The 144,179-nt window shown below is 41.1% G+C and overlaps 2 protein-coding genes and 2 pseudogenes across 3 annotated transcripts; 1 reads left to right on the top strand and 3 right to left on the bottom strand.

The window, feature by feature from the left end:
- Positions 1-49,255: 49,255 nt before the first annotated feature.
- Positions 49,256-50,605, bottom strand: LOC149817464 (uncharacterized). Its single transcript, XM_089985393.1, has 2 exons — positions 50,066-50,605; positions 49,256-49,288 (listed from the first exon to the last, which is right to left on the bottom strand). Exons 1-2 carry the CDS (start codon positions 50,603-50,605, stop codon positions 49,256-49,258), a joined length of 573 nt encoding a protein of 190 aa, XP_089841519.1.
- Positions 50,606-85,001: 34,396 nt separating this feature from the next.
- On the top strand, positions 85,002-110,968 carry LOC149817463 (cryptochrome-1-like). The gene is made up of 5 exons (XM_089984784.1): positions 85,002-86,175; positions 100,340-100,561; positions 101,705-102,411; positions 109,644-110,333; positions 110,615-110,968. The coding sequence occupies exons 1-5, from the start codon at positions 85,863-85,865 to the stop codon at positions 110,687-110,689; spliced, it is 2,007 nt and encodes a 668-aa protein (XP_089840910.1). The 5' UTR covers positions 85,002-85,862; the 3' UTR covers positions 110,690-110,968.
- An 8,681-nt stretch (positions 110,969-119,649) lies between these two features.
- On the bottom strand, positions 119,650-120,586 carry LOC149817462 (phosphoenolpyruvate carboxylase kinase 2 pseudogene; annotated as a pseudogene). Its single transcript, XR_016427059.1, has one exon. The product of XR_016427059.1 is annotated as a phosphoenolpyruvate carboxylase kinase 2 pseudogene (transcript).
- A 19,327-nt stretch (positions 120,587-139,913) lies between these two features.
- LOC149817461 (pentatricopeptide repeat-containing protein At3g16010 pseudogene) lies at positions 139,914-143,706 on the bottom strand (annotated as a pseudogene).
- Positions 143,707-144,179: the final 473 nt, after the last annotated feature.

Below are 144,179 nucleotides of genomic sequence, written 5' to 3'. Positions count from 1 at the left end.
CAGGCGGATCCCATTCCATGGAATTTTCTCGCAAATTTTCAAAACGGAGGCGAGTAAATTTTCAAAACAATTTTCAAAACTTTGGTCGAGTTTGACTCGCAAATTCGTTTCTCTCTCGCAAGGGAGGGGAAAAATTTTGCGATGATAACAGGTTTGGCGACCGTAATGGGACCTGTCTTCGTCTGATCAATTATGTGCTTTGACTTAGCTCAATTATCAAAATCATGCTTTATGAATTGTCAGCTTTTAATTCCTGATATCATGTGAACCTAGGAGCCTAGACTTGAACCCAGCTGACATGGATTGCATGTAGACTAGGCATGGTTTGGTAGGACCATATTGAGGAGAATAATGCATGCTCACTTAGACTTAGGTCTGAAATACAACACTCCTCAATCTAGAACTTGTATGAAAACAATGTTTGCTTCTTCAAAGGTTTTCAAAATTCTATCTCTTTAGGACTTAGAGCCCTCTGTTTGCCTGCATGTGATCATATTTCAAAAACCACCCCACCTATGTCTACCCGGTCTTCACGTTGCTGGGCTCTCTTTCAGAACCATAGTTCGGGACAGAGCCTCACAACTGGGCCACTTATTTGGGCTAACACCCCCTGCCACGTACCAAGGGCCATAGTCCAACGTATATCGGCAGGCGCTCAAGGATGTTGGGAAAACACAAGCCTAGACCCGAAGATGAGTTTTATGCCACGTACATCAAGCCTCGGCTCGAGTATATCGGCATAGCATGATTGGACACAGTTTATCTGAGCCTAGAGTCAGGATTAGGGTCCTAAAGCTCTTTCAAAATTGATGCATTTAGAGTCAGCTTCTTAGGGATTGCTGTATGTGTATAATTGTTTGTAATTGAATGTATGATATTCATTTTCGCCTTATTTTCTCATATTTTTCCCAATTTTTCCAAAATACCGAACAATTTTCCAAAATACCTCATTTTTCATCTTTTATGAAATATTTCCTTTTTCTCAAAAACCCTGGATGATTTTTCTAAATTATCCACCTTTTCCTTCAAAACTCCAGGAGATTTTCTATTCTTTCGTTCCTCTGGACTTCGAATTTCCAGCTTTCATTTTATCCTGCCTGCAATTTTCAAAATTCTTGTATTTTTCCAAAGTCTAATTCCAGTCTTCTTGTCTTTCAGTCCAATGGCATCCAGTCAGCTTGATTCTGTTTTTCCTGAGGGTCACATCTCCTACGAGGTGCGACAAAGTCTTCTTGAGCATCGATCTCTTAGCATCGGACCCTTCTTCCCCCGGTGGTACTATGTCTGGTTCAAAAACTTCTCTCGTATGTTTCCGGACCACTTGAGCAATTGCAGGTTGGAATTGGCATCTGCAGTGGGAAAGTTGACAGTCAACGACAATCTGATTCATGCACTGGCAGAGCGGTGGAATCCACGCACTTGCACGTTCTGGTTCCCGTGGGGCGAGATGACACTACTGATGGATAAATTTTCAGAGATTATGGGACTGCCTGAGCCAGCCGGTCAGCCTGGAGATCCATTAAAGCAGCAATTTCTGATCAATGTCAAGGGTCTGGACCCCTAAAGATGTCGTGGCTATCATGACAGGGCGTAAGTCTTGGCCACTGATTGAAGAAAATGAGAATGAGTACATGAGCCTGATCGAGATCTATCAACAGTATGAGGCATTTGCAGAAGTCAGCTCATTATCTAGAACAGCCCGAGAAAGAAATCAACATGCGATGGTTCTGTGCACTGAAGGGCTCGCCTTCTTCTCAGATACACCTATTCATATGACGAGAGATTCAAGCTGCTTGGTCCATTCTTCTGTGCCTACTATCATCCAGAGCGGTGTGTTCGACCGTTTTCTCAGAGGCAGAAGCGCATAGAAATGCAGCTACTATCAGGGGTTATGCCAGAGTTCAACCTTGCATCAGTGTAGTGGTCTAGAACATACCATTTTGCCAGATATGACTGAGATTCTTTCATCATTCTCACTCTTTTCCCCGGTCCTCGTGTCTCTGCTGATCATTGAGAGTGGTGGCAGACTCTCTTTATGCTCCATCTTTCTCAAGTCCATTATTGATGTAATCATATTTTTTTTCAATAAAAAAAAAATTCCTTCAACTTTCATTCTATCATGGTTTGACGACCTCGCCTAGGTGACAAGACATATTTGCAGTTGTTTGTTCTCCTTGCAAAGAATGACAACACAATTGTCGTGACTCCAGCGGCGACCCAATCCCTAGTAATGGGATGTTCTTTCAATTATCTACCAAATTCTCATCAAATATTCTTCTTATATTCATTTCTATCCTGAATCTTCATCATTGAAATATAATCATCCATCTTATTCTGCAGAGAATATCGGTATTTCTAAGTGGTTCAGGTCAGATCAAGCAAGAAGACACCACTGTGCCAATGCATCAGTGATTTCAGAAGCAGGCAAGAGGAAATAGATTCTCCAAGATCTGCCAGAAGACAGAGTCTGAATGATAGGGATGACATTAATCCTGCTACATATCAGATGTTCAAGAAAATGATGATTAGGATGATGTCTGAGCAAGCTGAAGACAGTCTCAGAAGGGCTCCCATCAAGGAGAAGACATTTGTCTCCTTCTCTCAGAATACCACTAAAAAGAGCAGTGAGCAATTCAGCGCATGTCTGCCCGATATTTTATTCTCGCTGATGTTCTCTATCATCGTGGATTCAATTCTGAATATTCCAGATGTCTAGACGAAGATAAAGCCAAAGAAGTCGTGCAGAAGGTACACGAAGGCATTTGCGATGGTCACGTCGGCTACCAAACTCTTATCAAGCAAATCATCTAGGCGGGATATTATTGGAAGACTATGCTATGAGATTGCTACCATTTTGTGAAGAAGTGTGCTCTATGCTAGATGCACGTACTTTCCGTTCATGCGCCAGCAACATATTTGCAATTTGTTATCTCTCCATGACCATTTTCTATATGGGCCTTTGATGTTGTGGGCCCCATCACTCCTTCTGCTTCAAACAGCTACAAATATTTTCTTGCCGCAACAGAATATTTTACTAAATGGGTCAAAGCTATCACTCTACACATAGTAGAAGGTCGACATGTGGTCTTGTTCATCCACAAGAATATCCTATGTCATTTTGGCATACCGCACAATATCGTGTCAAACAATGACAGTCATTTCAAGAATGAGAGAATGAGAACATTTGGCTCAAAGTTCAGAATTCAGCATCATTTCTCCGCTCCCTATTATTCAGGGAATGGTCAAGCAGAGGCCACCAATAAGATTCTTATTCGAATCCTGGAGCGAACCTTGGAAACAGGCCGCGATTGGCATGAGAAGATCCATGATGTGTTGTGGGCATACAGAACCACCATTCGAACTCCCACTAATGCTACTCTGTCAGAACTTGTCTACGGAACTGAAGTAGTATTGTCTCTACATGTTCAGAAACCTGCCTTGAAGTTCGTATCACTGCTGGAGTTATCGCTTGATCAATATCAGTAGCAGCGACTGGTACAACTTGATTTGCTCAATGAAAGAAGACTCAGAGCAGCAGAGCACGCTCAATCATATCGTTAGAGGATAGCCAGACAATATGCAAAATTTGTCATTCAAAGGAAATCTTGAGTCAATGATCTAGTGCTCAGATCAACGGCCTATTTCAAGCACCGCCTGGGCGGCAAATGGTCGCCGAATTGGGAAGGTCCCTATGTTGTCAAAGAGGCATTATCTCGTAACTCATATCGGCTCATCAATGCCGACGGAGTGGAATTACCAGATCCCATCAATGCTCAACATTTGAAAATTTTCTATACTTAAATCCTCTATTCCATCCTTTGTAATTCATCAATATACTTTCTTCAACAATGGTCAAATTCTTCTTTCCCAGTTACATTGGGGCATTATTTTGAAAATTGTTTTCAAAACATCTTGTATGCAGGCAGGATCAAACAAATCTCTCATTTTGCATGCGTGTGCATCCATTTACATCATTTTGCATTCATTTGCATACATTTGCATTCATTTGCATTTGCATGCATTCATTCGCATACATATGCATCATATTCATTTCCCCTTCAGGTTAAGGGATAAACCTGAACTTCCCCTTCAGGTTAAGGGATAAACCTGAAATCCCCATTCAGGATAAGGGATAAATCCTGAGACCTCGGCAAGGTGTTCAAGTCATCGTCAGTCGGTAACCAATTAAAGTCCAGTGCTCATATTGGTAATCTCCCAAAATCCAGTGCTCGTACTGGTACCCTTTAAAAATCTAATACTCGTGTTGGTGTCTTGCCCATTGGTCGCGTTATTCGATCTCTTAGGTGCAGTCTTCACACTGACCTTTCATCAGAATTCAAGTTCAATATCAATTATGTCAATTTCGATGTTCGGGTCATCCAATTTCTAATTTCGACCTCCGGGTCACCCAATTCTCTATTTCAACCTTCGGGACATCCCATTTGATCAATCAGGCCTCTGGGTCGCCCACTCTATCAGATTCTCAATTCAAGCCTTCGGGTTACAATCTTACCAGCATCAGTCATTCTCCTGCCTTCGGTTTACAACTTTGTCAATATCTATCACTTTCCAAGCCTTTGGGTTACAATTTCATTAATGTCAATCATTTTTAAATCAACAAATCCTGCTTTCGAGCTGGTCGGTCAACAAATCCTGCTTTCGAGCTGGTCGATCAATAAATCCTGCTTTCGAGCTGGTCGATCAACAAATCCTGCTTTCGAGCTGGTCGGTCAACAAATCCTGCTTTCGAGCTGGTCGGTCAACAAATCCTGCTTTCGAGCTGGTCGGTCAACAAATCCTGCTTTCGAGCTGGTCGGTCAACAAATCCTGCTTTCGAGCTGGTCGGTCAACAAATCCTGCTTTCGAGCTGGTCGGTCAACAAATCCTGCTTTCGAGCTGGTCGGTCATCAAATCCTGCTTTTGAGCTGGTAAAACAAAACAAATCCTGCTTTTGAGCTGGTTCGTCAAAACAAATCCTGCTTTCGAGCTGGTAAATCAAAACAAAACCTAACTTTCAAGTTTATCTCTTATTAAAGTATTTTCAGGATTCAGTTTAGTCATGGATGTGTTGCGTTGTGCTTCAAATGCTCGCTCTCACCAAGGATTTCAAGAAAATCTTGCCAATTTGTCATTAAATATTTGTTGATTTCAAAATTTTTATTGCACAAAAACATTACCTCAGAATACCTTCAGTATTATTTCCGAAAGGTCAAAGCTTTTGTGAAAAAGGATTCAAAATTCAAATGCTTTCTATTGGCCAACCAAAAGGATGACGAATAAATCCTCGATATGGCCAGCAAAAGGAAATTCAATGTTGTTGCAAAGTCATAAGTGATCGGTATTGATCGCAGTCAATGACACATTTTTAAAGATCATTCTTGAAAAATAAAGCAGTCGAAATATCCTGGGTGATACAGAAAAATCCATTAAATCCCTATATCTCCTCAATCACCTAAGCTGCATTTAAATATCTGCAAAAGGAATCTCTCAACTGTCGTCAAGATGAAGGCGAATTAGGCGAGTAGACCCCCGGGGCCAAAGAAGATTTGGATCATCTCCAAGATGAAGGAGTTTGTGACGGATCCTTCCAGAGAAAGTTCAGAGCACCGTCAAGATGAAGGCGACTGTGATGAGCCTCTCGACAAACCCTAAAGGATATTTAATTTCTGCTATCATCAAGAGATTTCCAACCAAACAGCCAATAACCGTCGATATAATCCCTGAGAGAAAAAGAAGGATCGGAACATCTCTAAGATGAAGAAGTTTGTGACGTACCCTTCCAAAAAAAAAAGGAGAGAAAAGTCAGGACATCTCCAAAATGAAGGATGATGTAATAAAATCCCCCAAAACCTAAGAGAGCTCTAATTCTGCCAAAAAAAGAAAAAAAAAGTGGGCAGAAAGATCATCATGAGGAAAGAATCCCAAGATATGAGACTGCCAAATTTGCCAAAGAATCTTCTTTAATTTTGTGAAATTCTATTATCAATATTCTTTCACCAATTGCTCTCACAATATCAAGAATACTCTCTTTTCTGCTCATATCAAAGAAATTGATAGCTTCCTTGAAAGAAAGCCAATTGCAAGCAATTTGAATTTGAATCTTGATTCTACGGCGTTAAGCCTAGTCGGAGGTAATACTTCAGGTAGAAAAGAGGAAAGATTTTTATACCAATATACATCAATCTCAAGCATTTTGAATCAACAAACAATTTTTAACATTTTGGCAATATTTTCTTACTATCTTGACATGAAGTGAAGAGCTAGATGACCATCTTGACACATCCTGATATCACCTTTTACCTCCTTGAGAGAGTAACCTTTATCATCTTTCGCGTTGTTGAAAGATTAGCCTTTTCTGTGAAAGGATCGCCTATGTTATCTTTCGCGTTGTCGAAAGAATTCATCTTTTGCGTTGTCAAAAGAATCGCCTTACTCCTTTGGATCGCCTTGTCATCTTTCGCGTTGTTGAAAGAATCGCCTTGTTCCTTTGGATCACCTTTTTCCATCTTTCGCGTTGTCGAAAGAATTCATCTTTTGCGTTGTCAAAAGAATCGCCTTGCTCCTTTGGATCGCCTTGTCATCTTTCGCGTTGTTGAAAGAATCGCCTTGTTCCTTTGGATCGCCTTTACCATCTTTCGCGTTGTCGAAAGAATTCATCTTTTGCGTTGTCAAAAGAATCGCCTTGCTCCTTTGGATCGCCTTGTCATCTTTTGCGTTGTTGAAAGAATCGCCTTGTTCCTTTGGATCACCTTTTTCCATCTTTCGCGTTGTCGAAAGAATTCATTTTTTTGCGTTGTCAAAAGAATCGCCTTGCTCCTTTGGATCGCCTTATCATCTTTCGCGTTGTTGAAAGAATCGCCTTGTTCCTTTGGATCACCTTTTTCCATCTTTCGCGTTGTCGAAAGAATTCATCTTTTGCATTGTCAAAAGAATCGCCTTGCTCCTTTGGATCGCCTTGTCATCTTTCGCGTTGTTGAAAGAATCGCCTTGTTCCTTTGGATCGCCTTTTTCCATCTTTCGCGTTGTCGAAAGAATTCATCTTTTGCGTTGTCAAAAGAATCGCCTTACTCCTTTGGATCGCCTTGTCGTCTTTCGCGTTGTTGAAAGAATCACCTTGTTCCTTTGGATCGCCTTTACCATCTTTCGCGTTGTCGAAAGAATTCATCTTTTGCGTTGACAAAAGAATCGCCTTGCTCCTTTGGATCGCCTTGTCATCTTTCGCGTTGTTGAAAGAATCGCCTTGTTCCTTTGGATCGCCTTGTTATCTTTCGCGTTGTCGAAAGAATTCATCTTTCGTGTTGTTGAAAGAGTCACCTTATTCCTCTTCAAGAAAATTGTCTTATTCACCATCCAACTTACCATTTTCATTTCCCGATCAGGTTAAGGGTTAAACCTGAGCCTCATTTTGATGAGGTATTTCACTTCCCAATCAGGTTAAGGGTACAAACCTGAGCCTCCTTTGATGAGGTATTTCATTTTCCGCCCAATCAGGATAAGGGTACAAACCTGAGCCTCATTTTGATGAGGTATTTAATTTCCCGGTCAGGTTAAGGGTTAAACCTAAGCCTCCTTTGATGAGGTGTTTCATTTTCTGCCCAATCAGGATAAGGGTACAAACCTGAGCCTCCTTTGATGAGGTATTTCATTTTCCGCCCAATCAGGATAAGGGTACAAACCTGAGCCTCCTTTGATGAGGTATTTCATTTTCCGCCCAATCAGGATAAGGGTACAAACCTGAGCCTCCTTTGATGAGGTATTTCATTTTCCGCCCAATCAGGTTAAGGGTTAAACCTAAGCCTCATTTTGATGAGGTATTTCATTTCTCGGTCAGGTTAAGGGTCAAACCTGAGCTTCGTTTCTACACGAGGAATTTTTCGTCCCATCTAGGTTAAGGGCAAAACCTGAATCTCACTTCTTTTGAGGTAAAATTTTTCTTCTTTATTCTCCATTTCATATCTACCATTTTCATCAGGGCTAATATTTTCATATCCAGTCAGATCCTTCTAACTGGGGCATTTTTATAGCCCAATATTGGTGTGTTTTCTTTGCCACTAAGCTCGTCTTTAAGCTGGCTTAGTAGCAAAGAGGGGCATCTGTAAACACCCCAAATTTTCCTTATCCATTCTCAAACAACCCTCCTCGTGCAGTGTCAACCCTGTTAGGTCAGTGTAGGAGTCAAACCCCGAGTCAGTTTCAGAAAATCACCATTTTACCAACTTTTATTAGGAAAATTACCATTTTACCCCTAGGTCGTCCCGGACCCCAGTCAGTCGGAGTCAATCAAGCTCATCGGTCAGTTCAGGACAGTTAGAATATCAGTCATCTCAAGCTCATCTGAGCTCACAATGAACAAACCATTTTCATTTCTAACTATTCCTGCCAAAATGGGATCATTTCTTCAGAAATGAGCTCATTTCTCACTCAAATCCAAACCAATTGTCTCCGAGTCAGTCATTCCCAGTCAGTCATGTTCCCGAGAGTCTAATTGGAGCTCACCAAGAGTTCAAGCGCTCCAGTTTCAGTTCAAAACCCTTTCTAAGTGTCCAGGAGCCATTTTTAGTCCATTTCAGCTCTTTCAGCTGAAATTGAGCCGAGTTCAGTCAGTTGAGCTAGTGTTTGAGCCTTGATTTTAGTTCATCTCAGTATTACTGACCTTTGTTTCAGCTCAAACCCAGTTCAGGTTCGTAATTCACTTCATTCCAGTGATCATTCCATACTATTTCTCCAAAATGGCAACTTTTTTTGAAAATTCAGTCGAAAAGGTCAGTTGAGTCATTATCATTATCAACTCATTGGAGTCCTGAAACTCTAAAACCCAGCTCAATCTAGCTCATATCAGTTCAATCCAGCTCGAACCCCAATTTTCAGTGTCACTCTGACCCAGTAGAGTCCCGAAAACCATTTCTTGAGCTATTTTGCAAATTTTATTAATTTTAATGCTTTTTAAACTGGTACAAGTGTCAATCGGGGTCTAACATTCAAAATTCTTCATTCAGGGTCTGCATTTCGCATGTCATTTCTCATCATTTCATATCATTTCTCAGCATTTCATAACATTTCATTACATTTTCGAAGTCCAGAACTCCAGTTTTATAAATTTCAATCCAGATTGAGTTTTAAAAGTTTTCAGAAATCAATTTCAAACCTCGGGTTTCCAAAATTGACATTTTTACCCCCGGGAGTCTAAATTTAGAAATATTTTCTCAAGAAAAATAATTTGGATTTATTTCAAACACAAATTTTTGAATTCTACACTGGATTTGCTTCACAACGAGCTATTAAACTTCAAAATCCGAGCTCATTTCAAAAACTGCCAAAAATAGCTCGTTTCGTTTTGAAAATATTTTCTCGAGAAAAACAATCTGGATTTCTTTCAAAATTAAATTTTCAAATTCTACACTGGATTTGCTTTGCAACGAGGTATTGAACTTCAAAATCCAAGCTCATTTCAAAAAATGCCAAAAATAGCTCGTTTCGTCTGGAAACTTTCTAAAAAGACTATTTTACCCCTCTAATCTTCAAAATGAATTTCAAAATTGAAATTTGGACCCGCTCTGAGATGGCCCATTCATCTGCATTTCTATTTTATTAAAAAAAAAAAGATGCTTCTTTTCATTTGTTTATTTTTGTTTTTATTGATTTTTATTTATTTTTTATTTTTATTTTTTTTTAGAGAGGTGGGACCCACAATGTGGTCGCCCAAACCTCCAGCCCCTCTATTTCTCCATTTCCTTTCTCTCCTCCTCTTCTTTCCCTTTCCTCCTTCCTTTCTTTCCTTCTTTCTTTCTCTTCTTTCTTTCTTCTTCCTTTTTCTTTTCTTTCTTTATTTCCTCCTTTCTTTCCTCTCTCTCCACTCACGTATGGTTCTTCCAGCCCCCTCCTTTTTCTTCTTTCCCTCTCTTTTCTTCCTTTCCTTTCCTTTTCCTTATTCCTCTCTTCTTTCCTTTTCCTTCCCTTCCTTCTTTCCCCTTTCTTCCTTACTCCCTTTGAATTTCCCCCAATAAGCCAAGGCTGCAGCTATTCACGTATAGCCATTCACGTATGGCTCATTGCACATTATTGGAAACTTAGGTTTTGATTATATCAAAACCTAAGTTCAACAAAAAAAAAAAAAGGACGGCTGGGGGAACCTATCTCACGCCTCTCTCTCTCCCTTGAGCACTCTCCTTCTCTCCCCTTTGCTGCTACAGCCCCACAGCCATCTTCCACCATCCTTGGCAGCACCACAGGGACACCTCCTTCAGCTCCTCCAGCAGCCACCATTGCTGCCACCTCTTCCAAAGGCTTCCACTACCTTCAGCTGGTTCACAAGCCAGTGCAGCAGCTCCAACAGCAGCCCTTCCTCCCATCTTTAGCTATTTACAACAAGGCACAACCTTGCTTCAGCAAAAACAAAAGGCTACCTTCATTGCAGCCCTTCGCAGCACCCCTTGTACCTTCAGCCCATCAACAAGGTGCAGCCCCTCTAGTCGTCCTCCACTATTGCAGCATCTCCATTGGCTCTAGCTCTCACTGCTCCAGCCACACCTTGGTAGCAACTACAGCAGCCATTACAGCTGCAACAAACTCCTTCAAATCGGGTTCAGCATCTCCTTCAGCCATCTCCAACCAAGGTCCTCTATTGCAGCTGCGTCAACACAGCTCACCTTCTTCACCTTGGCAACAACTCGTGCTACCTTCAAGACCTCCCACGGTGCAGCAGCCTCCATTATTGCTCCAGCCACCATCATTGCTTGCAACTGAGCCACCAATCTTGAAGGCACCTTCCAGCCACCACAATATCACCAACAACTCCCTTGGATGTCCAGCTACTTTGCTTCAACCATCTCCCTTGCTGCAACTTATTCCAACAAGGTGCCAAGGTGAGTTCATTCTATTTTTACTAAGTTCTTCATTGAATTTCACTAGGGTCGTATGACTAAAAGGGAACATGCAAGTCTTATTTTCATAAGAATGATGTGCAGCCAGATCTACAATGATGCAGGGGTTCTCTTTTGTGGTTTTGAATAGTAGGGAATAAGAAAACCTACGTCCCATATGGCTATGTGAATGAAGAGATCCATTCGTTCAATAGATTGGATCTCTTATTTCGAGAGCAATATTAAACAAAAGATCATACCTCCCTTATCATTTTGATTTTATTCTTGATTACATGTAGATTTCATTGAGTAGATGCATTACGTTTAATTTATATTATTGCTTAGTAGGTATTTTACTTAATTTCATCCATGTTTACTTATTAGTTTATAGCTTTTAATCTAGGTGTAGAGTCCAGTTATGATTTTATATAAGATCTTTCATTCAAAAATACTGAAAATTTCATTTGTAAATGCCTCTATTTGTCATTGATTTCCTGCCAAAATCTTGAATTAATTCGGGTTCTTCAACTCTATTAAAAAAATCAAATCTCAAATCGGGTTTTGGACTTCTCTGAACTTTCAATTTATGCTTTAGCAGACAAAAACCTCCAGCACCACCCTCATGGGAGATTTGGATTGTCCTAAAAAAATCACAGTAGATTCATGATTGAATTTACTAATGATCTGGAAATTTTTGCGGTTTTTCTAATTAGTTTTGATCTCTGTAAAAAAATCGGATTTCTCAGACTCCTGGGAAAATCTTGATTTTCCTTTGTCAGGGTATAGACAGACCCTAATGCACCGAGTCCATCGAATATGTAACCCGTCTGCAAAAACTTTCAACATGAAAGTTGTTCCTAAGATACTTTCCTGTCAGTTCCCAAAATTTGGGAATTTTTGAATCTGTTTCATTATTTTTTCCGGATTTTCCCTTTCTGTCTAACAGATTCCAATGTCCAGAAATCTCAGAGATTTAGGTCTCTGATAACAGTATGACCTTTTCCAAACCATAACCCGAATCCCAATGGTGTCAAAATATAAAATCTTTCTATGTTTGTCAGGGACATTTTCCCAAAATTTCAACCTTTTTCCCATCTGTCTGCTATTTTTCCTATATTTTCTCCCGAAACCTATCTGTTTCCCCTAAATCCTAGAGTCGCCGGATTCCGATCCGACTTGCCGGAGTGTCACAGCTCCGACCATAGGTCAAAACCAGAAAGTGTAAAAGGCAAAAATTCTTGTCTTACTGTTACCTGTCACCCCATAAAATTTAGGAAATTTTTATGGAAGTTTGATATCTTAAATTCCCTTTAGAATCAACATTTTAGGCAAAAATCACAAAATTTAGGGTTTTTACTTGAATTTTCATATTTAAAAATACAAAAAAATCAATTTTCGAGCTCCATTCTGTTTTTTGGGTTATTTTAGGTGTCCATGCCAAATTTGGCTTAATTCCAAGTTCAATTGCTTTAAATGTTAGTTTATCTTTAAATTCAGAAGCGAAAATCAGGCGAAAATCAAGTTAAATTTGATATTTTATGATATTTTCGCCATTTTAGGGTTTTTATCATGTACATGAGCATGTAGAATCATATTAGGGTTAATTTTCATCTCATTTACATTTCATATTTTTCAATTTTGCAAAATTTATTTCAGAAAACCCTGGTTTCAAGGCCATAGTCTTGTTATCAGGGGTATTTTGGTCATTTTGACCTAAATTTCGAAATTGCAATTTCTAATTCTCCAAAATTTCATGCATATCATCATATTTCATCATATTATGTTTGATTTATTTCATTTGATTTTCAAATTTCCAAAATTTACAAAAATTCTTTCAGAAAACCCTGATTTCAAGGTCATCAGGGATATTTTGGTCATTTTGACCCCAATTTCGAGTTTTCAAGTTATTTTCTAAATTTATTCATTATTTATCATGTTTATATCAAAGGGGGTATGATTTTGGGTTTATATCTGAATAATATCTGATAATTTCCTATATTTTCGGATAAATTCAGAAAAACCTACATTTTTGTGCTAACCTTGTTTTTCAGTTTTGCAGGAATATTCAAGAAGAAGACTTAGCCATTTTATTTATTTATTTTATTCAATTCAATGTAAAAAGCAATGTAACATTTGGAATAAGAGTTACATTTTCTGCTTAGAATAGGATTGCATTGCATATAGTTTAATTTCTGCAAATTTCAATATGTGATATATGTTGCATTCATGCACATTATTTCAAATTCACTATGGTTTACACGAATGGCACGTGCACAAGCTTTTATGGAGTTTATAAACTCGGTGGGATTCGTATTTATGGTCATAGTCAGAATACGAAGAAAACCAAGATTTATGATCTTTATATTAGTCACATTCAGCCTACACTTTTAGGCTAACTTCAAAAATGCACTGCATTTCTCAAAGATTTAAAAGGATTTCCCAATTCCTCAATGAAGTTCCCTTTCCAAATTCATATTCATTCATTCATATTATTCAAGTTGCATTGTTTTCAAATTCATTTTCCAATTTCAATTACAAAAAAATTAGTTTTCTCAAGAATTTCCAAGTCTTTCTCAGGACATGATTTTCTCAAAATCCTAAGTTTTCAAATGACATTTCAAAGCGTTTCCCAAGTTCAAATCAAGATTTTCCTATGTTTTCAAATTCTGAAATTTCAAAATCCCAAGTTTTCAGAAATCGATTTTTTCATATTTTCCAATTTTCCTGAGAATTCATTTTCCATTTCAAAAGTCATTTTCCAATAAATTTCTTAGATTTTCTCAGAATTCTCAAATCCATTTTCTCAGAAAAGCAATTCCAAATTTCAAAATCGATTTTCTAAAGTTCAAATTTTCTTGAGAAATTACTTTCCAATGCAAAATTCTGATTTCCAATAAAATTCAATGATTTTCCTAGGAATTCCATTTTCAAGCATTTTTCAGTCCTTTTCTAAATGCATTTCAATTTTCCAAAGCAAACATCATATTTTCTCAAACTTGCATTTTTCAAAATTTCATAGCACAAGCCTGATTCTTTTTGCATTCTAGGAAAATAGAGCATAATTTAGATATTTGAGTCAAGTTAAAGCACATAATTGGTCCTTGGTTCAATTACCCCTGGTAAAGGCGCCAGGAACGGTTGAGCCTCGTACCGACAGGCGGATCCCATTCCATGGAATTTTCCCGCAAATTTTCAAAACGGAGGCGAGTAAATTTTCAAAACAATTTTCAAAACTTTGGTCGAGTTTGACTCGCAAATTCGTTTCTCTCTCGGAAGGGAGGGGAAAAATTTTGCGATGATAACAGTGCACTTGCTCCTTTCCGCAGCCCCTTCTCCATACCGCACCATCGCACCACAATGTCGCGTGCCACAGCATCGCCCGCCTCACGCGCGGCCGCCCCTGTCGCACTAACGTGCCTCAACGCTGCGCGTGATACGATCCCACTAGGAGGGCTGCACCAACTGGGTGCATACGAGGATCGCACCAACTGGGAGCATAGGCCCAAGTTGTGCGCAATATAAGGGTGGGGTGTACAGACAGCCGAGCAGGAGGCAGGGCGCAGGCAGTCTGCTATGACAAGGTGGCGTGTGCAGGAGACTGGGCACTGGCAGGAGGCCAGCGCAGGTTCTGGCAGGGGTCAGTTTCAGCAACCCCTGCGGCAGGTGCGCCGCAGGGGCCTTTTGTGGCAAGTCTCAGCAGCCCCTGCGGCAGGTGCGCCGCAGAGGCCTTTTGTGGAAAAGCTCAGCAGGCGCCCATTACAGAGCACCTCGAGACTGACCCCTGCGCACTGTGCAGGGGTCGTGTTTGTTTCAGAGAGCCGTTGGGGGCTCTTCTTTTTGGTTTTGGGTGCCCCAGCCATGGAGGCCCGTTTTTGTAATGGCTATAAGCCTTCCCGGTTGGAAAGTAGGAATCATGGAATTTCGGAACTGATGCACCTTCGAGTTTCCCTTTCTCTTCCTTATTCCCTCACGCTCCTGCAGGCGCAAGCTCAGAGCCGAACTCACACAGTGAGTAGCTGAAGGGTGTGGCTCTCGCTTCAGCCGGCCGACAGTCGCATGGTTCTCGACGTCGGATTCCTGGGACTCGCTCAGCGAGTAGCCAAGGGGATGTGGTTCTTCCCCCTGGCCGACGGAGGTCGTGTGGAACGCAACCCTGGATCTGCCTTCCTCAACGGCGGCAGCAGCAGGTCAAGGTGTGGGACGCCTGCCTGTCTCAGCACTCCCTTCCATCTTTGCCAGTGGCGCGCCAGCCCCCGCAGCGCGGCACTCCACCCCTCCATCACCAAGGCCCTCAACGCGCCTTGCCTCTCGCCCGTAGCTCCCCTCGCACGCCCTCCCGGCACACGACCTTCGTGGCACACACCGACCCGCCTTCACCGCACGCGCCTTCCGCGCGACTAACGGGTTCCAGACGGGGAACCTCCCCAGCATCGCGCACCGCACCGCACGCAGCGCGCACGATGGATCCCGCTGCAGAGAAACCTCTCTTCGCCCGCGCATCGTTGCCTTCGCTGAGCCGAACTCCGCGCAACCCTCTGCACGACCGCTCACTCTCGGCCTTCGTGGCACGCACCGGCCCGCCTTCACCGCACGTGCCTTCCGCGCGCCCAACGGGTTCCAAGCGGAGAACCTCTTCTGCATCGCGCACCGCACGCGGCGAATCCCGTTGCCGAGAAACCTCCCTTCGCCCGCGCGTCGTCGCCTTCACTGAGCCAAACTCCGCGCGCCTTCCTGCTACCACGGGGTGCCCCTCTGCGAGCAACCATTGCGCGCAGGGGTTTTCCCCCAGTGCCTAGGGGCCGACGTTCTGAAGCGCGCCCCCTCCAGCAGTTGCGCCAGTTCGGACTTGAACTGGTGCACGCCAGTGTATCAGCTGCCTTCCCCACCGAGCCACAGGAGGGCAAAAATTTTCAGGGCCCTGAACAACAGGAGCTATCAACTTGGTATTAGAGCGAACCACAGATGGACATCCCCGAGTCTTCCCACGATCGTGAACGTCAAGACGATTCCTATCGCCACAACATGCAAGCTCGGGCAGTGGCCGAGCAAACCCATATCGACATGGCAAGGGACCGCTAGGAAATGGCAGAGCATCTCAGGCTTCTTCAATGTGCTATTGCGACCCTGACAGAGCGCATGGATACAATGAGTGCCTCCATGCATGTCGGACAGGGCACGGGTGGTCTTGACACCAACCCGCAGCACCCCAATGGCGCGGCAGGCCTGGGTGCATCAGGTTTTGGTGCAGCAGGCCTGGGCACATCAGGTTTTGCTGCAGCAGGCCCAGGCATAGCAGGCCCTGGCGCAGTAGGCCCAGGCGCAGCAGGCCCAGGCATAGCAGGCCCTGGCGCAGTAGGCCCAGGCGCAGCAGGCCCTGGCGCAGTAGGCCCAGGCGCAGCAGGCCCTGGCGCAGTAGGCCCAGGCGCAACAGTCCCAGGAACAATCGATCAATTCAGTATGGATGAAGCAGCAGGCTCTTTTCTTGGTGAACCACCAAGGCACGCCGCTGCAGGGAACTTTTATGGCTATGAACCAAGGCTTAGCCGCAAGGTGAGATTCGAGATACCCCCATTTTTTGGAGAAAATGTGCATGAGTGATTGTACAAAACAACTCATTTCTTCACCTGCCACAACATACCACATGATGCCAAGGTAGATGAGGCAGTGGCCCGCCTCGATGGCAGCGCCCTTAGATGGTACCAATGGGTCGTTACGGTGCGAGGCAAGCCTACGTGGGATCAATTTGTGAGTGGGGTGATGGAACGCTTCAGACCTACCACCATAGTCAACTACCACGTAGACCTAAAAAACTTAAGACAAAAAGGCAGCCTCGAAGACTACCAAAAAGAATTTGAGGAGCTTTGCACGTTGCTCCCGCATGTAGATCAAGAGACGTTGTTGGGCTCATATACAGGCGGGTTACGTGAGGAGCTGTGAATCGAAGTCTTGGTAGCCAATGTAAGATCCCCCGAGGAGGCTTACAAGGTTGCCCGATTGCATGATCAAAAACAGAAAAGATTATGGGCTGCCAAAAAGCCTCACCGCCTAGCCGACGTGCACGCCAAGGGAAAACCAAGCCAAATGAAACCACGGTTTGCCAAGGGTGCATCACCCTCCACGCCAAAAGTAGAATTCATTACGCGCGCCCAAAGGGAAGACCGAATCAAGAGAGGTCTCTGTTTTAATTGTAATGAAAAATGGTCCAAAGACCACCAATGCAAGAAATTCCACGTGTACCAAGTGAGAGATTATAGCGGGGACGAAGCGAGTAGCTCTGCTGACTCGGAAGAGGGAGAGGCAAATGAAAATGAGGAGGATTCCACGCATGGAATCTCCTACCACGCGCTCTCGGGGGCACCAAGTCCTCAAAGCATAAGGATACGGGGAAAGGTTGGCACGCATGACTTGGATGTCTTGATAGACACCAGAAGCACCCACAACTTCATTCGTGAGAGCCTTGGGATGCAAATTCAAAGAACACCCCGCGTTCGATGTTATGGTAGGGGACAACTCCCATCTCAAATGTAGAGAGGTATGCGATGATGTTCCCCTACGGCTTCAAGAGAGTGGATTTGAGGTAGATCTTTACGTAATTCCCATGAAAGGAGCTGATGTCATCCTTGGGATGCAATGGCTGAAGGGCTTAGAACAAGTTTTGTGGGATTTTTCCTCCATGGAAATGAAGTTTCAAAATGAAGAAAGGGAGGTCAAGCTTGCGGGGGTCAAGGCCCCCACAGCCACCGCTATCGAATCCACCACAACACTTAAACTATTGCGGGGTAGCCATACAGCATACCTCCTCACGGCCCAATCCGTGGACCCTAGCCAAGTGAAGACCCCCCAAGCGGTCTCTTCAGAGTTAGCTCAAGTGCTAGAAGAATTCGAGATGTGTTTGAAGAACCATGCGGTCTGCCCCCCACTAGGTCCCAGGATCATCGTATTCCTCTAAAGGTCGGGAATGGGCCTGTATCAGTGAGACCTTACCGGTATGCCCATTCCCAAAAAGGGGAAATAGAGAGACTTGTGCAAGAAATGGTCGATCAAAGAATCATTTGACCTAGCTCAAGCCCCTATTCATCCCCAATTCTATTGGTGAAAAAGGATGGGGGATGGCGATTCTGCGTAGACTATCGAGCCTTGAATGACACCACCATAAAAGATAAATTCCCGATCCCCGTTATTGAGGAGCTACTCGATGAGCTCCATGGCACTAGGTACTTCACGAAGTTGGACTTAAGGTCCGGCTATCATCAAGTGCGCATGAGCGAAGAAGACATTCCCAAAACAGCTTTTCGCACCCATGAAGGGCACTACGAATTCTTGGTCATGCTGTTTGGGCTAACCAACGCCCCTGCTACCTTCCAAGGCATCATGAATGATATTTTTCGGGGTTCACTATGGAGATATGTGCTTGTGTTCTTTGATGACATACTTGTCTATAGTAAGTCATGGGGAGAACACTTGGGACACGTAAGGGAGGTGTTTGACACATTAAGAAAACACCACTTGCATGCAAAAATGTCTAAATGTCTTTTCGGCCAACGCGAAGTTAGCTACTTAGGCCACATTGTGACCGGCCACGGGATTCAAGCTGACCCGGATAAGATTCAAGCCATGATAGATTGGCCCCTACCCCATACCATTCGGGACTCTGTGGCTTTCTGGGCCTTACCGGCTATTATAGGAAGTTTGTGAGAGGCTATGGGCACTTATCCCAACCGCTCACCAGCCTCCTCAAAAAGGATAGTTTCCAATGGGTGAGCAGAAGCACAAAGGCTTTTGAGAAGCTAAAGGTGGCCATGACACAAGCCCCGGTCCTAGCAGTTCCCAATTTTTCCAAACAATTCGTAGTGGAAACTGATGCTTGCGATTCAGGAGTGGGGGCGGTCCTAACCCAAGAGGGCCACCCCATAGCATTCATGAGCAAATCCATGCCCAATCGCAGCAAGGCACTCTCTACTTACGACAAGGAAATGCTGGCCATCGATAAATGGAGGCCCTACCTCCTTGGAAGGAAATTTCTTGTGCGTACGGACCATCGAAGCTTGAAATTTCTATTGGGGCAAAGAATCACCACCCCGAACCAACAAAAATGGATAGCCAAGGTCTTGGGGTATGACTTTGATATCGAGTACAAAAAGGGGCTCGAAAACAAGGCGGCTGATGCCCTTTCAAGGAAATTTGAAGACTCACATACAATGCACACACTCACCACTTTTACATATGATGTAAGAAGCAAAATATGTGAATCTCAAGAGAAGGATAGTGAAACGCAACAAAAAATTCAAGAGATCCGCAAGGACCCCCAGGCTCACCCCCACTTCCAAGAGAAAGGGGGCGTTCTTTACCACAAGGGAAGGATCTACCTCCCAAGTGGAGATGAACTCACCAAAGATCTCATTAAAGAGTGCCACGATACTCTTCAAGCGGGACATGGGTGTGTTTCTAAGACATATCAAAAGCTCAAAAAACTGTTTTTTTGGAAGGGGGTGAAAAAAGATGTGAAAACCTATGTGAAAGAGTGCCCTACGTGTCAAACTAACAAGTATGAGAGGATCAAGCCCCCAGGGCTGCTTCAACCCCTACCTATTCCGGAGGGGGCATGACAAGATATTTCAATGGACTTCATTGAGAACCTCCCGGGTTCTGGAAAGAAAGAATCCATTTTTGTCATAGTAGATAGGTTCACCAAATACGCCCACTTCGTGGCCCTCCCAAAAGACTATACTACTCACAAAGTGTTGGACGCATTTTTAGAGAATGTGGTGAAATCGCATGGTCTGCCCAAAAGCATTGTGAGTGATCGAGACTCACTCTTTTTAAATCAATTGTGGGAGGAATACTTTCAACGAAGTGGAACTCGACTCCGATTCAACACTTCCAACCATCCCCAAACGGATGGGCAAACAGAAGTGGTAAACCGGATTCTTGCATCCTACTTAAGGTGTTTTACCAGTGATCGACCCACTCAGTGGGCTGCCTATCTCCTTTGGGCAGAATTACAGTACGAGCTTTCAATCCTCCATCGGCCTCACCCCATTCGAAGCCTTGTATGGGTACCCCCTGCCTTCCATCATCTCCTATGAACATGGGAGTGCTGATTCGTTGGATGTAGATCGAGAGCTGCGGAACCGTGATGAAGTAAGAGCCATCCTCAAGGCCAACATCGCTCAAGCACAACAACGAATGAAGCGAATCTATGACAAAGGGCGGTTAGATCCAAACTTCAAAGAAGGCGATTGGGTGTGGCTTAAACGAGCTCAGCAACGGCAAAAGTCTCTCTTCGAACAACCCTACACCAAACTACTTTCAAGATACTATGGGTCGTTTCGGATTGAGAAAAAGGTTGGCAAGGTGGCCTATCTTCTTGATTTACCCCAAGAGGTTAAGATACACCCCGTGTTCCACGTTTCAAAGCTCAAACCATTCTATGGGACGCCGCCAGCAACAATTGAAATTCCACAAGATGATGACGCCCCCCTTCCCACAAAGATCTTAAAGACTAAGAGGTTAAGACGTGGAGGAGGGCACTTGGTGAAAAAGCATATGGTAGAAATGGACAACGGAGGTACAAAGACTGCTAGTTGGAAGTGGGAGAGCGATCTTCGGAAGGACTACCCGGGGTTCTTGGCTTGAGGGCAAGCAAGTCGGAAGCATGGTGGGACTTGATACGATCCCTCCAGGAGGGCTGCACCAACTGAGTGCATAGGAGGACCGTGCCAATTGGGAGCATAGGCCCAAGATGTGCGCAATGTAGGGGTGGCGTGTGCAGACAGCCGAGCAGGAGGCAGGGCGCAGGCAGTGTGCTATGACAAGGTGGCATGTGCAGGTAGTTGTGCAGGAGACTGAGCGCTGGCAGGAGGCCAACGCATGTTCTGGCAGGGGTCAGTCTCAGCAACCCCTGCGGCAGGTGCGCCGCAGGGGCCTTTTGTGGCAAGTCTCAGCCGCCCCTGCGGCAGGTGCGCCGCAGGGGCCTTTTGTGGCAAAGCTCAACAGGCGCCCATTACATAGCACCTCGGGACTGACCCCTGCACACTGTGCAGGGGTCTTGTTTGTTTCAGAGAGTCGTTGGGGGCTCTTCTTTTTGGTTTTGGGCGCCCCAGCCATGGAGGCCCGTTTTTGTAATGGCTATAAGCCTTCCCGGTTGGAAAGTAGGAATCATGGAATTTTGGAACTGATGCACCTTCGAGTTTCCCTTTCTCTTCCTTATTTCCTCACGCTCCTGCAGGCGCAAGCTCGGAGCCGGACTCACACAGTGAGTAGCTGAAGGGTGTGACTCTCCTTTCAGCCGGCAGACAGTCGCGTGGTTCTCGACGTCGAATTCCTGGAACTCGCTCAGCGAGTAGCCAAGGGGACATGGTTCTTCCCTCTAGCCGACCGAGGTCACATGGAACGCAACCCCGGATCTGCCTTCCTCAGCGGCGGCAGCAGCAGGTCAAGGCGTGAGACGCCTGCCTGTCTCAGCACTCCCTTTCACCTTCGCCAGTGGCGCGCCAACCCCCGCAGCGCGGCACTCCAGCCCTCCATCCGCAAGGCCCTCGACGTGCCTTGCCTCTCGCCCGCAGCTCCCCTCGCGCGCACTCCCGGCGCACGACCTTCGTGAAACACACCGACCCGCCTTTATCGCACGTGCCTTCCGCGCGCCCAACGGGGAACCTCCCCAACATCGCGCACCGCACCGCACGCAGCGCGCGCGGTGGATCCCGCTGCCGAGAAACCTCTCTTCGCCCGCGCGTCGTCGCCTACGCTGAGCCGAACTCCACGCAACCCTCAGCACGACCACTCGCTCTCAGCCTTCGTGGCACGCACCGGCCCGCCTTCACCGCATGCGCCTTCCGTGCGCCCAACGGGTTCCAAGCAGAGAACCTCTCCTGCATCGCGCACCGCACGCAGCGCGGGCGGCGGATCCCGCTGTCGAGAAACCTCCCTTCGCCCGCGCGTCGTCGCCTTCACTGAGCCGAACTCTGCGCGCCTTCCTGCTACCGCGAGGTGCCCCTCCGCGAGAAACCATTGCGCGCAAGGGTTTTCCCCCAGTGCCTAGGGGCGGCGTTCTGAAGCGCGCCCCCTCCAGCAGTTGCGCCAGTTCGGACTTGAACTAGTGCATGCCAGTGTATCAGCTGCCTTCCCCACCGAACCACAGGAGGGCGAAAATTTTCAGGGCCCTGAACAGCAGGAGCTATCACGCGCCTCATGCGCGGCCGCCCCTGACGCACCCGCGCGCCTCAATGTCGTGTGCGCACCACTGTGCCTCAATGCTACACGGCCGCCCTTGTCGCACTTGCGCGCATCAATGCCACGCGCCCCACGAATGGCCACTCCTGTCGCGTATTGCGTGTTGTGCGCGCCTCTCGTCACGCGGCTCACGTGCAGTGCCCCTCCCGTGCGGCCTCCCCTGCCGCAGCTCACATGCCTTGCACGCCTCCAGGCCACACACAACCACTTCCCATCCGCGGGTTTGACGCTACGCATCGCCATCCGCAGGGCCCCCTGCCCCTTTAGCGCGCAACACAACCTGCGCGTGGGTCCCCCACCACTCACTGACCTCCCCGACTTCCGCCACCTCCCCTCATCAAGCTCCGAAGATTTTTGGAGGATTTAATCCTCGGGGCTTATCAAATGGTATCAGAGCGAACGTACGCTCTGTTGGAGCTTTTTGGGAGTGCAACGCTTGCCTTCGTGGACATGGGTGTACCCTCTACCGCATGTGCACTCCTGCTTCTGCCCTGCTCGCTTCGCGGCGTGCAGGCACCATAGAATGAGCACTACCATCAGGTCCTGATGGCGCATGCCTCTGCATCCCTAAGTCGACGCGCCTTCACGCATCGTCACCAGCGTGCCGCGATGCACCTGCGCCTGCGCTCCAAACACTTTGCATTCTGCATGGCGCATGGTGCCCAGCTTCGACCTCCCGGGGTTCGCCCACCCACAGTGCCAAAATTGCAAGCCGACCCAAGGGGAGAGAGTCGGACGTATGCCCCACACTTCCCGCAGCATGTTGTGTCAATAGTGATGGAGGGCTACCAAATCAGTGCGGACATTCCCGCGCACCAAAAAGGGTCAGCGCATTGGCATCCAGAAAGCTTTGGTGTCGTAGGAGTGCGGCAGCGACAAGGGCTAAGACCCTCCATAATGCCGGGTGCGCAGGAACACCACAGTGGGGGTTCCGGGATAAAAGCACATAAGGAATTGGATAATTTTCCCTTCGACCCGGGTGGAGGGTGAACCGAATGGGGGTCGCAAAAGGTGAAGGGGACTTGCTGGCATCTGCCATGCCGAACCCTTCCCCTCGCACTCCCAGGTCAAGGTGCACGGGATGGTTAGTGCAGCAGGTGTGAACAAGTGGCAGGAGACTTCGAATGCCTGCGGTTGTTTTCTCAAATGTGAACTTCATCACGACACACAGGTTTCCACCCACGTCTAAGCTTCAGCACAAATTGCCTTTCTCACCCTCCTCCATACCCAGTTACCCATGCTTGCCCACTCGGCACAAGTCCCGACGTTCTGGGAAACCCCACTGCGTAGGTCAGCCTGCGGAAAAATGCAACCAAGGCCCGACAGCGTACACAGCTAACCCCTCCCAATAACCATGTGCGGATGTTGCCTCTCCGCAGCCTCATGTTACATATACGTCATCACGCTCGCCGCACAGCACACTGTTAAGCAAATCAAGGCGACACCTTGAGGACAAGGTAGAGCAGAAGCATGGTGGAGTGATACGACCCGCACCGGAAGACCCACTCGGCTAGCTACATAAGCGTAGCACCACCCCCCAAAACAGCCCAATGGCAAGCCATGCGGATGGGTGCAGGTAGCAGTGGCGTGTGTAGGAGGCAGGGCACAGACTGTTGAAGGGTGGCGTGTGCAGGCAACCATGCAGGTAGCAGTGGCGTGTGCAGACAGCCATGCAGGAGGCAGAGCGCAGGCTGTTGAAGGGTGAAGTGTGTAGTGGCATATGTCGGCAACCATGCAGGTAGCAGTGGCGTGTGCAGGCAGTCGTGCAGGAGGTAGGGCGCAGGCTGTTGAAGGGTGGCGTGTGCAGATGGTTGTGCAGGATTGGGCGCTGGCAGGGGGCCAGCGTAGGTTTTGGCAGGGGGTAGCTTTCAGCAGCCCCTGCGGCAGGTGCCCCGCAAGGGCCTTTTGTGGCAAGGCAGGCGCTTGTTACAAAGCATCTAGGTACTGACCCCTGCACACTGTGCAGGGGACCTGTTTTGATTCAGAGTGTCATTGAGGCTCTTCCTTTTTGCTTTGGGCGCCCCAACCATGGGGGGGGGGGGGCTGTTTTGTGAAGGCTATAAGCCTCCCCCCTTGCTGGGGGGATTTGATTATCGAATAGTGGAATTGTGTTGCACTCGGTGCCTCCTCCCTTCCTCATTCCTTCACGCCCAGTGGGCGAAAGCCCTGGGCCAGACCCATGCAGTGGGTAGCTGGAGGACGTCGTTCTTCCTTCAGCCGACCGGTGGTCGCGTGGCTCTCGACCCCGGATGTCATGGACTCACACAGCGAGTAGCCAAGGGGCGTGGTTCTCCCCTTAGCAGGCCCGTGGTTGTGTGGTTCTCAACTTCGGATTGCGTAGACTCGCATAGCGAGTAGCCGAGGGACGTGGTTCTTCCCTCGGCCGGCTGGAGGTCGCGTGGCTCTCGACCCCGGATGTCATGGACTCGCACAGCGAGTAGCCAAGGGGCGTGGTTCTCCCCTTGGCAGGCCGGTGGTTGCGTGGTTCTCAACCCTGGATTGCGTAGACTCGCATAGCGAGTAGCCGGGGGACGTGGTTCTTCCCTCGGCCGGCCGGAGGTCGTGTGGCTCTCAACTCCGGATCTCTCTCCTTCAGCTTTGGCAACAGCAGGTCACGGCGTCATGCACCTGCTCCTTTCCGCAGCCCCTTCTCCATACCGCACCAGCGCGCCACAACGCCGCGTGCCTCATGCGCGGCCGCCCCCATCGCACCACCGTGCCACAACGTCGTGCGCCTCACGTGCGGCCACCCCTATCGCACTAACGTGCCTCAACGTCGTGCACCTCATGCACGACCGCCTCTGACGCACCCGCGCGCCTCAATGTCGTGTGCGCACCACTGTGCCTCAACGCTACACGGTCGCCCTTGTCGCACTTGCGCGCATCAACGCCACGCGCCCCACGCCTGGCCGCTCCTGTCGCGCATTGCGTGTTGTGCGCGCCTCTCGCCGTGCGGCTCACGTGTTGTGCCCCTCACGCGCGGCCTCCCCTGCCGCAACTCACATGCCTTGTACGCCTCCAGGCCACGCGCAACCTCTTTCCATTCGCGGGTTTGACGCTGCGCATCGCCATCTGCAGGGCCCCCTGCCCCCTCAGCGCGCAACGCAACCTGCGCGTAGGTCCCCCGCCGCTCACTGACCTCCCTGACTTCCGCCACCTCCCCTCATTAAGCTCCGAATGTTTTTGGAGGATTTAATCCTCGAGTCTTATCAACTGTCACCGCACACTGTAGGAGCTTATGCTGCAGAGAGCAGAGGCACATGCAATCGATCGGTTCCTTTGTTGCACCATGCATGGCGTGTGGCACAATACAGTGCATGAAAAGTGCATCGCATTCAAAATTCAAACACCTGCAGGCTTACGCGTGCACAGCCAACGCATGATGCAGTGCATTTGAAATTCAAATGCACTTCGCTGTCGCGCGCCGCCAATGCGCACAGTGGAGTAACCATTGCTGCATGCGACCAACATGCGTGGCACTCACCATTGCGCGCCATGTGTGCATGTGCGACTATATAACTGTTGCCACTTCATGCACAGTGTGCGCGATGGTGGCTGCGTGGAATGAGCAATTAGGGGCATGGGTGTGCGCTGAAGGCATGTGGCCCGCTGGCCTTCTACGACCGCTCCACGTGTGCAGGGCATTCTGGAAGGTGAGCTCCTCCTCATCATCGATGATTTGGAGTATTTGAAGCTTTTGGCACTTATGCCCAGGGCTCCATTTGTCACCACATTTGAAACACTCGTTGTGTTTCCTTTGCTCCTCCATCTCTTTTTGTGTGATGGTTTGGATTTTTGGAGCGGGTTTGGATATAAACTTAGGACCTTTGGAAGCGTCCTTCGTTTTGTTAGGTCTCAGAGGCGACCATCTCAACTTTTGTCTCTCCTCATACACCTTTGCTACCCGATAAACCTCGATTGTGGAACGAGCACCTGAGGCCAAAACCTCCAAACGGAGTTCGTCCTTAATCCCCCTACGTAGGATCCAAACAAAGTGTGTGGATTTTCATGAGGCACCAACGAGAAAACGTCCTCAAATTTGGTTTGGTACTCTTCCAAGGTTCCTTTTTGCCTTAGTTGCTTGAGAGCAACATCGTGATTAATCAAGGAAGATGGACCAAACCTCTCCATGATAGCATTTTTGGAGTTGATCCCAAGTGGGGCGCCCATGTGTAAGTTCCTCCCAATGGAACCAACGTAGAGCACTTTCTTCTATTTTTGAAATGGCCTCGTCAACACGGGCATTCCATGGAGTGTTGGCGCACAAAAAATAATGATTGGCTTTGTAGAGACAATCTCTAGCATTCCGTCCATCAAAGGTAGGTAATTCTACCTTGATTTTGCGCCTATAGGTGCCATGTCTATCTTCCTATGTGTGTTCCCATGGTAATTGACTTCTCACTGATTCATTGTCATATTCATTGATAGGAGATCACATATACGGAACTTGCCAATGTTGAGGGCGACTCTCTCTCATGAGTTTGTTGTCCGTTTAGGCTCGTGGCAAGGTTGGCGATTAAATCTTCAAGCTGACTGATGCGGTCATTCACTTCTTGATTCGAGAAAACCAAGTGACCCATCAAGTCTACTTGAGAGGCACCAAACGAGTTCATAGAGACCCGTTCACTCTCATGGGGAACCTCTAGACCATCCATTACTTTGATACCAACTAGTGTGGCCCTTTTCCTAGGATTTGATGGTCTATGCCTGGGTTTTGGGAAATTTTTGTTTTGTAAGGCGGCATAATGATAATTGAGCTCAAGGCCAATCAAGTCTTGCAACTCACGGCGTTGGGATCAAGTACTCGGTGCCAGGGTGAGTGTGTGCAAGCGTGCAAACCATAAAACATAAAAATAACTCACGCAATAAGGATAAAAGGCATGTTGGATGGTCTTCATCTAGCTAGAGATAGGGATACAAGTTTAATACATAGGTGCGCAGGCCCGATTTACAAGCTCGTAAGAGCCACCCTTAGCACACGCATGTGCCCACCTAAAAGATTGTAAAGATGCTTACCAAATGCCGACGTGGGTGAAAGGAGGTTACAATGAAGAGGTTATTGTCGACAGTTGCATGTTGAAGGTAGTGTAGAGTGCAGGGCATGCAGGATGTAGACAATGGAGAGTGTGGGGGCACTGCAGAGGGCACGACGCAGAGGGCACAACACGCAAGGCATGCAGGCACACAGGTACAACACGGGTGCAGTGCGCTATTCAGTAGGGCGCGCAGGCATTGCGCACATAGTGTAGTGCATTGGGTGCGCGATAGGCAGGGTGTGCAAGTGTTGCGCATAGAGCGCAATGCATAGGGCGCAGCTCCAAGACGGCACATATGTTGTGCGCAAGGCGTAGCATGACAGCACAATGCACAGGTCATGGCGTGCGTAGGGTGCAAGGTGCAGCACGTGGCAAGCGTGCGTGGCGGCAAGGTGCATGCAATAGACGTGTGTGCGACAGTGCGGCGTACGACAGGCTGCAAGCACGCAAGAGCAGCGCGACGCGCTATGCAAGAGCGTGGGGAGGCTGTGATGGGTGCAGTGCCAAGCAAGTGGTGCAATGTAGATTGTTAAGCACATGCACAAGGGAAACAACACTGTAGGGTTTGAAGCCTCAAAAGGCTATGGAGTCGCGGGTGATCTGCGTTCTTCCAATTTGTTAGGAGTCTTTCTGTCAACATGCCGTAACCAACAATAGTGTAGGCACCCGTGGGGTGTCTATACACTAAAGTAGTGAGTCGGCAAGGCCAACTTGAAATCGATGAGTTACTTGCAATGGGGGTTTCACAGAGATGATAACTCGCCACGCAAGATATACAAACTCAATGAAAATGAGTGCTTACCAGAACGTAGCACTCGTGCACGGTTGAATGATGAGCTTCTAAAGTTTGAACCTTGTGTTTTATCATCCCGATGTTGTAAACCTCCTTTGGTGAAGGGAGAAGAAGAAAACCCCTAGACTATCGGTCGGTTCCTTGGCTCGTTGGGTTTACGCCTACTCCACCAACATCGCCGATCACATGTTGTCGATGGCCCAAGCAAACCCAAGTGCTTCGCAACATTTGCGTGAGCTGAAATGGCACAGTGAAAAGGATCTCATAGCTTTATGTTGAAAAGCCTCTCTTCAGTGAAGGGGAAAAGAAAAATGTCTCACAAGACGGAAGCCAAAAAGGCAATTTTCTTATATTTCCAAAAGCATATGCAACATACTACAATACTGACTTAAATAAGCCTTCTTGGAATTCAAAAGCTCAAAAACAGTAAAAGGCGCCCAAGGAGGAAAACATGCCCAACTAGGGCGGCAACTGTTGTCGCACGCTGCAGAGGCACATGCAGTCGTGTGGCACCTTTGTCGCACCATGCATGGCACTGACCATAAAAAGTGCATTGCGTTTGAAATTCAAACACCTACAGGCTACCACGCATGACTCATGTGCGGCCAGTGCGTGCCACAGTGCGTTTGAAATTCAAACGCACTTCGCTGCCGCGTGAGGCTCATGCGCATAGCGGTGTAACCATTGCCACACACGACCAACATGCACAACGGAGTAACCGTTGTTGTGTATGGCCAGCGCACGTGAAACTCACTGTTGCGCGTTGTGTGTGCATCCACGACAGTGTAACTGTTGTTGCACAGTGCACGCAGTGTGCGTGATGGTGGCCACATGGAATAGGTGATTAGGCACATGGATGTGCACTGAAGGTGTGTGGCCCACTGGCCTTCTACGGCTGCTCCACGTGTGTAGGGAATTCTGGAAGGTGAGCTCCCGCTATCACAATGCGGTTTAAGTACCACGATGGTGTTATGCGTAGGGGTTGACAGTGTTCCGGACCGCCATGTTTTTCACCTTTTTGCTCTGATGTATATACCTCTTTGGCACTCTAGAGTGCCCCACAAGGCCTTACAGCCTAAGAACCCCGTGTATTCGGACCCTCTCTTCCCCTCTTGATGTACTTTGCTTTCAAGTATCTATAAAGAAGCTTTTTGCATCTCTCTCTCTTTGTGCTTGTGCATACGCGTACTCTTGCTTCCGCTCGTGCGCGTGTGTTGTGTGTTGCTTGTGCGCTTAAAAGGCCTGCCTTCGGTGTGTGTGATTGCCCGAAGCTACGTCACGGGGGCCTTCGCTTCCCATCCCGTGACAAGTTGGTACCAGAGCCTTGTCGACATTGGGAGTGACAATGGCGCCGAAGAAGATTGCCATGACTCCTTCAAGCAGTGTGGTTCCTGCTGAAGAGGACTTCATGGCCGATGATCGGGTGTCAGCCATCTCGCGCGATATGGCGGAGCTGACTGGGTCAGTGACCAACATGGAGAAGTTGGTTAATGGAACTTGTGTCGCTTTTAGAGATCTCAATGCATAGATCAAGACAGCAGTAGAGGGAGTGGAAGAGTCGGTGGAAAGTCTTGCCACTAAACTTAACTACTCGGTGGAGGACTTTTCCACCAGATTTGATGATTTGTTGGGTCGGTTCAACATCATGGATGCTGAATTAGATGTTGTTTGACGAAAGAATGAACAGTTAGAGCGGAAGTTGAGAACTGCCCCGGCTGGCGGTGTTGCGACATATGTGGATAGACCACATTACAGGCTACCTGAGCCCGCAAAGTATAAAGGCACGCAGGACTCAAAGGATCTCAAGAATTTTATCTACGAGATGGACCAATTTCTAGAAGCTGCGAGGATAGAGGAGGACGCAGATAGGCTGTGCACCGCAACAATGTACTTTGCGGATGAAGCGACCCTTTGGTGGAGACGTCGCTTAGGTGATGTTCGACGGGGATTGGTTGCTATAGTCTCATGGGAAGACCTCCAGAAGGAAATGCGAGACTACTTTCTACCTAAAAATCAAGAGAAAATGGCCCGCAAAAGGTTATTAGCATTGAAACAGACAGGGTCAGTACATGACTATGTCAAGGCATTCTCTTCGATAATGTTGGAAGTGGAGAGAATGGATGATGAGGATCGGTTGTTTTACTTTGGCAACGGGTTGCAAGGATGGGCAAACCAAGAACCCATTCGGCATGACCCCGCAACACTGGCTGAGGCGCTTGCGGTTGCAGAGAAACTTGCCGAGCTAGATAGGAATGACCCTGCATTTCAAGGCAGACAGCAGAGAAATGATCGCAACAATCGAAGGGATAATCGAAGGAACGACCAAGGACAAAATGCTGGTCGGGAAAACCAACAGAATCATGGCCGACAAGATGGCCAAAATAATAATCAGAATTGGAATAACTTTCAAGGTGGTAATTATCGTCGCCGTGACTGTCGCATCTGCCATGGGGATCATTGGCAGGATACATGTCCCAATAGAAACCGCGGTCAAGGGAATGGAGATAACCGTGCACCCCGAGTTGCGAATGTTGTTCAGGGTGAGGAAGAGGATCAACCTGCAGTAGCGCCAACAGTTGGCGCAATGCAGATGATGAATGCAGTAAAGGTCACAACCAGTGTGGAACCGACAGTATGCAAAGAATTGATGTATTTGGAACTTTTGCTCAACGGAAGACTCACCAAGGCATTGGTAGACACAGGTGCCACACACAACTTCATCTCACATGAAAAAGCAGAACAGTTGGGATTACAGTGGGAGAAAAAAAAGAGCCGCATGAAAGCGGTTAATTCAGAGGCTAAAGCCATCTACGGTGTTGCTCGGGATGTACCAGTGCGGATCCACAACTGGTCAGGAAGGATCACATTATCAGTCGCACCCATGGATGATTTTAAAGTCATCCTCAGGATGGAATTCTTGAGAAGCAACAAGGCAGTGCCGATGCCCCACCTCAACGTTGTCAACTTTGAGAGTGAGAGTCAACCCTGCATGGTTACTGCGATGACAAAGAAGCCTTGTGAGTGTTTGGTGTCGGCGCTCCAGTTGAAGAGAGGCATGAAAAGTGGTGACGAGACTTTTCTTGTCACAATCCGTGCTACAGATGAGGTAGAAAAAGTCACGGATGTCCCAGAGGCCTTAGCGCCAGTATTGAAGGAGTTCGGTGATGTTATGCCCGCTGAGATGCCGAAGAAGCTACCTCCGAGGTGTGAGGTAGATCATCAGATTGAATTAATACCGAGTGCACGGCCACCCGTAATGGCTCCTTATCGCATGGCAATTCCTGAGCTGCAGGAATTACGCAAACAATTGGATGGTATACTCGAAGCAGGAATCATCCAGCCATCCAAAGCTCCCTTTGGAGCGCACGTGCTCTTTCAAGCAAAGCACGATGGGTCGAAGCGGTTGTGCATCGACTATAGGGCACTGAACAAAATGACGGTGAAGAACAAGTACCTGCTTTCTTTGATCGCAGACTTGTTCGATCAACTTGGAAAGGCAAAGGTCTTCTCTAAGTTGGATTTGAGATCGGACAACTGGCAAGATCAGACAGAGTTGGCGAAGGTATATATAAACAAGGCAACCAAGCGCATAAAGAAATAGGCAGATGAGAAGCGTCACCCAGCAAAATTTTGAGTTGAAGACAAAGTGTTGGCCAAGCTCTTTCCTGACCGCACAACTATCTTTTGGGGCCACCACCGAGGCCTTATTCGCAAGTATGATGGCCCCTTCACCATTAGCAAACGTGTGGGAAACTTGGCGTACCGGCTGGACTTGCCAGCAAACTTTCAAGTGCACCCGGTATTCCATATATGTAACCTGAAGCCATTCCAAGAAGATGAAGGAGATCCTCAACGGAGCATACCTCAACGTGCTCCGATCCCGCAGCGAGCTCCTTCAACAGTTAGTGTACCAGGCAGAGATCCAGATATCATCCTCAACCATTCCAACAACTATCTAGGGGAAGTCAAAAAGTACTTAGTGCAGTGGAAAGGATTGCCAGAATGTGAAGCCACCTGGGAGAAAGCCAACAACATGTTTCAGCATCGACAGCGTGTAGAAGGCTACCATGAACAATTGGTGTCGAGGACGGCGCCAACTTAGGCGGGGGAGCGTGTTCCGGACCGCCATGTTTTTCACCTTTTTGCTTTGATGTATATACCTCTTTGGCACTTTAGAGTGCCCCACAAGGCCTTACGGCCTAAGAACCCCATGTATTCGGACCCTCTCTTCCCCTCTTGATGTACTTTGCTTTCAAGTATCTATAAAGAAGCTTTTTGCATCTCTCTCTCTTTGTGCTTGTGCATACGCGTACTCTTGCTTCTGCTCGTGCGCGTGTGTTGTGCGTTGCTTGTGCGCTTAAAAGGTCTGCCTTCAATGTGTGTGATTGCCCGAAGCTACGTCACGGGGGCCTTCGCTTCCCAGCCCGTGAAAAAAAGTTACCCCAGCATGGCGAATCCAAATCTGATGCAACAAGGAGGGGCTGCTCGGATCCGAAGGAGTGTGTGACAAAGTCTAATGGAGTCTGCGGTGGTCCGAATGAAGTGTGGACGCATCAGTTGATTGCATTTGTTGTAGTATCAATTTCAAAATAACCTATCAATGCACCTTAGATGTGACATATTGTTATCATCGCAAAATTTTAAACTTTTTGCGAATCAAACTGACCTTTGAAAAAGTTTTTGAAAATAACTCACCTCCGTTTTTAAAATGCGGGATTATTCCAAAGAATGGGACTCGCCTGTCGGTACGAGATTCAACCGTTCCTGGCGCCTTTACCAGGGGTAATTGAACCAAGGATCAATCAAATGCTTTGCTTTGTTCAACTTGTCTAAACCATATTCTAATTCCTAAATGCACAAAGAATCAGGCATGTGCTATGAATTTCTAAAAATGCACATTTGAAAACATGATGTTTACTTCAAAGATTGGAAATTGTTTGGAAGATTCTTGGAAAACAAACTCTTTGAAAATTGTGAATTATTTTTGAGATGCTGTATTTGAGAAAGTGAAAATCGATTTCTGAAGAAATATAAGGATTTTGTGAAAATCGATTTTGAGAAATGTGAAATAACTTTGAAAAACTCGATTTCTTTGAATTCAAACTTTGAAATTGAAAATCTAACTTAGAAAATCGAATTTGGAACTTGAGAAATACTTGAAATATCATTGGCAAATCCATATTTTGAGAAAATCGATTTTGAATAAGACTTAGGAAATTTTGAAGAATTTGATTTCTTTGACTTGGAATTTGAATTGGAATTGGAAAATTCATTAAATGAATGAATATGATTTTGAGGAATTGGGAAAAACTCTTTGTATTTTTTAGAAATGCAGTGCATTTTGAAATTAGCCTAAGAGTGTAGGCTGAATGTGGCTAATGTGAAGATCATAAATCTAGATATCCTTCATATTCTGACTATGGCCATAAATACGAATTCCACCAAGTTTATAAACTTCATAAAAGCTAGTGTATGTGTCATTCGTGTAGACCATAGTGAGTTTGAATATGCATGAATCATCATCCATCACACATTAACATTATTTAAAAAAATAAACTATATGCAATGCTGCCTAAGCTAAGCAGGAAATGCAAATTCTTATTCCAAAGTTTAATTTAGTTTACATCACTATTGAAATTTAAATGCATGAAAAATAAAGTCTTCAATGTACCTGCAAAACTAGAAAACTTTGTTAGTGATGATATTTGGCTTTTCTAGATTTATCCAGCAATATCAGGAAATTGCTGGATTTTGCTAGATATAAGCCTTTTTGCTATGATTCCATTAAATCAAAATGATAAAGTATGAAATAAAATTGAATAAATAAGGAAGATAAGATATGAAATTTCTAAATTGGGGTCAAAATGACCAAAATACCCCTAATAACAATATTATGGCCTTGAAATTAGGGTTTTTAGAAAGATATTTGGTAAAATGCAAGTTTTGAAATTCAAATGCAAATAAATCAAACTAAATATGCTATGACATGATTAAAAATATGAAAATTAGGGTTAGGGATTTCGAAATTTAGGTCAAATGACCAAATTGCCCCCGATAGCAATACTATGGCCTTGAAATCAGGGTTTTTAGAAAATATTTTGGTAAAAACTTAGGTTTTATGCACTAAATGAAATCAAATGAGCATCAAATTAAACCTAAAGCATCCTAATATGATTATGAACATGATTAAACCCTAAAAATATATGCTTATACACGAAAATCCAAGAATATCACAAATTTTGTGATTTTTGCAGTGTTTTGGAATTCTTCGGGTGCCCTGTTTTGCAATTCAAGCCATTCAAGCATCAAACGGATTTTAAAAATCCTCAAAATTAGTACCTGCACTTGGTATAACCCTAATATCAAATTAAAATTATAAAAATATTTTTTTGGCATTAAATTAATTCGAAAATAGCATCAAACCCTAAAAATATGCTATTTTTGACCTAGTTCACCAACCAGTTTCAGAGTTAGATCCAAATCAGGGGTCAATCTTTCATGAAAATCTATGAAATTTTACAGAGACAAACTAAGAAAAAAAACAGAGATTTCTCAATTTACATATCAGAAAAAGCATCTTCGGTTAGGGAGAAACCCTTCCGGCAATTTGAACTAAAATCTAACAAATCTAACAGGGGTTAAAACAGATACTTTCAATTGATAATTTTGGGATAAATAGAAATACTGATCTAAAATATCTGATATTTTATCAGTAAACAGTAGACAGAAAAATAACAACAACAACAACTACGCCTTCATCCCAAAACCATTGGGGTCAGCGATAGACAGAAAAATAACAATACTCATTTTTTTACAGATCATGAATCGGATTTGTGGTTTGGGATTTATGAATAACACAAGTCTGATTAGGGTTTTGGTAAACCCTAACGAGTTTTAAATTGAAAATCAGAATCTCTGACAGAGGAAAAATAATAAACAGCAATCAAAAATTCTAAAAATTTCACAGTAGCTAGATCTAATCAATATGAATCCATGGCACTTTACAGATCTAAAATCGGATATAAGATGAGAAAAATATCATCACAGCAAGTTACCTTCTTGATTTTAACTTCGATTTTAAAGATTTAAAAACCCGATTTGATGTCTGATTTTTCTGACAGGGTTCCCGAGATCCAAAATCTCTGATTTTTTTACAGTAGTTTAATCACATATGCATGCATCACATATAAAAAAATCATAAATAAACAACAAGTATTTCAATCTGAAATAGCATGCTCTTTTCTGTTCTAAACTAAAAACACACAGAAATCTAAGAAACTTGAGAAAATATGCATTAACTAATGAAAAACAATAAAATAAACCATAAAACAGTAAATAAAAATGATTTATATGCTGGAAAACGTGTAATAAACATGAATACGCAAAGAAATAAATAAAATATAGGGAATCCATGGCTGGAATTTGCTTTCACCTTTGAAATCATGGATTTAACCCATTTAACGGGTAAATCTCGCGTTTCGTCGGTTAAGAACATGAAAAACGTACCTCTCATCGATTCTAATGGATTAAAATCCTTGAAATCACCCTCAAACTGAGTTAGATCATCTTCTTGAATTGATTTTGGGGTTCTTGGATGAAATCCATGGTTAAATCCATGAACACAAGAGTTTCCATGGTGAAATCTATTGAAAAATCATAAAAACTAATAAAATAATAATGAAATAATATTAAATAAACTCACCTTGGGGCTGCAGCTGCAATGGAGGAAGGTAAGGTGCTGGAGAGGAGAGAGAGGCCACGAAAATTTGAGAGAAAAAGAGCCCTTTTTGACCTCTTGAAGTCCCCTATTTATAGGTTTTCAAAACCTCCTTAATTAGGGTTAATTAAGGAGTTTTATTTTTTTAGAACTCTTTCTAATAAATCCAATAAAGGGGGAAACGATTTTTTGGAGAATTATAGCCTAGGTGGGACTCTAATTAATTCCTAATTAACCCCTAATTAAACCCTAGAAAGTCCAAATGTGATGCCACTTGGCATCTTCCACATTTGGTTTTTTAAAAACCTTTAAAAACCTTCAAAAACACTAGTTTTAAAAACTAAACTTCAAAATGGGTTTTCAAAATGATATTAACTCTTTTAAACCACTAACACTAACCAAGACACTGACTAACCCTAGTCTAGCCCTGACTTACTCGAATATGGCACCACCCCGAGTGGGCCCTACTTGAGTTTTTCAAAAAGCAATTTTAAAACTTGAAATTGAAGGAGTTTTCAAAAGGATTTTCAAAAGCAATCTTAAAATTAGAATTTTTGAAATGGCATAGAGTTCTAACCAAGTCATAACTCCTCTGGATATGGTGCCAACTGAGTGGGCCCACATCGAGTTTTGAAGAATTTTGAAATAAACACTGAAAATGGTTTTGAAAAGGGGTTAAAATCAGTATTTGAAATTCAAGATTTTTGAAAATAGAGTCTCAAGCGAATTGGAACTCCGGGTTAGAGTCCTGAATTTATAGGACTCTGAGATTTTGGTTTTTAAAAGCCAAATGAAGGAGTTTTTGAAAAGATTTAATCAAAAATGATGAAATAAGTCAGAAAATACTGTCAAAGTTAGACTCCTAACTCAATCAGAACTCTGAAATAGAGTCTTGAATTAATTGGACTCTACAAAATGACCTAAATTTTGAAAATAAATGGAAATAAATAAAAAATGGAAATGACAACGGACTTCAAAACAGACTCCTGACTGGACTAGGACTTTGGGACAGAGTCCTGATCGGACTGAAACTCTAGATTTTTTGGTATTTTTCTGAAAAATGAAAGAACTTGTGAAAGCAATGAGAACAATAACAAATATTGAAATAAGACAGAGTTCTGATTCAACTGAGACTCTGAGGACAAAGTCCTGATTGAACTAGGACTCTCAGATTTTTGGATTTTCTGAGAAAACAAATGAGAGAATTTTAAAAAATAGTTAAAAACACGATAAAATCGAATTTTGGTTCAGAGTCCTGATATGATTAGGACTCTAAGAAAGAGTCCTAATTCGATCAGAACTCTAAGAATTTTGGTTTTTCTGGTAGGCAAATGATGAAATTTGGGCAAAGCTTTTGAAAACCAGTGAAAATGAAGTAAGAAAATCAATTTTTGATAGAATCCTACTTCGATCAGGACTCTGGGGTAGAGTCCTGATTTGATCAGGAGTCTGAGATAAAACCTTAGAATTTTAAAATTCTTTGATAAAAGCGCAACAGTTTTGATAGATGAAAAGATTTTTGAAAGATTCTTTCAAAATTTGAAATCAGGATCGGAGTCCTGATCCAACTAGGACTCTCTGAACAGAGTCCTGTTTTGACTGAAAAACTGAGTTTCTGACTCATTTTGAAAGATTTTGAAAGATTTGATTAAAAATTGATAAAAATAGCTGTAAAAGATTAGAGTCCTAATCTGATTAAAACTCTGAAGAAGAGTCCTTATCCGACTGGACTCTTGAAGAAGAGTCCTGATCCAACTAGGACTCTAAAATTTTGGCCAAAACAGAAGATTTTAAAAGGCTTTCTCCGAAAACATGTAAAAAGGTAGTGAAAAGTAGAGTTCTGATCCGACTGGACTCTGGAAAAAGAGTCCTGATCCAACTAGGACTCTAAATTTTTTTAGAGATTTTTGATAAATGAAAGAATCCAGAAGCGACACCACCTAAATGGGTCTCATCTGAGAATTGAAATCAACTGAAATTGAGTTTGAAATGAATCCAGATTGTTTTCTGAGAAAATACTTCAAAATATAAGGTCCTGGGGGTTGGCAAATGACACAATGTTGATTAAAAACCCAGGTTTTAAAATTAATTTTTGAAAGAAAAGTTGTAAAACTCAAATCTGGATTGAATATTTTGAAAACAAGAGTGTTGGATCTCGAAGATGAGATGTAATGACATGCAATGCTATGCTATGCAATGCAATGATATGCTGAATTCATGCAATGATAAGCGATGACACATGAAATGTAAGTACTGGATAAGGGTGAAAAATTGGGGTGTTTACACATACACCTTAATAAAGTGGGTCTATGTGTCGGATCATATGTTATATAAGATGAACCAACCAAACCAAATATGTATCTAGTCTCTGGTTGTTGTTTTATATCAATTTTAAATGATCTTTAGTTGAACTTGATAAGCCATTAGGATCAATTGTTAACCGAGATCCAGATCCAAACTGTAGTTTTAAATTTCACATAGCAATTAGATGTGGGTTTGGTGTACGTAAAAACCAGTTTATAGCTCACTAAATCATACCCCAAAGATGGGGTGGTGGTCTTAGACACAATGTTAATCATGGATGGGGATGGGCTTGGGAAGCGAGTCGACAGTACCGCGTCTTACTGTACATATTACAGTCAACATCCCCTTTTCTGTGATCTCATGGGGCCACGCATGGTCTCTCTCTCTCTCTCTCTCTCTCTCTCTCTCTCTCTCTCTCTCTCTCTCTCTCTCTCTCTCTCTCTCTCTCTCTCTCTCTCTCTCTCTCTCGAGGAATCCTCTTGTTGTGCCACTACCATTCATCCTGCAGACCTACTCACAGAGGGTAACTCTCTCTCACTGGCGTCGAGGGGTTTCGGCCTTGACGGCCACCAGCATCAAGGGGGTTCGTTTCTCAGCCTACAAAAGAGGTTTTACAGAGTGAAAGGGGTTTCGATAACTAGCATCAAGGATTTCGGGGTTCTGGCAATCGGCGTCAAGGAGTCCAACCACCCCTGCCAATCCAACGGTGAGTGGTTCCTCTCTCTCTCTCTCTCTCTCTCTCTCTCTCTCTCTCTCTCTCTCTCTCTCTCTCTCTCTCTCTCTCTCTCTCTCTCTCTCAAAAACCACTATGTCCGCTTGCTGGGGCCATCGACGCCGATATGGCTCTGTTCTGATGCCCTTTCACCCCCTCAGCAGATTCCCTCTTGCTCTCTCTCGCCCTCTCTCTGTGAGGAGTTTATCTTTGTGCGGCTTCTATGGCACATAATTGTCATCACCGACCGAATTTTGGAGCATTTTAGGGCCTCATCTCTCGCCAGCCTCGTTGCATCAACCGTGATGCCCTTTGTGTTTTGGAAAAGTCCCTTAACGATTGGGGGCTGCCTATTGTCTGTGACAACATGGTGCTTCCGTTCGCCTGCCCTTCCTCGTAACAACATCCTTCTTTCATCACCTCAGAGAGGTTTTGCAGCATGCCTGAAAACCAAATCGTTAATGCTCCATGACATTAGGAAATTCCTGTGAGCAGTGTGGAAGGAGGCGGCAGGGGCTTGCTCTGTCGGTTCCATTCTACATCCATCGTTCTTTTTCAGGCTTTTCGCAGAGGAATTGCTCGACAAATGGCAGCTTGTTCCGTCGGCGTGGCAATCGTCCTTCAATTTTGTCATTGGCAGGGCAGAAATTTCATGAGCTTGGAGGGCCGATTGGTGGTGCTCGGAATGCTTATCATTGAATTTTCACAGCCGCAGCGGTTGTTTCAATTGTGGGTGCGAGCGTTAGAGACGCAGACACCCTGTTTGTTGCGCCCGATGAAGCTTTCACTGTTCTGCTTATTTGCCTTCGGATCTGGTTAATTCATCGTGTGAATCACGAAAGAAGGTTACCTTCAGCAATCTATAGGAGTTATGTTTGTTTGAATCTTTTGAGCCCCTGTTCCAAGCCTTTCGGGTAGGATCCATCTGGGTTCTCGTTCGTCAGACAAACCAAATTCTTACTGGAAAGTCTCCATTGTCGCCAGAACTTGCATCTTCAGTGGACGACCATTGCGAACTCACGATGGAGCGGTCGTCACAGTTCCCCATAATATCGGAGGCCCTTTTTCAATACTTGGAGAAACAATCTTCTCGTGAATATGTTAACATCATTACTCGCTCTGCACTAGAGGATCAGGTTTATGGCTACTCAGATGTTGTGATCCATGACGCTTCGTATTTTGCCTGCCCTATTTTGAAAACTTGCGAGAAAGCAACCCCTGAAAAATGTATCGTTCTTGGCTAGTTCATAGATATTTCACTTTTATGCCATGTCATTTTCTCGACGGTTGGCAACATAAAATATATCATCATGGGACCATTTCAGATCATCTTGGAAACTCCTATGACCTACATCTCTTCTCTCACTTCTTGTTTTGGAACAAAAGTTTTTCATTATCGGGCGGATATGGCTCCTGCCTTAGTTTGTGACAAGGGGGTGGGTCGGGACCACGACTTTTTTTAGGCTCCTCAAGCGGTGCAAATAGATATTGTGCACAGAGTCAATGAAGGGGAATCCTTAGGGGGAAAGGGGGATGATGACCGATTGCTTTCTCAAGTGATGGGATTTGATGTCATGGCAGCAGCACAACTACTGGGTATCGATTTATCTGAATCACAACTATATGAAATCTTGAAGGATCTTACGGTCTGTGCTACAGTTGTGGTTTCATCAGTTAATCAACCTTCTCTGGATGATGTGTTGTCAACGTCCTCTCGTTTGGGGTCTACGCAAAATGAAAGGGATGGCAGCACAACTATATCTCGCGTGCAAAGGAGAGATATTGTCTCACTGAGTCGTTCACCCCGGACACACAGACCTTGGATTATTTCATATTGTGTCCAATGAAGATGGCTTGCTAGAATATTCAGGGCCTAAATTGCCCGACAAAATGCTTATTCTTGTCTAATTGGATTAGACAGTAACATTTGAATGTGATTGCTATTTGTGAAACAAAGATGCAAGAGGTTTCTATTGCTTCAGTTGCAGAGCTGTGGAGGGGTGCGAGTTTTTGTTTTAAAGCAGCGGTTAATCATGATGAGGGTATTTTATTTTATGGAAGTCTTCATTGGGGGCGGCTCAGGTGGACCTGGGTCAGTTTTTTATTTCCATCGCTTTCCTTGTACAAGCTCTGAACCGTATGGTGGTGCTTACTGCAGTGTATGGCCCAAATTGCGCTTTTAGGAGATTATTGTTATGAGAGGATCTAAATTGAGTGTTCACTTTGGCTGGTGATTGCCATATTCTATTGAAAGATTTTAACTGTTTATTGTCCATTCAAGATTTGAACAATTTAGTGATGCCCAATCTGTCGATCAGAGGATTTCAAGATTTCATTATCGCTAATCAATTATATCCCATGCCATTGTCTGGAGAAAGGTTTACTTGGTCTAATCGACGGGCACAACCATGTTGTAGGGTTCTAGATAGAGTCTTAATTTCAACTGGATTCCTCAAAATCATCCCAGATATAAAGGGGTGGATTCTTCCCCCACCGTGTCCAACCATGGTCAGGTGATCGTGCAATGGGGAGGAGGCTTTAGATCAGTTTATTGATTATCTTTTGAGCAATGGTGGTTAACTGAACCAGAGTTTCATTTAGTGGTTGAGGGGTCGTGGAGTTCGAGGGTTCATGAAGACAAGGCTGCTATTCGATATCAAAAGAAGCTTTTGCGCCTAGCTAAGGATATTAAACTTTGGTTGCAAAGGTTGTCTGTGAGTAAGTTTCATGAGATGGCTGAATGGGAGGCAGAGATCTCATCATTGTTCACCCTATTATCTTCCACCGAAGGGTTGTCGGATGCACAGTTGCAGGGGTTGCAAAGCAGACTTGTTGATCGGACGACGTTATTGAAACGTTGGAGGATAAAAGAGGAGTTGAAGTGGAAGCAGCGTGCTCGAGTGAAATGGTTGGCGGCAGAAGATGAAAATACTCATTTTTTCCATTCATTTGCTTTCGATCGGTTTAGACAAAGTATCCTTCAATCAATCACAATTGACAGGGTATTGTGGGAAGGGCATAATCTTGTGCCGGCGGTCTCCAACTATTTCAAGAAGCTTTATTTTATTCTGCCAAATATAGGAGATAACATTGAGCATGAGTTATTTCTTTCTCTTCAACCGGATCAGGTCTTAACATTGCAACGTAGGTTTTCAAAAGCAAAAATTATGAACACAATTAAAGATTTATCGGGTTGGAAGGCATCTGGAGTAGATGGTTTTCCTATAAATTTTTTCAAAGTTTTTTTGAGAGTAGTGAAGAGTGATTTGTGTACAGTGTTTGATGAGTTTCATTGTAACTCTAGACTGCCTAGGCAGTGTCATGTCAGATTAATCTCCCTTATTCCAAAAGAAAGCATCGTCACAGATATTATGCGCTTCCGTCCCATTTTTATAATGGGAGCCTTGTATTGTATATTCGCAAAGGTCTTAGCATCAAGACTCAAATTGGCGGCATCTAATCTATTTTCTGATTTTCAGTTTGCTTTTATTCCTAATAGGAGAGTTCAACAAGCATATATCTTGGCTTCAGAGGTCATTCATTCCATGCACGCGAGTCGTACTCCTTACTTCGTGTTGAAGCTTGATTTTAATAAGCATATGATTCTGTGTACTGGCCTTTTCTTTTGCAAGTGGTGAATCACATGGGATTTGGCAACCATTTTTCTAGATGGGTGTGAGAGCTCCTTACCAATGCACAAGCCATGGTGTCCATTAACGGGGTAAAGGGTGAGCAATTTTCATTATGGTGCGGCCTACGACAGGGATGTCTGTTATCATCGCTTTTGTTTAATACAGTGGCAGAAGGACTTGCGGTGGTTCTTAGATGCACGCAGACAAGGGGTTTCGTACAGTCGTTGGATATCCAAGGTTTTTCTGGGCATATTATACAATATGCAGACGATATGCTAGTCTTTAGAAGGGTTTCACTACAGCAGATACTTCGCGTAAGGCTTATTCTTATATTTTTTGCAGCTTTGTTCGGGCTGAGCCTTAATGAAAATAAGTATTCGGTCAAGCTTATGAATGGCGATCCGACCAGTCAAAACGTGGTGAAAAAATTTTCAACTGCGTTTTAGGGCCGTTGCCAATCAAGTACTTGGGGCTCCCCCTACAAGTCAAGCCAACCTCTAAAACAACATGGGCACCAGTTGTTGACAAGGTGTGTCTTAAGCTCCAGTCTTGGCATGCCAGATATTTGTTTCTTACAGGCAGAATTACTTTGATCAGGCATGTTTTGTCAGCGATTCCAAAAAATTTCATGTCGGTGTGTGTCATGCCTGTCAACGTTGAGCAACAGCTTAAGCACGTCCTGCCAAGGTTTTTGTGGTGTGGTGTAAATAGACCTTATAAGAGGCACTTGGTGGGATGGGACTCCATCGTTATGCCAAGGACTATGGCAAAGCAAAAAAAGAGAAAGTTACGGATAAAAGATAATTTCTGATTTCAAATTCTCTGCAACATATATACCCTGGCATAATATTCCTTGAGATTTGGTTATGCTTAAAAATACTAAGCAATGCATGACAATTGTAACAAGTGGAATAAGAGGTAATAGTTGAGTTCGTGGATGTAGGCACAGATCTTGGCCGAACCACGTAAAAAATCTTTTTCTGTTTCTTCCCTCACTCTTTTTTCTGTTTAACATTCACAAGTCGCCCCTACCAGACCAGCCGAGGCCTTGTGGGCTTCCATTAGATATGCACCTTGGTTTCTGTTTGGCACCGGATGAAAAGTGACCAAGTTTACAGACCACAATGTTTCTACGTTAGCATCCATAGACCGGTTTGGCAACCTGGACACAATGATTTAGGAGAACTCGTTCTGGACAGCTGCATGGCATCCGACTTTGTTTTAAGTAGAATCATAAAGGGCAAACTTTTGATCAAACCAAAGTTCATGAACTCTGGCATTACTTCGGTTCTGCCATCTATAGATATGTTTCTACTGTTGGAGCAGCAGCGTAGGATCTTCTCATGGATGTGCACAAAGGCAGAGAGAGAAGAGAGGGTTGATGTTCACGGTTTTCAGGAGGATTTTTTTTTTTTTAGGTAATCCTGCAGTGCAGGGCTGAGGCTTAAATAGCCTTCTCCTGAGTAGCCGTTTTCTCAGCTTTGATTGGGGATGTTTAATCCATGCAATATCGTAACCATAGAATGAAAACTGTTTTTATTTTCAAAACCTTTTTGCAATTATAAGTTTTAAAAAATATTTTTAAATATGTCCAAAAACGGGCAATACATGAGTTGATAAGAGTGAGCCCTACTCTCATTAAGAAATGGACCCATGCATGTGAGGGGCGACATGGTCACCTCAGTTGCCATATATGGCCAACATCTATGGAGATCATGAACTTATTCATGTTTCAATCACGGTGACAGGTATAGAATGCAATAGTTGGATGTAGGGTCCTTTCATCTTATCTGAAGGGTCTGATGTTTGGATCCTTGGGATATCTTTAATCTTATAGAGTACATGGATAATTGGGAAAATATTAGCTGCATTCTTGGGTTCCGAATCTATGTCAAAAAAAATTGCGTGGTTACAAAGACACGTGATATGGGTTCAACTTGCAAGTTTCAAAAAAAAAATCAGAAAATAAGACATGAGGACATGGAATTTTTTTATTTTTTACTTAATAAAAAACTAATTTTAATATTTTAATAACAAATATATTTCTATTGAAAAGTATATTAAAATACTCAAATATTTAAATAATAGCTGTGCACGTCATGCCTGTGTCAGTGTGTCCACTCGTGGCAATGACATACCCAAAATGAAGTATCCCTGTGACATAGTTCCAATAATCCTAGCTAGTTTAAACTCATAGGGGCAGATAGCTGTAAATCCAATTAGCCCTTGTAAGGCCTGTGATGCGAAGGATAAATCTATAAGTTGGTTTACTAAAGTTGCAGGGTTTGAATTTACAGTTCCTCACTTAAGTTAAAACTCTACCTTTTACACTTAAAGTTGATTTAGGGTAGATCTATGTCACAGTGACACCACCACCCATATCCCGGGTGACACGAACACGTGAGAAAATTATTTTAACAATTTTTAATAATATTTTAGTAAACAATGCATTTGCAAATAAGAAATTTGGCTAGTGGGCAAGAGGGGAGTACCCCCAAGAGTTTTTACACCAAAGATCCTGAAAAGTAGGGAGTAAAAGTGAATTCCTCCCAGTGGTTCTTCATTAGAAAAGAAAGAAAGAATGCTTCATCATTGAATTTGTGTATATCAATATAATGTCTTAATGATGGTTTTAGTATGTAACACGCATTCAATGGTGTAATGCAAAATGGAGGATTGAGAAGAGACAATCTTTTCATGATTTAAATTAAAAATAGATTTAGATTTAAAGATCTTTTCCTAAGTTTAAGGGGGGGGGGGATTTTGGATGATTCCCTCCTATTAGTTACAAATTATTTTGAATTTCTTCCTAACTAAACATCCAATTACTTTATCCTTTTGTTGGCTAAGCCAAGGGGAAAACCTCCCATCAATATTTGCATACTGGCAAACTTCTACCCACCAAGGAATATACCCAGCTTAGACCATAAAAGATGCCTCCAGTAGGTTTTGAACCGTGGTCATCCAATGTCAGGTGATAAGCTATGATTGCCTCTAACCAAGAAGGCAAGCACTTATAAGCTCAAATGTTTTACCCTTGCTACTAGGATAAGAACAATGTTCTCCAATTGTTATGTCTGTACGCAGGCATCTGATGCTTCCTGATATCTATAGTTAAGAAGGCACCAGCCAGTGAACAGAGATCTCTAAGCATCTTCTGACACAACTATGCTCTTGGGATTATGATATGGATCCTTTGATCCACATGGGGGTCCGTGTAAGGATACAAAGAACTTCTCAGAGCTCTTTGACATGTCCTCCAAGTAAGATGATGAAACCGTTGACCATGGGAGATTGAAACTTTCAATAATCTATCATCTTGATAAAGGAGTTCAAAAGGGTGTTGTTCATTTGGAAAACTGAGTCTGGGATGATGGTCCAGTAGACCAACAAGGGCATCCAAATGTGCCGAACCTGCAAGTGGATGCCATAGGATCATGAATGTGTGGTGCCGTCTTCTTGGTTGGGGCCCCTTGGGTCATGATGAGAATTCTAGCCCAAAGAGATCATGCAGGCAAATCCTATCCATTTTTTTGGGTTGCTCTGTAGGCCCCCACATGCCCGGCCTAATCATTGATCTAGCGTCTGTTTCATTTAACTCAGACTGCAAATTGCACCAACATAAAGATGAGCTTGCAAGTTGCATGGTAGCAGTCTTGAAATTCTTTCAATGGTGCTTAGGTGCTTAATGTTGGAATTTAACTCTTAGATAGACTGTATTTGGTGCAATATCAATTTTAGGATAACCTGTCAATGGATCCTACATGTGACCTAGACCTTAGTAAAGTGTGCCAATATGTTGGATCCTGGGTGATAAGATGAACCAACCAGACATAAAATAAAAGGAATAAAAGAAGGGGAGAAGAGAGCGCAGGCGTTAAGCCTACGTTCATGGGAGGAAGTGCGCACTATCATATTATTTCTGTATACAAGATGCTACAGGCGGTAACAGATAATGCTGCGTGGTGTTAGGCACCAAATGAACCGAGGATAACAAACTCGGTGGGGATACACAATGAATAGAGATAAGGATAACCAACAGATAAAAGACGTTTGGTGGCAGTAGGCGACAAATGTGGAACCGAGTGAGCTGAATTCGGTTATTGAGATAGCATCCTTATTAGGACCTGGAAGGATCACAATGTGATCATGCTGCGTGATCACATCGTGATCAGGTTAGCGCTTTCAACACTCTCCCTCAAGTAGGGACTCAATATTGACTAGTCCCAACTTGGTTCCAATGTCTTGAAGTTTATCACTGCTGACAGCTTTAGTGAGAATATCGGCCAACTGGTCAGTGCTCCTGACGTGGGGGTGGATATGATCCCTGCTTGAATCTTCTCTCTCATAAAATGATAGTCAACTTCAATGTGTTTTGTATACTCATAGAAAATTGGATTTGCCCCGATGTGGATGATCGCTCGATTGTCACATCTTAGTTCCATGGGCTCGATGTTGAAAAATTCTATGTCACGTAGGAGAGCTTTAATCCATATAAGCGCGCATGATGTAGAGGGTATTGCCCGGTATTCAGCTGCTGCACTGAATCTGGCCACAATATTTTGTTTTTTGCTTCTTCAGATAACTAAATTTTCTCCTACGAATGTGCAGTACCCTGATGTGGACCTTATGTCGTTTGGATCTTCTACCCAATCGGCATCTGAGTATCCTGTGACTTTCGTATGATCGAACCTGCGCATGAGGATTCTTCTGCCTGGTGATGACTTGATATATCTCAGGATCCTTGGGTCATGCATGAATTGGCTGATGAGATTGACCACATATGTGATGTCGGGTCTTGTAACAGTGCGATAGATTGGGTGTTCCACAAGTTTTTTGAAGTTGTTGATGTCACGTATCGGTTCTCCCTCATCTTTATTGACCTTGTGGTTTGGGTCGATCGGCGTATTGATGGGCTCTCCTTCAAGCATGCTGACTTCTTTGAGTAAGTCCATAGCATATTTACTTTAACACAAGAATATTCTCTTATCTGAAGTAGCAAAGTTTTTCAAGGTCTTTGATTTCAAACTTTTGATGGAGATGGTCATTTGTTGCATTAATTAACCTGGGATCATCCCCTATTATGATGATATCATCTACGTAGACGAAGATAATGATGGTGCTTCTTTTGTTGAATATGAAGTACTTAGATGGGCTTCTTTGGAAACCAAATTGTGTGAGGATGTCACTCAGTTTGGCAAACCATGCATGGGATAACTGCTTGAGACCATACTAGGCTTTCTTTAATCGACAGGCGAGGTTTTTGTTGCCCATACTGTGGTGTCCTAGTTGTAGCTCCATATATACCTCTTCTTGAAGTTCTTCGTGTAGGAAAGAATTCTTGACATCAAGTTGATATAAGGACCATCTTTGATTTGAGGCAACAAACAAGAAAATCTTGATAGAATTCATTTTGGCAACAGGAGTGAGTCTCATGATAGTCAGTCCCTTCCACTTGGGTGTACCATTTTACAACTAGTCTCTCCTTGTACAGTTCAATAGTTCTGTCACTGCGATATTTGATTTTGTATGTCCATCAACAACCCACCAGTCTCTTGACCGAAGGGAGGGGGATGACTTCCTATGTCTCATTCTTTTTTAGAGCTACAAGTTCTCCATCCATGGTTGATTTCCACACTTTTTAGGCATTGGCTTCTCTGAATGTTGATGGCTCCATATTGGAGTATATGTTGTATAGGTATGAGAGATATGCGTTTGAGAAGCCGTCGAACGATATGTGCCTCTCGATAGGGTGATCGATAGATCTGGAGGTGAAGTAGATGTAGAAGTCTCTCAGTTAGCTGGAATATCTGGTAGCTCTATCAGATTTTTGTGGTATGATGGCATGCTCAACAGGGCTTTCGGTGGGCATCTGTGCACTCGAACTAGCGGAGGCATCAGTGTTAGGACACTCAGACGAGGTATTGTCGGCAATCTTGGTAAGGGATGCATCTCTGACATCTATGGTGGGTAGGACCGGGGCAGTATCCTGCGGTGTGTGCTCCCCTTAAAGTTCGTGGTCGAAAAAGGATTAGTTTTTATCTTGGTAGTATGGTTCTTCCTCGAAGAACTTAACATCTCGGGAGAAAAAAAGTTTCTTGCTCAGGGAGTCATGGCACTTGTATCCCTTCTTTACAGAAGAATACCCCAGAAATATGCATTTAGTCGCCCTTCTTTCAAATTTGTTCATATGCCGCTCTTGTAGGTGGATGAAGCACTTACACCCAAACACCCTTAGATGTGACAAGAATAGACTTTTTTCCCTAATCATTTTCATGGGGGTCATATAGTTGACGGCTTGGCTGGGTAAACGGTTTGACACATAGCAGGCAGTGGATATGGCATCTGCTCAGAAGCGATTGGAGACGTTCATAAGGAACATCAAGGCCCTGGATATACTCAAGAGATCTCTATTTTTACGCTCGGCAACACCATTTTGTTGGGGTGTGCCGATGCAGCTGGTTTGGTGGGTAATGTCATGACTGATAAGGTATTCAACAAACTTGGTGTTGATGTACTTTGTCTCATTGTCTGAATGAAAGGTTTTGATTTTGGCACTGAACTGGGTTTTATCCATGTTCTTGATTTTTCTATAAGTATCGAAGACTTCATCCTTGTGTTTAAGCAAATATACCCACGTTGCATATGAGTGATCATCAATAAAAGTTATAAAGTATCTAAAACAAAAATACGATTCAATAGGGGTCGGCCCCAATACATCAGAGTGAATAAGTAAAAAATTCTCATCGCTTTTCGTTTCATACAAAGGAAAAGGAATTCTGATTTGTTTGGAATAGTGACATGCATCACACGACATTTGAGATAGTGGGATATCAGGGAATATCCTTTTAAAAATTTGGTGAGAGGGGTGTTCGAGTCTGGAGTGTCACTTCCTATTTATGTCAATCGTCTTACGAGCAATGTGGGCCTGACTTTTCATATCAATAAGATAGAGCCCATTTACTGCGTGTCATCTACCAATCACCTTCCTTGTGTTCAGATCCTGAAATACCACATGCTTAGAAAAAAATTGCAATACAGTTATGACTTTATGTAATCGTGCTAACGAACATGAGGCTATAAGGAAAAGAAAAAATGTATAGAGCTTCTGAGGGGCCTAAGTCGTTAAGGAGAGAAACATCACCAATGTTCTGGACGGGGATCTGAGATCCATTAGCGATACTAACAGGGCCTTTGTTGGTCGATCAAAGATTTGTGAACAGATCAACCTTACCCTTCATGTGGTCAATAGCTCCAGTGTTGATGACCCACCTGGAATTGATATGTTTGGAGCTAAGCGCGGACATGTTACCTGTAGCTTTTTTTTGTTGATCTTCAAGTATTGTCGCTAGGTTGGATTTATTGATTTGTTATAGGAGTTGCGCCGAGGTCATCCATGGTGGTTCTTGCTTTTGAGCCCTTGCTATTGGTGTGTAGCTTTTGTTGCTCAGGGTAACCATGAAGGTCCCAACATTTATCTTTTATGTGATCAAGTTTCTTGTAATGATGGCAGTGAGGCCTCACTCGACCCCCTTGTGTGTTCGTTCACCCTATGTTTGGGTGGGGGTTTGGCCAAGCTCTCCCTAAAGGTGCTTGAAAAAGCAACTTTCTCATGCATTTTGATGTGAGGCTTGGATTAGGATCCCATAACTTTTTGGCATGTCTCTTCACATTGGATGATGAAACAAACTTCATTGAATTGAGGTAATTTCCTGGACATAAGGATCTGACTCCTCATGTTGTCGTAGTCTTGTCTAAGGTCGACAAAGGTTTTGAATACCTTGTCCTCCTCGACACGCTTCTTGATGATGTCTATATTGTTAGTGATTGGACGATATAAATTCATTTCATCCCACATGGCACGCAAGGAGCTCAGATATGAGTGAAATGACTTATCACCTTTGGTCAGGTGAGTGATATCCTGCTGGAGTTGGTAAGCTCTAGTGAGGTTGTTCTGCTCACCGTAAATATCTCTCAAGGAGTCCCATATGCCTTTGATAGTGTCGAGAAATAGGAATCCCTTGACAATATTGGGGTCCATGGAGTTCAACAGCCAGGACATGACGAGGTGGTTCTTAGACTCCCACTCATCGTAGGCCAGATCCTTAGGGTTTGGAGGTACGATCTTACCATTGATGAAGCCCAGTTTGGACTTTCCACTAAGGAAGAGAGTGGCAGCCTTCAACCATGTCAAGTAATTGGATCCATTCAATGGCACGGTGGTGATCCTAAGCATGGGGTTCTGCTCTTGCACTATCATCTTTGACTCAACATGTGTTGGAGAACCAATGCAACTTAACTCGTTCTCTCCTTCCGCCATCGACTAATGATGGAGATGCGTGCGATGGTGGTTACAGGTTTGTTTGAGCCCACTCTGATACCATGATAAAATAAAAGGAATAAAAAAAGAGAGAAGAGAGCATAGGGCTTAACGTGGTTCGGCGTTAAGCCTACATTTACGGGAAGAAGTGCGCACTATCATATTATTTTTGTAATAACCAATCACCAGTTACAGCTGGGATATATATATATATATATAACTGATAAGGATAATGCTGTGTGGTGTTAGGGACCAGATGAACCGAGGATAACAAACTCGGTGGGGATACACAATGAATAGAGATTAGGATAACCAACTGATGAAAGACGTCTGGTGGCAGTAGGCAATAAATGTGTAACCAAACCAAGCTGAATTCGGTTATTGGGGTAGTGTCCTTATCAGGACCTAGAAGGATCACGATGTGATCACGCTGCGTGATCACATTGTGATCAGGTTGGTGCTTTGAACATGCACCCTCTAGTAGTTGTTTTACATGACATTTTCAGTTCAAGTAATTTTTGTTGAACCAGATGGGTCATTAGGAACGATTGCTGACCTAGATCAAGATGCAAACTATAGGCTCAAAAATTCAAATGGCACTTAGATGTGGGTCTGGATTACATGAAAATGACCAGTTTATAGGTCATTGATTGTGCTCTCAAAGTGAGAGTGTTGGTCATAGATAGTAAGATAGACGTTAATCATGACTGGGCATGGACTTGGGAAACCAGCCTCTAGAACCGTCTCTGACTGCACGAATTGAGGTCAGGAACCTCATCACTCTGATCTCGTGGCTCCCCACTTCCTCCATCCCCCCCCCCCCCCCCCCCCCCACCCCCCCACACACACACACACACACAGAGGTCACATGGCTGAGTGAAACTTTAGGACATGAAATTTGAGATCAGAAAAACATTTTTTGTACAGAAGTGAGGAAAACCCTCGTTGGGGTAACCACAACCACCCTGACTTACGTGGCCCACGTCTGAAAGCTAGTGGATCTGTAACTTGAATCGCAAAATGTATAAATATTATTGTGGGCATCACCCCTTGTGCGAGCCTAAGTGTGGTGACTCTCTTGGGGTAAGCCCGCGGAGTTTTAAGGTGCCAAGACAGTGATAGTAAGTACGGCAGGCAGAGCCAACGCTGTTAGGTCTCTGATCCTGAGGACAGCTTCTCCTTGTATATATCAAAAAAAAAAATTTATTGTAAGGCCCACGTCCACATGGTGTCTTTAGAGACGTGCCCACTAGATGGTGATAGATGAAGAGCACCCTCACATCCCAATTAGGGGCACTGTCTACATCCAATCAAAAACTGGATTGTCACGGTTTCTCATCCTTTGATGGGCCATGTTTACTTGGTGAAAAGTGGGCCCCACCTAAACAAAAACCTGCAGTTTCTGTACAGTAGGTTGCGACCAACTTGGTCCTTTGTTTAATGACTTGTTGATCTGAACAACCACCAGCCTCCATGATCGAAGAAGAAGAAGAAAAATGCTCTTCTTCTGTAATTTTTCATGAGAAAAGGAGAGTTGCATTGCCTACCATCTGCAGTTCCAAGCTTTCCATAAGCACTCTCATAAGATTTCTTAAATTAAAAAGTTAGGATAGTTGAAGTGTGATGGCTAGATGGTAGAGTAGCAAACCGGAACTATGTTAGCGAAGTTGCCTTCGATTCTATTTGTAGTGATCCTGCTGAAGTTCTATCACCAACTTTAAATTTCCTAGTTTTTTTCTCTTTTCTTGAAAAACAAAATGCTATTATTAAAGGTGGTGCCTAGTTAACTTATGGGAGAACCTAAAAAAACATGCTTGTTGTGCAGCTTGTGCTCCCACTTGCACAAGAAAATGGATTCTATGTGTTCCAGACCGCCATGTGATTACCCGAAGTTACGTCGCGGGGTCCTTCGCTTCTAAGCCCTTGACACTGTGATTTAATTAGCAAAAAGTTGGTCATACATTCACACATGGTATCAGACAGTAATCAGGCCTTACTTACAAACTCAACACGTTGGTCATGGAACCATTCTTTCTTCTACTGAAGTTTATGAACTTGTTCTAAAAAAAACTAAAGCAATTTACAAAAAAACGTATCAGCTATTTATAAAAAGTATCCAAATTTTAATAAGTACATTCACTACTCACGCTTTATCTGAATGCAGTTTCAAATACCCTATGCTCTTTCATTAAAGAAATCGATATGAGGCCTTTTGTAAATGAGAGTCAACTTAATGATTTTAAGATCAAATTGAAACGAATGTAAACGGGAAAAAAATAAAGCAGACAGCTAATTGTAATAATCAGAATGTTGAATGTCTTTCTGCAAATCGCTTGCAACCTAGACGGCTTATTGTAAATTGGTCAAAAGTCTACCACAGCAAATAGGAAAGTCGAAAGAAAGAAAGAAAGGGAAGGTACGAAACTTTTTTAATTAACCTTGAAATTATTCAGGTGTGTTTTTAGCAATATCCAAAACTTAGGTGTGTTTTTTGTTATCGCCAAAATTTTTGGTGTATTTTTGAAAATTTTCCTAAAATGTGTTGCATGTCACCGTTATTCATTCTTATTATATTATGCATCATTTTCAGAAATATCCCAAGACGATTGATGGGTTCTTGAAACCGTTATTTGTTAAACACATTTCTTAAAAGATAATTGATATTTTGGTCATTGCCCTATCCTCCGACATATGATAGGATGAGGGGCGGAGCTAGGATTGTAAACTAGGGTGGGCACAAATACAAAGTAAAAAAGAAAAAAAATACTAACAATATATTTCAAAAAACCGAATCAAGACCTTATTTTTTACAAATAAAAAAATCAAATACAACCGAAATCAAATACCACAATATTTATGGATTATGTCTAATTATAATTAGAAAAAAATACCAAAAACTATAAACTAAACATTTATATCATTCTAAAAAATAAGTCAAAACCCTAATTACTATATACAAACAGCATAAATTAAGTATTTATGCTAAGTGACAAAAAAATACTAATATTTTAACCAAAATCACTTATCAAAATATTCATATATTCATGTGTAATGATAATCGAAAAAGAAAAGCATAGAAAAACACTTAAACCATAATTAAACATTTATTCTATTAAAAAAACCAAACAAAACCCTAATCCCTACAAACATTATAAATTCTGCATTGATGATTAATTAATAAAAAATCTTAATATTTTAACCAAAATAAAATCACACAAAATTCATTCAGGGCAGGGGCATGTGCACCAGTGCTGTCCATAGTGTTGTTGGACGGCAGCTGGGCGGGCGCCAAAGGGCCAGAGTGCTGAACATTGAGGGAGTGGGGGTGTAGAAAGAGAGAGAAGACGTGGTCTTGTGCGCGCAGCGGCAATGGTGCATGTGCACTGTGTACCGAAGGCTGCCTCCGGATGGACGGTGGTGGCCCTTCGAGTGGGGTTGGCTGTGGCTTGTGGGCCTGTGGCTTGTGGGCCTGTGGCTTGTGGGCCTGTGCCCTGTGGGGTCGGGCCTCCAACTGATGCATGATTAGTCCACTTTCTCAGTAAGAGAATCCAATCAATGGCTAGGATTAATTCACATTCTCTTGATCGGGAGTATGGATTAATCCTAATCATCAAAATGCATCAGTTGGATGGACTGATCCTGTCAACATAAGTATGGTTTCCATCATATGTCCGTATGAGGATATGCGTGACCCAAAGACTTTGGTAGATTGACCTTCCACGTGCCCCTATCCTTCCAAGTACCAGCTCATGTGTTATTACATACATGATTGATAGTCACTTCTTATCTTTCTGTTTTTTTTCAAGCCTAAAAGGCTAAAACCCACATGGGTTCTTTTCCATTCCCACTTGGATGACAGGAGCTCAAGCCCCAACCACCTTAAAAACAAATTTTTTATTGTAAAAGTCTTGGGAGTTGATTTGTGATATTCGTTCTTTAAGATAGTTCAATATGAACTGACCGTTACATAAACCCAACATTTTTTAAATTTCATTCCTCAATAGGGGTACAAGAATATGAGAATTAGAAACAAGAGAATCAATATGTGAACTAGTCATTTTCAACACATTTTTTTGCAAATCTGACAATACAGATGTGTTCAGCATGGTGAATATGCTGAGAATTGAATGTTAGACCGTGTTTTTTTTTTTTACTAAAAAACATGATTTTGGATTCTTAAATATTTATAAACATTCAAAGTCATTGATTTTCAAGCCTTAAAAAATCCTGCTTATGCATAATAATTCGACCAATATCACATCGGTATGGTTAGATTTAAGATAAAAGAACAAAAAGCCCATAAAAATCACAGTTCACATGGTAGTTCTCATATTCTAGTGGTCCTTTCTCAATACTCAGTGTCATAGTTTTAGGTTTTCATGCATCCAAATTTCTACCAGAAGAATTACAGCTTTGTTCATTTGGGGTGCTTTATGTCACTAATGGTATTACTTCTGATGTACCAACAATAGGAGATTGTTTCAATGATGTAAAGCGTACCTCATTGACTAATACTTGTTTGATTCACAAAATAGGACAATGTAAAGCAGAAGTTTGTCTTTAATTGTTAGTTGTCTATATCTTGCTAAAAAAAACTCAGTTGAAGATTTGAAGCCCTTCACCTCAACTGCCAACTGCCAACTGCCAAAACGTGGCATTCCCCATAAACGCAATGCATATTTCTATTCCTAATTTAGTACAAATAATGATTCAATGATCTATAACAAGGAGTAACTGCAACTAATAAAAAATGCCTCAAAAGTATCGTTTTTGGAGTCAACTGCATGGCACGAAAAAAAAAAGAATAGAACATGCAAAACATGAACTATTGGTTAATCTTTTGCTTTTGATGATTAGATTTATGTAAATCCAGTGCATCATCATACGTTATGGTGATTTTTTCATTATATATATATAGAGAGAGAGAGGGATGCAAGCATACTAAATGGGTTTTCTTGATTTTTTTCATTTTATTTTTAAACTCTAACCATACAAACGTGATATACATACTTGATTTTATAAGGATAACTGTTGAAACATTTGATTCCGGCAAATGGGTGGGTTTTTACAAGGTTCAAAAATTCAACAATATGAAGTCTTTCTAAATTTTTGAGGCTTCAAATATCTTTCTAAATGAAACATTTGATCCCGGCATTGATTTTTAGTAAATCAATCATGTCAAACATATCTATGAGATCAAAATCGCAAAAAAAAACACTGAAAAACTGAAAACCCCATTTAACATGTTTCATTTAGTATATTTAGATATGTACTAAATTGCCAGAAAAGTGATAAGCAGTTATTACTTTTCATATATACCTTGAAGAATGGCTGAAGAAGTAGTGTAAAATGCTGAGATAATTAAAACCAACCCAACGTGATGAGAGTGGCCAAAATAGTTGGTGGGGGTTTGGACACAACCAGTCATGTGGCCTCCAATAGCACAGCGGATCTTGCCAAAGTAAATCTTTTCCATCCAGCAATTAAAGGGAGTGTGACCCACTAGATATCGTCTCTGCCCCACTTTAAACTAGGGATGACAGAAGACCGGGCAGGTGCATGGATAAGCTCGCCTCAAAATTTTGCCCTCCATCCTCGTGGCGGATTTTGATTTTCACTTTCATCTTCGGTTCATTCTCCATTTCATGTCCTTCATTCCCGTCCCAAATAGTGGGTTCAGACGGATCTTTGATTTCTTTCGGTACAAGATTTACATAGTCCTTTTTTAGAGTCATTGGAAGAAGAAGAGGAAGGATAAAAGAAAGAAAGGGAACAGTTTTTAAGGTTAGTAAGTAGAAACTTAGGGTTAGAAATATATATAGGATGTAAATATTATTTTATAATATAATAAGGGTATATTAGTGATTTTATTAAAGAGGATCAAGGTTGGAGCAGTGCAAGAGCATGAGTAAGTTCATTCCCGCCTTCATCCCTGTGCGAGTTTTGATTTTCATCTCTATCCCAGGTTCATTCTCCATTTCATGTCTTCCATCCCCACTTCAAACTAAGCGGGTTCAGACAGATCCCTGTTCCCCTCCCCCCCAGTCCATTACCATCCCTACTTTATATATATGTGAAATATTAAAAAAAACATGTTTAATTTATTTTCATTAATAAAAAATACACTTAGATTTTGAAATTATTAAAAATTCACTTAAACTCATGTACTGTTCATCAACACCACATTTCTATCTATTTAACTTATGTTAACACTAACCCAAGTTAAGTTTGAATAATAAATTTACTCATTTGCCCTTACTTTCTTTTTCTAGATTAATTAGTATTTCCCACCTATCTTCGATAAGGCTTCTTCCCCAATGATTCACTGAATCTCACGTCTGTGTTCAGGGGTCTGAATGAGCACCACGTATACAAGCACATGGGGCTCGTATTCTCGTGTATGTTGACATCACTTAGCATTGGAGTCTGGTATGGTTGCAAAGACTTAAGTACCCTTTCTTGCTATTCTTCTCGTAAAGGGACGGTTTGAGAAAATGACAAAAATGCCCTTCATTAAAAAAAACAGTTCAAAAAAAGGACAAACATGTCCTTCATCCATAAAGTCGAGGATGATGTTGACTCTTCAAAGTCTACACAGCGAAACGAACCTTAATCGTTTCGCCGATGGTGATCCGGCGAAACGATGGTGAGCCGACGATCCGATGGTGAGCCAGCGATCCGATGGTCATCCGACGAAACAAACCTGAGCCATCAAAAATGTCTGTTTGAACTTTTCATCGTCATCTTCTTCTTCTTCCTTCTCTGTAAAACACTGTAAAACCCTCTCTCTCTTTCTCTAGAGAAGAAATCAAGGGAGGCAAAGAGTTCCCCCTAGAGAAGGCCATGAACATCAACCCTCTCACTCTCTCTACTTCTGTGCATATCCAACAGACGATCCTACATTGCTCCACCAAACACCGACTGACCTGCACACTGACTGTAGCATCGTTCAACTTGATGAGTTGTGGAGCCTGATTCATAGTTTTTGCCCTTATATGAGGGGGTTTGGGGGCTCCTCCCAGCGTGGGTAACATCATTCAACTTGATGAGTTGTGAAGCCTGATTTAGAGTTTTTGCCCTTACAGGAGGGGGGTCCGGAGGCTCCCCCCCCCCCCCGACGCAGATCCTCACAATTTTTTAGGGCCTTCCAACAACGATTTGTAGTATTATCGGGCTTTCCTACAGCGATTTGTAGTATTTTCGGGTCTCCAACGAGCCCCACAACGATTTATAGTGTTATCCAGTTTTTTATCAGCGATTTGTAGTGTCTTCCGCAAATCACTATAGCGATTTATAGTGTTTTTCGGTCTTCAACGAGCCCCACAGCGATTTATAGTGTTGTTGGATCTCACTATAGCGATTTGTAGTGTTATTCAGTAAGCAAATCGCTACCTGAATGAGGACCAACTTGTCAGATTCATATCTCCCTAACCGGAGGCCATATTCCAAATTCGTAAAAAGTGGTGTCTTTGTTATTGAGTCTAGTTTATTTCTGTAAATTTTCAGCGACTTCTATTGTCGTTTTATTCTCCATTTTAACTAAAAATCAGACCCCTATTACAGCGATTTATAGTGTTGTATGGTCTTCCAACAACGATTTGTAGTATTATCGAGCTTTCCTACAGTGATTTTCAGTGTTTTCGGGTCTCCAACGAGCCTCACAGCAATTTATAGTGTTTTCGGGTCTTCAACGACCCGCACCGGAGGAGAGCCCCCGGACCTCCCTCTTGTAAGGGCAAAAACTCTAAATCAGGCTCCACAACTCATCAAGTTGAATGATGCTACCCACGCTGGGTGGAGCCCCTAAACCTCCCTCCCGTAAGGGCAAAAACTATGAATCAGGCTCCACAACTCATCAAGTTGACTAAAAACTTCATGTTGGGAGGAGCCCCAAAACCCTCCTCCTGTAAGGGCAAAAACTTTGAATCAAGCTCCATGACTCTTCAAGTTGAATGATGCTACCCACGCTGGGAGGAGCCCTCAGACCTCCCTTCTGTAAGGGTAAAAACTCTAAATCAGGCTCCAAAACTCTTCAAGTTGAATGATGCTACCCATGTTGAGAGGAGCCTCTAGACTCCTCTCCTGTAAGGGTAAAACCTCTAAATCGGGATCCACAACTCATTTAGTTGAATGATGCTACCTACGCTGGAAGGAGCCCCCAAACCCTCCTCCTGTAAGGGCAAAAACTCTAAATCAGGCTCCACAACAATCAATGTGCAGGTTGAATGATGCTACCCACGCTGGGAGGAGCCCTCAGACCTCCTTTCTGTAAGGGTAAAAACTCTGAATCAGGCTCCAAAACTCTTCAAGTTGAATTATGCTACCCACGTTGGGAGGAGCTTCTAGACCCCTCTCCTGTAAAGGTAAAAACTCTAAATCAGGATCCACAACTCATTTAGTTGAATGATGCTACCCACGCTGGGAGGAGCCCCCAAACCCTCCTTCTGTAAGGGTAAAAACTCTAAATCAGGCTCCACAACAATCAATGTGCAGGTTGAATGATGCTACCCACGCTGAGAGGAGCCCCCAGACCCCTCTCTTGTAAGGGGTAAAAACTCTGAATCAGGATCCACAACTCATTTAGTTGAATGATGCTACCCACGCTGAGAGGAGCCCCCAAACCCTCCTCTTGTAAGGGTAAAAACTTTAAATCAGGCTCCACAATAGTCAATGTGCAAGTCAGTCGGTGCTTGATGGAGCAATGTAGGATCTTCTGTTGGATGTGCACAAAAGCAGAAAGAGAAGGGAGAGAGAGAGAGAGGGTTGATGTTCATGGCCTCCTCTAGGAGAGATTTCTTTCTCGGATAATCCTGCAGTGCAGAGACTGGGTCTTAAATAATCATCTTCGGGACACTTAAGTCTTTACAACCACTCTTTTTCTAGAATTATCATTTTTTTTTTGCACCAATGAAGGAGAGGGTACTTAAGTCTTTACAATTGCATCAAACTCCAACGCTAATTAATGCTGACAAACATGGGGATACGAGACACACATGCTTACATACGTGGTGCTCTTTGGGACCCCCCGAACATGAGATGTAGCTAACTGCCCTGTTCGGGGGGAGAACATATAATCTGCTTCGGGCTTCTTCTCCTATCTCTCGTGACAACCATCATATTTGACACATGAAGAAGGAATCTCTCTCATTCTTTAATTTTCACATGTTTATTTGAAATCTTGAATCTGTTTTTTGTTAACCTCAAACCATTTTTTAATACTTCACAATCATCAGCACTAGCCATTGGATAGTTTGTGAAATCAAATATGCAAAACCCTAAGGTACTGTTTAGATGACACCCAAGACCACGTTCAAAACCTAGGGCCAAAACCTGATTTGGTGGTTGTTTGGATTCTCAAACATGGTTTGGGTGCAAAACTAGGTTTTCAACTCAGTTTTGCAAAACAGCCCACCTCCAATTTTCCAACCAGGTTTATTGAGGGTGGACTGTCCCAACTCCTCACCACCCCTTTGCCCTCAACTTCCACTTCACCCTCTCGCACTTCGGCCACTTTTTTGGCCAGCCATTGGCTGAAAAATGTCCAGACTGATTCTGTCTGGCAAGGGCGAAACTAGTCCAGCCATTCTTCGTCGGTGACTGGCCAAAAAACTTATTATTTTTTTATGTTTAAAAAAAACATGGCTGTTCATTTTTCAACCAGCCACCAACCAAAAAATGACTGGGCCACCTGGTGACATCGGCATGTGGCTGGCCAGAAAATAGCCGACCATGGTTTTTTTCCTATTCTATTGTTTTTTAGTTTTAGAGGTAGACATCAATTTTTCGACCAGCCAGCAGCCAGGAAATGGGTCATTTCTTTGCCTGTGGCTTGGCCAAAAAATTATATATATATTGTTTTTTTGTGACCAAAGACCTAAAAACCATGTTTTTGATCACCCAAACACCTTTTTTATGGTTGGTTTTTGGTAAACTAGGTTTAACAAACACAAGTTTTGGCCTTTTTCATCCAAATGAGGCCTAACCTTGTCACTCCTTAAACCCCGTACGCGGGCCCATGCTTATCATTGGCCCCTTCCTCCTCAGTGTACTACTATTTTTTTTTCAAGGTTGGCTGCATGATGATTTTATTCTTGTTGTGTTTCTATTGAAGGGTATTCAGCAATAACATGAATGGGTTTAGATTATCTACTTGTGAACTCCTTCCAAATCTGATTATTTTTTTGTATGGGTTTTCATAAAACCACCATGAAAAAAAACAAAAAATTTGAATATAGTAAGAATCTAAAACGTAACAGGTTGTTTATACGTAAACTTCGACCTTCTTTCTTTCAAGAGAAGAAAAGAAAAAAGAAAAAGAGTTAAACTTTTGTCGCAAAAGGTTATAAAACCAATCTGATTAGGATATAGAGAGGGCTATCTAGCCAAGTTGAAATGTTATCATGCTAGATACAGAAGGATTCAACACAATGCCAAATTGTAGGGAAGCTGGTTAGGTAAGTGTTGGATCTCACATTTGACTTATTGTAAGACCCGCAATTTTTCAGAAAATATCTGAATAAAATTCATGAGGCATTTACCGGAAAAAAATAGCATTTTTCTCAGAATGCGAAACGAATCAATTTCTGCGAGTCAGCTATACTTAGGATATTCGTCGAATCGCGAATATATGCTCAAACACTCCGGAAGCCATAACTTCCTACCTGAATGAAATCAAAGGATTCCTGTGAGCCAACTTTCTTAGTTACGTCAATACGAAGAGAATGGCGTACTCAGAATTTTTCGAAAAAAAATCGCCGGAAACCCGAAATTCTTGCGGGACCCACGGAAATATTGGTGGGACCCACAGAAATATTCCTCAGAAAATATCTGGTGGGACCCACAAAAATATCTCATGGAATATCCAAGTGGGCCCCACACCAAGGAACCTCTTGAAATTAAAAAGAAGCCAAGGGAGTAGAAGGGGGATAAAAATTCCCAAGAGGAGGTGGGCTTAGGCTATAAATAGCCCTCCCCACTCTCTCTCTTCTCATAAAAATCGACCCCCCCTCTCTCTCTTGCCTTCTCTCTCTCTCTTAAACCTCCCCTACCTAGCCTAGCCCACCTGACCTGGTCTGAGCCTGCCTGACTTAGCCTGAGCCTGCCTGACCTGGTCCTAACCCACCTGACCTGGGTCTGAACCCACTTGACCTGGTCCAAACCCAGTTGACTTGACTTGAACCTAGTTGGGTTTAAAGTCAAAGTCAAAGTCCTTTTTGGTCCAGATTCCGGTTTGGATTTCTGAACCCAGACTTAGCCTACTTGAGCTGAGTTCGAACCTGCTGAACCCAGTTGACTTGGATCGAACCCTGTTTGATTCAAACCACTTAGGTTGAGTAGCTTGACCTACTCTACCTCTTTCTCAACTAAGTCAGCTTCATCTGACTTAGTCTGACCTCTCGAAGGAAGGCTCGAAGCCAAAGAAGCAACCCGGAGCCGTTTCTTCCACGATTTGAAGTAAGTTCGCTTCGTTGATCCATCTCTCTCAAGTATTTGACTGTTTGTATATAGAATATACTTTCTGAAGTAGTATCTTGCTTTAGTTCTTGATTGAGCCCTTTTTGGACACTTCGGTGTTCACCCGCTCGTCGCGTAACTATCGTCGGATATATCTATGTTCAAACACGCAGTATATGCGTTTTCAAAATGGTATCTCGCCCTAGTTCTTGGTTGAGCCCTTCAGAACACTTCGGTGTTCACCCGCTAGCCTCGTAACTATCGTTGGATACGGATCTAGGTGTATATCTGCTGATTCTGCCGACGCGTCCTATATCGCACAGGCTATGTAATTTACTTTTGCCGTCGCGTCGTATGATGCCAAGGCTCCCTGTTTTCTGCACTTCTGATTACTGCACTTTTGATTATGCATTTACTTACGCCGTCGCGTCGAACGATGCCAAGGCTCCTGCTTTCTGCAATGTATTTACTTACGCCGTCGCGTCGAACGATGCCAAGGCTTCTGCTTTGTTATATATGTAGAATATTTCATTCAGTTACACACCCTGAACAATAGTATATGCATTTCTTTACGCCGCCGCTGTATAAAGCACAGGCTTCTGCTTATACTACATATATAGCGCATAAATGAGCGTTCAAATGGAGATCAAACTCCAAATCGCCAATGCGATTCTCTGACCGCTCCTCGTTCAAGATTCTGCTTGACGAATGAAGCCCCTATTGGAAAGGCTTCACTTTTTGGCAAAATGCTCTTTACGTAAAAACTAAGTCAATTACGTATGGCCTGGCTATGACCAAGGGTTCCTGCAACCTTGATGGATGCAAAGTACGCACAACGGTGCGCATCCATTTCCCGGATTAAGCGTGGCGATTTCCTACCAAAGAGGGGAGATGCCGCTGAAATGGATAAAAGAAACGCACGCTTTCTCCGTAAAAGAGAGGAAGTGCTGCTGAAATTTCTGAATAAGCTAAGAATAGCTCAGAAAGAACGTAGCAGGATACTCTGACATATAGCAGAGTGCTAACTAGTTCATGGATTGCCTTCTACAAATGTAGAAGGGTTCGTCGCACCGCTGCCGATAGAGCAGGGGATGTGCTGACGAAATGGTTGGCAGAAGAGCTGCCTGAACCAATGGAACGACATAATGATGTCCGTTGATGGAACGATGCCAGATCGGCTCGTATCCTTGTGCCTGCAAGGGCACCTTGCTCGTAAGGGCCGCTGAGCCGGAGTAGAGGTTGTGCCTTGGCTAGGTTTGGACTCGTTGCATAAAAATACGCCGAGTAGCCGATCTATTTAGATCGAGTCATATGCATGCTCATTGAGAACGGTTACACAACCAGACTCGTAAGGGCCGAAGAGCCAGAGTGTGTTGTTTCCACCCAAAGAGGTGTGATGCTCATGGTGGCCGAAGTGCCAAAGAGCGGTGTTCTGCATGCATATGAATAAGACTTAAGGTCGCACATACCCCGCGGTTGAAAATCGTGTTAGGGGTACCCCCTCAGTAATGACTGTGTTGGAGCGGACTGAATGGGGTCGGGTACATACTCCCGTAGTGCTGAAAGCACGGGCTGCCTAAATGGCATGCAGATTCTGTCCAAGTAATTGTAAGACTGGCAGACCCCTTCAGGAATTATGCTCACTGTGGAATGACAGTGATGGTACAGCCTTGAGTGACATGTATTTTACTTTGGACCTGATAGAGTCCACGATGGCCTCAGTCACTCATGGGTTTTGGGGTCGTGGTTATCCTTAAGATCTAAGGATTGAACCCAACTACTGCAAGTAGAGGATGCATCCGAATATGGGCCTAGTAGGGTTCTCCCAGTTGAAACACACTGTCCTACTATGGATAGGGTCAACAGGCCTCTGGGGTATCTAAAATACATAGAATAATCAACCCCCAGAACGTCGCGTTGATGCCCGGACAATAGCTCTACCTGCGTACCAAAGGCGGGAGCGGTTAATTATCAAACAATGCATTAGTTCTAGGTGCAGCGATGCTTTGAATGTATGAGTGGATGACGTGTTGAGTCAGTCCTGCATAACTTTTGTGAAGGTGTCATGTTCGGTATACTACTGGACCGACTGGGCAAAGACCCGTGTTGTATCCGCACGACTAAGCGAAGCTCGAGGAGTTGTCCTTAGATGCGTGGGATACAGATGTGCCAAGTATGAAAACTTGAGCTAGACATCACTTTGAGACCCAAAAGAGGTCATGGCTAAGTCGTGGAGACTTAAGCGGTTATTCAAATCACAGCCCTGAAAAGGCTTGCTCTAAGTCATGAGGACTCGAGCGGATGTTCAACTCATAGCCCTACGGAGGCTCTTGCGATATACGCTAAGTCTTGGAGGCTTGAGCGTCGTTATTGCGCATTGCGACCCTGAGTGGTCATTATTGTATTTGAGTTGAATGGATGTATGACTGCATGCTTACCAGACCATCAGTGGTTCTGACCCCGTTTTATGGGGATTTCAGGTGTTGAACCTGTGTGGCGATATGCGGAGCAAGGCGGCATCGAGTTCCAGGGTTTCTCTAGACAGAGTTGTACTGCTTCCTTTTTATTGAACCTACACTGCTTTCCTAAGCAGTAGTGTTGTAATAAACATATGTTTTCGATAAAATGGAACACTTTGGTGGTCAATGAGTTGCTTGGCCACATACCTGCAACGTGCTCGGAGTTTTCTAAAACTGACGACTCATTATCGTCTGATTCCGCTGCTAAAAGCTTTTGTAAGTTCCGCTGCAAAGAAAAAAAAAGAAATTCATGAAAATTTTAACTTAGCTTTGTTTTGGAAATCCGGGGCGTTACAGAATTGGTATCAGAGCATGAATCTGAGAAACCTGGTTCAAGATCCGTCATGGTCCCGATATCGCACTGTAAGTATATGTTTTTATACTTTTGTTCTGATCTGGGTGCATCTTTGTATAGATGGCAACTCATGACTCGCGTGGATACTGCTATCGCTGCAAGGTCATGCACGATGAGTGGATATGCCCGTATGAAGTCCAAGACTGCCAATACTGTGGCGAAGATGGGCATTCCGTCAACGAGTGCCAAAGGAAATATACCGCCGATATGGGTCGGCGGGCTTCAAAGGGTCTCAGGGATGAGACATCGCGTGTCAGTGGACCACATCACTCTAGTGTTGGGAGCAACCATACCCCAACATCTTCTGATGAATTACCAAGGTTGAGGGATTTTGATTTGAACTTCCCTGCGGAGGTCTATCACTCGCCAAGCTACCATCCGGCATCACATACGCCGAGCTTAAACGGCAGGAACAAAAGAGGGGATTCTTTTTGTTCGCCGATCATTATTCCAGACTCCCAGAATCTTGATCTTGCTGACTGGAAAAGTGGACTGGAGTCCCTCATATATCCCCAATATTCGCTTGCTAGTGCGGAAGTGTCGCCCAAGCCAAAGCTAGTAGTGCCTGCTTCAAGGCCATGTGGCAATAGATGGACCTTTTTGAGTTCGTCTTCATCAAAGAAATCCATGTCTTAAAGGGACTGGTGATGTTTTGGAGTCAGTAGACTCATGTATATAGTTTCTCAACGCCTAAAGTCTGTCAGTGCGGCGTGACATTTTGTTTAAGGCGATGCTTGTGTAAATATAATGTATATTAAGTAAATAAAGCTTTTTACTTCTATATATACATTGAGAAACTAAAAACAAGTGCTTGTGTGTGCATAGATAAATGGCTCCTACGACGAGGAGAACCATACCAAGCGAGGAGTCCCATACGCAAGGATTCCTGTTGGAGACACTCAACAACCTGGTTACAGCCATCCGTGAAACGAGGCCAGAACCAGTCGCACCACGAAACGAGCACCTGGGAGGAGTGACTTATGAGAAGTTCCTCAAGCTTGACCCGCCAGTTTTCATTGGCAGAGCCGATCCTGAGCTCGCGAAGAGTTGGATCGAAGAGACAGAACGTGTCTTCTCAGTACTAGGAGTACCAGAAGAGAAGAAGACCAACTTTGGCATGTATCGATTAAAAGATAATGCACGGAAGTGGTGGGATACCACTAAACTTATCCAGTTCTCACAAGTCGAAGTCAATCCTTGGACTGACTTTCGGAGGACTTTTATTGATAACTACTTCCCGTTGTATTCCAGAAACAAGAAAAAGATGGAGTTTCTGGAGTTGGAACAGGGCGGTATGAGTCTAATGGACTATACCACCAAATTTCAGAATCTAGAGCGCTACTGCTCTCGATTGTTCGAAACAGACCAAGAAAGGGCCGACAAATATGTGAATGGTTTGCGCGAAGGGCTGCGATCTCGAGTGATAACAAGCATGCCTTCGACTTTTCAGGCTGCGGTAGCAGCAGCTTCAAAAATCCAAGAGGATTGGGCGCGATCTAAAGTGATCATAGCAAAGAAGCCCATAGTGAATGGTGGGAATCGTAAAAGGACGTTCCCAAGTGGCCAGAGTTCACGACAATCCTTTCAAAAGAAGAAGTTCCAAGGAGGGAACAACACTCAACAAGTCGTGAGGCCAAGACAGAACACAACTCCGAATGGTCAGCAGTCCAACTTCAGCTGCCCAAGGTGTCGTATGAACCACCCCGGAAAGCCATGTCCTCGTGACATTGGTGGGTGCTTGTATTGTGGCAAGATGGGCCACTTTATAAGGGATTGTGCCAAGAAGGTTGCAGATGAATAGAGGAGTAATGCCGGATCTGCCGGACCCTCTCGACCTGCACCACAACGTTCTCAGTTTCAACGACCTCCACCTAGAGTAGAACAAAGGCCTGCTGCAGGTCGTGTATACGCTGTAACGACTGAACAAGTCGAAAATGGTGACCTGATTGAAGGCACCGTACCTGTTAATGGACATGCAGCTTACGTCTTGTTTGATTGTGGTGCTACTCATACGTTTATCTCTGACGATTTCACCGAACAACTCCACGCTTCGGTGCAACCGATTGATAAAATGATTGAAGTATATAACCCGTTGGGTTCACGCACCAAATGTATCCGGTGTGTGAAAAATTGAGATATTGAGATAGCAGGGCAACACTTGCCTACTGACGCCATCCTGATCGATATGATACAGTACGATGTCATTCTGGGAATGAATTGGTTGGCTCAGAATAATGCCAAGATTCTGTGCCGCGAGGGCAGAGTGATTCTATCTCGACCCGGATTGCCTAAGATGGAATACCGGTTATCCAAACCAGTTCCACAAAAAAGGCTCATATCATCACTTAAGGTACAAAAATACCTTAGGAAGGGTTGTGTGGCCTTCCTGTTGAGTCTCTCGGTGGAAAAATCCAACGACCAACCCCTTGAGAGTTTGGAAGTGGTACGGGAGTTTCCCGATGTGTTTCCTGAGGAATTGTCAGGACTTCCGCCACTTCGTGAGGTTGAATTTGGAATTCAATCCTTACCTGGAACAGCGCCGATATCCAAAGCCCCGTATCGAATGGCGCCAGCTGAACTCAGTGAGTTGAAGTGTCAGTTGGAAGAACTGATGGAACAAGGGTTCATCCGACCGAGTGTATCACCGTGGGGAGCCCCGGTACTATTTGTAAAGAAGAAGGATGGATCCCTTCGATTATGCATCGATTATCGGATGCTTAACCAGGCAACTGTTAAAAATAAGTACCCGTTGCCTCGGATTGAGGACTTATTCGATCAACTCAGAACAGCGAGGGTGTTCTCCAAGATCGACCTCAGGTCTGGGTACCATCAGCTCAGAGTAAAGGAAGAGGATATACCCAAGACTGCCTTCAGAACGAGATACGGCCATTATGAGTTCGTAGTAATGCCCTTCAGACTCACTAATGCGCCTGCTGCCTTTATGGATCTAATGAACCGGATATTCAGGCCATATTTGGATAGCTTTGTTATCGTCTTTATTGATGACATTCTCGTATATTCTGAGAACAATGAACAACACGTGGAGCACTTGAAAATCGTCTTGAAAACCCTTCAAGATAACCAACTCTATGCTAAGTTTTTAAAATGTGAATTCTGGCTAGACAAAGTGATGTTCCTTGGTCATGTGATCTCGAAAGATGGAATCGCAGTAGATCCTGCGAAGGTGGAAGTTGTGATGGACTGGAAGCAGCCAAAAAATATCACTGAGGTCCGTAGCTTCCTTGGACTTGCCGGATATTATCGGAAGTTCATATAAGACTTCTCCCGAATCGCCGTACCGATGACAAAATTACTTAAAAAGGGAGTCAAGTTTGAATGGACTGACCAGTGTAAGGAGTGCTTTGAGGTTCTCAAACAGAGGCTTACAACTGCCCCTGTCCTTACCTTACCTTCTAGTCAGGGAGGCTTCGTGGCATATACCGATGCCTCAGGAACAGGTCTGGGTTGTGTGTTGATGCAGCATGGCAAAGTAATCGCCTATGCGTCACGACAGTTGAGAGTCCATGAGAAAAATTATCCAACCCACGATCTTGAGCTTGCCGCGGTAGTGTTCGCACTTAAAATTTGGCGACACTACCTTTATGGAGAGAAATTTGAGGTCATGTCGGACCATAAAAGTCTAAAATACCTCTTTTCTCAAAAAGAACTCAATATGCGGCAACGACGATGGCTAGAATTCCTCAAAGACTATGAATTCACGCTTTCCTATCACCCTGGAAAGGCGAATGTTGTAGCAGATGCCCTTAGTCGCAAGACTGTTGGCACTCTGGCCAGCCTAACCGGACAATGGAAGTTGATGGAGGATTTCGTCAAGTGGAAGCCATTTTTGGCTGATTCAGGTAGAATCCAAATGTCATGTTTGACGATCCACATTGAGTTCCTCGATCGCATCGTAGCCGAACAGTTCAAGGATCCCCAGTACTTGGAATTGAAAGCTCGTGCTGAAAAAGATGATACTTTCTTCCATTTGAAAGAAGATGGAGGAATATGGATGGAAGAAAGAATTTGGGTTCCAAATAACCCTGAGCTAAGACAGGAAGTACTCCAAGAGGCCCATAGTAGCAAATATACTATCCACCCTGGGGGTACAAAGATGTTCCGAGATTTACAGAGAAAGTACTGGTGGAAGGGTATGAAGCGTGATGTGGCTACGTTTGTCTCGAAGTGTTTGATCTGCCAGCAAGTTAAGATCGAACATCAGCGACCTGGTGGAAAGATGCAACGGATCGAGATTCCAGAATGGAAATGGGAAGGCATTACGATGGATTTTATCGTTGGATTGCCTCGATCCAAGAGACAACATGACTCAATATGGGTGATCGTGGACAGACTCACCAAGTCTGCTCACTTCCTGCCAATCAACACTCGATACTCAACTGAACGATTGGCGGAGATCTACATTCGGGAAATCGTTAGACTCCATGGAGTGCCGATTTCGATCATATCCGATCGTGACCCAAAGTTCACCTCTCACTTTTGGGAGCAGTTTCAGAAAGCCCTGGGGACGAAACTCAAGTTCAGTACAACATTCCATCCCCAAACAGATGGGCAATCAGAACGAACCATACAGACTCTTGAAGATATGCTAAGAGCCTGTATGCTGGAATGGAAAGGTGATTGGGATTCCCACCTAGCGTTGGCTGAATTTGCTTATAATAATAGCCACCACGCTAGCATTGGGATGGCGCCGTATGAAGTCTTGTATGGACGACCCTGTAGATCATCAATCCATTGGGGTGAAGTGGGTGAGCGAACCTTGGACTCGCCCATTGTGTTGCAGCATTATACTGAGCAAGTCCACATGATCAGAAAGAAGCTACTGACTCCTCAGAGTCGACAGAAGAGCTATGCCAATCAGCGGCGTAGGGAACTCACTTTTGCGGTTGGAGATAAGGTTTTTATCAAGGTCTCTCCAACCAAGAGTGTGTTTAGTTTTGGAAAGAAGGGGAAGCTCAGCCCCAGATTCATTGGTCCCTTCGAAGTTTTGAGCCGAATCGGAGAGACTGCCTACCGAGTAGCATTGCCACCACAATACGCGCAAATACATGATGTATTTCACGTATCAATGCTTCGTAAGTACGTTCATGATCCTTCTCACGTCATTCAACATGAAGATATTGACATTCGAGAAGATATGACGGTAGAAGAAAGGCCAGTGGAGATCATAGACCGCCGGGAGCAAGTGCTAAGAACGAAGGTCATTCCACTTGTTAAAGTGAGGTGGCAGCATCATGGAATCGATGATTGCACTTGGGAGCCCGAATCGGATATGCGGGATAAATATCCTGAAATCTTCACCTTGTACTCTTAGCTGAATTTCGCGGACGAAATTCCTTTAAGGGGGTAATGATGTAAGACCCGCAATTTTTCAGAAAATATCTGAATAAAATTCATGAGGCATTTACCGGTAAAAATAGCATTTTTCTCAGAATGCGAAACGAATCAATTCCTACGAGCCAGTTATACTTAAGATATTCGTCGAATCGCGAAAATATGCTCAAACACTCTGGAAGCCATAACTTCCTACCTGAATGAAATCAAAGGATTCCTGCGAGCCAACTTTCTTAGTTACGTCAATACGAAGGGAATGGCGTACTCAGAATTTTTCAGAAAAAAATCGCCGGAAACCCGAAATTCCTGCGGGACCCACGGAAATATTGGTGGGACCCACAGAAATATTCCTTAGAAAATATCTGGTGGGACCCACACAAATATCCCATGGAATATCCAAGTGGGCCCCACACCAAGGAACTTCTTGAAATTAAAAAGAAGCCAAGGGAGTAGAAGGGGGATAAAAATTCCCAAGAGGAGGTGGGCTTAGGCTATAAATAGCCCTCCCCACTCTCTCTCTTCTCATAAAAATCGACCCCCCCTCTCTCTCTTGCCTTCTCTCTCTCTCCTAAACCTCCCCTACCTAGCCTAGCCCACCTGACCTGGTCTGAGTCTGCCTGACTTAGCCTGAGCCTGCCTGACCTGGTCCTAACCCACCTGACCTGGGTCTGAACCCACTTGACCTGGTCCAAACCCAGTTGACTTGACTTGAACCTAGTTGGGTTTAAAGTCAAAGTCAAAGTCCTTTTTGGTCCAGATTCCGGTTTGGATTTCTGAACCCAGACTTAGCCTACTTGAGCTGAGTTCGAACCTGCTGAACCCAGTTGACTTGGATCGAACCCTGTTTGATTCAAACCACTTAGGTTGAGTAGCTTGACCTACTCTACCTCTTTCTCAACTAAGTCAGCTTCATCTGACTTAGTCTGACCTCTCGAAGGAAGGCTCGAAGCCAAAGAAGCAACCCGGAGCCGTTTCTTCCACGATTTGAAGTAAGTTCGCTTCGTTGATCCATCTCTCTCAAGTATTTGACTGTTTGTATATAGAATATACTTTCTGAAGTAGTATCTTGCTTTAGTTCTTGATTGAGCCCTTTTTGGACACTTCGGTGTTCACCCGCTCGTCGCGTAACTATCGTCGGATATATCTATGTTCAAACACGCAGTATATGCGTTTTCAAAATGGTATCTCGCCCTAGTTCTTGGTTGAGCCCTTCAGAACACTTCGGTGTTCACCCGCTCGCCTCGTAACTATCGTTGGATACGGATCTAGGTGTATATCTGCTGATTCTGCCGACGCGTCCTATATCGCACAGGCTATGTAATTTACCTTTGCCGTCGCGTCGTATGATGCCAAGGCTCCCTGTTTTCTGCACTTCTGATTACTGCACTTTTGATTATGCATTTACTTACGCCGTCGCGTCGAACGATGCCAAGGCTCCTGCTTTCTGCAATGTATTTACTTACGCCGTCGCGTCGAACGATGCCAAGGCTTCTGCTTTGTTTTATATGTAGAATATTTCGTTCAGTTACACACCCTGAACAATAGTATATGCATTTCTTTACGCCGCCGCTGTATAAAGCACAGGCTTCTGCTTATACTACATATATAGCGCATAAATGAGCGTTCAAATGGATATCAAACTCCAAATCGCCAATGCGATTCCCTGACCGCTCCTCGTTCAAGATTCTGCTTGACGAATGAAGCCCCTATTGGAAAGGCTTCACTTTTTGGCAAAATGCTCTTTACGTAAAAACTAAGTCAATTACGTATGGCCTGACTATGACCAAGGGTTCCTGCAACCTTGATGGATGCAAAGTACGCACAACGGTGCGCATCCATTTCCCGGATTAAGCGTGGCGATTTCCTACCAAAGAGGGGAGATGCCGCTGAAATGGATAAAAGAAACGCACGCTTTCTCCGTAAAAGAGAGGAAGTGCTGCTGAAATTTCTGAATAAGCTAAGAATAGCTCAGAAAGAACGTAGCAGGATACTCTGACATATAGCAGAGTGCTACCCAGTTCATGGATTGCCTTCTACAAACGTAGAAGGGTTCGTCGCACCGCTGCCGATAGAGCAGGGGATGTGCTGACGAAATGGTTGGCAGAAGAGCTGCCTGAACCAATGGAACGGCATAATGATGTCCGTTGATGGAACGATGCCAGATCGGCTCGTATCCTTGTGCCTGCAAGGGCACCTTGCTCGTAAGGGCCGCTGAGCCGGAGTAGAGGTTGTGCCTTGGCTAGGTTTGGACTCATTGCGTAAAAATACGCCGAGTAGCCGATCTATTTAGATCGAGTCATATGCATGCTCATTGAGAACGGTTACACAACCAGACTCGTAAGGGCCGAAGAGCCAGAGTGTGTTGTTTCCACCCAAAGAGGTGTGATGCTCATGGTGGCCGAAGTGCCAAAGAGCGGTGTTCTGCATGCATATGAATAAGACTTAAGGTCGCACATACCCCGCGGTTGAAAATCGTGTTAGGGGTACCCCCTCAGTAATGACTGTGTTGGGGCGGACTGAATGGGGTCGGGTACATACTCCCGTAGTGCTGAAAGCACGGGCTGCCTAAATGGCATGCAGATTCTGTCCAAGTAATTGTAAGACTGGCAGACCTCTTCAGGAATTATGCTCACTGTGGAATGACAGTGATGGTACAGCCTTGAGTGACATGTATTTTACTTTGGACCTGATAGAGTCCACGATGGCCTCAGTCACTCATGGGTTTTGGGGTCGTGGTTATCCTTAAGATCTAAGGATTGAACCCAACTACTGCAAGTAGAGGATGCATCCGAATATGGGCCTAGTAGGGTTCTCCCAGTTGAAACACACTGCCCTACTATGGATAGGGTCAACAGGCCTCTGGGGTATCTAAAATACATAGAATAATCAACCCCCAGAACGTCGCGTTGATGCCCGGACAATAGCTCTACCTGCGTACCAAAGGCGGGAGCGGTTAATTATCAAACAATGCATTAGTTCTAGGTGCAGCGATGCTTTGAATGTATGAGTGGATGACGTGTTGAGTCAGTCCTGCATAACTTTTGTGAAGGTGTCATGTTCGGTATGCTACTGGACCGACTGGGCAAAGACCCGTGTTGTATCCGCACGACTAAGCGAAGCTCGAGGAGTTGTCCTTAGATGCGTGGGATACAGATGTGCCAAGTATGAAGACTTGAGCTAGACATCACTTTGAGACCCAAAAGAGGTCATGGCTAAGTCGTGGAGACTTAAGCGGTTATTCAAATCACAGCCCTGAAAAGGCTTGCTCTAAGTCATGAGGACTCGAGCGGATGTTCAACTCATAGCCCTACGGAGGCTCTTGCGATATACGCTAAGTCTTGGAGGCTTGAGCGTCGTTATTGCGCATTGCGACCCTGAGTGGTCATTATTGTATTTGAGTTGAATGGATGTATGACTGCATGCTTACCAGACCATCAGTAGTTCTGACCCCGTTTTATGGGGATTTCAGGTGTTGAACCTGCGTGGCGATATGCGGAGCAAGGCGGCATCGAGTTCCAGGGTTTCTCTAGACAGAGTTGTACTGCTTCCTTTTTATTGAACCTACACTGCTTTCCTAAGCAGTAGTGTTGTAATAAACATATGTTTTCGATAAAATGGAACACTTTGGTGGTCAATGAGTTGCTTGGCCACATACCTGCAACGTGCTCGGAGTTTTCTAAAACTGACGACTCATTATCGTCTGATTCCGCTGCTAAAAGCTTTTGTAAGTTCCGCTGCAAAGAAAAAAAAAGAAATTCATGAAAATTTTAACTTAGCTTTGTTTTGGAAATCCGGGGCGTTACAGAATTGGTATCAGAGCATGAGTCTGAGAAACCTGGTTCAAGATCCGTCATGGTCCCGATATCGCACTGTAAGTATATGTTTTTATACTTTTGTTCTGATCTGGGTGCATCTTTGTATAGATGGCAACTCATGACTCGCGTGAATACTGCTATCGCTGCAAGGTCATGCACGATGAGTGGATATGCCCGTATGAAGTCCAAGACTGCCAATACTGTGGCGAAGATGGGCATTCCATCAACGAGTGCCAAAGGAAATATACCGCCGATATGGGTCGGCGGGCTTCAAAGGGTCTCAGGGATGAGACATCGCGTGTCAGTGGACCGCATCACTCTAGTGTTGGGAGCAACCATACCCCAACATCTTCTGATGAATTACCAAGGTTGAGGGATTTTGATTTGAACTTCCCTGCGGAGGTCTATCACTCGCCAAGCTACCATCCGGCATCACATACGCCGAGCTTAAACGGCAGGAACAAAAGAGGGGATTCTTTCTGTTCGCCGATCATTATTCCAGACTCCCAGAATCTTGATCTTGCTGACTGGAAAAGTGGACTGGAGTCCCTCATATATCCCCAATATTCGCTTGTTAGTGCGGAAGTGTCGCCCAAGCCAAATCTAGTAGTGCCTGCTTCAAGGCCATGTGGCAATAGATGGACCTTTTTTAGTTCGTCTTCATCAAAGAAATCCATGTCTTAAAGGGACTGGTGATGTTTTGGAGTCAGTAGACTCATGTATATAGTTTCTCAACGCCTAAAGTCTGTCAGTGCGGCGTGACGTTTTGTTTAAGGCGATGCTTGTGTAAATATAATGTATATTAAGTAAATAAAGCTTTTTACTTTCATATATACATTGAGAAACTAAAAACAAGTGCTTGTGTGTGCATAGATAAATGGCTCCTACGACGAGGAGAACCATACCAAGCGAGGAGTCCCATACGCAAGGATTCCTGTTGGAGACACTCAACAACCTGGTTACAGCCATCCGTGAAACAAGGCCAGAACCAGTCGCACCACGAAACGAGCACCTGGGAGGAGTGACTTATGAGAAGTTCCTCAAGCTTGACCCGCTAGTTTTCATTGACAGAGCCGATCCTGAGCTCGCGGAGAGTTGGATCGAAGAGACAGAACGTGCCTTCTCAGTACTAGGAGTACCAGAAGAGAAGAAGACCAACTTTGGCACGTATCGATTAAAAGATAATGCACGGAAGTGGTGGGATACCACTAAACTTATCCAGTTCTCACAAGTCGAAGTCATTCCTTGGACTGACTTTCGGAGGACTTTTATTGATAACTACTTCCCGTTGTATTCCAGAAACAAGAAAAAGATGGAGTTTCTGGAGTTGGAACAGGGCGGTATGAGTCTAATGGACTATACCACCAAATTTCAGAATCTAGAGCGCTACTGCTCTCGATTGTTCGAAACAGACCAAGAAAGGGCCGACAAATATGTGAATGGTTTGCGCGAAGGGCTGCGATCTCGAGTGATAACAAGCATGCCTTCGACTTTTCACGCTGCGGTAGCAGCAGCTTCAAAAATCCAAGAGGATTGGGCGCGATCTAAAGTGATCATAGCAAAGAAGCCCATAGTGAATGGTGGGAATCGTAAAAGGACGTTCCCAAGTGGCCAGGGTTCACGACAACCCTTTCAAAAGAAGAAGTTCCAAGGAGGGAACAACACTCAACAAGTCGTGAGGCCAAGACAGAACACAACTCCGAATGGTCAGCAGTCCAACTTCAGCTGCCCAAGGTGTCGTATGAACCACCCCGGAAAGCCATGTCCTCGTGACATTGGTGGGTGCTTGTATTGTGGCAAGATGGGCCACTTTATAAGGGATTGTGCCAAGAAGGTTGCAGATGAATAGAGGAGTAATGCCGGATCTGCCGGACCCTCTCGACCTGCACCACAACGTTCTCAGTTTCAACGACCTCCACCTAGAGTAGAACAAAGGCCTGCTGCAGGTCATGTATACGCTGTAACGACTGAACAAGTCGAAAATGGTGACCTGATTGAAGGCACCGTACCTGTTAATGGACATGCAGCTTACGTCTTGTTTGATTGTGGTGCTACTCATACGTTTATCTCCGACGATTTCACCGAACAACTCCACGCTTCGGTGCAACCGATTGATAAAATGATTGAAGTATATAACCCGTTGGGTTCACGCACCAAATGTATCCGGTGTGTGTGAAAAATTTGGATATTGAGATAGCAGGGCAACACTTGCCTACTGACGCCATCCTGATCGATATGATACAGTACGATGTCATTCTGGGAATGAATTGGTTGGCTCAGAATAATGCCAAGATTCTGTGCCGCGAGGGCAGAGTGATTCTATCTCGACCCGGATTGCCTAAGATGGAATACCGGTTATCCAAACCAGTTCCACAGAAAAGGCTCATATCAGCACTTAAGGTACAAAAATACCTTAGGAAGGGTTGTGTGGCCTTCCTGTTGAGTCTCTCGGTGGAAAAATCCAACGACCAACCCCTTGAGAGTTTGGAAGTGGTACGGGAGTTTCCCGATGTGTTTCCTGAGGAATTGTCAGGACTTCCGCCACTTCGTGAGGTTGAATTTGGAATTCAATCCTTACCTGGAACAGCGCCGATATCCAAAGCCCCGTATCGAATGGCGCCAGCTGAACTCAGTGAGTTGAAGTGTCAGTTGGAAGAACTGATGGAACAAGGGTTCATCCGACCGAGTGTATCACCGTGGGGAGCCCCGGTACTATTTGTAAAGAAGAAGGATGGATCCCTTCGATTATGCATCGATTATCAGATGCTTAACCAGGCAAGTGTTAAAAATAAGTACCCGTTGCCTCGGATTGAGGACTTATTCGATCAACTCAGAACAGCGAGGGTGTTCTCCAAGATCGACCTCAGGTCTGGGTACCATCAGCTCAGAGTAAAGGAAGAGGATATACCCAAGACTGCCTTCAGAACGAGATACGGCCATTATGAGTTCGTAGTAATGCCCTTCGGACTCACTAATGCGCCTGCTGCCTTTATGGATCTAATGAACCGGATATTCAGGCCATATTTGGATAGCTTTGTTATCGTCTTTATTGATGATATTCTCGTATATTCTGAGAACAAGGAACAACACGTGGAGCACTTGAAAATCGTCTTGAAAACCCTTCAAGATAACCAACTCTATGCTAAGTTTTTAAAATGTGAATTCTGGCTAGACAAAGTGATGTTCCTTGGTCATGTGATCTCGAAAGATGGAATCGCAGTAGATCCTGCGAAGGTGGAAGTTGTGATGGACTGGAAGCAGCCAGAAAATATCACTGAGGTCCGTAGCTTCCTTGGACTTGCCGGATATTATCGGAAGTTCATATAAGACTTCTCCCGAATCGCCGTACCGATGACAAAATTACTTAAAAAGGGAGTCAAGTTTGAATGGACTGACCAGTGTAAGGAGTGCTTTAAGGTTCTCAAACAGAGGCTTACCACTGCCCCTGTCCTTACCTTACCTTCTAGTCAGGGAGGCTTCGTGGCATATACCGATGCCTCAGGAACAGGTCTGGGTTGTGTGTTGATGCAGCATGGCAAAGTAATCGCCTATGCGTCACGACAGTTGAGAGTCCATGAGAAAAATTATCCAACCCACGATCTTGAGCTTGCCGCGGTAGTGTTCGCACTTAAAATTTGGCGACACTACCTTTATGGAGAGAAATTTGAGGTCATGTCGGACCATAAAAGTCTAAAATACTTCTTTTCTCAAAAAGAACTCAATATGCGGCAACGACGATGGCTAGAATTCCTCAAAGACTATGAATTCACGCTTTCCTATCACCCTGGAAAGGCGAATGTTGTAGCAGATGCCCTTAGTCGCAAGACTGTTGGCACTCTGCCCAGCCTAACCGGACAATGGAAGTTGATGGAGGATTTCGTCAAATGGAAGCCATTTTTGGCTGATTCAGGTAGAATCCAAATGTCATGTTTGACGATCCACATTGAGTTCCTCGATCGCATCGTAGCCGAACAGTTCAAGGATCCCCAGTACTTGGAATTGAAAGCTCGTGCTGAAAAAGATGATACTTTCTTCCATTTGAAAGAAGATGGAGGAATATGGATGGAAGAAAGAATTTGGGTTTCAAATAACCCTGAGCTAAGACAGGAAGTACTCCAGGAGGCCCATAGTAGCAAATATACTATCCACCCTGGGGGTACAAAGATGTTCCGAGATTTACAGAGAAAGTACTGGTGGAAGGGTATGAAGCGTGATGTGGCTACGTTTGTCTCGAAGTGTTTGATCTGCCAGCAAGTTAAGATCGAACATCAGCGACCTGGTGGAAAGATGCAACGGATCGAGATTCCAGAATGGAAATGGGAAGGCATTACGATGGATTTTATCGTTGGATTGCCTCGATCCAAGAGACAACATGACTCAATATGGGTGATCGTGGACAGACTCACCAAGTCTGCTCACTTCCTGCCAATCAACACTCGATACTCAACTGAACGATTGGCGGAGATCTACATTCGGTAAATCGTTAGACTCCATGGAGTGCCGATTTCGATCATATCCGATCGTGACCCGAAGTTCACCTCTCACTTTTGGGAGCAGTTTCAGAAAGCCCTGGGGACGAAACTCAAGTTCAGTACAACATTCCATCCCCAAACAGATGGGCAATCAGAACGAACCATACAGACTCTTGAAGATATGCTAAGAGCCTGTATGCTGGAATGGAAAGGTGATTGGGATTCCCACCTAGCGTTGGCTGAATTTGCTTATAATAATAGCCACCACGCTAGCATTGGGATGGCGCCGTATGAAGTCTTGTATGGACGACCCTGTAGATCATCAATCCATTGGGGTGAAGTGGGTGAGCGAACCTTGGACTCGCCCATTGTGTTGCAGCATTATACTGAGCAAGTCCACATGATCAGAAAGAAGCTACTGACTCCTCAGAGTCGACAGAAGAGCTATGCCGATCAGCGGCGTAGGGAACTCACTTTTGCGGTTGGAGATAAGGTTTTTATCAAGGTCTCTCCAACCAAGAGTGTGTTTAGTTTTGGAAAGAAAGGGAAGCTCAGCCCCAGATTCGTTGGTCCCTTCGAAGTTTTGAGCCGAATCGGAGAGACTGCCTACCGAGTAGCATTGCCACCACAATACGCGCAAATACATGATGTATTTCACGTATCAATGCTTCGTAAGTACGTTCATGATCCTTCTCACGTCATTCAACATGAAGATATTGACATTCGAGAAGATATGACGGTAGAAGAAAGGCCAGTGGAGATCATAGACCGCCGGGGGCAAGTGCTAAGAACGAAGGTCATTCCACTTGTTAAAGTGAGGTGGCAGCATCATGGAATCGATGATTGCACTTGGGAGCCCGAATCGGATATGCGGGATAAATATCCTGAAATCTTCACCTTGTACTCTTAGCTGAATTTCGCGGATGAAATTCCTTTAAGGGGGTAATGATGTAAGACCCGCAATTTTTCAGAAAATATCTGAATAAAATTCATGAGGCATTTACCGGTAAAAATAGCATTTTTCTCAGAATGCGAAACGAATCAATTCCTGCGAGCCAGTTATACTTAGGATGTTCGTCGAATCGCGAATATATGCTCAAACACTCTGGAAGCCATAACTTCCTACCTGAATGAAATCAAAGGATTCCTGCGAGCCAACTTTCTTAGTTACGTCAATACGAAGGGAATGGCGTACTCAGAATTTTTTGGAAAAAAAACGCCGGAAACCCGAAATTCCTGCAGGACCCACGGAAATATTGGTGGGACCCACCGAAATATTCCTTAGAAAATATCTGGTGGGACCCACAAAAATATCCCATGGAATATCCAAGTGGGCCCCACACCAAGGAACCTCTTGAAATTAAAAAGAAGCCAAGGGAGTAGAAGGGGGATAAAAATTCCCAAGGGGAGGTGGGCTTAGGCTATAAATAGCCCTCCCCACTCTCTCTCTTCTCATAAAAATCGACCCCCCCTCTCTCTCTTGCCTTCTCTCTCTCTCCTAAACCTCCCCTACCTAGCCTAGCCCACCTGACCTGGTCTGAGTCTGCCTGACTTAGCCTGAGCCTGCCTGACTTGGTCCTAACCCACCTGACCTGGGTCTGAACCCACTTGACCTGGTCCAAACCCAGTTGACTTGACTTGAACCTAGTTGGGTTTAAAGTCAAAGTCAAAGTCCTTTTTGGTCCAGATTCCGGTTTGGATTTCTGAACCCAGACTTAGCCTACTTGAGCTGAGTTCGAACCTGCTGAACCCAGTTGACTTGGATCGAACCCTGTTTGATTCAAACCACTTAGGTTGAGTAGCTTGACCTACTCTACCTCTTTCTCAACTAAGTCAGCTTCATCTGACTTAGTCTGACCTCTCGAAGGAAGGCTCGAAGCCAAAGAAGCAACCCGGAGCCGTTTCTTCCACGATTTGAAGTAAGTTCGCTTCGTTGATCCATCTCTCTCAAGTATTTGACTGTTTGTATATAGAATATACTTTCTGAAGTAGTATCTTGCTTTAGTTCTTGATTGAGCCCTTTTTGGACACTTCGGTGTTCACCCGCTCGTCGCGTAACTATCGTCGGATATATCTATGTTCAAACACGCAGTATATGCGTTTTCAAAATGGTATCTCGCCCTAGTTCTTGGTTGAGCCCTTCAGAACACTTCGGTGTTCACCCGCTCGCCTCGTAACTATCGTTGGATACGGATCTAGGTGTATATCTGCTGATTCTGCCGACGCGTCCTATATCGCACAGGCTATGTAATTTACCTTTGCCGTCGCGTCGTATGATGCCAAGGCTCCCTGTTTTCTGCACTTCTGATTACTGCACTTTTGATTATGCATTTACTTACGCCGTTGCGTCGAACGATGCCAAGGCTCCTGCTTTCTGCAATGTATTTACTTACGCCGTCGCGTCGAACGATGCCAAGGCTTCTGCTTTGTTTTATATGTAGAATATTTCGTTCAGTTACACACCCTGAACAATAGTATATGCATTTCTTTACGCCGCCGCTGTATAAAGCACAGGCTTCTGCTTATACTACATATATAGCGCATAAATGAGCGTTCAAATGGAGATCAAACTCCAAATCGCCAATGCGATTCCCTAACCGCTCCTCGTTCAAGATTCTGCTTGACGAATGAAGCCCCTATTGGAAAGGCTTCACTTTTTGGCAAAATGCTCTTTACGTAAAAACTAAGTCAATTACGTATGGCCTGGCTATGACCAAGGGTTCCTGCAACCTTGATGGATGCAAAGTACGCACAACGGTGCGCATCCATTTCCTGGATTAAGCGTGGCGATTTCCTACCAAAGAGGGGAGATGCCGCTGAAATGGATAAAAGAAACGCACGCTTTCTCCGTAAAAGAGAGGAAGTGCTGCTGAAATTTCTGAATAAGCTAAGAATAGCTCAGAAAGAACGTAGCAGGATACTCTGACATATAGCAGAGTGCTACCCAGTTCATGGATTGCCTTCTACAAACGTAGAAGGGTTCGTCGCACCGCTGCCGATAGAGCAGGGGATGTGCTGACGAAATGGTTGGCAGAAGAGCTGCCTGAACCAATGGAACGGCATAATGATGTCCGTTGATGGAACGATGCCAGATCGGCTCGTATCCTTGTGCCTGCAAGGGCACCTTGCTCGTAAGGGCCGCTGAGCCGGAGTAGAGGTTGTGCCTTGGCTAGGTTTGGACTCGTTGCGTAAAAATACGCCGAGTAGCCGATCTATTTAGATCGAGTCATATGCATGCTCATTGAGAACGGTTACACAACCAGACTCGTAAGGGCCGAAGAGCCAGAGTGTGTTGTTTCCACCCAAAGAGGTGTGATGCTCATGGTGGCCGAAGTGCCAAAGAGCGGTGTTCTGCATGCATATGAATAAGACTTAAGGTCGCACATACCCCGCGGTTGAAAATCGTGTTAGGGGTACCCCCTCAGTAATGACTGTGTTGGGGCGGACTGAATGGGGTCGGGTACATACTCCCGTAGTGCTGAAAGCACGGGCTGCCTAAATGGCATGCAGATTCTGTCCAAGTAATTGTAAGACTGGCAGACCCCTTCAGGAATTATGCTCACTGTGGAATGACAGTGATGGTACAGCCTTGAGTGACATGTATTTTACTTTGGACCTGATAGAGTCCACGATGGCCTCAGTCACTCATGGGTTTTGGGGTCGTGGTTATCCTTAAGATCTAAGGATTGAACCCAACTACTGCAAGTAGAGGATGCATCCGAATATGGGCCTAGTAGGGTTCTCCCAGTTGAAACACACTGCCCTACTATGGATAGGGTCAACAGGCCTCTGGGGTATCTAAAATACATAGAATAATCAACCCCCAGAACGTCGCGTTGATGCCCGGACAATAGCTCTACCTGCGTACCAAAGGCGGGAGCGGTTAATTATCAAACAATGCATTAGTTCTAGGTGCAGCGATGCTTTGAATGTATGAGTGGATGACGTGTTGAGTCAGTCCTGCATAACTTTTGTGAAGGTGTCATGTTCGGTATACTACTGGACCGACTGGGCAAAGACCCGTGTTGTATCCGCACGACTAAGCGAAGCTCGAGGAGTTGTCCTTAGATGCGTGGGATACAGATGTGCCAAGTATGAAGACTTGAGCTAGACATCACTTTGAGACCCAAAAGAGGTCATGGCTAAGTCGTGGAGACTTAAGCGGTTATTCAAATCACAGCCCTGAAAAGGCTTGCTCTAAGTCATGAGGACTCGAGCGGATGTTCAACTCATAGCCCTACGGAGGCTCTTGCGATATACGCTAAGTCTTGGAGGCTTGAGCGTCGTTATTGCGCATTGCGACCCTGAGTGGTCATTATTGTATTTGAGTTGAATGGATGTATGACTGCATGCTTACCAGACCATCAGTGGTTCTGACCCCGTTTTATGGGGATTTCAGGTGTTGAACCTGCGTGGCGATATGCGGAGCAAGGCGGCATCGAGTTCCAGGGTTTCTCTAGACAGAGTTGTACTGCTTCCTTTTTATTGAACCTACACTGCTTTCCTAAGCAGTAGTGTTGTAATAAACATATGTTTTCGATAAAATGGAACACTTTGGTGGTCAATGAGTTGCTTGGCCACATACCTGCAACGTGCTCGGAGTTTTCTAAAACTGACGACTCATTATCGTCTGATTCCGCTGCTAAAAGCTTTTGTAAGTTCCGCTGCAAAGAAAAAAAAAGAAATTCATGAAAATTTTAACTTAGCTTTGTTTTGGAAATCCGGGGCGTTACACTTATGGTACCAGATTCTCTGAAAACTGGTTAAATCTATTGAAATTTTTATTTAAAAATAAGTTACAATAGGTTGGATTTGAAAACAGCAATTGCTGCAGCACGTCTTTGGTTTTTTAGGTAAACATGAAAAGGTTTTGGTGTGATTTTAACATTTTTTGAAACTTAAATGTGGCTTTGATTATCATTAATAAGTTAGATGTGTTTTTAAAAAGTTACTAAAATGCTAGGTGCTTTTTTAAAAATTCTTCTTTGTGGGTAAAATGATACTTTTAGCACATATCCTATGGCAGTTTCGACGGAAGTAAAGTCTTGGTTCTTTTAATTAACTACCTAGATGTGTTTTTTAACAAGGGTTTCTTGCAACTTGGTCCCGACCTTATAGCCCTTTTGCAAAATAGTTAACTGTCTTATGTCATTTTGCAAATCAGTCATCGCCTTTCTCACTGTTATTACAACCTGATCCTTCTGTCAACAGCTGTTAGTTTGACTATGGTCAAATACTGATCATGGTTAACTCTAACCAAAATGTCCTTCATCAAATAGTTGTTAGTGTATTAACTTTTTGCAAATTAGTCTCCGCCTTATTCACATTTTACAAATTGGTCTTCTTGTAAGGGCAATACTATTAATTTGTCTGTTATTTAACAGTTACCATCAAGATAGCTAACAACTGTTAACCTCAAGAACTGATTTTCAATGGTTAATGAAAAGGCAAGGACCGATTAACAAAATTGCATAAGGCAGGGACTCTTTCTGTGAATCGGCCATCAGGCAGGGAGTTTGCAAAAAACCTTTTTAACAATTTGTAAAACTCTGAGTTCTTTTGATATTTAGGGATTTTTTTTCGACAAAAAAAGTTAGCTGCATTTAGGGGCAGAAATCGGGTTGGGTCGACGGATTGGCAAGTCAGATACCTCAACACGAACACGGCCCATTTATTAAACAGGTTGGATGTGGCAAACACGACCTATTTATTAAACGAGTAACACGACACGACACAGTTAACTTGTTTAATAAATAGGTTGGGTCGACACGACATGATTACACGACGCAGCGACTCATTTATTAAACGGGTTGACCCAATAACATAGATACGATAACCACACAGGTGCACACCACCACGGAAGAGGAGAGGTCTCGGGCTCTCGGCTGCCGTTGGGTAGGAAGGAGTTAGGTGGGTGACTAAAGTGTAAAGTTAGGAGTTAGGATTAGATAAGTTAACATGTATATATATAAATGGGTTGCGGGTTGATGGGTTCGTGTAAACGGATTGACTCGCCCGCCTAACCCGTTTATTAAACAGGTCAAACGGGTTGGCGGGTTGTCATACCCCTAACACGAACATGACCCGTTTAATAAACGAGTTAGGCAGGTCGACCCGTTTACGACAAGAACCCGTTTAAGCCAAACCCTAACTTGGCTAAGAAGCCGGTTGGCGGGTCTGGTCAGATTTTGCCACCCCTAGCTGCATTCATCGGTAGTTGCATTAAATCGCCTCTCTTTCTCTCTCATATTTTTTATTTTTATTTTTGTTATAATAATTTTTATTTTATTTTATTAATTTTGTGATCTTATTTTAAGAGAGAGACAGCTGCAACGGTAAAAATATCAAAGGAACTATTTTGTTGGGTTGTTATTTGTTACCGCCGTGCGGGGCACCATGTCAGAGAAAAGCACCTATCCTGCTAGGAACGCGGGGGGTGAACGTAGCCTTCTTTTCGGTGTTGCTTTAGAGCACTGAGAATTTGGATTTTTTCATCTTCGTTTTTCCTTTTCTTGAGGGTTTCATTCATGGTCATCACATGAACATTGTCACTCCCCCCTTCCTTCTCCTCCTCCTCTTCCCCATCACTATTCCTTCCACCCTCTCTCACTGATTCTGATTCCGAGAGAGATTGTGTTGAGTTCTTGGTGCCCATTCTTCACCCCCTCCCTCCTTTGTTGGGGATTTTGGGGTATCCAATCATTCTTCACCCCTCCCTCCTTTGTTGGGGGTTTTGGGGTATCCAATCCGTGGTTTAGGTAAGGATTTAAGCCTACCTATATGGAGTTTTCCATGGTTGGGGCTTCTCTGGAGTGATTCTCGGGCCACCTTAATCGGATCAATATTTTACTCCATTGAGAAAGTTTTTGGTTTTTCATGGCAATTGGGTTGTTTGATTGGAAACGTTATTTGACAAGGGTGCCACTTCTAAGGGTAAAGGTATAGTTCTCTATTGTGAAACTCTAGGATAATCCAGAATCTCTCTCTCTTTGGGTAGCACCATACGCCAGAAGGGCCTTGTCACTCTCAACCTTTCTCACTGTTGTAAATTTTTTGATGTTTGTTTGGAGATTATTGAGTTTGTACAGCCACCACTTGAAACTCTTGGAAATCTTGGTTTTGGAGTTTGGTGGAAGGATGGGGTAGTGGCGAAGGGCTTTTGACCTAAGGAGGGTTGCTGAAGCTAGTTTTTTTAGTCCCTTTTTCTTGGTTATGTGTAACATTAGTTAGTTGTATATGGGGATGAAGATTTTGTGGGAATCATAAAACTTGGAGGTTCGGTAGTTGAATATGGGCACCCCTTGTAAAACTGTTGTTTGGTTTAGGAGGGATCTTAGGATTGAGGACAACCCTGCTTTGGCAGCTGCTGCTAGAGTTGGGAGCATTCTTCCTGTTTACATCTGGTGCCCTGGAGAAGAAGGACAGTTCTTTCCCGGCCGGGTTTCAAGATGGTGGCTGAAGCAGTCCCTCACTCATCTGGATCAGTCCCTGAAGTCCCTCGGCGTTACACTTGTGACGATTAAAGCGGAAGATACTCTTGAGGCGCTCTTGCGCTGCGTTAGTGCCATCGGTGCAGATCAAGTTGTGTATAACCATCTTTATGGTATATTTTATTTATCCCTTGCTTGTTATCTGGTTGCCCTCTTAGTGAATTCTGTTAATTGTTCCTCTCTTATTTAATTGGTTGAGATATTAGTTTTTTTCTTGAGAAGAAGTACGAACTGTTCCATGATTAGTTGAGACGCTAGCTTTCTCCTTGAGAAATATGAACTGTTGCACTTTTGGAATTTGAATGTCTTCTTTAACTGTAAAAAGTCTTCTTTAACTGTAAAAATAAGGTGCATCTCATTCATTGTCTGGACCATGAGCTTTCTTGATGGTTTTATTTGTTTATTTCATTTTGTACGGTATTCTCTTATCTACTTATCAAATTGTGGAATGATTATGTGCCATTCAAGAATCTAATTGCAATATCTTTAATCTACTGTAAAGGTAAACATTCTACCTATATTGTTAATGGATTTTGGTATAGACTAAGTTCTGCTGAAGCTTCCTTAGCTACTAATTCATCTCAGTTTTTTCCAAGAGTATCTTTATCTTGGTACTATCAACTATGTGTGTTTTGTGGGATGATTTTTTTAGTGATAGGAAGATATTGATAGGCTAAAGGTTGTGTTTATGGTGATGGTCCTATTGACTTTGAAGCTTCAATTACGGGCTCTATGATGCACCCCATGGAAGTGGAGCGAAACCTAGGATCTAATGGGGTTTTGTGGCTTCGAAAGGGCTGATATGCTACAAACCCTTGCAAGAAAATGCCCAGTGTGGTGTCTGTTTTTATTTTTTCCATGCAGGACGGGAAACCACCCTCGGAATCAGAGACCTAGTTGGGCTGGCTAAGCCAGCAGTACTTGTGGTTGCTGTCCCAACGGCGTAAACCCGTGGCACACCCCTTGCCCCAGGGAGTCGTCTGGCTTTGTCGCAAGTTTTATCCTTACCCTCGTTAATGCAAGGGGCTGACATTCATGGGTAGAGGTGGTCACTGGGCCTGGCAGCCCGCGGGCCTGCCATATGTGTGTGTGAACTTATATATATATATATATATATATATATATATATATATATATATATATATATATATATATATATATATATATATAATGCTAGGAGCACCTACTCCCACATATTAGAAATCATAGTTGTAGGTTGCATCATCTCAATCAGACCTCATAGATGTATTTAACACAGTTTATTTGATAGGAATCATGTTTTTCGGACATCAAAATAGGTTTTTTTAAGTCATGAAATTTTGGTACATTGTGAGCCATTGATTTTTGAAGATCTTAAAAAAACCTACATGTATGCCATAATCACGTGATCCAAAAACTTGTTTTCACTAAATAATGATTGTAGATCATAACTATAGAGGAAAAAAATATTCAAATTTTGAAATTTTCAAGCTTCTCTTAGGTGGGAGTAGGTGCTCCGGGAGCATCCTATCATTACTAGTATATATTCAGCCGTGTCATCAAAATGACATGAATCCTGATGCACTCCGGAATGGATACCAAGAACCAAAACTACAATGTATTTGAATACATACTCACCACAGAAGTAACAATGAAATACAAGAATTATAAAATGATCAATTTCATTAAGTATGAAATTCAAATAATACAAAAAGAAATGGAAAATTACAAACAACCTCACTACAAACACTTAAACACACAAAAGTCTATAATCTACCCATCACTCTCTCACCTTATAAAGGCACACACCCACCCATATATATAGACACAAAAAAGGGCAAAGAGAGAGAGAGAGAGAGATTAAAGGAGACAATAGGGAAAAGGGGATTCCCTTCTACCTGTTGGAGAGGGTACAACGGCTAGAAATCTGGCTGTTAGACACCCTCTCCAACAACTAGAAGAGGTCAACCTAGGTTGACTAATATATATATATATATATATATATATATATATACAAAAGAATGCATCTATCTTAACAAGCCGACCCAGCCCGTTTAGGCCCACAAGCCTAATGGGTGGGCTTTGACCGGGTCAGCCCGTTGCCCACCCCTACTCATGGGGTTTCATGAATGAAACCCTGACCACTCGTCTTGTGGCCAAGGCCCCTTCCACTACACCAAACCCCTTGGGGCCCCACTGTGGTGTCTTAGTAATCAAACTTTAGGTACCTAGAATGTCAATCCCTGGATCTTCTCAGCTAGGTTCTTTATGTTCTTGTGAAATAAATTCAGAAAAAAAAATCCAGACTTTCACTCATCATGCTATGTTCAGATTAATGCTTAAAAAATGCACCTAGGGTCTTTATGTGTTTAACCATTTATTATGTAGGAATTTTGTGTTTCAAATAATTGCCTTCAACAAGCATACACTCATCGTTCTTTTTCCTTAGGATCTGGAATCAAGGAAAAGACATAATCTGTGTAGAAAGCTTTTCACTAGAATAAGAAAAGGATGTCATCTCTAAATGCATCAGATGTATGCTTCATTCTTTAGAAAGCCTTTGTGAATCCTCTAGGCATTCACATGGATGAATACTTGTCTTTAAGGTTTCCTTAGTACGCATTTACCTTAACTGATAACAAGTTTCTGCAGCAATTTTTGGAAGAGATGGCGTTAACTGGATCTAAGTTGATCTTATGCCACTGATCTCAAAGGATCAATAATTGCTTTAGAGATTTAATGGCAAAAGATTGTCATTATCTCTGTGTCTGGTGTGTTGGAGGAGATTGTTGCATCCTGATATTAATGCTTAAATTTTCTTCAAAAAAAAAAACTGGATCAAAGTTGATCTTATGCCATTGATCTCAAAGGGTCAATAATCTTAAGAAAGGTCAGTACCTTGCTTTAGAGATTTGATGGCAAAAGATTGTCATTGTTTTTGTATCTGGTATGTTGGAGGTGATTGTTGCATCTTGGTATTAATGCTTAAGTTCTCTTAAAAAAATAATAATGCTTAGTGGTATCTCATTTGCCAACATTTCTCATTTTGCTGTACGATGCAAAATTCTGGAATACCTGCATGTTGAACCATGTAAGTGTTAAAATATAGTATGCGTATGGATCTGGATCCAGATCCATACGCACGTTAAATAGAACACGCAGAATGATGTTTCATTAATGGCAATGTTGTAATATCATCCCATTGTATTCTTACTTATGTTTATATAAGGATTAGGGCTTGGAGGTCGTGCGTGTTCTGCCGCCCTAGCTTTGTGCTTCTCTCTTTCTTTCTGTTTCCTGTGCAGGTGAGGCGTGAAGCAAACCTATCTCTCACTTGTTTTCTTATATGGTATCATAGCTACGACTGTGGAACCCTACCAGCCACACATTCAACGAGATCTGAAAAGGCAGTCGTGAAGACTCCTTCATCCTGTTCTTCGGCTGCGTCTCTTCCTTCTTTCTTCAACATCGTCTGTCAAGACTTCTTCAACATCGGCATCTCTTCTTCTTCACCATCGTATGTCAACATCGTTTGTCAATATCTTCTTCAACATCAGCTGCATCTCCTTCTTCTTCTTCAACATCGGCATTGACTTCCTCTGTCCTTCTTCTTCAACATCGGCATCGACTTCTTCTAAAATCTTCAACATCATCATCTAACTGTATCTCCTTCTTCAATATCACTTCTTTTATCCCCAACTGCACTTAGTGTGTTCTATTTAACATGCGTTGATATTTTCCTAAGTCTATGTTGTGAATACTCCTTGATTTATACTATTTTGTTTATTTTTCATTGACAGTCTAGCATTCACCATCGTATCAGATTTTCTCGAATTTGTCTTGATGTTTTTCATCCTTTTCAATCGGCATTGAAATCAGAGTTTTCTGTGCAACGCCTATAGACAGACATCGTTATACTTCTTCTTATATATGTTGATGACACTGTGATCATTGGGAATTCAGATAACCATGTGCAAGACGTGAAGCGATTTTTAATGAAAACTTTCAAGATGAAAGATTTAGGGGAGTTGAGGTACTGCCTTGGTGTGGAAGTTGACAGATTAACACTCATGCAACAAAAATACACTCTTGATCTTCTGGAAAGAGCCGGGATGACGAATTGCAAACCAGTCAGCACTCCCAGTGTATTTTTTGGGTATGGAGAAAACCAAAAGGGTTTTAAGTGCTATGATTTTGAAAAGGACAAACTTTATGTTTCTAAAAATGTTTATTTTTTGAAAAAAGAAAGTTTTTTTTAATCAACGTGTGCTTAAGAAAAGTGTTGAATCAACGTGTTCTATTTAACATGCGTTAATATTTTCCTAAGTCTATGTTGTGAATACTCCTTGATTCATACTATTTTGTTTATTTTTCATTGACACAGTCTAGCATTCACCATCGTATCAGATTTTCTCGAATTTTTTAATCAACGTGTTCTATTTAACATGCGTTAATATTTTCCTAAGTCTATGTTGTGAATACTCCTTGATTCATACTATTTTGTTTATTTTTCATTGACATAGTCTAGCATTCACCATCGTATCAGATATTCTCGAATTTGTCTTGATGTTTTCCATCCTTTTCAATCAGCAGTGAAATCAGAGTTTTCTGTGCAACGCCTATAGACAGACATCGTTATACTTCTTCTTATATATGTTGATGACATTGTGATCATTGGGAGTTCAGATAACCATGTGCAAGACGTGAAGCGATTTTTAATGAAAACTTTCAAGATGAAAGATTTAGGGGAGTTGAGGTACTTCCTTGGTGTGGAAGTTGACAGATTAACACTCATGCAACAAAAATACACTCTTGATCTTCTGGAAAGAGCCGGGATGACGAATTGCAAACCAGTCAGCACTCCCAGTGTATTTTTTGGGTATGGAGAAAACCAAAAGGGTTTTAAGTGCTATGATTTTGAAAAGGACAAACTTTATGTTTCTAAAAATGTTTATTTTTTGAAAAAAGAAAGTTTTTTTTAATCAACGTGTGCTTAAGAAAAGTGTTGAATACTCTTTCTTGCTTGAGTTATTGCTTAAGTATAATTGTTTGATTATTAATGTTAATAATGAAGAACCTCAATCCAATATCCAAGATGATGAACATTTTGATCAAATTAAACCTATGGTAATTCAATATAGTAGACGAGGAAATGATTGACAACCCAGTGTATTAGAAAACTACTCCAACTTAGAAAGACCACATGTAGGGAAGGTTAGAAGATATGATAGGGTCTTCAAACCTCTTGCTAGATTTGTTTCATATGAATATTTTTCTCCTCAATATAGAGCCTATCTGGATAAAATCATATCTTATTTTGAACCAACAACCTAATAACCAAACTAAAATTCTCCATAATGGATATAATCCATGAATTACGAATTAGGGGCACTTGAAAAATCCAAGACTTAGAGAAATATTGATTTGCCTAAAAGAAAGAAAACTATAGGTTACAGGTGGATTTTTAAAATTAAAACTAAGAGTGATGAGACCTTAGAAAGGTATATGTTCAAGAATATGGTATAAACCAAAGTTACCGGAAGTGCCTAGGAGCATGGGGAAGCGCTCTTCCTCGAAGCGCATTTCGAAAGCGTGAAACATAGCGCTTTCGAAATGTGCAGGGAAGCATGCTTTTTTTGGGAAGTGTGCTTCCCAAAAATGGGAAGCACATTTCCCCTTTATGGGAAACGCGCTTCCCATTTATGGGAAACGCGCTTCCCATTTATGGGAAGCTCGCTTCCCCCTGGCTTCCCCATTTTTTCCATTTTTTTTTTCGCTTCCGGTTCGCTTCCTAGGTCACTTCCGGTTCGCTTCCGAGACGGTCGTAATTTTCTTCTAAGACATCCCACGCTTCCCGCTTCCTAAATTTTTGAAAGTGCCTCGCTTCCCGCTTCCCGCTTCCCGCTTCCCGCTTCCCGCTCCCGCTTCCCCGACTGGTAACTCTGGTATAAACTATGATGAAAGTTTTGCACCCATAGCTAGGATGACTTTTGTTAGGACTCTTATAGTTGTAGTTGCTATCAAGGGTTGGGTTATTTACCTAATGGATGCTAAAAATGCTTTCTTGAATGAAAATTTAAAAATAGAAGTTTACATGGATTCATCTCCTAGATATAAGGTTTCTCCTGGAATGGTTCTTCATTTAAGAAAAGCCTTATATGGTTTGAAACATACACCTAAAGCCTAATAAGATAGATTTAGCTATGTTATGCTTACTCTTGGATTTAAATCTTGCTATTATTGATACTGCTATGCTTACTAAAAATCTGATGCAGGGATAGTCATCCTCATTCTCTATGCTGATGATGTGAAAATGTCTTCAAAGAGACAATGTGCACAAAAGCATTAACACCTCAAAGAGTGATGTACACAAGGGCACACGAAGAACACTAGAATAAGTGTGCTCAAAGGCACATAAGAGATCACAAATGCACGAAGGCATAAAAATAAGAAATCTTTATATAACAATAGAAGAGCTTTTGCTAAAAAGCTTAAGAGATTAAAAGGGGTTCACCCCTATTTATTATACAAGGAGCCTTGGAGGGGCTCCAAAATAGACGTTGGAGCCCCTCCAACAGTCATAAATCTAACCATTGGAGGGGCCCAACACCTATAATGTGGGCCCCTCTAAGGCTTAAAAGAAAGAAAAATAAATAAAAAAGATAAAAAAGAAAAAAAATTACATACATATTCAAAAAGGGAATATGTGTAAAATAAAGAAAAAGACAGATTTACCCGTATTGGGTACTACAATAAATAGACATCTCTCTCTCCCTCTATATATATATAGACTATATTTTAACACCCCCCTCAAACTTATGGTGTGATGACCGAAAGTTTGCTAAGAAGAAAGTGAAAACGAGGGGAGCAGAGCACCTTAGTGAAAAAAAATAAGTCAATTGATATTCTGATGTCACGTTAGGTAGATCAATGACATTCTTTAGATATTCTTCTCTAACATAGTGGCAGTCCATTTCAATATGCTTTGTACGCTCATGAAATGTATGATTCTTTGCAATATCTATAGCACTTTTGTTGTCATAGTATAGCTTTGTAGGTCCTTGAACACAAACCCCCATATCTTTCAGTAACTGCCGAATCCAAACAATTTCCATGGTGGTGGATGCTATGACTCGGTACTCAGTCTCCATAAAAGATAGGGACACCTTCTGTTGTTTCTTAATCTCCACGAAACCAAAGATTCACCTAAAAAAAATACAAAAACCAGTGGTGGAGTGGTTGTTATTTGGGTCACCTCCCCAATCAAAGTCAGTATAAGTAATTAAATTTATAGAAATACTCCCTTATTTATGGACCCTTTCACAGATTTGATAATCTGAAGAACAACATTCATATGAACTGATGTAGGGGCATGTTGAAATTGATTTGCAACATGCATTGCATGAGAGATATCTGGCCTGCTAATACTAAGATACATCAATGAACCAACGAGTTGCCTGTAAGGAGTAAGATTTTCTAGAGGAATCTCATCATCAATCTTCATCTTTATCCCTACTACTTCAGGAGTTTCACAAGTTTTGTCATCTGAAATGTCTGACTTATTAATAACCTCGCAAGCAAGTTTAGTTTGGGACAAAAAATAACCCCTATGAGAATAGGCAACCTCAAAGCCTAAAAAATATATAAGAAAACCTAAGTCCGACATTTCAAAATTTTTCATTAGAGTAGACTTTATACTCTTGATTCCTACTGCATCATCACCTGTGATCAACATATAATAACAAAATCACAATACCAACATAAGAGTTCTTGACAAATAAAGCAGTGTCAGTGTAGTAGAAACAAAACCATTTTCTACCATTATACTGGTAAATCGATCATATCAAGTCTTGGCAACTTGTTTCAAACCATAGAGGGCTTTTCGTAGGCGAAGAACTTTACATTTAGGCACATTCATACCTGGAGGGGCATCCATATAAACTTCTTCATGTAGATCTTCATTTAAGAAAGCATTTTTAACGTCCATTTGATATATGTTTCATTTTTAATAGATACAATTGTAATTAGGCATCTAACAATAACCATTCGCGCAACCGAGGCAAAATTTGGCGACAAGACGGGCTTTATATCTCTCAAGTGACCCGTCACTCTTAATTTTGATTTTGAAAACCCACCTACATCCTCTTGTTTTCTTTCCTTTAGGTAAATCTTGGAATTCCCAAGTTTTGGCTTTCCTAAGGGCTCTAAGTTCATTATCCATTGCATCCCTTCACTCTTACATTTTATTAGCTTGTTCAAAACTTTTAAGTTCTACATATGAATGAATAGTACTAAGACATGCTCTATATTTAGGCGATAAGGATTCATAGGAAATAAATCTGAAAGGGTTTCTTCTAGTTCTCTCAGTTCTATGAGGATTATTTACTAAGGAAGATTCACTATATTTTTCAATTGCACTTCTAAAATTGTTTTTATCTCTATGTGTATAGATCAGAGTTACCAGTCGAGGAAGCGGGAGCGGGAAGCGATACGGGAAGTGGGAGCGGGAGAGGGAAGCGAGGCACTTTAAAAAATTTAGGAAGCGGGGAAGCGTGGGACCACTTAGAAGAAAATTATGAACCGTCTCGGAAGCGACCGAGGTAGCGAACCGGAAGCGACCCGAAAGCGAAAAAATGGGGAAGCGAGGGGGAAGCGCGCTTCCCAAAAAAGGGGGATGCTTCTCCACGTATTTCAAAAGCGCAACGTTTCGTGCTTCCGAAGCGCATATTGGGGAAGCGCGCTTCCCCGTACACCTAGGCGCTTCCGGTAACTCTGGTATAGATGATAGGGTTACTAGACGTTCTTTCTTCTATAAGATAATCAATAGATTGATAAGAAGAGTTGTTATTTTCATCTATATTTTCATTATCACTAGAATCAATATATACGAGTCCATCATCGCTAGAAATATCATCACTAGATAATAACTTAAATAAGAAAGAGTAATCCATATTCTCTTTATGAGTTTCACATTCTTCAAAACCACTAACATTTTCTAAGAAAGTCACATTCCTAGAAACATATAGTTTATCATTCTTAACATCATAGCATCTAAAACCTTTTTGAGTTTCAGAATATTCAAGAAATGCACAAGAAATAGCTTTTGGTGAGAGTTTGTCATTTTTAGCGGTAAAGACAAAATATTTGCATCCAAAGATTCTCAACCTATTATAATCGGGTTTCTTTTGGTATAGAATTTCAAAAGGTGAAATTTTATTTAGATTTTTTGAAGGAAGACGATTTATGAGATAAACAGATGCAAGAGCCGCCTCGGCCCAAAATCTTTTAGGAATGTTTTGAGAAATAAGCAAAGTTCTAGTTGTTTCAATAGTATGCCTATGTGTTCTTTCGGCTATACCAATTTGTTAAGGTGTTTTTGGACAAGATCTTTGATGAACAATTCTATGATTTTCAAGATAATTTTTAAAATCATTTGAAAGATATTCTCTTGCAGAATCGGTTCTAAGAATCTTTAAGTTACCATTAAATTGATTTTTAATCATAATATGATATGTCTTAAACAATGCAAAGACCTCATGTTTATGCTTAAGGAAATATATCCTTTTTTAGATATAACACATGCTGGTCTCCATACATCCGAGTGCACAAGCTCAAAGGGTTTGTTTGTAAACATAGATCTTTGTTCAAAAGGCAGGCTTCTCATTTTTCCAAGAATACAATCATTACAAGTGAAGTTACATTTACAAAGATCCTTAGCAAAATGCAAATAAGAAAGCTTGATGACATTAGGATGTCCAAATCTTTTATGCCAAACATTTATATCTTTATGTTGGGCAATATTACAAAAAGATTTTTTTAGAATTTGTAGAAACTCCATATGGTAGAGATTTTCTAGCCTTCCCAATCAACTTCCCGGACCGTCGATCATGTACCCAACATTTATTTGATGAGAACTTAATATCACAACCATAGTCCAAGAGTTGAGAAACTGAAAGCAAGTTTAAATTTAATTTTGGTATCAATCTAACTTTTGGAATAAAAAAAAACTTGTTTTTCAAAGTGTCCAACTCCTTTGATTTCAAGAGAAGCACCGTTAGTAGTTGAAACAAATGATGGAAAAACATTTTTTGTATATTCGGAAAGTGTACAAAAACTGAGAGTCATATGAAAGGAGGCACCCAAATCTATAAACAATGCAAAGACCTCATGTTTATGCTTAAGGAAATATATCCAACAAAATCTAGAATAATCATCAACAAAAATAACATAGTATACAAATCCTCTTTTAGATATAATAGGTGTTGGTCTCCATACATCCGAGTGCACAAACTCAAAGGGTTTGTTTGTAAACATATTCAAAACGCAGGCTTCTCATTTTTCCAAGAATGCAATCATTACAAGTAAAGTTACTTTTACAAAGATCCTTAGCAAAATGCAAATAAGAAAGCTTGATGACATTAGGATGTCCAAATCTTTTATGCCAAACATTTATATGTTTATGTTGGGCAATATTACAAAAAGATTTTTTTAGAATTTGTAGAAACTCCATATGGTAGAGATTTTCTAGCCTTCCCAATCAACTTTCCGGACCGTCGATTATGTACCCAACATTTATTTGATGAAAACTTAATATCACATCCATGGTCCAAGAGTTGAGAAACTGAAAGCAAGTTTAAATTTAATTTTGGTATAAATCTAACTTTTGGAATAAAAAAAATTTTGTTTTTCAAAGTGTCCAACTCCTTTGATTTCAAGAGAAGCACCGTTAGTGGTTGAAACAAATGATGGAAAAACATTTTTCGTATATTCGAAAAGTGTACAAAAACTGAGAGTCATATGAAAGGAGGCACCCAAATCTAAAAGCTTAGAGATCTTACCGGGAGGAGATGACATAGCGGCACCGGAAATGGATCCTTTGAGTAAGGGTTGAATAGCCTTCATGATTTGACTTAAAGACAATGCCCCATTGTTGGAAGTAGATGGATTCTCTTCTTTTTATGGTTGAAACGTGGTAGACATAGTCACCTTCTTTTTCCACTTAGGACAAACCGGCTTGATATGTCCCGGTTCTTTACAAAAGTGACAAAAAAAATTCCATACTCCCTTGATTCCATCTTCTATTTTGTCCTCCTTCTTCCCTTACTCCTTGATTTTGATTTTGATTTTGATCTTTGTTAAAATGAGGAGGCTTATATGATTTTAAATTGCTTCCGGGCCTAGAGACGGCATAAGCGCCTTCATTTTCATCTTTATTTGAAGGCATGGCAAAGAACACTTGGCTTTGATTTACTCATTCCCAAACGAGTCTCTTCTCCACTTAATTTGGTAAGAACGTCTTCAAGAGGAGGAGAAGTAAAATAATATAAGAGAGAAGATCTTATTTGTTCGAATTCAGGTCTAAGCCCATTAAAAAAATTAAAGAATCGATCTTCTTTCAATTGTTTGTGGCGAAGCTCAATGGCTTCTCCACTCTACTTTGGTTCAAGCATAGCAAGCTCATCCCAAATAGATGACAATTCGACGAAATATTCTCTAATGGACATTTTGCCTTGTTAGATAATCAAAGCTCTTTTTTGGAGATAATACTTGTGGGATGTCTCTTGAGGTATACATCCTCTCAAGATATTTCCACACTTGAGATGCTCTTTTAAATTTTAAAATATTTGCATTGATTCTAGTCTCAACTGAAGAAAAAATCCATGATAGGATTTTGTAATTTTTCATCTCTCATTCTTCATGTTTTTTGCTATATTCTTCAAGTATTTTAGCTCTTTCTTCTCCATGAAGAACTTTTATTTCTCCCTTTTCAACCATCGTAATTTTTGGCTCCGGTTTCGATATTGAACCTTTGATGTACCCCCCAAAGTTCCTTACCTTTGATGTGAGCTTCCATATTACCTGCCCAAATATGATAGTTTGACCCATTGAGTTTGAAACCAGGAGAAAGGTGAGAATCTTTTTTCGCCATATGAGAAGCTTGTATGAGAGACTTCAAGAGTAGAAGTACTTACTACAACTAGTCTTTAAGGCTTACTTGATGTGGTGTGCTTCATTAGAAATGAGTTGTAAGAGCTCTCCACGCCAAAATACAAGAATGAAGAACGAGCATGATTTTCGAGGTGGCCACCGAGATGAGGCAAATCACGAACTATTCTTTTAGAGATGTTGCTTTGATACCATGTGAAAATGTCTTTAAAGAGACAATGTGCACAAAAACACTAACTCCTCAAAGAGTGATGTGCACAAGGGCACTCGAAGAACACTAGAATAAGTGTGCTCAAAGGCACATAAGAGATCACAAATGAACAAAGGCATAAAAATAAGGAATCTTTATTGAACAATAGAAGAGCTTTTGCTAAAAAGCTTAAGAGACACAAAGGGGTTCACCCCTATTTATGATACAAGAAGGAGTCTTGGAACCCCTCCAAGAGTCATAAATCTGACCATTGGAGGGGCCCAACATCTATAATGTCAGCCCCTCTAAGGCTTAAAAGAAAGAAAAATAAATAAAAAAGATTTAAAAAATAAAAATAAATAAATTACATGCATATTCAAAAAGAGAATATGCATAAAATGAAGAAAAAGACAGATTTATCCTTATCGGGTATTACAACAAATAGACATCTCTCTCTCTCTCTCTCTCTCTCTCTCTCTCTATATATATATATATATATATATATATATATCCTTAACTATATTTTAAGAGATGATGTGATCATCATAGGTGAAGATAAACAAGGAGTAAATCATATTAAAGTTATTCTCAAAAGATACTTTGAAATGACTGATCTTGGATTTCTCAGATTTTTCTTATGAATCAAGGTTGCTTATTCTCCTCGAGGGTACTTAATCAAACCAAGTTTGTTAATGATATTATTGACAGATTTGGGATTACTGTTGAGAAAATGGTGGGTACTCCAAAAGTTATCAATGTTAAAATAAAGTTTGATGATGGGACACCTCTGGAAGATCCAACTTTGTATCGCTAAATGATTGGCCCCTTGACCTACTTAACTATTACCCGACTTGATATTACGCATGCAATTCATACTACAAGCCAATTTCAATACTCTCTCACCATAATTCACATGAGTGTTGTGATACGAATAGTTAGATATTTACATAATTCTACTTCTAAGAGTCTTTTATTGTCTTCCTCTTCATCTCTTGAGTTAATTGCTTATTCTGACTTAGATTGGGAAGGTGACCCAAATTATAGACGCTCAACTACTCGATTTTATGTCTTTTTAGATGATTCTTTGGTGTTCTGGAAGTGCAAGAAGCAACAAAAAGTATTGCTCCACTGAAGTTGAGTACCGTGCAATAGCTACTACGACATCAAAGATTGTTTGGCTACGAAGATTGCTTGAGGATATGAAGGTGTATTTGCATACACATTCTAGACTATGCTGTGACAATAAAGCTCCATATACATAGCCGGCAACTATACATTTCACGAAAGAACTAAACATATCAAAATGGATTACCGCTATGTACATGAAGAATTTTTAAAAAAGACTATCACCTTGCCCTACATCACCTTCGAGTATCAACTCGTTGATTTCTTCACCAAGGCGCTTCTGTGACCTCGATTTCATTTTTTCTTTGACAAACTTTCGGTTTGACAGAGAGTGTTAAAGCATATTGTCAATATATATTTTTGGATGTAAACTGAAATACCAATCGGGGGTATTTCAGTCATTTCACTCTTGTAATTAGGGTCGACCTAGTAGGGGCTGTTTTGTAATATTCCTTTTTATTATTGGTTTCTACTTGTTATATTTTTTAATAGTTAGAGCTGATTGGAACAGCCCAACTAGTCGTTGGGCTAGTCCCAATGGCTATATTTCTAGCCGTTGGGGCTAGTCCAACAACTAGTTTGACTAGCCCTCATGCTCTCTCTTTTTTCTATTTAAAGGGGCTTCTTCCCTCTTGTAAAGTATGTTTTTCCAAGCATATTTGTGATTAATACAAAATTATATTTTTTATGTTCTTCTCTCTTATGAGTTGTGTATCTCCTTGAGATTGTATTTGGTTTTGTGCTCTCATGTAGCCCTTAGTAGCATTCTCTTGTATTTCTTGTTGCTTCATTAGAGTTTAAGACCATGCTTTCATTCCCATATCAGTTTCTGGATATCCTTCTTAAGGCAGTGATAAACTAAAAGTGATTGATATTTCTGCATTGCTCAAAATCTAGCACTTTCATAGCTGGTTAGCTGTCTGGTTGATGATCAAATTCCATTCTGGATAAATCTGATATTTCTTGTAGCATGGGAATAGTTTCTTTGTATTGTCCATATTACACAGTTTTTTAATGATGGTAGCTACTTGTTTCAGATCCCATTTCCCTTGCCAGAGATCATGATGTAAAGCAGAAGCTTGTAAAGCTTGGGATCCGTGTCCACAGTTTTAATGCAGATCTACTATATGAACCTTGGGAAATATATAATGAAACCGGACATGCATTTACAACATTTGAAGCTTACTGGAGCAAGTGCATGAGCATGTCAAGTGAACCGGTCATGATTCTTCCTCCAAGGCATTTGGTGCCAGCATCAGGTGGTTTTAGCTCTCTTTTTTCTCTTCTTGTTTAGGTAACAACTTCCATGCTATGTCACATAGGTGCGGGTGCGGATGCGGCACTTTAAAAAAGCTAATATATATATATATATATATATATATATAATTTAACAGTTTTAAGTTAACACTATGTGTATTTGTGTGCATTTATGTATTTATATATATAATATAGATAAAAATAGACTTGATTAGGGTTTTCTGAATCTACTTTTGGATAGAAATGGACCTCAGTGTGGTTGACTTCACCTAACACAAAGGAAGTTGTGTCCAAGTGTAGCACCCGCCTGGGTGCGGGTGTGACACGGGTGCGGTGCCCTGTTAGAAGAGTTCGTGTGACATAGCTTCCATGCCTTTTTTGTTTATATAGAAGCCAATTTTTCGAACATTAAATTTTCCAAACAATCTTCTGCATGGCCTGTTACCTATCATTGCTGAAATAGTTTTTTATCAGCGTCTACCTGTGGTGGCTTTTATCCATCTATTGTAGAAAAACTATACCTCTATACATGCAGTGCTTTTTAATCCATTCACCATAGAGCTGTGTCTCTATTTAGTGTGGCAGCATCCTAGTTGAGAGGCAGGGGATATCCCCCAGCTTTCCTAGTACAAGGAGAAAAACTATATTCTCTGAGTTTTTCTGTATTGCAAGTGATGTGCTTACTTCATTTTAAAGTCATACATCTGTACTCCTGGTGGCCCTTGCCGGAATCTACTTAGCTCATGCTCACTTTTTCAGAAAACAGATAGTTTTCATGTCTCCATAGTTGTGTCAAAAGTTACTGGTTTCAGGAATCTTGAAAAAAATGCTGGTCATCGCCAGTCTTACTTAAACCTGTAAATAGAAAGGGACTTTAAACTCTGATTGTTTGTGTCCCTTTATTTTCCAATGGCCCCTTGTCACCTTCTTTTATACTTCCATATTCCCTCTTCTATTTATATTTAGGTTTTGCTTGGCTTTTGAACAAAACCTCTTCAAAGTGAATAGTTGCTTCTTGCTGGTCAGCTTGGGTCATCACAGTCTTTACAATTGTAAGCCTTTTTTGTTTATATAAACTTATATGCCATATTGTCTTTAAAACCTTGGGAATGACTTTTGAATTATCTGCCATTTGTTGATGACAGGAACTGCTGAAAGCTCTACAATTGAGGAATTAGGTTTGGAAGATGATTCTGAGAAACCTAGCAATGCATTGCTGAGCAGAGGATGGTCTCCTGGTTGGAGCAATGCACACAATGCACTAGAGAAATTTAATTCCGAACGTTTGATAGATTATTCAAAGTACAGGCAGATGGTGGATGGTGTCACAACCTCATTGTTGTCACCATATATACATTTTGGAGAGTTGAGTATAAGAAAGGTCTACCAGAGTGTAAGGATGAAGCAAATATTGTGGGCAAAAGAAGGAAATTCTTCTGCGCAGGACAGTGTGAACTTCTTTCTCAGGGCAATTGGTCTGAGGGAGTATTCACGTTACATATGTTTTAATTTTCCATTTACTTATCAGAAGTCATTGTTGGGCAATCTGAGACATTTCCCATGGCGATTTGACAAGGGTCATTTCAAGTTATGGCGGCAGGGTAGAACAGGATATCCATTAGTAGATGCGGGCATGAGGGAACTTTGGGCAACTGGTTGGATACACAACAGAATCAGAGTGATTGTTGCAAGTTTCTGTGTAAAGTTTCTTCAGCTCCCATGGACATGGGGGATGAAATACTTTTGGGACACACTATTGGATGCTGATTTGGAAAGTGACATCCTCGGTTGGCAATATATCTCTGGAAGTTTACCTGATGGACATGACCTTGATCGTATGGATAGCCCAGAGGTATGTTTTCTTCAATTAGCTTTGTCTGTAGGAACAATGTTACATAGCTTGACAGTGTCATTCTTCATCCAGAGGAAATAAATTACTTACTTCCATCATGATGTTTGATTTTCTTTTTCACTGTTCCTGTTTTTGCTTTTAATTGCTACTGAAGAAATGAATGTTACTGTTAGGTTGTACATATAAGTATATGTAATACCCGTGAATTTTATCAGATAAATAAACTTGAAATTTATGTCCTTGAACTGGTACAAGGATATTTTTATTATTTTATGTGTTATTCGTATTCGGATATCAAATATTTTGTTTGGATCTTCAATATTGGATCCATAATATCATGTTCGGATCTTCGATATTCCATTTGGATCTTGGATATCAGAACCTTAATTTTCAATGCCAATTTTACATCGGTAATACTCGGGTTCAGTTAAAATTCTACTTGGATCCAAAATAAGATTACTTGGGATCCATAGTACTTTATTAAAAAACGTACCAAAAATTTTATAGTGTTTCGGATCCTTGGGTGGATCTAGATTTTCTTGGTTGGATCCATAAATGTATTGGGTCATGGACCCATAGCATCCATTAGGACGTGGTCCAAATCAAAAGATTCGGATCCGTAGATCCGGTTGGTTTTAGTTTGGACCCAAAGTTTAAACGGGTCACCATGAGGGCGACCCAAATGGAAAAAAAAATAAATCTTAAGAAGATTCGGATCCACGGATGGATCCGGATAGGCCCAAAAGTGGACCCAACGAAGGGGGGGTCGCGGGTCACGAGTCCGTTCGACCCAGACCCACACCCGTATGTGTTAAAAAGAAATCACGTTAAAAAAAAAAACCACGCAAACCCTAAAAAGGGTTTGTGTTTGAAATAAAAAGGAAAGAGGGGGGGGGTTGCAGTTTCAAGCAGCCGCTGGTGAGAAAGGGGGGTAACCGACCTCTCACACCCACGATCTTCCCCCATCTCCCCCACGATCTCTCGCCCTCCTCCCCGATCGTCTTCCCCATTTCTCCTCTAACTCTCTCTCCCTCACCTTTTTAAAACCCTCCTCTCTCTCTCCCTTTTAGTTCTCTCTTCCTCTTCCTCTCGTTTTCCTTTCTTTCTTGCACTAGCCGGTGAAAAGGCACACGACTTTCTGAGGAGCACGGTAGCAACTGGGATTCGCGATTCAGGTAGGGTTTCACTACGATTCTGTGTGTGTATTGTGTTTCAAAGTTTGCATTGTGTTGTGTTCCATCCCTAAATCAAGAAGTTTCAAAATTTTGAGGGGTCTTCATAAGGATACAACGATGGTGCTTTCATGTAAAGCTAATCGGTAATATCCTTTGGTATGAATAGCTTAATGGATTTCTTGCTTACTGATTATCGAAAATACAACTTTTAACTTCCTGATTCACAGTGATTAAGTGGGTAGGTTATGCTGCAATTTTTTTTAGGGTGTTTGTGGCATGTGTGTGAGCCCTCTTTGTGGGTTCAATTTAGTGCAAATACAGAACCTCGGTTCTGTGTATGTACTATATACAGTATAATGGGTTCTGTGGGAGGTGAAATTAGAGTTCCCGGTATATTGCTTAAAGGAACTCATAATAAGAACAATTTTCTGTGTAGGATGTCTTAATCCTATGCTGAAATCACTCAAAATTTAGAAAAATATGGGCCTGGTTGTAGAAATAGAACTATTAAACCAAACTATCAAATATGTTTAGGTTCTGTTTATTTCCATGAGTAAACGCTGGGTGTACTTAGTATATCTCCTGAATGACGTTACTCATATATTCCTGTGTCGTAAATTTTTGAAACAGTAGATTTTGATTCTGCATGCTCTAAGGTTGAATACAAAAATTTGTTCTACTAACATGCATACTTGGCTTGGACAGTAGGGTATGGTAATGCCTTACTCCTGACATGTGTATGTACTTTGGATAGTAAAGATATACTTAAGTTTGGAGTTTTTCTGTACTTTGCCCATTTCCTGGGTGTGCTGCTCGTGAATAGGTATGAAAGGTTTTTGAAACTGGTTCAAAACTTGAATTGTAATTTGGATCTTGGGATAATAAAATCAGACCTCCTTCGACCACATGTTGCGCGTGGTATTCATATCTTTTAATTTTTATTTATGACAGATTTTTGTGAGTGGTGTCAAAATAAAAATAGATATATAGACAGTTTATGCTAAACTACCCTGTAATAATATCAATAGGCAGTAGGTACAATCATATTATTCACTGCATATAGGTGTATTGCAAACGATTGGTTGGACTTTTCACTGCATTAGAACAGTTAATGGGTTAAGGTTCGGCCAGTTTTACAATTTCCAATCATTAGACTGTCAAGTTTTTTTTTATGTTTCCATTATGATACTATTCTGAAACAACTTAGCTTTTACGCAAGTCACAGATTCAAACTTGCTTATATAGTAAATATATTCTGTCCAAATTTTATAAATTATGTTTTGCAATTCCAGCCCTCCTCAAATCTGACTGAGAATAATGAAATCTAACAACTAAATCAAGAAACAAAGTACTCTGAATCCTGAAACTAGAAAACTACCAATGTTGGAGCTTGCATGGTAAGATATATCCGGCTGCTGTAATAGGCCATGGATCTTATAGAATGTACTATATGTGTCTGTGTTGTGATGTACATCAAAGTGTTACATTCCTGCATGTTATATAAAAAGACAGCGTGTGTTAGTGTTCGACAAATTGTAAACATTTCAAGATATTTATGATATGCCTGCTTTGCCTTTAACATTTTGTAAACAGTATCCATGAAAATTTCAATCTAGTATTAATGAATTAGCAATAGTGGGTTTGTGTGATGGTGGCAATTATCATTTTATTAAATTTTATATCTCCATTGATGCTTAAAAAGGGCGGAGCTAAGTTAATGATAATTCATGTCAAAGAAAGTTTTAACCACCCTTTTAGTGAACCATGGTGGTGAGGGATGAACAAGGATTATTTTCCCTCATGTGTAATTGTTATGGTTTAATGCTGGCACGTGAATCGCCAGGCCACAAATGGCTCTCGAGTTTATAAAGTGAAAATACAGGTAAATTGAAGTAAATGATTTTTGTCTGACTGATTAAAAGTTACCGGAGCACTCGTGCTTGACGGTTTAAAGGTACCGAAGCACTCTGAGTGGGTCTGCACAATTAAATGAATAGAGTTCGGTTAATATAGCTTTTGAAGGTATGAATGGTTGAGGGCCTACTACTTCGGTAGTATGAATCAAATTTTGAGAAACTTTAGTGTCTGTGAGCGACTGAGTTCGGTTCAGGAAAAACCCGGATACATCGAAAAATATAAATTAATAATAAGAGGAACCCACTCATATTCGTGCTTACCTTGGATAGGGTAGGTGGTACACAACTTCAGGGATTTGTGTTTCTTACTTTGAGCGGCAATAGCTCGTTGGTCCACAGTTTTCAGAGTTAGGGGACCCAGACTACCAAATTTGTCTTAGGCGGTAGCTCCACGTTATTCTGCAGAAGTTAGGGATGCATCCTGTTTGTTTGGGTCTTTGGGAGGTTCTCTCGGTTACTGACCGCTCCCTTAAGATTATAGTTTCAGTTAGAACATTTGGGTTAATAAAACACCAATGCATAATAAACCCCCGAATGTTCTCGTCTATTACGATTGTCTTGGCCCGCGTGTACCTGCGGGATAATTCAAGAGAAATATTAAATTGAGTATCTTGTATATATCAGTTAGACAAAGGATTGTAAGCCTTGCACTTTCACATGTTATTAGTTTTTTTTACAACATGCAATTAGTTAACTAAGCATGAGATGAATTCTTTAAACCTGTGATTATTGATTTGATCATGTTATTGTTCTTGTATACTAGTTAGAGACTTAACATTTGTGAGATGCATTAAATTGGATTCATGTTATTTATTTCCTTATGCCATGTTTAATATCATGCTTTACTGCTTATATTTAATCAACACATTGCATACTTGTTACATAGTACAACCGTAAAATCATAGTATTCCCTACGCAGACTGGTTGTAGTCTGACACAAATCATCTTATTATTTTTCATGAGAAGAGTAAAAGATCAAGAGCGATTGCGGGGTGGTGTGCGGACCAAGATATATGATCTATTGTGTTCCCGGGATGTCAAAATTTATTTATGTTATTTAGTTATTTCAAACTCTGATCTTCTATTTCAAATGGTTATTAGTAATGAAATGAATGGTAATTGCTTTGAGGATTCTTGTGACGCGCCTGAAATGTTTAGCCTATTTAAATTTGAATATTTCTACTGCCTAAAAAAAATCCTCAAAAAATTTTGGGTTAAATTTTGGGGCGTTACAGTATATATGTTTAGCTACATGTACTTATATATGTGTATGTACATATATATACATATAAATGTATATATATTATATTTGTTTATATTGTTATATTAGGTAATACCCATTTGCGGTAAATGTGCACAAACAAAAGACCTCTTATGAGTCAATACAAAACACAATCACAAAGCCACTTAAGGGAAAAAGCAACACATAAAAAATATAAAAATATTATTAGAGAATTGCTTGAGACAAGCATGATACAAGAGAGGGAGAGATCAGAGTTACCGGAAGCTTCTTAGGTAGGTGGGAAGCTCGCTTCCCGAAAACTCGCTTTGGAAGCGCGATACTCCTCGCTTCCGAAACTTCATGGGAAGCTCGATTTCCCCACGCTTCTTCTATGCTTCTCATACACATGGCCTATGCATACTATATACTTTTCTCACGTTTCTTTTCATCTTTTTCATGTATTTTCTCTCCTGCTTTCACTCACTTTCCATGTACTTTCTTTAAATTGGTAACCATCATTGTTAGATTTTAACAAAAAATTTAACTCTTTTACAGAAAAATCATGAAATATAAGAATAATCAATTTTATTTTAGTTTTTATTTGTTTCTTGTTTGATTCCATATTGCTTCATTTTTTATTCATATTTTGCTTTTAAATTGAAACTTCGCTTCCCGTTTTGTATAAATTTTAAAATGCCTCGCTTCTCGCTTTCGCTTCCCGTATCGTTTCCCGCTTTCGCTTCCTAGTTGGGCAACCTTGGGAGAGATCCTCTTTATATAGGCAAGAAGGACCCTATAGAGCCGTTCGGAGCATCCCAACAGCTATAAATAGAGTCGTTGAGAGCTCTCAACAGGTCTATTTGGTCAAAGACCAAACAATCCCTAGTCAACATAAAAAGGACAAAAACAAAAAATAAATAAATAAGACTAATGTGCCCTTAATGGGCTTCCAACATGGAAACAGCAGTCTAGCACTGCAAATTGCCACATACAGATGAACTTTTACTGTCCAATAATACTTCCAAAGGACTTTAGAGAACAAATAAAGGGAGAGAGGATCATTAGAAGACAACTTTGACACTGTAAAGTTTCACATCAAAACTAATACTTATTTGGATAAATATTTGAGAAGAATTACACGAAATAACAAGCATTAGTTGGTCAACTCACTGATGTCAGCATTACTGGACTTATTGATAGAAATCATGCAACCTCAAAGTTGTGACTTAAAGTTTTTCAGAGTTCTAACCTATCTTTCATAAAGAATGACTGGAATGTCATTGAAAAGCGTACTACGGTGAACTGAAGGAAACAAAAATATTGCAGAGTTGTTGCAGGAAATATGGGAACCGGAGACTATTAGGCATCTATTTGTGCACTTTGTATTTCATTACATGGTATAAGAGCCTGCTCTTAGATTGTATTTTGTATTTGAAGATTGTGTGGTGGACCGTGAGATCGAGGGAGCGTTTGATTGTTGCTTCGAAAAACGTACCATCAACTTTTCTCACTTTTTTCTTGTCATCTCCTTTTTCTTCTCTCTCCTCTCTTCTTTTCTCTTTGTTTCCATAGCCAACAAGGAAGTTGTAAGTGTTGTTCCCATCAAATTTGATGGGACCAACAACATATGAGCCACCACGTTAAAGAGGATTCTAGTTTGAAAGGAGTTGTGGCATTTTGTTGACTGTTCTTCTCTGGGACCTCAACCTATTCTTGCCAAAGTTGTTACAGGAGAAAATGACACTAGATAGGAGACCCTTAAAGAGAATGAAAGTAAAAGTTCATGCAATAAATCAAATTAACAATCTACAATTGCTATTCCTCGTCAATAAAAATTAACACCATAATTAAATCAACCTAAATATATTATGGCTACGCTAAGTGAATTAAAAAAACAAAAAACAATCGAACAAGTCAAGCAGAAAAGAAGTAAATTATACTAATAAAAGAAACAAACAATGCATAATTTCATACAAAAAGTATATCATAGACAATGTTTGTGAGTCCTTTCCATTTATTTACCATTTTTGTCCTTTAAATAAAAATAAAAATATATATTTTATTAAAATAAAATTCATAAAAAGAAGCTGACCTAACTCAAAACCAAACCCAACAGGCTTGGGTTCAAGGAGAAGGAAAAAGAAGAAAGAAAGGAGGAGGAACAGAGAGAGAGAGAGAGAGAGAGAGAGAGAGAGAGAGAGACGTACCTATTTCATCTCATCATCGCTGGACGCTCTCTCCTCTAGCCCCCCTTGACGCCACCCTTGGTAGTTCCTCTCTCTCCATTTTTTAGCCCTCTTCCTCTTTTAGGTAGCTACCACCACCATCCTCTCTCCATTCAACTGGTGACTGCACCACCAGCCACCCTTCCTTCCTCACGCCCCTCAGCCCACCAAGCTCAGCCTGGTTTGAACTCACCCTAATCCGAGCCCCCCGCACTTGAGTTGTACCCGGTTCGGTCCTCCATTAAGCTCGATTCGAGCAAGGTGACGACCTCCACCTCCTCAACTTGATTCAGTGTGAGTCGGAAGAGAAGTGGGGGAGGGGCGCAATTGTTCCCTAACCTCCTCTCCTCCCCAAAAAAAAACATCATTTGTTTAAATTGCACCAAAATGGACTCGATCAAAGTTGACCGGGTCCATTTTGGACAAATATAACCCAGGGTGTGGGTTGGCAGCACCCGGGTCGCGTCGACACGTGTGTAGTGGCCTTTTTAACGAGTCCGTGTGACATAGTCCATAGCCGTGAAGACTCATACAACTTGGCCGGCAGTTTCTGGCTTTTCTAGGGGAATGTATGCATATTATTTGCTTCAAGAATAAATTGTATTTTTCATTGTCAAAGAATGAAAATCATGTTGGATTTGATATCTCTTATATTTTATACTTCAAATATCTTTGTTCTGCTATGTTGCCCTAGGTTCAAGGCTGCAAATATGACCCACACGGAGAATATGTGAGGCAGTGGCTGCCTGAACTTGCAAGAGTGCCTACTGAGTGGATCCATCACCCATGGGATGCTCCATCATCAGTGCTTAAAGCGGCAGGGGTGGAGCTTGGCCATAATTATCCAAGCCCAGTAGTTGACATGGTTTTAGCAAGAGATCGCTTGATGAATGCAATCTCGGTGATGGATGAGTTGGATGCTGCAGCTCAAGCTGCTAAGATAAATGGCATGGATGAAGGTGTGGCAGACAATTTAGATGATGTTATAGAAAACACACGCATTCCAAGAGTCCTGGTGAAAAGAAATGATTCTCCCTGTAGCTCAAGCCAAGACCAGAAAGTTCCTACATTTCATAACAATCACGGTTGCTCAGGTAAGCAGCACATTTTAGGTCATGGGGATAGAGTGAATCAAAATGATCCACAGGATCAGTGCAAACTTGATGCTTCGAGGATGGATGAACTGCATTCTACGGCTGAATCTTCATCTGTGAGAAAAAGAAGCATGAGCTTTTCAGAATGTGTTGTTCCACCTTCATGTTCTCCTTCTTCAAGCAATGCTATGAACAGACCAGAGCTGTCAAGATTGCCTGCTTCGGGTGAATTTTCTTCCACACATTCGTGGAGTGAAAACTTTGTTATGGATGCCAACTCTGCAGATAAGGTAAACCATAAATCTTCCTGGTATCTTTTCATACTTGGGTCATCTGCTATCCTACAATTCTGTCTAAATTCTTTCTTCTAATGGATTTTTGGCTTTACTTGAAGGTACTTGCCATGATTCCTCTTATGGGCGTTTGTGCCTTGGCTACCATCGTTCCATTTTGTTGTGTGGATTAACTTCACTGACCTTTAAACAAAAATATATATCTAGAGAAATTTCACTTCTCCATTTTGTTTTCTCTGGAAAGTTTGTCATTGATTGGTGATTTCGAATTTGTTCAGGATGAAGATGTGGATGCCCAGAGCGGTCTGGGCTGTCCTCGGCCTAGCAAGAGACCTGCCATACTTGATCCTTGAGGGCACTCCTTTGTTTGAATGCACTGTACATCTGTATTATAGCAGTAAGAGCAATAAATAGGTTCTTGCATTCAATTTGATGTTTTTCTGGTTGGAAACAAACGCTGAGGTTAGTGTTTTGTACATTGAAGAAACGGGGGTGTAGGAGGCCTTTTGTATGTGTTCTGACTTTTGGTGTCAAAATGTCCATCATCCATGTAGATGAATTTTCAGCATTTTTGGGTCCCACTTTTGAGTGAGATGATGAAAGCTTCATGTGTATCTATAGAAGTTTGTCAATCACATGGTGAGAAGGCTTTTCCCATCTCTAGAATTCTCATAGGAATGCTTGGCCTCGTGCATGTGTAAGAAAATATGACCAGCCAAGTTGAAGGTGCTCAAAGGCATGGAGATCAACTTGAGTGTTGGAATACCAAAGTGCCATCACAAGCTTTTTCCCTGGTGGTTTTAAAAGCATGGTCACAAGTAGCGGCAATATTTTGAAAACATCGTCAACTTGTCGTGATAATAACATAATATAAACACTTTTAAATGTCTACAACTTTTCTTGGACGTTTCTATTTTTCCTTTTTTTATCTTATATATGCATATCTTTTTCTTTTTTTATGGCCAAAGCTGGGGTTAGGATGGACCCCCTACCTGTGTAATTAAAAATAATATGAACAGCCGTCTTAGATATGCATATCATTTCCTAACGCTTTCCCAAACACAGTTTTTTTAATTTCTCAGAATATTTTTCTTTGTCGAGAAAATCTTGAGATTGGGACTTGCTACATCGTTTTGGATCATATTAGGTCCAAGGGGCCTTGAACAGAAAACTATGCAAGGCACAGCAGGTACAATGCTTGTTTTAACACGTGATTGGTCTTATTAATTACATTATATTTAACGAGATTCCTCCTCAGCCATGACAGTCACCAACTGCCAACCATGACACACTAAACTAGCTAAACATAGTTTACAATTATATATATTTGTAGAAATCATAGGTGCAAGAAACTAATCATTTAGATGTTTTCAGCATGGTTTGTTCACTAAAGATCGATCCTTGGGTTATGCTTTTCTAACATAAAAATGTGATTTTTTGAGTTATGAAAATTTAAAACATTGTGGGGGCGTTCATTTTTTAACTCCTTTAGAAACCTAATTACTTGTCATAATCACATTAGTCAAAATAGGTTTCCTACTAAACAAACAATGATAGAGAGAGAGAGAGAGAGTAGGTGGTAGCTGCCTACCGGGCTTTTGAAGAGGCTTTTTCATGTTTCCTTAAATCTGATGGTCTTGATTTTAAATGAATTGACTCTTGGATCGTCATATTCCGACAGGTGGGTAGGTTTTTATAGGATTTTAAAATCGTTGGTTTAAAATCTTTATAAATATTCAAAGCTTAAAAATAATATTTTTAATAAAAAAATTGACCTTGTGACCGACAATCACATTTTGTGCTTTCTCAGCTGTGATCGTTAATCCCACCTATGACCAACAATGTTAGAGATCCGATCCAGCATGTACCCCACGCCCAAGTTTCCAGTCAAACGAATGGGGGATCTCAGGTTGAAAATATTGGAGGATCTGAGATCTCCAAAACCCTAGGGATTCGGGCCATGAAGAGGATGGAGTGAAGTGGGGATATACCAGCAGCCACGTCACCTTGTGTTGAGACGTTGTAAGTTTGAATCCCAATGGTATGATTGTATAACTGGTATGTAGGGATGACAGTGGACCGAGGGAAGGGAGGAGGACAGGGTCTCCCATTCCCGCCCCGTCTCAAAATTTTGCCCTCCATCCCTGCATGGGTTTTGATTTTAACGTTCATCCCCCTTTCATGTCCTCCATCCTCGGTTCAAAAAGGGCGAGGTGGAGCGGGGCCCGTTTTGCCTCAGGCTACTGCCATTCCTAAAGAAGGAGAAAAAAGTTTACTAACGGGGATCGGGGATGGGGCAAGGCGAGGGAAAGCATAAATCCATCCCTGCATGGGTTTTGTTTTTACCTCCATCCCCGTTTTATGTCCTTCATCCTTGGTCCAAACGGGGCGGGGCCCATTTTCTCCCGATCCACTGCCATCCCTACTGGTAGGGGTCTGCGGAACCCCAACTTTCTTTGTTGAAAAAACAACCACCATAATTCGCACCATAAATGGCTCACTTTCATGCATGTTTGGGCTTTTTTCATTTTATTTTTAAGTTCTGACTGGACAGATGTGATCTGTGTACTTGATCTTATAGGGATCATCAGCTCTTGAAGCGTTTGATTCCAAATCCATGGTTGGGTTTTTATAAAGCTTGAAAAATCAACGGTCTAAAATCTTTGTAAATTTTGGATGCTCCAAACATCATTTTTTTCATCGAAACATGTGATCCAGATGTGGATTCTTAGTAAATAGACCATGCCCAACACATTTATAAGGCCGCAGCAACTTGTACTTTATCCTGTTTCAGTAATCATAGTGATAAAAGTTTAAAACTGCAATTTATCCTCATGATTTTTCTTGTGAGATTTTGAAATTTTTTGTTTATCTCATATTTTTTTTGGCAAAATATTGGTTAAAATAATTAAATTAAGTTTAAAAATATGAGACAAAATAAATTTTTTTAAGAATAATGCAGGTTTAAGATCTTGTGTTGAAAATTCAAACTTTTAGTTAAAATAGTTTTAAAATTTTCACGCTGGATTTTAGGAACATTTAAGGCCATTAATTTTCAAGATGGATTTTAAGAAACAGTTTCTATTCTCAACACTTTTCGAAAACTCGTTTGGTGTTCTTGGAAGATGACAGGACGGTTTAACAGTATTGAGAGAAAGAGAGAGATGCATTAACAAACAGTTTAATGATATCTAATTCACCCAAAGATAACGTTGTTAGTGCATTTTAATTAAATTTAAAGCAGTCTTTCTTAGAAAAAATAAAGCAGTTAACTATCCCTATTTTTTTTTAAATCTTGGGGCTAAAACATAAATATCGATATAAAAACGCAATGTTTTGAAATTATTGTAGTAATTTAAAGTTTAAAATGGTGAGATAATATATCTTATTTTGTTAGAAAATATAGTCAATGTTTGTCACAATGAGGGTAACCTTGAGAAAGTATTGTGATTGTGATTGTGATTTACAAAATCACAAGATCTTATGAAAATTTAAAACGAAAAATGTCTGTAATGTACAACAAAATTGACACATTTTTCGAAAATTACTACAATTTCAAAAAATTGTCCATGTCCAAAACTGCAATTTTTCTGCTCTAAAATGGTTTTTTTTGCGAATTTCCTTCAGATATGTGAATTTTCTCTTTTATTTATAAATTTCCTTTCAAATCTATGAATTTCCTCCAATACATTTACAAATTTTCTCTCAAAACATGAGAATATGCTAATGTCCTCAAATATGTGATTTTACTCCCAAAATATGTGAATATCATACTATATTTTGTGATTTCTCCTTCAAAATCCCTACTTTTGAAGCGGCAATAAAGGCACCCATCACATTTTTGAAGTAGCGCTAAAGGATTTAGTAGTGCTTTTAAAGTGTTGCTAAATGCCCATCGTGCTTTTAAAGCATTGATAAAGGCTTTAATGACACTTTTGAAGTACTGTTAAATGCTAGTTTTTCTCAACAAACTATTTTTATTAAAAATTGCATAAAGAGAGGACGTTTGTAAATGTACGAGGACATTCGCAAATGTGAAAGCACGTAAGACATGAGGAAATTAGCATGCCTAAAAGGTGAAAATGTCCTTTTACAACCAAAAAGTTAAAAGGCTTTGGACGGAGGCAGATTTTAAAGTAGGGTTTTTCAAAAACGCATAATTTTGGTACAGTACCATCATTTTCTCGAATTAAAAAAACCTAGGGCATTGCAAAGAAACCGTGTGATCCACGTAAAAAAATGAGGTTGTTGAATGTAATGCCGGAAATAAATAGTTGTGCAGCTTGAGACTTGAGTGCTTTTTGATATTTATTTTTCCTTGCATCATTTTTAGCTTATAATCATTTCCTGATATTTTCTTGATTAAATATCTCACCAAAACTAAAGATATTTAAATCCTCCGAAAATAAACTTGTTTTTAAGCTTTGGTCACTGTTTCACCAAAAATAGATGACCGGGAGGCCCATATCTTTCCATTGCAAATATCACCCGACAAAAGTTATGATACATCAATAAACGTTTGGGCTTTGCTTGAAACCTCACCAAATTCAGCCGGTCATCTTCAAATCACACCTCGGTAGAATTCAAAGGGAACAAGTAGGGCTGGTAACTAACCACGAGGTGTGGTAGGTGGGGTCCTGTGTCAAGCTCAAGGCCCGGGATCAAACCCCTCTGTCACATGGGGCGGCTGATGTTCTGGTAGGGGTCCGCCTAACCCCAGCTTGCCTTTCAAAAAAAAAAAAAACTAAACAAACAGGGTATTGAAGCTTTCATCGCACCTAGCTGAGCAGGCTTGAGCTCATGAAACACCTGAGCTAAATGAGCCGAGCACCAAGCACCTCATTTTACAAAAGAATATCATAATTGAAAATAATAGAATTTAGACCCTAAACCTACTAAGGAAGTTCAAACTGGCTCTTTTACAAAATAAATAATCATTTCGAATTGTAAGGAATAAGATTTAAATCATTTTCAAGCCAAACACTTCAACCATTTTTCACTTTATCACATAAAATATATGCAAAATATATTTATTATTAATTAATGAGCCCAACATTGGTTGTTCGTGCTTCATGAGCTTTGACGAGCCTATTTTACGAGTTCGAACCTGCACTTTACGATGCGAACATGAGCAGAACCACAAGCGGCTCACCTCATTCCCAGCTCTAAGGAACAAGGAAGCCCACGATAAGTGGGTGTGGTGTGTGGCTCACAATACATCAGGTAGTAGGTCACCACAGCCAGGCAGCAAAAGCGGACCCACTCTTCAGAATTCTCACATATTTGCGGATAGAAAACCACACTTGTGTGGAGGCAATGCATCCTCAGCACCCACCTGTTGTCTCTCAGTCAATGTTGTCAGTATCGAGTGCATATAATACGTATCGGATATATTGGCAGAAAATCGATACGGCATTGCTTCTGAATTGGCAATTTTGTAATAAATATGAAAAAAATTGTTAAAAATTGATTTTTTAATATTATTTTAATAATTTTAACATGTGTTGCATTCTGATTGACACATAATGTTTATTATTATTTTTTAAGCCTATGAAGTGAGGTGCCCATAAAGTGAAAGACAACTAGGGGTGGCAATCGGGTCGGGTTGGCGTGTCAGCATACCTCAAACCGAACCCGACCCGTTTATTAAACGGGTCGGCTGTGGCAAACACGAACCCGACCCGTTTAATAAACGGGTAACCCGACACGACCCGCCAACCCATTTAATAAATGGGTTGGGTCGGGTAAACGGGTTTTCAGGTTCGCGGGTCGGATTGGCAGGTTGACGGATCGGGTTGGCGAGTCGGGTTGGCGGGTTGACCCACCCCGCCTAACCCGTTTATTAAACGGGTCAGTCGGGTTGGCGGGTTGGCATACCCCCAACCCGAACCCGACCTGTTTAATAAACGGGTTACACGGGTCGACCCGTTTATTAAACGGATTGGCTTAAGCCCAACCCGAACCCACCTAAGAGGCGGGTTGGCGGGTCGTGTCAGAAATTGCCACCCCTAAAGACAACAGCACCGTAGAGCCAAGTACTTCGCATGTGGCGTGTTAACTAAGATATAGTTTTTTCAATCAAAAAATCTGATTACAATTTGTAAACGTCGAAAATAGCATCATATCGTGCACTAGGCGGCAAAAAGAATGATGCCTTGAGCTGTAAGTACTAGACGAGTCACTCGAACGGATGATGGGAAACAAGTCGCTGATCTATCCAAGTAAAACTGAAAAGCACACCAGTGGTACAAATTCTCCTTTTTCTTATGCTTTCACGAATCCATCATACAAAGTTTGGTTAGCCTCGTCAATAAGGTTAATCTTAACAGCATTTGGGTCAATGCTTAATTAAACAACTCAAGAGAGGGAATTCAGGAATTAGTAAATAAAGATATTCGAGAAAGGTTTCCATCTATTATTGTAACACCTCGATTCAAGACCTCTCATGTCCTAGTTCATAAGTATTACTTTTCAAAATGAAGAATAAAATTTATTTTTTTTTTAAATTAGCATCATAGTTTCAATACATATCATAAACTCAATAAAATAAAGTCTAATCTTCATCTAGCTGCTTAAGAACACCCGCTAGAATAATAGTGACTCCAATCCATCTCTAATCAATCACCTAGAACCTGAAGTTATAATTATAAAAAAGAAGATGAATCAAAAACTTAAAAAAAAATATTTATAAACAACTACATATTTTAACTTACAACTATAGTTAGCTCTAAATTCCTAGTCTTAATTTAGTTTTACACAATATAACACACATGTTTGTTTCTTTTAAATCTCTCTTATTAATCCTCTCAAAACTCATAAGTTAGCACTCTGTACTAAATTTGTTATATCGATAATAACCTACTATGAGTGTAGCAATCCATGTAAAATACCTCAATTCTACAATGTTAGTCAAAACTATGAATCACTATTTGTAATCTCACAAGTCACGAGGCACTACAGCAAAAGAAGATATGTCGATAGCCAACCGAAGAGTCAGACTAGAGAATTATACTTGTTTTCCAAGGTTTGTGGTTCATGCTACATCCTAGTCTGCCTAAAGTCTCAATTATTGTGTGAAGCATAGTCTTTAGGATGTATTTAGCAACTCATTGCATTTTCACATTAATTACCTCGAGTTCACTATTTTCATTGTAATTTAGCTAAGTTTCTCAAGTTCTTTCAAAGGTTCTGATATTCACCAAAAGATCTAATCATACAAAAAAATCACTGGCGGGTCACACTTATGGTGGCTCTCACTCTTATGACCATCAGGTAGCTATTTTCATCTGTTATCTCTTCCAAGATTTATGAGATTAAGTCTAGCATACTAAATTGATTTAAGCCTTAAGCAAATGAATTGAAAAAATAAACTCCAAGGACTTTAGTACTCAATTCAGCTCTCTTGCATGTAGTTCTACATTTTTTATATGTATTTTTGTCTAAAATATCTTGGCTCTTTAACATGCAATTTGTATTAAGAACTTATAAATACATGAAATCATTTTTGGCATTACAGCAAACTTATATATATTTATTTTATCTTTCGTATAAATATAAAATACATTTTATAATGCAATTGTATCAAATACTTTATGTTCTCAAACATATATGATTTTATGTAAACAAACTCATACAAGTAACAAACAATATATATTATAAAATAAACATGTTTATAATATCTCTTACTTCAAAATGCAAAATATGCAGTTGAATCGCTTGTCGAGGGAGTAGGATTTGTTCAATACATAACAATTACTTAATTATGAAAATCATTTCTCACATTTGATAAAATTATTAAACTGCCCTTCTCAAGAATGATTTATCGATATTCATTTTTCTGTATCGTGTGTTTGACTGTGAAAATAGGATAATCAGATTTCTTTCTGTATTTCAAATTTAGCACACCAAAATTAATCTGATTTTGAGCTCAGAGTGAAAGGCTATCCACATTTTACTGAAGTAGGTAGACCAAAGGCAAAATGGTCATTTCACTCCTTGAACGAGTTTGGATCTTCCAAATCTTAAATTTCTCACTGACCTAACTCGGCACTAGTTTGGTCCAGGTTTAATCTGAATCAAACATTCCTTATTCAGTTATAGACTCCTAACTTAGATTCATATCCAAATCTATTTTATTATGGATCTTAAATTGGATAAAGATTCAATCTTTATTTCATATACTAGATCCGATACAACTGATCCAAGCCTTGGTTCAACAGACCAATGCAATATGAGTTTTGATCCAAACCTACTTCATTCTGGTTTGATCCTTGAATCAAAACCTAACCCAATCTCGAATTGGTCTAATAAAAATCCAAACTTAATCTGGTATGACTTTGCCCTACTAGATCCAATTTATGGTGAGAAATCATAATTATTTCGGTTTCCCCCAAAACTATATATATTATTTATTTATTTGTTTATATTATGCTTAGACTGCAGTATCTAACCCGGTTTGGATTGCACCCAAGACAAGGGCCCATGCTGACTCAATCTGGTCAAACCAGTTGGTCTTAAAGCCCAAAAATTGAGACATCTTCCACTCCTTTGACTAGACTCGGTCTGGGTGTACTAAACTCAATCTGGTTACACCCAGACCGAGTCTGTCTATCCAACTACCCCAGACACTCTCTGTTTCATTTTTCTTGTGACATCGATCTGCTTAACCAGTCGTGACTCGGTTCGAGTGATCCCGAACCAAGTTGGTCCTGCTAACAAACCAGAACAGAGAGATCTTGCTCTCTGTCGTTTCCTTCAAACTTGACTCGGTCTTAGCATAAGCTTGGATCAAACTAGTCCGAGGGGGCTAGTGCCTTCTGCCTTGCACAACTGACCCAATTCGGTCTGGAAGGATCCAGACCGAGGCGGTCAGCTTCTCAGGCCAAGACATCGACCTGGCTCCGTCCAAACAGCGTCAGTCCATCCTACCTTGGGCTTCCAGACCGAGGTGGTCAGCTTCTCAGGCCGACCTGGCTCAGTCCAGCGTTACAACTTTATACAAAACTTAGAAAGAGAGAACAAAAAACAGAAACTCAAAAAAAAATCTGGGGGCTCCAAACTCCAGACCAGTGAGTGTTTACGCGCGTTGCCTACTGCCTTTTAACATCCAGAGCCAACTCTAACTCTCATGCCCAGAAGCACAAGAGAGAGAGAAAAAAGACGGGGACTCATTTACAAGGAAAATGTATGTACACGCACAGAGAGACGAGACAGTACGCCTTCACAGAGCCTTTTCTGAGGGATGCGATTCATTCAAGAGAGATCTGCAACAGAGCCCTGCTCGCCTCCGTTTGAGGCCCAAAGAACAAGATTTAACGATAATGAAGGCGGTGTGAGGGTTTTACGATCTAAAACCCTAGAATTCCACAAAGCAAGGAAGCGAAGGAGAGAGAAAGAGGGAGAGACGCCGAGACTTACTCAAGACTTGCTCTGAGGAGAACCGTCTAGAGACTTCCTTGCAGAGCATCTTGCGCATCAGGTCCTTGGCCGCGGGCGAGATCGAGTGGAAGGTCCGAGAAGGGAACCTCAGGTTATCCCGGAGGACGGACTCGTAGATCTCGGCCGCCGACTCGCCGTAGAAGGGAGGGACCCCACTGAGGAGAATGTAGATGATGACCCCGGCGCTCCAGACGTCCACCTTCTCGTTGTACTCCTTCCCCCTGAGCACCTCCGGCGCCACGTAGTACGGCGTCCCGACGATCTCCTTGAGCCCCTTCCCTTCGAGGACGCAGTCGGCCGATCCGAAGTCGGCGAGCTTCAGCCGGTTCCGGCCATCGAAGATGACGTTGTCCGGCTTGAGGTCGCGGTGCACGACACCCAGACGGTGGCAGTGCGCGATCGCCTCCATCAGCGGCGCCATCACGGTCGCCGCCTCCGGCTCGGAGAGCGCCCGCTTGGAGACGCGCTCGAAGAGGTCGGGCGAGGGGCAGAGTTCCATCACGAGGTGGAGCGACACCTCGTCCTCGTAGACGGCGCGGATATGGACGACGTTCGGGTGGCCGACGACGAGCTGGTGGACTTTAACCTCCCTCTCGAGGCATTCCCGATCGACGGCGTCAGTTATCGCCCTCTTGTCGATGGTCTTGCAGGCGAAAAACTCGACGGAATCCGGCCGGACGCAGCGGAACACCTTCCCAAACCTCCCCCGCCCGATCTCCTCCAGCAGTTGGTAATCTCTCCCCAAACTCTCGCTCATTTTTCTCTCTCCTTACTTCTCTTCCCCCTGCTCCTCTTCCATCCTATTTTTTCTCTCTTTCCTCGATTTCACCGCTTTGCTGGGGAACTCTTTGCCTTCTCACACCTGTATTTATAGAAGGAAGAGGGAGCATCTTTCAGCCCAAATTCCAAAACTTCGTAATTGGTTTGGATTTTGGATAAAGGTCGGGTGAAGTTGGGAGACATCCCTTTCCCCATTTTTTTGGGCCAGCTGGGCAAGCCACAGCCGTTGATTATATGACAAGACGACCCCGATGTTTTTTCACACTCTTGATTCTTGAAATATCTTAACCTCCTTTTAGAATTTTACCTGCACCTGGAGGCCGGTTAACCCCTATACCCTAATGTCTAAACTAACCCGGGTTCATCCTTTTTTATATCAATCCGGAATTCGGATCGTGAATATTTGGATCCTATGACCAGATATGGACATGGTTTAGTTGTTATCTTATACAAACGAACAAATATCTATATATATATATATATATATATATATATATATAGTTTTTTTATTTTTGATAAGCAAGCTGGGGTTAGGCAGACCCTACCAGTTCATTAAAATGAAGGAAATAACGTACAGGGCTTGGGCTGCCTATATGACTTAAAGCCACTGGATCTGATATATTGGAGCATGAAGTCATATCTGGATCAGGTAGCAACAACTGAAGACTGCAACATTCCTCTGTTCTTTGATCAGAGCCCGTCGGTGGTAATTGCCCCTAGCATGGTTTCTCAATAAAAATACCCATCTCGTGTTGTCGTGGGAATACATTTTTCTTTTTTCTTTTAATGTAAGCTGGGGTTAGGCAGACCCCTACAAGTTATACTACTATACCATTGGGTTTTGAACCTGCAACGTTCCAACACAAGGTGTCCTGCACTAGCTGTTCCTACCAGACAACCGGAGCCCCTGTTGATATTTTTCTCATAACTAATACCATAGATCTGATCTACATGTTTTTATTAGTGAGATTCAGCGTTTGTTTAGCAAATGACTTGTATATAGGTTTTTCTGGCCATCAAAAAGTCAATGCCTATGAATGCATTGTTTTTTTTTTCACTCATAAAATCTTATTTTTCATAAAAAAACGTGTCAATTCCTACTGAATCAAGCTTGTTCAGTGCTTCTATGAAGTTAGATTGAGTCAAAACAACTTGTGAGACCCCCAACTCAATTAATTGTAAGTACAATCAATTGTAGCAAATAAATATAATAGAATAGTTAAAATATGATTTAGGTAGTGCTTCTCTAGTCTTTAATCTTTTCTTCTTCTTCTTTTTCTTTTAAGGCAAGCTGGGTTAGGCAGACCCCACCAGTTATTATTCATTCGTACAAGTGGGGTTTTGAACCTGAAACGTCCATGCACAGACATCTCCTACCAACCACGCGGAGCTCCAAAACTCTAGTTCCCTTAAACAAGATCAATTAGAACAAAGTTTTTGCTTTAATATGACTTACTGGCGAATGACCCAGTCAAAACCCACCAAAATTTGAGATCATCACATCTTTGAAGGGCTAAGAAGAGTTTGAATCAGACTCAAGGTAGCAATAGTGTGCCACATCCTTCCTTCACCATAGAACTTCCCTGGTTTTAACTAAAATGAGATGGACAAATGTTAGCCGTATTGCACAAGTATCTTCTTACTTTTAATTTGCTTCTTTAATTAATGAGAGGTTCTTTAAAAAAAAAAAAACTCAGACTGATATTTGACTTGTTTTCTCAAAAGTAGTTAAGCCACTTTTCTGCCAAAAGTATATATATAATTGAAAAGACAAACATAACTTTTAAAGAATAATAAAAGTTACATTATTCATTTTAGCTTGTTAAATGAAGACTTTTCTTTGACTTGAAAAGTTTATATTTTTCAAAGTACCACCACCTTGGACCAAGTTTTTAGTAATTTCAATCAATTTGATTAGTATTGCTCAATTGGATTCGAAGGTTCCCCCACGGCTAGGCCTGTCATTGTTGCGCCCTGACCTGGGTCATATGTGGGTCTGCGTCCATCAGATTGGATTTTGATTAAGATCTGAGTTGGATCAGAACCCAAACTGAGTTTGAAAGTAATCCAATTTATTAAATCCAAATCAGCTCAAACCCACATCCGAAACTTATTCTAAATATCTGAATCCGAAAATAATGTATCAGATTCAGTTATGGTATCTGGTTATATCGGGCCTGTTCCCAGCCCTAGTCATCAAGTCATAACTCATAACATGCGTCCTGGATCGGGTCCAACAGAGATCCATACTACCCTTGGTCATATTCTTCCACGATATTGCGCCCTTTCTAGAATCTTCCAATTAGCTCAGGTGGAACTCCCACGTGAGGTGCCTACATGGAAAGTCTCTTCTTTTTCAGCTTACGAACCACGTGACTCCCACGTGGGAATAGGAATCTGACGTGGATTTGCAAAATGGTCACCTCCTCATCATTCGTGTCTCCCTCTTTTTAAATATTTTATTATTTTCATTAAAAAGAATTTCTCAATACAATATACGTGGATATATGCATTAAAAGTCAGGTGGCTTATGTATAAGGCCACGAGCGTGTATAAGTGGACGGGCTTATTGAATATTGTATGCTAGTGTGGCGTTCGATGCTAAAATTCAAAATTTGCGCCTCCTTGTCCGGTCAAGGACAATGAGGATCTTCCTTCCTTTGGTGGAGCTGTGTAATCGAATAACTTTGTAGGTAGGGATGCACAACGAGCGGAGATAGATAGGACTAGACTCGTTTAATCTTGGCTCGAACTAGTTGAAAAAATAAATGAGTCATGCATTCAGGATAGGTACAAATAAACAAGCTGAGCTTGAACAAACAGTCCAGCTTGAATAAGCTTGGTTCACAAAGTTATAAAAAAAATAGATTTTGAAGGATAAAAAATAAATATCTCTTTAAAACGGAAGCATAAAAGCGGATCATTGAAGCTCATCTTGCTCAACGGATGTGTGCCCTCACTTGGAGAGAACGACGAATCCATGAATCTAAGTGCTCCACGATGAACTGTCACTACAAAGATGACTTCACCGTCTTCTTCTTCTTCTTGTTCAAAACGTGCACTCACTGTGCACAAGATCTCTCTCCTTGTCTCACTGTGCACACTGCTCTCTCTCTTTGTTGTGATATCTCTCTCACACGCACAGTGCTCAAGTACCCTCTCCTCTCTGTTTTTTTTTTGTTTGTGATATCTCTTTTTTCAGGTAAAAGAGGAATAAGATGAGAAGATGAGGAGGTGGGTGGTTTCCAAACCGCTCCCTCCTAAAATGGTGGGCCGGGTCCGAATCTCGCCCATCATGGGCGGACCCGGTACCCAACTCAACATTCTCTCACTCGCACATGATGGGAAGATATCTTAAAAGAAAGAACACCATATGTGTTCAAATGGTGAATAACATTGGGTATTCATACTGGCAAATAGACTGTGCGACCCATGAGCGTAGGGAATGAAAGCATATTATGTATCGGTTAGTGTAACATAATAGCCTAAACTTGTAAAAATAAGATGACACAAGGTATATCTGCACAAGCCAAGTAAGAAGCTCATTGTGTTCTACATCAAATACATTTTTCACATTCTAGCATATTGAATCCCTCTGCACATAATTATAGTGCCAAGTTATGCCAGACAAGGTCTTCTATTATGTCACATGTTTAATCATAAACCCAACATCTCCAGGATGTAGTAAAATAAGCTAGCTTTTAACATGTGCATAATCTGAAAATGTCAAATGATCTTCTTTTCTAACACTCATTCTTTAAATCAAGATAAGTTGCTTTCTCAGACATGTCCTTTTAGACCGAATCAGACATGGCCTTAAGCAACGTGCTAAAGTAGCAACACTCATCTTTCTCCTTAAAATAAGGTCAAAAGTCAATAAGGACACTAAAGTATATATATATATATATCAATGACTCACACAATGAAGAAGCAGGGATCATTCTTCATTTCCTTTTATGGTCGACTTATATTTATGGTGTGACATACGTGGTATGACTCACGTATTACGACAAGACTATCTCACTCTAATGAGTGTATGCATACACCATAAATTCTTTTGCCGTACAGTCAGTTCCTCTCAAAGAAACTAACTTGAATCCTTCAGGATGCACATTCTCATGCAATGTCTATCCAAGTCCTCAGATCTAGTCAACCAGGTTACTCTTAACATTTAGATAGCAAGGTCGATCTCTCCATATAGTTAAATATACATGAGACCTCATCCTAACCCAGTTAGGGCGATGTATCTCATATACGTATATATGGCAGATATCATAACTCAGTGTACTCTCACTTTTTTAAGTTATTAACACATGATATCCCCAAAATCTGACATGCTTATTAATTTAGCAACCCTGAATTTTGTTACATCTCGATCACAAGCAGTGTTTGAGGCGATAAATTTATGTGAGAAGATTTATCTCAAACCTGGTAGCATACTCATATAGATGTGTAACATGCTATACAATAATCATAAAAAGAAATATGAATAACATTAGCATATCAAATCTTACAAATACCCATATATTTTACATGTTTAACATAAGAATCTCTATTAATCAGCTTAGTCAAGGGATTTGCCACCATATCTTGGGTATTAACATATGCCAAGGCAACCTTGCCTTTAGATACAATATCACGCATATACTTGCATCTTGTGTCTATATGTTTGGTTCTACTGTGAAACTTAGGATCTTTAGTAAACACAATTACTGCTTGATTATCACAGAATAAAGTCACTGACAGTTTTGCATCAGAAGTGACTCTCAAATGTTTGATAAATTTTCTTAACCATACACATTCTTGCACTGTCAACGAGCCTGCAACAAATTCAGCTTTCATTGTGGAGAAGGCTACACATGTTTGCTTCTTGCTACACCAAGATATAGCACCATTATTTATCAAGAACACATAGCCAGACGTAGACTTATGCTCATCAGGGTCCCCGCCCCAATCTGCGTCTGTATAGCCTATTACACGCATGTTACCACCATGATAGCAAAGAACTGAATCTGATGTGCCTTTAAAATATCGCATAATCCTCTTGACAGCTTTCCAATGCGTTTGTCCTGGATTATTTTGATATCTACTCACCAACCCTACTGGATAACATATGTCGGGTCCACTACAAGAAAAACGTTAATTGGCAAAAAAAATTTACGAGGGATTTTTTTCATCGCAAATTTGTGACAGATTAGCTAGAGAAAACTAGTCGTCGCCAAAATTAGAAGTAGCGACGGAATTAGTGATAGAATTTTTCCATCACAAAATTTGTCACTAATTAGCGATGGATTCATGACGACAAAATTCTATCGCAACTTCGCGACGGATGAGCGACATAATTTTTTGTCTCGAATCCGTCTGTAATTAGCCATGGATTTTGTGATAGAAAAAATCTGTCGCTACTTTTCAATTTAAATTGGCCCATCTAGGGCGCCAAATTCTCCCTCCCTCGCTCTCTCTCTGATTACCCCAACAATAACATTCTCTCTATCTCTCTTATCTCTCAAAATTTTCCCTCAAACCCGAAATCATTTGCTTCTCTCATTTTGATCGAGCAAAGAGAACCCATTAATTAGCACCCATTGTAGTGAGAGCAGAGAAGAATTTTATGGAGGGGAAGAGAAAGAGAGTTGCCTTCGTATTGATCGACGATCTTGGGGACGATTCCTTGCCCATGCTCGGTTACAAGATCCCGCTTGAAGAGGCATGCACTCCCCATTTGGATGCCATCGCCTCTGCTAGCGTCAATGGATTGATGGACCATGTTGAGCCCAGCTTGGCCTGCGGAAGTGACACTGCCCACCTCTCCCTTCTCGGTTACAACCCAAGAGTTTATTACAGAAACAGAGGGGCCTTTGAATCGATGGGTGCCGGTTTGGCAATGTCCCCTGGTGATATTGCATTCAAGGTATCCACTTCTTTTTTCCTATACCTTCTCTGTTTGTTGGCTTTGAGGATTTGTTTGTGGTAGAATGTGAAGAATTTGGTATTGAAGGGTCTCTTTTCTTTTTGTTCTTGGTGATTTTGTTGCTTGAAGTTTATAGATGGTGTTATGAAGAAATTGTATTTTAGGGATTAAGATTTGGTGGTGGAGTCTATGGGTTTTCATGTTACCTTGAACCAGAGGTTCCAAGATAGCATTTTGGTGAGCGGACAGCTAGAGAGGAGGTCCAGGAAGGTGAAGGCTTTTCTCTTACTCTCTGATCTGGTTATGTTTCCATTTTTTTATTCTCCGATTTCTGGGAGGTCTCTGGTTCTAGCAATTTGGCTTCTTTGTGCTTAATTTGCTTTGATTGGAGTTAAGGTTAGGGTTTGGATCCTCTTCTTTTGATTGATCTGGTGTGTTGTTTCTGTTAGTTTTGCCTCTAATAGAGTAAGCACATGCTAGCAGAAAGAAAGGAGTTTTTTTTAATGGTAGAATCTCCAACCACTTTGCATTTTTGTTCACAATGGTGAAGCAATATGGTTATGTCGAGTTTGTTTAGAACTATTTTTGTTGGCATCAATATCTCATCAATCTAGCATTGTCTTATGTTGGAAATTGCCGATTAAGCTACAAAGATTGCTGACTACTATTACTAAATTTTTGTCCAACTCAGGACAAAAAGATGCTTAAAACTACCTAGCGTTTAGTTGCATTCACAATTTTCCAACAGGCTTATGTTGCACGACAACCCTCTTTAAATCCTTTCATTTCCATTCTAATCAGTGTAAGTAGGCATACTTTGCTTTGCGGCTACTAAAATTACGAGAACAACCTTTGGCATATTTTCTTATGCTTATTGTTTATTAATACTTTGAATGCCTTAGATTTTTTCCCTTTTCTTTTCCGTTTTTCTTTTTGTTTCACAGGTTGTGGGTGATGATACTGCTGAAAAAGCTGAGAGGGCTTTCATCTTGAAGTTGTTGGGGCCTGACTATGTTGAGGTACTATGATCAGGGTTTCCAAAACATGTTTGGTTTTAGTGCACTTAATTCTTTTTTATGCACATTCTTAAATTGAACTTGATGAAGTACGCTCCCACATATATGTAAGCTTGGTTTTGTTTAAGAACCAAAATAGTTCTCACTTGTTGAGAACTTGAAGCTGGCACTTTCGGGCAGTGACTTGTAAATTATGATGCTTGCAGTTTAGGAGTCATCTGTTCCATTGAAATGATCACATCTGAGATGATTCAATTGTAGCTATGGTGGTCAGTTCAAGCTTCATTTCTATTTTCTTTTTCATGGATGTTTTGCAGCTAATGAACCATTCTCCTTTGTTGGTCCAGTGATTTAGAGGAGAAACTTCTGAATTCCTTAGATAGTATTTTGATAACAATTCTTTTGTTACAAGTTTTAGTTGCTACGAAAATCCATTGATAAACCAAAGCCATTACATTCTGATTTGAAAGATGTCAATAAACACAACTACTTGGATTGTTTAAGAAAAGTTGCTTGTTGTTGTGTCACCTTAGACATTATAAATTATAGTATTGTTTCATGAGTGATGCTCTCACTGAAAAAACTCTGAAGCCCAAGTTGGTGATTTTGGATAGTCAGAACTGATAGCTAATGTCGGTGCAATGTTTGACACATGAATAAATTTAGGTGGCTTCTGTGACCATATGTTTTATACACAAAAATATATAGTTCATACAACTCAAAAAACTTTAAGGATGTACCTTTTACTTGTTTGTAGTGGCCTAGTTATTGTCTTTCCTCTGGTGGAAGAAAGGCCTTACAAATAAAGGATTTAAGCATTTTCTCTATATAATTGCTCTTTATTAATAATGTTTCACTATTAAAAAATTTAATGATGAGGATATTCTTATTTGTAAGTTAAGATGTGTGGATAACTTGATACGACGTCTGCATTCCATGTGCATAGATTCATGAACTCGTTCATTGTCTAGAGATCATCTCTCAAGAGCTAGAGCAATTTTTTTAATTAATGGAATTTTTGGCCACAAATTCTTCTATGTCGTGAAGCTCCATAACCACTTTGTCAGAAGTGCTTGTGTGAAGCACATTACTTGTTTGATCTACACAACAATTGATTTATCTATCTGAGATACCAGACATGACATATTCATAGGTTATGTGATTACTTCTATTATCAGTTGAACAAATTTTGTTGGTATTTTTAATAGACAATGTATTAGTATCTCATTTCAGTGAATTGATTAAGAGATCCAAAACCCTGCTTGCCCATCCTAACCCTGATTGGCTACCATTTGGCACTTGTTAGGCTCTCATGCATGCAAAACTTGTGTGTTTATGTGATAATGCACATGTGAGTCATTATTTGTATTATTTTTCTGTGAGTTATCATTTCAATTTTCAAATAGTTGGTGGCACTTTCTTGCTTCCTAACTATCCATTTTTAGGCCTATTATAGCTCTACATTGGATACATCTTGAGCCACTACAATTATTATAAGTCCTGCAATAAATGCTCTGACAATCTATTGCTTTTGATTTTGAACTTTTTAATTGATTTTGCAGTTGTACAGCTCATGAGAGCATACGGAAAGGTCATATTGCTCTAAATGCCATTCAACGAAGACATACAAAAGTTTCCACTGGAGACACTATATTTGTTTGTAGGTTTGATTATTTCACCTCCTTCACATTTATTTAGACAAGAATTCATTGTCATATGATCCTGCATATGCATTATATCATAGATTGTGATGGATTATATTTCATTTAAAAAAAAATAAAATTTGTGACGGATATTATCTATCGCTAATATTTAGTTTTGTGACAAAATGTAATTCGTCGCTAATCCATCTCTAAATTAGCAATGAATTACATTCCGTTGAAAAACTAAATCTATGCTTATTTAGCGATGGACTCGCGACAGACATGATCCATCGGTAATTAAGGATGGATTAGCAACAAATAAGTTTTATCGCTAATTAGCGACCAAGAATATGTGACAGACGCTATCCGTCGCTAAACACTTTAGCAACAGATTTGCGATAGATTAGCGACGGATAGCGTCCATCGCTAATCCGCATTTTTTTTAGTGGTCGGGTGCACATCATTAGGTATATTAAACTGCCTACTGCACTGGAGTAAGGGACTTTTGACATAACTTTTATTTCTTTTAACTCCTTTGGACACATCTTAAGGCTTAAATCATTTCCTTTTACAATAGGAGTATCTATAGGTTTACAATCGTGCATATAAAATCGTTCTAAGACCTTCTTTATATACGACTCTTGTGAAAGAGAAATAAGTCTTTTTGAATGATCTCTTTTAATCGCTATGCCCAACATAAAGCATGTTTCACCCATGTCTTTCATTTCAAAATGAATAGACAATCATTCTTTAATAATTTTTAGAAACTCTAAATGATTACTAACCAATAAAATATCATCCACATATAGAGTTAAAATTACAAATTTTGGACCTTAACGCATAAGATAAAGAGTGGTCCTCATCAATCATAGCAAAGTTATTGCTCATGATGGTCTTATGAAACCTTAAATACCACTGTCTGGATGACTGCTTCAATCCATAAATGGATTGTTTGAGCTTGTATACTTTGCACTCAAATCCAGCAGTAACAAACCCCTTGGGTTGTTTCATGTATATTTCTTCATCCAGTTTTTCATTTAGGAATGCAGTCTTAACGTCCATTTGATATAATTCTAAATCCATATATGACACTATGGCTAACAAAAGGTGAATAGAGGTCAATTTGACCACAAGAGAGAATATCTCCTCATAGTCTATCCCTGTCATCTGTGTGTATCCTTTAGCAACCAAGCGTGTTTTGTATTGCTCAATAGATCCATTGGCATTCCTCTTAATATTGAGAACTCATTTTCTCCTAATAAGTTTTCTTCCTTTTGGAAGATTAACAAGATCTCAGACCTCACTGGATGCCATGGATTTCATTTTCTCTTTCATTGTCTTACGCCATTCATCTCTTTTAGAACAAGATAGAGAATCTCTAACACTTAGGTATTTTATCATCTTGGAGGACCACAAATGCTTTCCCTTTGATTTGGAATCTCCGACGAAGAATTCTTTTTCTTGAACTCTTTCGAGTTGCCAGATCTTTATCAAAGTCGATATCCACTTGAGTGTTACTTCCACTATCCAATAGTGGTATAGACACATTCTCTTGTGTCTCTAAAATATGATGATCAATCTCTTTAGACTGATCTAAATCATCCATTTCATAGAATTGAAAATTACGCTCTCTCTCTCCTCTTTTAGGAAAATTACTCTCAATAAATATGGCATCTCTCGAATCTATCTCAGAAATACTCTCATATGTATTTTCTCCTAAAAATACATATCCTTTTGAATGTTCACAGTATCTTATAAAGATACACTTCTTTCTCATAGGACCTAATTTTTCATGTTGATGAGAAAGATCATGGATATATGCAGCAAACTCTCAGGGTCTGAGATAAGCCAAATCAGGCTTTCTACCTGTAAATAATTAGTAGGGAGTTGAAGAAATAGATTTAGTTGGTACACAATTTAATATATGGGTTGCAGTCAACAAACAATCACCCCAAAAAAAAATGGGTAAATTTGCCTGCACCATCATGGACCTGATTATTGCGGAGTTCAAGGAGTAGTCAATTGTCTATCTATCCCTTTATCATCACACAACTTCTTGAATTATTCATATAGATATTCACGTCCACGATTTGTTCTCAAAGCCTTGATTTTACGATCAAGTTGATTCTCTACCATGTTCATAAAAGATATAAAGCAATCCACTGCTTCATATTTATGTGAAATTAAATACACATGGCTAAATCATGTATAATCATCAATGAAAGTAATGAAATAAGTGGCTATATGCATTGCTACCACATTCATTGGCCTACATATATCGGAATGAATTAATTGAAGATGATAAGTTACTCTAACTGCCTTTCCAAATGGCAATCGAATCACTTTTTCCAGCGAGACAATGCTCACATATAGGCATTTCAATCTTCGCATAAGATCTCAAAAGACCCTATTGTGTGAGCCTATGCATTCTCTTTTGCTCTATATGTCCAAGTCGAGCATGCTATATAGATACATCCACATTCATATTACTAGCAGTTGAAACAAGAGAAAAACATTCATAACCAGCATTCAAACTTTTAAGTTTTGTGTCTAACACATAGAAACCATTCATCAAAAAACCAGAAGCAACTAAAGTTTGTCCACAAAGGATGTCAATATTGACACCTCCAAACATAAGTTTATAGTTTAACATAGACAAAGTAGAAACTAAAATCAAATTTTGTCGAATCTCTAAAACATGTAGAACAACATATAATAATAAAGATCATCATTCTCGCAAATCCAATTTGCAGGTCCCGATCCCTTTGACTTCTGCTTTAGTGTGGTTCCCCAGGGACAACCACTTCAAACCAGATGGCATCTTCCTATATTCGATAAAGTTTGTGTGGTCTTTGGTCACATGGTTGGTGGATCCTGAGTCTAAAATCCACATAGGATTAGATTCCATAATTAGTGCACAACTATAAACATTTGCACATAAATTAGGAGTTATAAGATAATGTACCTTCTCCTGCTCATGACATCCATAAGCATAGTGACCCAAATTGCCATACTTAAAGCATTTTGCATTCGCCTTATTTTTTTTGCGACCACGCTTCTCATAGCGATGATAAGGCTTTTTTCTTGCTCTTTGTCTTGTACCTTCTTGTCACCCTTCTTGAACTTCCTTGCTCCATAAAATTTCTTCTTAAAAGATTTTGGCCTCTTCGAGCTTTCTGTTACATATGCCTTCATGCTAGATGGTTGAGTCGCTTCTAGGCGATCATTTTCTAGCTCTACATGACGGGCAATATCATCTAAAGTCTTAATACTCTTGTTATGGGTCATATTAATTTTTATATGCGCCCAACTGTGTGGCAGAGAGCGAATCATAGCTTGGACCTGTTGTTCATCTGTAAGGATATGTTATGCACTATTGAGCTCTCTTATCATATTTTTCATTTCCCTGAGATGTTGGCTCATAGTGTGCCGATGGGACTTTCTGTAGGAATCGAACCTGATGGTTAGCCTTCTAAGCTTTGTAACTTATGTTTCTCCAAACTTATCTTTAAGGGTCATCCACGTCTATTGAACAATCTTATAATACTCAAATTGACACATGATGTCAGCCTGCATAAAACATAGCATGGTGGCATATGCAACAATATTCATGCACTTTCATTTCTCATAGGTTTTCATGTCCCTACGAAATTGCACCCCATTACCATTTTCAGATCATTCTACAGTATAGTTGAGAGCCTCCAAGGCCTCAGCCTCCTCCAGTGTAAACTGAATCTTTCTATGCCATATATCATAGTTATCACCATTCAGTTTCTCAATCCGTGCTAAGTCCACTATGGATTTGAATGGTGCAGCCATGTCCTAATAAAGATACAATGCACAATTATGTTATTCATGCATGTTGTGATCTAATCACTAGCACATCTATATGTAAACATAATCACACAATTAGATAATATATAATTTCTCTCAGGGCGTGAAATTGAAAGCTCACTATATTCACAATCATCTCTTACTTTCCCTAAGATGATTATATTCATCTGAACTGTATTATAACTATATAAATAAAGTATTAACTCATGAAGTAAGTACTTCCAAAGTACTTTAAACTCTTCAAATAATCAACATGATCATATCTCATACATTCTCATACATATTAAAATATGTATACATGCATCAAATATGTATAAATGCATAACATAAACATGTATATGTGACAAATTATATATACTTCAACACATGTATATATATCATATCATGCATTAATATATATATTAAAAAATATAAATAAAAAAATAAATATAAATATAATAATAACCCCGAACCGGGTCCGGGTATCTCCGAACTAGCCGAAAGCACCAGCCGCAAGCCATGTGCCTCTGCCCACATGGACCCTAGCTGAATGCCAAGATTCGGCCCCAAAAACAAAAATAGGGCCTGCGGCCCTGCCGCAGTGGGCTTGGTCAGAGACCGGGCTTACACTGCAGTGGCCCACCTAGCCGAAGGCCATGTCTGCGGCCTAGTTATTGGGTCTGGTCGGAGGAGGGGCCTGCGGATGCAGTGGCCTGCTTGGCCGGAGGCCGGGCCTGTGGTTTGCGATTCAGTGGCCCATCTGGCCGAAGGTCAAGCCTGCGGCCTAGCCGCTGAGCCTGGCCCAGGCACTATAGTCGGTTGATCCCTCGCCTTGGTTGTGCGGCTGCTATTGCACGGTCAAACACATTTTTTTTTGTTGTATGGCGGCCTCGTCGCGTGCGTTCACCATGAACACACATGCGTGTGGTTCCAACCAAGTGCACACAAGGGATACACCCTCAAACAAAATGGCATAAAAAAAACTGTCGCTTTGATACCAATGAAGGATAAAAAATAAATACCTCTTTGAAGCAGAAGTGTAAAAGCGGATCGTTGATGCTTGTCTTTCTCAACGGATGTGTGCCCTCACTTGGAGAGAACGGTGAATCCACGAATCCAAGTGCTCCATGACAAACTGTCACCACGAAGATGGGCTCGCCGCCTTCTTCTTCTTCTTGTTCAAAATGTGCACTCACTGTTCACAAGATCTCTCTCATTGTCCCACTGTGCACACTGCTCTCACTCTGTTATGATATCTCTCTTACATGCACGATGCTCAAGTACCATCTCCTCTCTGTTCTTTTTTGTGATATCTCTCTTTTCACGTAAAAGAGGAATAAGAGGAGAAGATGGGGAGGTGGGCGGTTTCCAAACCGCTCCCTCCTTAAATGGTGGGCCGGGTCCGGATCTTGCCCATCATAGGCGGACCTGGTACCCAACCCAACAAATTTATATATGTGTATTTTGTTCATAATATTAACACAAAGAGAGGTTTTACTCTTTAATGGAGTCATGAGTTCAAATACCACGGTTTTCATCCATTTTTTATAATTTTTAAAAAAAAATCAGAATATTTGTTAAATTAAAGATTTTCAACTATTGTTAAACCTGTTTTCATTTACCAGGTGAGCCAACCTATGCTCGGCTCGAACCCGACTCATGTGCATCCCTACTTGTAGGTTGAATCAAAGCCTGACATCTAGTTAAACAAAATCCAATGTAGGGATGGTATCAGATTGGATTTGGGTAAAGACATCCAACCCAGCCTACACCTACCCACCTGAGGAGTGCACCGAATGCTTTGTTCTTTTCCTGATAAAACCAACTCAACTCCACCAATATATCATATCTCTGCCTCCCCGTGTCGTTGAAAAAACCTGATACAGTAGGCTGGCGCCCTCAGATACTTGCCCTTTTTTATTATTTGTACTTGTCATATCCCTCTTCCGACTGAAATGGGGTAGATCAAGATCTCGCCAGAGTTTATGATTGTATGGAAACTCAGACAATAAAAAACACATGCTAGTCTTCTTTGGATTTGACCACCTAAAAAGAACATGGCTGCTTGGGACTTAGATTCAACAGGTGTGTTTGATTGATTGTTCGAGATTCAACAGAACAACAAAATATAACGAAGTTATGTTTCTCATGTTCGGCCTTTGATTTTTACATCGTGCTGATAGCTTGGACATACATGGATAATGGGTCAGATAAATTTATTTTGGATATTAAGATTCAATGATTTTAACTATATTTGAAGGTTCACAACATATTTGTGTAAACTGGAGGAGAGCTCGGTACAAATTTGTTATCAATTTCTATGATGGTTTTAACAACATTTTGAAAGTTTGCAATATATTTGTGCAAATGTGAGGACGTTCACACAAAACACAAATATGTTACAAATCTTTTTAGGCTTGCAATATATTTGTGCAAACTTGAAGAAATTAATACAAATATATTGCAAATCTTTTCAGCGATTTTTAACCATAGTTGGAGATTCGTAACATATTTGTGTGAACGTGAGGAGGTTTGCACAAATATGTTGCAAATATCTTTAGTGATAATCATAGTTAGAGGTTCAAAATATATTTGTGCAAACATAATGAGGTTTGCACAAATATATTGCAAATCTTTTTTATGATTAAGAGGTCCGCAAAAATATTTTGTGAATCTCTTCGATAATTTTAATTATATTTAGAGGTTCATAATATATTTGTGCAAACATAATGAGGTTTGCACAAATATATTGCAAATCTTTTTTATAATTAAGAGGTCTGCACAAATATTTTGTGAATCTCTTCGATAATTTTAATTATCTTTAGTGATAATCATATTTCCAGGTTCATAATATATTTGTGCAAACATAATGAGGTTTGCACAAATATATTGCAAATCTTTTTTATAATTAAGAAGTCCGCAAAAATATTTTGTGAATCTCTTAATTATAGAACAATCAGAGCTATGCAAAATCACTAATTAAAATGAAAATGACCAAAAATTGATACAGCTTCATGAATATAAATCTCCAAAACTTCCCCAAATGATAAACGACACAAGCCAGAAGCATTCAGAAACTGAATGTTATAAATAATGTTTAGTTTTCTAACTACAGTAATGGCTTCTCCAACAATAGAGAACTCTAGTAAATTCCTAGAAGGCACTTACTCAATTGTGCCTCTTTTTTTGCCACCATCATCACTAGTAAGATGATCAGTCTGCTCGTTCCCTCCAAAATCATAATCTTATCTTCCTTTCCATTGGTCTCCATTCCAAAAGATTTTCCTATTATAACTGCAAAACATTCAAATTCATGAAGCTAATGAATAAATCAATATTTAATTACATGGGTGACCAAATAAGTGGACAAAAAAATAGCATGTAGCTGCAGCCAGAGGGGAAAAAAAAAAAACTTGCCTATGATAAAAAATAAAGATGCATACACCACTGTAGATTTTCAGAAAAAATCATTACATTTCTTCTTCAAGTTACTTGCACACACACACACACACACACACACACACACACACACACACACACACACACACACACACACACATTACAGTTTCTAGGTGCACGCTGAAAGGATTTTGACGAGCCTTTGCCAAACCATCCATCTTATGACCGATTATGAGATAATTAAAAAACAGCCATAGATAATGGCTATAAAATGCTCATACCCACCCCCACACACACAGAGTTCCAGCTTCTTCACCCTGCACTCCTGCTTCTAATCCCCCTCTTGGCTATTATAACATGAACGTATGCCCAGTCACAACATAGGTGTTTTTGAGAAAGGATGCACCCTAGCTTGAAGATCAGAGCAAACCATGAGGTACAACTCATGCATCCTCCCCTACCCTCATGCTATTTGTGAAATGCAAGCCAAAATGAGAAAGCTCGAGAGGAGATGTATGCATTTCACCTCAAGTTGCATACCTTCCCATACCATTCTATGATGTCATGTCACCATGTGTTGGTCTTTGGCGAAGTGCACATGTATGCGCTTTTTCCTTTTCCAAATCCTCAGTTGAGGATAATGAGGAATAATTTTTCTTAGCAAAATTTGTTTTACATGGATGCAATCCAATCCCGCCTCCCATCCCACCCCACCCCATCAGTCCTTGATTTTTTTCCTTGAAATTGAAATAATATGTCTAATCCAGGTTAAATCATGAATAACAACCAAAAAAATCCCATGAAGAATGAGCTCCTAGAGTCTCTTAGATTGAAGACCCTACCATGCATTGGATGAATCATTGTGAAGTATATTCTTGCAAAAGTAATGCAATTTTTTCTTAAAGCAAATTTTTCAATAAAAAAATTTCTGCAAACCGTACATCAAACCATAAAAAATGGCTCGCGCTAGTGATGGAGTTTGGGTCAATCTAAGAGAACGGAAAACACTTTATATTCAAGCATACAATTTAAACTACTCTTTATTGCCAAAAATAAAAATCAATTAATCAACTAAATAAACAAGAGAGTGATGCTCGAAGGCTTAAACAAATAATTAAATGGTTTTATTACAGACCTAATTATATAAAAGAAATAAAATTCTAATCTAAAAATAAAATTAAAAAGTCTTCAATGCTTGAGGCTTTTGTAGTCTTGAGACTTGATTTGCTTCTCTTTATCTTTTTCTCTTTGTACACTTTTGTATGGTTTGATAAATCAGAAGAAGATTAATGTCTTGAGGAATTTTCTGAGGGCAATTTTGAGGGCTTGAAGGGACTTCAAATGGCACTTTCAGGGTACGAAAAGGGGCTCACTGCACGTCCAAACGCTTCTCTGCAATAAACTAAAACAAAACAAAGCACTACGAATGGAACTAAACAAAAATCTACTAACTAATGAACAAAAACATCAACAAAAATCAAGATTCAACTAACTAAACACAAACTAATAACATGAACTAACTAAGAATCAACTAATAATAATCTAACACTAAAAGACAAAATAGTAAAACAACCTCACTAACTAAAATTTAACTAATGTAACAAACTAAAACTCAATTTAACTAACTAATCAAGAAACTAACTTGCAAACAAACTATTGATAATCTAAACTAAATTATCATGCATGTTGTATGGTACTTTAAAATAAACTAACTTGACAAAAAAATCTAGAGCTAATGTTATCTAAGTAATAGACTAAAGAAATTAAAATCGATTGTTGCTATTTTAACAAAACTAACTATGCAAGTCCAAATAAAAAAAATCTAAACAAAGCTAATTAAATAACGTGAAATAGTTTTAAACTAAATAACGGAATTACACAGAATTCATCTACACCAAAGCATGCCTAAACTAAAGTAATATCAACTATTCTAAGAAACCGATAATTGAAAAAAAGGGAAACTCTGCTAAACTATTGCATTCTAAACTAAACAATTAAAATGCTAAACTAACAAATTAATTCTAATGACACTAAATTAAATTCAAGACTATTCTAGTCAATGTAAAGCAAGATTTACGTGAATAAAAAAATAGCTAATTAAAAATCAGAAATAACAATTACACTAAGCTAATTCAACTATTTGTTAAATCTAAAAAAATGATAATCACTAACTTCCACTATTTTCTAAACTAGGTACTAAAATTAAAATCTGGAAGTAAAGTTAACATTAACTAATCTACCCTAATATTGAAAACAACCCAACAACTATTCAAATCTACTTGGCGTTAAAACCGATTTTCAAAAAAAAAAACTAATTGGCTAATGAAAAACAAATTCTAATTACTTGATCCAAAAATAATAACAAATAAAAATGTGCTACAAACTTTCATAAACTAATCTAATCCTACATTAATCTAAAATTAATCACAAATCAAGAAAACAAAATATAAAACCTATATTAAACTAATGGCTTAACTAAATCAAGATTTTTCAATGCTTAAATCCAGAAAACGGCTAAACTACTTAAAACAAAATTTGTATTTTTTTTGTCAGATGCAAGAAAATTAAACTTACTAGATTAATATGCAGATGATATAAGGATCTAACAAAACTACATGCGATGCTATGCTTTATGTGATGAAAAACCTAAAATTATGGTGAAACGGGAGAGAAAGAAGCAAACCAGACCATTCGCTTCTGACGGATTGGATGAGAAGAGAAGATGGTTAATCTCAGTTGAACGCACCCCTCCTCGATGAAAAGTAAGGTTATCGACGATGGATTTGATGAAAAGAGAAGAAGAAAAAGAAGAAGAAGAAGAGAGAGAGGAGGAGAAATCGGCAAGGATCGAAAATAAGGGAGAGAGAGATGAGAGAAGGAGCAAGGGGAACGTCCCCTCTTGCTGAAAAAAAATCTTATTTATAATGAATTAATTAGGTTAAAACAAACTTTTCAAAAAGAGTCCAAAGATTTTTTATAATTTTTTAAAAAATGTCTCTTATGAAAAACGTGTTTTTCTAAAAATCAAAACTTCCTAAACTAATTAAAATTAGCTAATTACAATCTAATCCAACTAAACTATAATTAAAAATATTCTAAAACAAATAAAAATACTAAAAATGCAGGGCAAGCTTTGAAATACACGATTTTCTAATAATTTCAATTCTAATGTGGTTTCTCGAAAGCAATAATAAAAATAGATTTTTAAAACGATTTCATCATGGATCATGCATAACTAAAGATGAATAAAATGCAAAATATTTGCAAGATAAAAAAACATTATGAGATCCGTGGTCAATTCTAAAGGTAAGGATCTTTTCCAAAAATAAGATGAAATATATACCTTTTGATTGAGTTCAAGCACAAGTTGGACACACTCAATTGCCAGAGGAAGACAAACTCTACCAACCCCAAGTGCAACTACAACCATTCAGCACTGCAGTAAAACACGAAGAATAGCATTAATAATTGAAACTGTGTAAAATTAAACATGATATACAACCCACATATTTGAACTTTTCAAAGAGAAATATCAAAAGTTCAAAGAGATAAAGTGCCTCAAAGGAAGTACCTAATATCAACTGTTAAGGCTTTGGCACTCATCTACCTTCCCTACAGCCTCAAGAATTGAGGAATAGGTAATGAGATCATACTCGAATCTTTTGGAGTTCATCTCCTTCATTAACCTAGCAGCTTCTTCAAACATACCAGTACGACTAAGAGAACCAAGAACTGTATTATAAGAAACTGCATCTGGTTTGATACTAAAATCTTTCATTCTTGACAGCATATCCATTGCTTGACTTGGGCCACCGGTTCTCGCCAACCCATTCAGTATAATGTTATAAGAATTTAACATCTGGATCACATCCCTTTTCTTGCATCTCTTTAAGCAAGGAACAAGCTTCATCAAACATACCCACCCTCACCATTCCAGACATGAGAGCGTTGTAGGAGAAGACATTTGGAATACACTCAAGTTGCTTCATTTTCTCAAAAAGATTCATGGCATCATCAATATGCCCAGATTTACCAAGATGTTTGATCATCACTGCATAAACTCTTGAGCTAGAAGACCCACAGTTTTATTTCAACTCTTAAAACAGTTCTTTTGCTGCATCATAACGTTTTGCTTTTCCAAGAGTATCAATTATACTACATTAAGCAGCAGGGCAAGGGGGGAAGCCTTTCTTGTCCATCTCCTCGAGTAACAATAATGCTTTTTCTTGTCTATTGGTTTTTGAAAAGCCATCAATAAGAATTAAGTATAGGGACTTGGAGTGATCCCCCTTTCCTTCATTTTCTCAAACCAATAAGTGGCTTCAAAATACAAAGGATTTTGACCTAAAAACAGCCTTTATAACACTATTATATGACACCACATTCGACACGCACCATAAGGATTCCATTTGTGAAAACACACTATAAACATCATTGTAACGACCAGCCTCACCTAGAATATTGATTAACTTGTTCATGGGTACAATATCTGGCTTGCACTCTGCGTTCTGCATACTGTGAAAGAATTGGTAAGCCTCTTCAACTCTTCCTGCTCTGCCCAGCCCTTTGATCAATTCAGTATATGTATAAACACTTGGAGTACAATTGTTGGCCTTCATATCTTGAAGTAGATCAAGTGCCTTGTCTACCTTTTTCAATTTGAAAAACAAACTTATCAGAGTGGTATATATTTTTGCATTGAGTTGCATTCATTTCTTCAAAGAGCCGAATTGCAGAATCTTCCCGACCGAGTTTACTGAAAGCGCCAACATATGCTATAGGTTATAGTATCAGGCAAGCAATTGCTCTCATTGCACATTTCATTGTAGAGCTCATGGACCTTCTCATAATGATGCTCTTGCATCAACATACGCATTAATGTATTATAAACAGAAATGTTTGGTTTGCATCTTCGAGATTTTACCACCATCTTTGCCTTCCCAAGTAACTTAATTATCTTCGATATGTCTGACGAAGTAATCAAACAACTACTTCTCACCATTTCTTGTATCTTCCACAATTCTCCAACCAATCCCGCTTCTTCTAAACTACGGATCAGAGCCATATACGTTGTTGTATCGTTTTCAAAATTCATTCTTTTGAAAGCCCACCTGAAGAATTGAATCTTCACACCAATCTCTACATCTGTATTCATCACCTCACGGATGAGTCTGTGGTCCACCTTTAACATCAAAACTTCCAATGCTCTTCTGAATCAGGACCTCACATGAATATTTTGAGAATCCGAACAAACCGCTCATCCAATGAACGAGCAGGATTCTCACCACTTGTGGGTTTTTGATCCATAGGCACTTTTGGGGAACCAATTCCAAGGCTTGGGATTCGAAACATTTGAACAATGTCATTGTCTGTAAAAAATTCACATATTAGAGTTTTAATCAAAGTGGGGAAATAAGGCATTCGAATAATAGAATCTCTATTTACTATAAGAGGGTATCTGGATGCACCTACTTATCCAGAAAAGTAGGATAAGTTGTGAACTTGCTTTATTAAAAGCAACACAGCTTCATGACTTAGCCTAATTTTGTAGATAGGTGTGGTGCATACAACTTGCAAATGAAACAAGGAGTTAAATATTAACAAAAAAAGACACATTTAGACTCATGATCAATGCATAAATAAGAGGCGAGAAAGTATTGAAATATTAAAAAAACTGCAATTTGAAGAACATATGAGGTATCAAACTCAAAGAGAAGAAGAAAGGAGGAAAAAAACCACTTATTGCTAAATTACAATGAAACACTATCTGAAAGATAACTATGGAAACCCAAATTGTTATCATGAAAATCTTCATAACAAAATGGGGAAAAGAAAGAACAGGATCCAAAAGATCATGAAAGAGAAAAGAATATGGAAACATGAGAACTAAGGCGGGACGTGGACCTGATTGTGGAGAGCGCCAGTAAAGAGCAGGCAATAAATTGATCATCCTCCGAAACTCCAGCAATCCCAACATCCTTTTTTAAACTTTTCACCTGGAGGCAAGAAACCCAGAAGTGCAATTCAGTAGAACAACTTTAGACAAGCTAAATAGAACAGTTGAAGGAAGCAAGTAACAAGCCCAATGAAACAATGAAAAGAAACTAAATCTACCAACAAACGCACAAAAACACTATGATGTTGGTGCCAACTCCAAATATTAAACTCAATCTAATTATGATAGCTATGTAGACATGAAGTCCGAATTCACTAAAACTTTTATCTTTTCCAGACGTCATTTAATATCAAAATCATACATCTCTATTTACTAATTTTCAAATACCTTATCTTCTTTTATCAGCAAAAGATTGGCATTTCACAAACCAATAAATTTTGTGTGTATGCGTGCGTGCGCAAGCGAGAGAGTGAGAGAGAGACCTGATGACACAAAAATATACACGAAAAAGAAGCATAAAGAAAAACCATAACCCTAGCAAAAACAAAATTAAAGCAAAACCCTATGGCCCCGTTTGGAAGGCCAATCATTACCCAAAGTTTATTCATGAGCTACATATTTACAGATAAGAATGCATACGTGGCCATTTATTATACTAATAACAGAAGAAATAAGCATAAAATGTAAAGAAAACCAAAGGACCTCAACTTAAAAGACTCGACCTCAGAGTAGAGCAAAGATGCATAACCCATTCAACATTCGCTAAAATCATGCAAAACAATGCCATTAAGAAAGGAAAATACAGAAATTACCTCTTCTACAAAAAGAAAAAGAAAACTGAAACAGAAAATACAGTGGGCCCTACTGCTTCATCAAGGCATATTTTGCACAAAAATATCCCATAATCATCACAACAAATAGTGTTACATGTAATTCTAAGAGTTCCATGCCAGATGAAAGTGCATATAGAAGTAAAGCAACTTGATTGTTGAAATTTGTCATCTGTATGGCTGTAATTCATACCATGTCTTTCAGCACCTACCTTGTATTGGCACAAGTATGGACTATATATGGCACCCAACAAGATGCAAAAGCACAAAACTGTACATCAAAGAAAACTTCTGAATGGATTAACTTGTTCAGCGAGTTCTGTAGCAGTTTCCAACGGTCATATCAATACATACATGCATCTGATTTGCCATGGAAATGACAGTTAACGTGGTGGGTATGTGAAAGAAGGTGCATATCTAATAGGCGCTTTGGTTATTTACCTTTACTAAAGTATCGACTTAGTTGGATCACACCTGAAATAAAGTTTTCATTTTCAGATATGAAATCAGTATTTTAGCCTAATATGATAAATGCTCGTATAATCGTCAAGTGATGATTGTTGGTGTATCTGCATAATCAAACACAGGAAGCATACCTGAAGACACCATGGTGTGCGAGTGTGGGTGCTCGGCGTTCTCCTCATCCGGTCGATGCCCACGATGAGCCCAGGCCTTAGGTCAACGGTGAGCAAGACCCTATACCACATAAACCTTATGTGAAATTTGGTTAGGCTAATCATCATTTTCATGGTAGCCTACCCCCTTATATAATGGGGGAAAGAGGCAATTTCGTGAATGTGGCGTAACTCTTACCCACTAACTCCCCATTATGTGGACCACTAAGAGGCCCACTAATGGTGTTAAATCGGGTCACCCAATGGGTTGGACTCAGATCTGTTATGTCCAATATCCTCCCACTTGACCCATTGACACCAAAAGTGCACTAAATCGAGGTTTATACCATTATTTCGATTTAATTCTTCATATGGGTTCACATGCTACCCTTTATTTCAAGAATGAATCATATGAGTCATGAAGATAAACACTCTTTTATAAAATGTCATATTTCCATGTACTACACTATAATTCACCTTCAGTGTTTTAGCATGTTGAAATT

The sequence above is a fragment of the Nuphar pumila genome, chromosome 13 (assembly GCF_984573655.1).
Source record: "Nuphar pumila chromosome 13, dmNupPumi1.hap1.1, whole genome shotgun sequence".
Classification (NCBI taxonomy): Eukaryota; Viridiplantae; Streptophyta; class Magnoliopsida; order Nymphaeales; family Nymphaeaceae; genus Nuphar; species Nuphar pumila.
The sequence above is the reverse complement of the archived record's forward strand: the minus strand, read 5'-3'. Positions and strand labels throughout refer to the sequence as shown.

Bases quoted from the DNA above. Each gene is read 5' to 3' on its own strand.
- LOC149817464 (XM_089985393.1), bottom strand. From the start codon at position 50,605: ATGGCGGAAGGAGAGAACGAGTTAAGTTGCATTGGTTCTCCAACACAT. The intron at 49,289-50,065 runs GTATTCAAAACC...GTGGTATTTCAG, and splicing joins AGCGTGTCGAGGAGGACAAG to GATCTGAACACAAGGAAGGT.
- LOC149817463 (XM_089984784.1), top strand. From the start codon at position 85,863: ATGGGCACCCCTTGTAAAACTGTTGTTTGGTTTAGGAGGGATCTTAGG. The intron at 102,412-109,643 runs GTATGTTTTCTT...ATGTTGCCCTAG, and splicing joins ATCGTATGGATAGCCCAGAG to GTTCAAGGCTGCAAATATGA. The intron at 110,334-110,614 runs GTAAACCATAAA...GAATTTGTTCAG, and splicing joins ATGCCAACTCTGCAGATAAG to GATGAAGATGTGGATGCCCA.